Source organism: Panthera pardus, unplaced genomic scaffold (genome assembly GCF_024362965.1).
Source record: "Panthera pardus isolate Hobbes unplaced genomic scaffold, ASM2436296v1 HiC_scaffold_8, whole genome shotgun sequence".
Lineage (NCBI taxonomy): Eukaryota > Metazoa > Chordata > Mammalia > Carnivora > Felidae > Panthera > Panthera pardus.
Window position 1 is genome coordinate 3,803,742 of NW_026527013.1, and position 139,821 is coordinate 3,943,562.

The window sequence follows — 139,821 nt, forward strand, 5'->3', positions numbered from 1 at the left end:
CACCCAGGCGTCCCTGTAGTTCCCCACTCATTAATTTCTGATTTTCTTAGTATTTTCCCTAGACTTTCCTTGGGTTTGTTCTCTTTTTTTTTTGTAGATGATCAAGGTGAAATCTTAACGAGTTTATTTTGTTATTTTCCTCACATTTATAGCAAGGCTACCTATTTCCCTCTGAATACGTCCTTGCTTATTTCATTTATATTCAGTGACCTCCCTCCACCCCGCAAATGCACGTAAGACTTAAAATTGATCGCCGGGTACGTTTTTGGTTTTTATTTGCAACGGTCTCGTCATCCAGCGCTGAACACCTTGTAGTATACGTGCGACTGAACTCCTGTTTAACGCTTCCATCTACGTGGCCTTGAGGAACCACGAATCCACGCTGATTTCTAAATTCTGTTGCGTCGTGGGTAGCGAGTGAAGTCTGAACGCGGAGCTCGCCTTTATCCTGACACACGGTCCGGTTGCGTGATGGCTCTCCCTGTTCGCCCAGAATGTGCCTTTTCTATTTGTTGGGCACAAAGTCCCGTCGCACGTATGCAGTTGACCGCGTTTGCCACTGCGCTCCTGATCTCAAGATCCTTCCTGTTTTGCCAGCTCGGTCTTTTCCTTTGCCGAGTTAGGTTCAGTCTCCTGCACGGCCGTGGTTTGATCCGTTTCTCCTCACGGGTGTTTTTGCTTTCAACGTTGTAACGTGATGTCGTTCGGGACAAAGGGTGTACTTAGGGTCTTTGAACTCCCCGGAGCGCTTTGGTCCCCAGGTCCTTGGTGATGGGCTCTGTTCTAGGCCCCGCCCCTTCCCGCCTGGGGGTGAGGCCGGCCGTGGGCAGGTGGAACGCAGATGCCTCGAACGCCCTCACGAGGGCTCTGGGACACGGGCAAAGTCACGTCCGGGCTCCACTGCGTATTATCAGTGTGATCTTGGGTAAGAGACGCGACCTGTTTGCGCCTCAGTTCCCTCATCTGTCCACCGGCGCATCGTTGGAAGGCTTAAACGATGCGGCACGAGCCAAAGCATACAGTAAGCGCTCAATGAATGGGGCTGAGGTCATGCTGTCCTGCTGTAGGGCCAGGGTGCCTGGAGATGCTGTCTCTGGTCACGTCTGTGGGTTTGAGGCAATTCCTTACGTGTCCTCAGTTTCCACGGAGCCTTTGGAACAGTGCTACCAGCACCAATAAGCAGGAGCATCTCAAGGATTGAGCCCCAGCGCTGAGGGTCACACAGGTTATCTTTCCCTGGAGACCCTCCTTGTCCTGTTTCCGGTTCGGAGGGAAAGGTACACCCTGTTTAGAGGGCTCGGGAGACCAAAGAAAGAAAACAGCTGCTTCCTCAGAGGGGTGGGTTTTGAGGGCAGGATTCTCTGCGCAGAGCAGTCTTGGTCAAGTCCCGAACGATTCAGGCACGACCAGGCTTGGGTCAGAATCTGCCGGTTCCGTCCGTCTTTGTCCCACAGTCTGTTACTAAGAAGATCCCTTCCCCCCTACTTGTCATCTGGGCTCAGGAACTAGGACGTGGTCCTGCTTCTTCCTAATCTTTCTCCCTTCACTGTCCGCGCCCCCCCCACCCCACCATTCCCACAGTGGGACAAGGGAGACCCACACACCAGCTCACCGCCTCCGCCGGCGCCCCTGATGCGTTTCACAAGGAAAGAGAAGCGAGCCTCCATCTGTAGTGATTTCCACCTTCCTGGTTACTCTCTTTTCTTGATTGTTGTACTTAGCTCAGATTTATCTAACTTCTGGGGTTTTCAAAGGTTTTCGTTCGGTTGATGCAAAACGATAACCTCGGGGGGCACCTGGGTGGCTCAGTCGGTTAAGCATCCGACTTCGGCTCAGGCCATGATCTCACGGTTTGTGGGTTCGAGCCCCACGTCGGGCTCTGTGCTGACCGCTGGGAGCCTGGGGCCTGCTTCCGATTCTGTCTCCTCCCCCTCCCCCCCCCCCTGCTCCTCCCCTGCTCATGCTCTCTCTTTCAAAAAATATTAAAAAAAAAACCAAAAAACCTCGAAACCGTCCAGAAGTTAAATCTTTTTAGCTTGCTTTCTTTTTTACCGACATTTATTCTTTTTTAGTTAGTTGAATCGAAAGCTTGGTTCAGGTCTTTCTCGTTTTCAACATGTTCCAGGCTGTACACGTTGCTCTGGGTCTCCCTCTGTCTGCGTCTGACAGGTTACATGATGTCACCTACTATCCGAATTGCTGTTTCAAAAGCTTTGTAAGTTTCACGTCGATTCCTTCCTTAACCTGTGCCTTGCTTATAAATGTGCTTTATGTTTTTTTACTTTCCATTTTTTTTTTTTTACCGTAAGCCCTTCTTAAGGGAGGCTAACACCCCTTGAGGCCAACATCTGGTTATCTATTTGTTTCTTGGGATTTGTGAAGATCTCCACTGCTGATCTGTAGAAATGTTCTGCGTGTGTCTGAGAAGCCTGGGGGTGGGGGATATAGGGTCTGATAAATCTGTTTGACTAAGCTTGTTAATGGCGTTACTTCCAGCTACGTTATAGACTTTCTGACTCCTGGATCTGATGGTTTCTCAAACGGGTGACCCTACCCTTTCCTAGGCTGGGCCCCTGCCCCAAGGCCACCCTTTCTTGTCCCTGGAGCTCCTCTGTGACCACGGGAGGGATCGTTCAACCCACCCCCCGGCACCCCTGCCAGAGGAGGAAGGCTCGGGCACACCCTGCAGCCCCCAGCGTCTGACCAGCTCAGCGTATGGATCCACTCACTGGGTGGCCCATGGCCACCCAGCTCTCCGGGCACCCGCCTGCCCCAGGGACGGGACGGGACGGACGGGGTTAGGACAAAGACTCCACCACCGGCCGGGGTCAGACGATCTTCCTTTAATACAAAGTCGATATATCTACATACGCAGAGGTGGGAAAACCACCCAGCTGCTTCCGTTTGAATAAACAGTGTTGAAAGCGACGGCAGACCCACTCTTATACAAAGAGAAAAACTCACTTTCTCGGGGGTGGGGGGGATCCCAGTCTTCCGCCCCGTAGTCCCAGAGGGAAAGGGTCCCCGATCCGCGCAGAACATGGTCTCTCTCTCTCCCAGAAGAAGTGGGACCCCCCCCTGTTTTGTCCAGTCCCCCCTCCACAAGGGCGGGAGACGGCTGGGGCTCAGGCGGCGGGGTGGGGGGGTCGCTGCCCTCTCCTCGGAGGCAGCACCCACCCCGGTGGGTTTGAACCTGACGCTGGTGGGCCGGAGTCCCCCGCTGCCCCACCCTCAGAACGGTCCTTGATATGTTTCAGAATTAAAAAAAGAAAGAAAAGAAAAAAAAAGAAAAATGCAAAAAAAGGGAAGAAACCAGGAGCAAAAGGGCCTTCTGTTCTTAAGTGGGGCCCACCTTCCGACGGCAGGAGAAGGAAGCCAGGCGGCCCTGGGGGCTGGCTGACCGACCCCGCACGCGCAGGCCTGGGAACACAGCCGTCGCTCGAGAACGTTCTCTACGGTGAAAAAATAGACTGTCTGTGAACGGAACAGGAATACGCAAAGTTCTTCTTTTTAAATTTGTTGACTGGTAAGTCTTTTTTTTTTCTGTTTGTTTCTTCTTTAAAAAAAAATGAAAAAAAAAATACACTATTTAAAAAAAGAAATGTCACTGGATACAGTTACACTGAGTTGGAAAAGAAAGCTGAATCCTGAGCCCCTTGCCCAGTGGGACCCCCCACCCCCCACACCAGGCTGCAGGGCAGGAGGGCTCTCCTGGGGCGGGGGCGGGGGCGGGGGGAGGGGCGGGGTAGGACCGGGGCTCGAGCTGGCCGCCCTGCCCGCCTCCGGTTCCGGGGAGAACCCCTGTTTGCTCACCGCCCCCCCACCCCCCCCACCCCGGAATCTCTCGGTTCAGAATCGGAAGGAAATGAGGAATGTGACAGTAGCCGGAGGCGGTGGCCGGGCCGGCGAGGCTGCGGGGGGCCGCATCGTTCCTGGAGGCCGAGCGGAAACGTGGCCGCTGCCCGCTCCTGCCCTGGCGGCCGGGGGTCCAGGTCTCCGGGGGCCCACCCGGCAGGGGCAGAGGCATCCAGGCCGGTGGCACGGGGCCAGCGGCGACCATGGCGTTAGGTTGCATAGTGGTCAAAGCTTCCGAGGTACTCCAGCGCGGCCTGGTAACAGAACTGGTACTCGTCCTGCGGGAGGGAGGGAACCGCGGCTCAGGTCGGCGCCTCTGCACCTCCTTAGCCTGCCGGGGCTCCCCGCTGCCGTCGGGAGCAAGGCGGGCGCCCGGCTCCTGCAGCAGGGGCAAGTCGCACCTCTGCACGGTGGCGGAGGCTGGGCGCCGTCCCCGCACGCCCTCCCCCCCTGCAACAGTGCCCTCGGGGCTGGGAGTCCCACTCCAGCACTGTCTCCCGAGCGACGGGACGGTCTTGAGGAACGCGGTCGCAGGGAAGTCCCTTCTAGCTCTGGGCCTCGCTTTCCCCATCTGGGGAGCAGGGGGACTTCGGGGGCCGTGGCCTGTGTCGGGGCCTGGCTGAGCCATGAATGTGCTGTGACTTGGGGAGCTGCCCCCCGGCTCTGGATTTCGGTCTATCCTCGTGTCAAAAGGGCCGACTAATCCCCTTCCGGCCCCAAACAGGTGCCGAGGACCTTCCCAGACGACCCAGGATGCAAGGTGACCGCCCCCATCTCCCAGAACAGGAACCTGAGGCCCGCCCGCCGCCCTCACCTCTGTCTGCACCATGGCCGGCCTCTGGGTTCGCAGCATCTTCACGGTCTGGAAAATGTCCACGACGCCCTCGTACCGCATGCGCTCTAGCACGATGCTGAGTGTGATGAACACACCCGTCCTGCCCACGCCGGCGCTGTTGGGGGGGAGGGGGAGGGCACAGCCGGTCAGGGGCCCGCGCGAGCGAACCCCGTGTGACCGCCCGATGCCTCAGGGACGCAGACAGCCCCAGCGGGACCGCCTGGGTGGGGCTCGAGGCTGCGCTCGCTGGGCCTCAGTTTCCCCAGCCGGGCAGCGGGCGCGCTGGGGCCTGAGGGACAGCGGCTCACCTGCAGTGGACGGAGATGGGGCCGTCCTGGCCGAACTGTTCCTTGGTCTTGTGCACTTGGCCGATGAAGTCGATGAAGCCCTCCCCCGACTTCGGGACGCCCTGTTCCGGCCAGTCCGTGAACTGGAACTGCCGCACGGTCCGGGACTGCCCGTCCTGCAACGGAGGGGGTCCGGCCGCGCCGCTCAGGTCGGCAGCGGTCACGGCTGGCTTCCCGCCCGGGGCCGGCCTCCGGCCCCTCCTTCCGTCACCGGCCAACGCCACCCTCCAGCAGCCCCCTCGTCCAGTGCTGCCATCTCACGAGCCGCCACCCAAGAGCTCCTCTGTCCCCCTCCCGTCCAGCGGGAGCCCCACGCCACGCCGTCGCCTTTCGCTTTCATCCTTCACCACCCACGGCTGCCACCCTCGCCGCATCCAGCAACACCATCCACTGATTCTCCGGTCCCGCGTCCCGCCAATCCCGTGGGCCCGCCCCGCCCCGCCCCGACCAACCGCGCTGTTCGTTCATCAGCCTTCGCCACCCGCTGGCAACGTCTCGACTGACCCGCCCCTTCGTCCCAGCCAATCCCCGCCCCCTTCCACCCCTACCCGCGTGACGCCCCGTCGCCCCTCCCCACTGCGGTGGGACCACCCCGTCCCCGCCGCTCGCTCGCAGCCCACGGCCCCGCACCCTGTGTCACGTCTCCCCCACCCTGCTTTCAGCGCTGCGACACAGAGCTCCACAGACTGCTGCTTCCAGGGGACACCCCGCTCGCTCCCTCTCGCACGGTCCCTTGGGCCTTGTTCCCTAGGGAGCAGCGCGGCACACGCTCGACTGTGGGACCCGCACGGGACACAGCCCTCTCTTCCCCCTTGTGGTGGTACGAGTGACCGTTCAGCTCGAGGACCCGCTCTTCCTCCTCCCAACCCCCAATGCTTACTCCTATCCCCGGGCCTTTGCTTCTACCCCCAACTAGGGAAGCCTTCTCCACCTCACGAGGTGGTGCTGAGCAGAGTCCGGCCCGGGGTCCCAGGCCCTCCCAGCCACCCCTCCCCATACTCACCCGGGCGTCTGTGACCTTGAACTCCCGCAGGATATACTGAGGCATGTTGTATTCCGCCATCGGATCCACTACGAAGTACTGGTAGCGGGCGGAGCGCTCGGCAGGCCAGTACTGGTGACATTTTTCCTGTTGAGAAGGCGGGCGGCGGTCGGCTCGGGCCCCACCCCTGCTCCCTGGCCCCACCCTCGCCCCGCCCCCGGCCCCGCCCCAGCCGCGCCCCGGCTCCCGTGGCCCCGCCCCACCAGCGGCCCCGCCCCGCTCACCCTGCCCATCTCCCGCAGCTTGGTCAGCATCACCACGATGGTGGAATTGTTCTCCCACAGCGCACGCCAGAAATCCTCCGTGGTCTCCGCCAGCGGCCCCTGCGTCGCGATGTAGGCCTTCTGCTGCCTGCGGTGTGGGGGTGGGGGGCATGTGAGATGCAGTGCCCACCCCTGCCGACTCAGGACCCACCGGTCACTGGGCCGTCTCCCCGTCTGTCTCGTTCGGTCCTCTCCGTGAGCCCGTTGTGCACCCGGGGAAACCGCCAGCCTCGGGAGCTGCATCACCTCCCAGAGGCTGCCGGGCCTCCCCCGACCTCCCCCACCTCGTCAGGTGCCCGGAAACTCCTTCCGGGTGTCTGCACAGGTTGTTTCCTGTCACCCTCCAGCCTCTGAACAGGCGGGGACTTCTGCCACACCCCACCCCTGTGCCAGGGTGTCTCAACCTCAGCACTGACATTTGCGGCTGGGTCGTTCCCCGGGCTGAGCAGTGGGTGGCGTCCAGCAGCATCCCTGGCCTCCACCCACTCCCATTAGGACCAGCATGTCCCCAGGCACTGCTCGGTTTTCCCTGGGCGGCAGAACCGCCCAGGTTGAAAACCAGCGACGGGAGAGGACAGAGGGAGACAGCAGCCATCGGTTAAATACCCAGCTAAAGAGCCCCTCCCCCTCGGCCGCGCCTGCCTGTGTCCAGCTCCGTTTCCCCTGTGAGGCTGGAGGCCCCTTGGGGGCGGGGCGAAGGCGAGGTACCTGTAGCCGTCGATGAAGCTGGCGTTGATGTAGTCGGAGCCCTCCACGCCACGGATAGGCTGCAGGCAGACCCGTGTGCTCTCATAGGGCATGATGTTCACCAGGCGGTTCTTGAACTTGTTACAAGGCAGATTGGCACTGATGAAGCGGGATGTGTGGGCTTTGGAGTTGGCCAGCCGCTGCGGAGACCGGGAGGCCCGGGGTCACCGGCGGGGCGGCCTCCGGCCCCCGGGGCCGGGCAGGGCTGTGTGTTTTCCCAGCTGGAGCGCCAACGGCGGCCCCGATCCCGATCTCGCCGCCCCCCGCCGCCCCCGCCGGCGTCCCGCCTCCCAACCTTGAACTCGAGCTCCATGCCGGTGACGTGCTCGCCGGGCTCCACCTGGGCCAGCTTCTGGATGTAGGCGTAGAGGCTGCGGGCGGGCACCTCCGTGTTGCCGCAGCCCACGGCCTCCAGCAGGGCCTCGTGGATGAAGCTGTACTGGTCCTCGGTCTGCACCATATAGTTGCGCTGGGACCGCATGAGGGTCACGTGGCCGTACACGTCCACCGTCTTCTCCGGCTTGATCCGCTCCAGCATGGCGTCGATGACGATGAAGCAGCCCGTGCGGCCCACGCCGGCGCTGCGGGGACACGCGTCGCGGTCAGGGGCCCCCGAGGGAGGGCCGGGGGCGGGGGGCGGGGGGGCGGGCAGGGGTACCTGCAGTGCACGACCACGGGGCCCGCGTCTGGCGGGTTGCAGGCCTTCACCCTCCGCAGGAAAGCCAGGAATGGCGTCGGGTACTCGGGCACCCCGTGGTCCGGCCACGCCGTGAACTGGAACTGCCGTACCTCGCGTTTCTCGCTGGAGCCGTTCTGGGGGCCACGGGGACACTGCCCGTCACCGCGGCCCACCACGACGCACGAGCCGAGGCGGCCAGCTTCGCGCCCCGCCTCTCCCCCCAAACCCACCCCCGGATCTCGGCCGGGGGCAGCTCCCTCCTCCCAGGTGTTCTGGCCAGAACTCAGAGGAGGAGTGGCCCTTGACCCAGCGGCCCCCCCCCCCCACCCCGCATCCAACACAGGAGCCCAGACTGGTGGCTCTGCCTCCGTCTATACTCCCTGGTCCAGTCCCTTCTGCCCTGGTCCCGCCGCTCCAATCCTCACCGCCCTAGTCTGTCCTCCCCGTAGTAGCCCCCAGAGAGCACTTGTGAGCACCTGAATCAGGTTGGCCCTCCTCTGCCCACCACCCTCCAGGGCTCCCATCCACCTTGCGGCGAGAGACCAAGTCCTCCCCAAGGCTCTGTATTCTCTGCCGGGTCCCCTCCCGGCCCTCCCCTCCTCGGTCACTCTGCCACAGCCATGATATAGGGCCTTCTCACTGGTGGTTCATCATGCCAGGCATGATCCTGCCCCAGGACCTTTGCACAGGCTGAGCCTCTGCCAGGAATGCGGTTTTCCCAGACCTCATGGCTCCCTTCCTCACCATCTCCAGGTCTCCCGACAGATACTTTATTTTTCTCCTTCTACGTGTTAAGATTTCTTACTTGACATATTTGTTGTCAGTGCCTTGTCAACTAGACTTACGCTCTGAAAGAGCAAGATAGTTTGTCTGTCTTGGTCCTTGGGGTGTCTCAGCACCCAAATCAAGCCCTGACATACCACGTGTGCTTAGTTTTGACAGAAGACCTGGCTGGAGTCTGGGGAACGTTGGGGTACCAGTAGCACCTCCGCTCCCCATAGTAACAATTAAAAAATGCCCTCCAGATAGCAAACTGTCCCAATCGAGAACAACTGATACAGAGAGACACATGGAACCATGTCACTGACAGCAGCCATCAGTTAAATACATGTCTAAAGATTCCCTCTGCCCCAGTCCTGACTACCCCAGCTGGCAGGGACTTTCTAGCTTTGTTTCCCACCCGTCACAGGCCTAGACTGTGCGAGGCCAGAGGGCAAGGAGACAACAGGTTCATTGCTAAGTTGGGTTCTGCTGGTTTTGTCCTTCTGGTGTGGCTGGAGAGGAGAGGTGCCCTCCTCTGAGCCTCAGTTTCCCCATCTACGAAGTGGGCTACAACACCATGTGGTCAGCCTGGGCCGACATGCCTGGTTTTCTGTGTCTCTTGGGGAGCTCCCAGGGCAGAAGCTGGGGCCTCCAGTCTTCCTCTTCCGCCCCCACCACCCCCTCCCACAGCCCCAGCCCCAGCCCGGGTCCTACCTTGTGCAAAGAGAAGGTCCGAACGCAGAACGTGGCCAGCTCGATGGTGTCGAGCAGCGTCACCTGGATGAAGCCATACGTCTCCGTGCCCCGGTTGGGCCAGTACTGATCACACTTGACCTGTGGAAGGCAAGAGAATGGAGGTGAGCATGGGCGGGGGTTGGCCGGGGGCTCGGGGGCCGCAGGGTCCAGCCTCACCCGTGATTTCTCCTCTAGCCGCGTCATCATGACGATGGTAGCTGAGCGCTGTTCCCACACCATGCGCCAGAAGTCGCCGAAGGTCTCGGGCAGCGGCCCCTGTGTGGCAATGTATGCGTTCTGCCTCCGGTAGCCGTCCACATAGTTGGCGTTGATGTAATCGCTACCCACAATGCCTACAGCCCGGGGAGAAGCCAGAGATCAACAGGGGTGCTGTCGTCTCCTACGCTGGTTCTCTCTGGCCCACCGCTTCCTGCAAGTCCTCCTAGACTGCCCCAAGCTCTCCCCAAAGAAACCACGGAGCATGAATTTTGTGGTTTCTCCTCCTGAGCGCTACAACCACTGGGGGCCAGCTTTCTCTGTGGCGGGGCTGTTCTGTGCATCGCGGGGTCGGAGCGGCGTCTCTGGTCCACCCTCGAAACGCTCCTAGCTTCCTCTCCCCCAGCATGTGAATGCTTCCTGGGCATTGAGAACAACTGACACAGAGGGATGTGTGGAAACCGATTACGGACAGCAGCCATCAGTTAAGTACGTATCTAAAACACCCGGGTGGCTTCTGGCTGGAGCCATGACCAGAATCAGGCTTCAGCTTCCCCCTCCGTGTCCTGGCTCGTCCACACTTCAGAACGGGCAAGGGCGGGACGGGGCCAAGGCCGCTACCTTCGATGGGCTGCAGGATGACGCGGGAGTGGTCGTATGCGATGACGTTGGCGTAGCGGTTTTTGGGCTTGTTCACCTCCAGGTTGGAATGTTCCCACGTGAACTGCTGGCCTGGATCAATGGACTGCAGGGGAAGGGGAGGTGGGGGGCGTCAGGACGGGCGCTGGGGGGGGGCGGGGGGGCGGGGGGGGCAGGAGGCGGGGCTAGCTCACCTCATACTCCTGGGAGAGCTTGAGGCTGTCGTTGGCCTTGAGGCGGTCCGTGTGCTCTGCCATGTCTGCGATGGGGATCGGGGGGTGGCTAAGCATGCCTGGGGGGAGAGCAGACCCCGTGGTGCGGGCCGGTCACTTGGGAGCCGGCCCGGGGACCGGGGGGCGGGGGGCGGGGGGCTCTACAGTGTGAGTGTGCAATATGGACGAGCCGCGGTTAGAGGGAGTGGCGGGGGAGGGGAGGGCTCAGGTCGGCCCACGCCGGGGCCAGGACCCCCGGCCTGGGGGTCTGTCTGCAGGTGGAGCGTTCGAGGAGCAGCTCCAGCCGAGTCTGACAACCCCGGCTGACGCCGTCCACCCATCTCAGTGCTCCCAACCCAGCTGGGGACGCAGGGGCTGGGGAAGGGTCGCCCTGGAGGACCTCAAGCTCCCGGAGCCTCATGGCAACAAGCGGGCAAGTGACACAGAAATGGAAGAAGCAGACGGGGCTGGCCAGGCCTTTGGAGAGACACTGTTCCCCAGGGCAGGGGCCGGAGACGCCACCCCTTTCTGGGATCAGATCCTTCTGGGATCAGAAGGACTACTACAACGTCTTCTGCCGGGCAGAGCTGGGGAACTGGGGAGCAGGGGGCAGTGTGTGTGTGTGTGTGTGTGTGTGTGTGTGTGTGTGTGTGTCTGTGTGCGTTCGGGGGTCCCCGTCTGTCTGTGCAGCTGCTTGGAGCAGGTGCGGTGAGCCCCTGACCTCCGGGGGCTCATTTCCTCATCTGGCACATGGAATGGTGGTGACCCTTCGGCGGGAGGGGTTGCTGGAGGGAACGGGGCGGGGGCCTGGCTCTTTCTCCCCAGTGTCTGTGTCTGCACGACCCCTCTCCTCTCCTGGGGCCCGGCAGGCCGAGCTACAGGCCGGGACAGACGTAAAAGACTGCCAGGCGGGCTTACGTACAGCTGCTGCCCTGGGCGCTCCCCAAGAGCCCTTATCTAAGGAGCGAGGGCCGTTTGCCCAGTGGATCCCCCTGCCTGTCACGCCGGAGGACCCCCCCCCCCCCCAGACACACAGTCACAACCAGCAACCTACGGGCCCAACGGACCAGACCCCCGACTCCCTTGAGAAGCCAGCACAGGACAGGTGGACAGAGATGAAAACAAACGGGGGTGTGGGGGTGCGCGAAAGGAAGCTGAGAACAGAGAGACACAGGAACTAACTTTCAAAGTGAAACCCCGGCTCCCTGAGGGGGCTGCTGAGGCCTGAATCTGCAGAAACAGCAAACAATAAATAAATGAAAACACGCAGGGGCCCCGCCTCCCCCCATCCCCCGCTGGACGCACGCACAATGGCCAGCCAACAGACGCAAAGGGCAGAGCAAACTGAAACGACGAGGGACGCACGCTGCCCGGGCCCCGACCCGAGAACCTGCAGCAGCTGCCGTGTACCCCCTCTGACTGGACTTCAGCCGGTCCTGGCTCTTAGCCGTGACCTCGGGAAGATTCTGAGGCCCTAGGCTCTTTTAACGCATCCCCCCAGACCAACCTGGCCTTGGCGCCCGTTAGGGTCAGCAGAGACTTTAGATGAGTGGCAGGATGGTGAGGGAGGAGCTTGGGGGCAGGGGAAGGACATATGGGCCCATGCCGTGAGCTTTAAGAACAGCAGCCGTCAGTTAAATACGTGTGTTAAAAATTAACATCTGGAGGGAAATGGAAAAACCGATGTAACCCAGTCCAGACACAGAAGAAGAAAAGTGGTACGTGAGAGGTGCCGCAGGAGACCCTTCACGATCCCTTATGCAGGACTGCAGCCATCAGTTACACTTTGTCTTAGCCAAAAGGCTGAGCAGTGACTGCAGCCATCAGTTGAATACAGATGTCTAAAATCTCCTTTTGGTCGGAAACAGTTAATACGAGACAGGAGGCCGACAGGAAGCAGAGACTGGGTGCGCATAGATGGTGGATGCAATCATGCTGTGAGCCCAGAAGGAGAACAGCAGCCATCGGTTAAATTAAAAACCCCTTATGTGGTGAGAAGCAGCCGGCATGAGCCCAGTAAGAGGGAAAAGATGAGAAAGTATGTGGGTCACTGCACGTAAAGACGATCGAGGACAAGACCCTGGTTCGTTCAGTCTCCCCGAGGCACGGCAGGCGACTTTAGCTCGCTCCCGTGACTCTACAGGGAACCGTCAGGAGGCGGGGCCGCACACAGGAGCCAGGCAGGGCAGGGGGGAGGGGGGGAGGCACCATCGCTGTATCTCGCCACGGGGACATCCCACGGGAGGACGGGCAAAGGCCACGGAAAAACCCGAACACCCACCACTGAGGGGCCCGGAGACCAGAAGTGGGGACGGAAGCATGGCCCTTTCTGCCAGAAGAAAGGAGGGGGTTTCGGTCGGTTTGAGTTTGAGGTGTCCTTTCTGCTCCCAGGGACGACCCCGACCGCCAACGGAAGGCAGCGTTTTGTTTTTAAAAGCCTCACTCGGCTGTCATGGGAACCGGTCTGTGGAATCTCCAAGCTGAGGTCCACGCGGGAAGGTGGGCAGCGGGCGCTTAACTGCGCCGGAGGGCGCAGCAGGGGCAGAGGAGGGGCCGCCGAGCGCCAAGGCGGCTGCTTCCTCCTCCGCTCTGCTACGGCCCCCGGCGGTGAGGATCCCGGCGCCTGCGGGAGGCACGTACCTGGGGTCTGGAAGTTAATGCGTCTCATTTCCACGGGGTCCTTGGGGTGGTGGGGGGCGAGGTCAGCGTTGTTCAGGAGGCATTTGGTGCGGGGCTCTGAGTCCTTGCGTTTACTTCGAGGGAGCAAGCAGAGGAGCCCGTGAGCGTGCCAGCGTGTGCCCAGCGTGCCCAGAGACGCACACGTACGCGTGTGAACACAGGGGCTGTGAGCGACCCAGCCGGGAGGAAAGGGACCGTGCACACGTGGGACTGGGGTTCCCGGGACCGCGCGCAGCCTGCCGGCACAGCCGAGGGTCCCCTCGCCCCACGGGCACGGTGCCACCCCGTTCCTCCTCCTCAGCGCTTGCCCTACGTCTCCTTAGGATGGGGCCAACCCTTACCTGTCGGGCTTGCTGCTCCCGAAAGCACACGCGGGTGAGGAGGAGAGAAAAGAAGACAGGTGAGGCCATGCTGGCCAAAAAGGGCCTGTTCGGGGACGCTGGGTGGCTTGCTTAACCCCTCAGAGCCTTGGTCTCCTCCGGAAAACGGGGCTAATGCTTCCTGCTCGGGTCCCCGCCACGAAAACGAACGTCCCAGCCTTCCCTTTCCAAGCTGAGACGTGTCCTGTGTGGCCACTACACTCACTGTCCTTGTGAGACTAGGCAGAGGCGGCCTCCACCCCAAATCGTCCCGCTGAGCGGAGCGTGGACCTTAAGAGGAACCGAATCACGAGCCCGCTGTGAACCCCGGCCCTTCCCCAGGCTGTGTGACTTTGACCAGGTGGCTTAACCTCTCTGGGCCGGAGTTTTCTCGTTTCTGTTTCTTCTACGAGAGAACCCTTCCCTGGACCTTCCGGACCCGCCTTCCTCTTCCAGGAAGCCCTCCCTCCTATCAAGCGGGGAGTGCGAGGGGCTCACTTCTTGTAGAGCAAGATGGCGATAACAATGCAGATGATGAAGACCACAGCCAACACGGGCCCAATCACCCAGATGAGGCCCTCCTCGCCGTCCACGATGGGCTGGGGGTCCGGGTTGTCCAGCTGGAAGGGATCTGAGAAGGGGCTGGCCGCAAATGTCTGCAGGAACAGGGCGCGAGGGGCCTCCGTCAGTGCCCGTCCCGCGCCTCGTGGCCAGGTGGGTGGTCCTCAAACACAAACCTGTCTCCCTCCCCTACTCTAAAGCCTCTGATGGCTCCCGAGGACCCCTGACCCCGGGGACCCCCCCCCCCCTCCGCCCCACGGCCTGGCCCTTGCCAATCTTTGCTCTCTCCCCTTCCCCCCTGCTCTGCTTCAGCCCGGATCACAGAAGGCCGGGAGGATGGGGGTCTGGCTCGGAGGCCAGCGCCCTGGGGGCTGAGGTCGCTTCGGGGCCTGCCCGCTCAGAGGGCGAGGCTGGACGCAGGCAGGCACCACGCGGGACTCACCGGCTCGCTCTTCTGCAGCACCGCAAGCACGAAGAGGACGTATCGGTGACCGGGCTCCAGGCCCCTGTTGTCAAAGCCGCCGTACTGCTTCTGGTCGCCCGGGTGGAAGGTGGGTGGCAGCACCGAGAAGCGGGCCGCGATGTAGGGGCGGGGCGCCTCCAGCTGGCGGGAGTGCCGCAGGCTGCGCCTCTGCAGCCGTGAGATGTCCTGGATGAGCTGCGGGAACAGAGGCGCGGGTGGCTCAGAGCCCGGCCGGCAGCGCCTGGGCACACAAGAGGCAGGACGGGCCTGGGCCCCGGGCCCTCACCTCCTCCAGGTCCATGTCTTCTGGGCTACCCAGAGGGGCCAGGAACTGGCCACCGCGAGACTTACGCAACGGCACCATCACAATGAAGTAACTCCTGTCGGGAGAAGGAGGATCGGGGGTGCGTCCGAGGGATGCCTTGTTTGGAGGTGGATGGGGGAGCCCCTGCTCTCTGCGTCTTCCCTCCTGCTACTCCCCTGGAGCCCCAGCCATACAGGACTAGGTCCTGACTCAAGCCTCCAGGCTTTTGAAGGGGTGGTTCCTTCTGCCTCGAAAGCCTACTCCGGTTCTGTTTCTTGAACTCCTACACATCCTTCAAAGCCCCAGCTTCCACACCCACAACGTCCCCGGAGTCCTTAATTCTCCTCTGCTTCCCAAGCTGAGCCCTCCTCTCCCCGTTGGGAACCCTCAACCCCGGATGGATCTCATTCCTGGTATCCGGAATGGCGGAGGAGAAAACACAAGGCCGCCTTTAGCGACGGTGCCCGTGAGAGGTACCAGGGCAACCACGCGAGATGGGGGCTGCTGTGACTCGCGTTTTATAGACACGCGAGGACACCAAAGCACAGAGAGGTCGAGCGCCTGGCCCCGGTCACAAAGCTGGCTAATGGGGGTGGGAGGAATGTTTCGGGGCACTGGGGTGGTTTGGATCATACTGGACAGGCACGGGGCTCTGGCCGTCGGGCAGATACACCATGATGAAGCCGTCAGAGTCGGGCTTGGGGGCCACGCTGGGCTTGGCACTGAGCAGGTTGAAGGCGGTCCAGGCAGTGACCGTCTGCTGAAGGCCACCCAGGCTGCTGCCTCGGTTGGTCAACACAAAGTTGTAGAAGGTGTTGGGCTTCAGGTGCGTGATGAGCTTTTTGGTGGTACGGCCATCCACGTCCAGCGTGAGCCCGTTGTATTGGATCTGTGGGCCAAGGCTAGCTCAGCGGGGGCCTGGGGTGAGCCCCCGACCCTGGCTGAGCCTTGATCCCAGACTGAGCCATAATCCCAGCTGAACCCCAACTCTGAGCACCGATCCCAGAAGCAGCCTCAACCCTGGACTAAGCCCTGACCCTAGACAGACCCTCAATCCCAACTGAGTCCCAGCCCCGACCGAGCCCTAATCCCAATCCTGACTGAACCTCGACCCCAGGCTAAAACTCAGTGCTAGACAGATCCTCAATCCCAGCTGAGCCCTGACCCCAGACTGAGCCTCAATCCTAGCAGAGTCCCCACCCTTGTTAACCCCTAACCTCAGATTGAGCCTGATCCCAGACTGAGCCTCAATCCCTCAACGCCAGCTGAGCCCTGACCCCAGACTGAGTTCCCGTCCCAGGTTAAGTGCTGACCACGGACCGGGTCTCAACGCCAGCTGAGCCCTGGTCCCAAGACGAGCCCAGCTTCTGAGCCTCAGTCCTCGCACTCGCCTGATCTCAGCCCCGAGTCCAGCTGAACCCCCAGCCTGGTCCAAGCCGCGACTCAAGACCCACAGCCAGCCCTGGCCAAGCCCCAGCCCCTAGCCTGGGCCGCCTGTTGCCGGGGGGGGGGGGCGGGAGGGGGGGGTGAGCACCTTGTAAGGTGTGGGTGAATTATAGTTGTCAGGAAACTCCCAGCTGAGCAGGACCGACGTCTTCATGATCATCTTCACCTTGAAGTTCTTGGGCGAGACTGTGCGGGGCAGCAGCCAAGTGGGAGAGAGCAGAGGAGAGGCCCCGTGAGTGCGGGGAGGGGCGGGGCGGGGCGGGGCGGTGGGGCGGGGTGGGGTGGGGCGGCCCAGGCGCTCCCTGCCATCCGCTGTGCCTGTGCCCGTGGCCTTCCTGCCTGGCCCTGCCTGGCCCTGTCCCAAGTCCCTGCCGGGGAAGACGGCGCGGCTGCAAGAGAGAAGGAGGGGCGGAGGGGGGGAGGGGAGGGGGGGAGCGGGGGTGGGGGTGGGGGGGGCGGTGGGGGCGCTGGTCCCACCTTTGCCAACGCCGGAGCCTCGGGGTCCGGACTCGCCTTGAGCGTCCACGAGGAAGCAGAAAAGTGACCACTTACCTGGGCGGGGGGAGAGGGAGGGGGCTGGGGTGGGGGTGGGCACGAGGCCCGGTCCGGCTCTGGTGCGGGGATCGCCGCGCGCCTACCTTGGTCCCGCAGGAACGTCCGGTAGCGGACGGGGGGGCTGTAGGGGCCGGGGCCCTGGCGCGTGTGGGCCCGAACTTGGAGGTCATAAGCCGTGTCGGGCTTGAGGCCCTGCAGCGTGAGCACGTTCTCGGCGCCCGGCTCGGCCACTGCCGGCAGCTCGGTCTCTCGGGCGGGGCCCAAGGCCCCGGCCTCCCGCACGGCCACCGTGTACTTGACGATGGCCCCGTTGCGCTCGGCGGGCACGGGCGGCAGCCACCGGAGCAGGACGGTGCCGGCCGAGGCGTTGCCGGCCGCCTCGAGGATCTGCGGGTGGCCGCGGGGCGCGTCCTCGGGGATGCTCAGGGCCTCGGCCGCCTCCTCGCCCAGGCCTCCTCGGCTGCGGGCCGCCAGCCGGAACACGTACGTGGCCCCCTTATGCACACCCGGCGCCGTGTAGTGGTCCTCGGTGGGCGGGAACTCCAGCGTGGCCAGGGGGGAGTCCTCTCGGCCGAACTGCAGACGGTAGCCCAGCACCTGGTCCTCAGCGGTGCCGGCCGGGGGCTCCCAGTGTGCCAGCAGGCTGCCCTCGGGGGTCTGCTGCACCGACAGGGTGGGGCGGCCCAGCACTGCGGGGAGACAGGGCGAGCGTCAGGGCCACAGGGCCATCCCGGCCTGGGAGCAAGGGCATAGGGCCGCCGAGGGTGGCAGCGGAAACGGTGTTCCGGGCAAGGGAAGCAGCCTGTGCAAAGGCCCTGCGGCGGCACTGTGCCGGGCGAGTGGGAGGGCGGGCGAGGAGGCAGGGGACTCGGGGGACCTGATGCGGGAAAACATCTACAGATGTCAGAAGACGCCCTCGGACGCTTCTCTTTTCTTTTCGTTAGGAAGTGAGTCATCTTGTGCCTCACTGATCTGCCCCTTGCCTCCTGCTGGCACAGGATTAACACCCATGGGACACAGCAATGTCCACGACCCTGCCCTTGCCCCGTGGTTCTCGCAAGCAACGCGCCAAGGTCCTGCTAAGTCCTGCAGTAGAGATGCTCTACAAAGAAAACCAACCCTGAGGTGCCTGGCTGGCTCAGGAGGTTAAGCATCTGACTCTTGGTTTCAGCTCAGGTCATGATCTCACGGTTTGTGGGCCGGAGCCCCGCGTCAGGCTCCCACAGCTGGCAGCGGGAACCCTGCTTGGGATTCTCTCTCTCTCTCTCTCTCTCTCTCTCTCTCTCTCTCTCCCCCTCCCTCCCTCCCTCTCCCTCTCCCTCTGTCCCTCTCCCGCTTGCGCGGTCTCTGTCTCTCTCAAAATAAACAGATAAACTTTAAAAATCTTCAATAAAACCAGGCTTCTTCCCTGCAGGACTTATCAGGACTTTTTGGGAACTGTGCTCTGAGCAGCCACAGCATGTGTAGTGGGTTCTGTGATGCAACGTCCCTGAGAGAAGAGGAAACGATCAGGGGAGGCTGCTTGGAAGTACCCGGGTAACGAGGGTGCTGGACACAGAAGGATACAGAGACCAGGCAGACGGAGGGAACCACATGGGCAAGGATTGGCAGGAGCGTGGGGAGGGGTTGTCCCGCGGGCCAGGAACATCAAGCTATGTGGGCAGAGGGAGGGTCGCTGGGGAAGGGGTGGGTGCGGGATGCGTGGGGGAGGCCTCGGGACCCGTCACTCCTGAAACACAACCAACTCGTCCCCCACCCCACACCTTTGCCCGGGCTGTGCCTTCCGCCCAGAACCCTCTCCCCTTACACGGCTGCCTCTCCCTCGTCAACGTTGGCTGGGGTAAAAACAGTCCCTCGGGACAGGTGGTAGGGGCCTGGAGGGGCCGGAGGGGGAAACTGAGGCAGGGCTGCACGGAGAAGAGGCGTCGCGGGCAGCAGGGACGATGGGCACGGTAACTTTCAACCACAACCCACTCGGGGCCATCACCGCTGTGACGGGGGCAGCACGGGGGTGCTGGGGGTGCCCGGAGGGAGCCCTGGACCGAGGCTGTGGCACGGGGGGCGGGGTGGGGAGGGCTTCCCGAGGAGGGGCGGGCGAATCAAAGACCTAAGGACGGGGAGCAAGCAGCTGGCCCGGAGAAGGGTATCCAGGCAGAAGGAACAGCCCCGGAGAAGCCCGGACGGGACAGAGGCCTCGTAACGGCTTCCACCTTTCCGGAGCTAAGCGGGCAGGGAAGCCAGGGATTAGGACGTGGCAGGGCCGGACGCCCTCCCGGGGAGCCCCCGCACCTTGGCTCTCTGTCCCCGCTGCCCAGCGCACGAGCTCAAGGACTCCGCGGGACGGTCTGGGGGCGGGGGGCCCGTGCAGGGGTCTCGTACCTGCTCCCTTGGTCACCACCACCTTGGGTTTGCTGCGAGCACCGTCGCCTTTCATGGTGTAGGCGGCTACCGTGATGGAGTAGGCGGTCTCGGGCTGCAGGTTTGTGATGACCATCTCCTGCGGGCAGGGACGGGGAGGGGTCGGCGACACAGTCGGGGCTGAGAGCAGCCCTGCCCATCCCCCGCCCTCCCCAGGCTGGGGTCAAGCAAGGCAGGCGGTGGGGGGGGGGGGGCCCGGTCCACGGGCAGAGGCGTGCATCCGAGCGCATGCACACCCCCCAACACGTCACACGTCCGTGCTAAAACGGGCACACGCAGCCCGGCACCCCGTCGTCTTCCACCCGGACGGGCGCCGTCACCCGGGGCTCCCACCCTTGCCGCCTCCCCCCTCCGTCCTGGCCCCCGGCCCCGCAGCGGCCACCAGAGGGCACCTGCGAACACCCACCCTCCTCCCACCTCCCTGGGGCAGAGGGGCTACAGGTTGATGAGGCACCCCGCTCTCATAGGGAGCCTGGAGGTGACACGGTGGGGCAGTATTTACGTCACAGAAGTGGGGACAAGCTACAAATCAGGACTGTCCCCCCCCCCCCCCGCCCTGCCCCCGAGAGCTGATGAGTAAACCTCTGTATCACCGTCGATACCCTGCCCCAGCCAGACTTCTAACGAGACGCATACCGTTGACCCTTGGACAACATGGGGGAGAGGAGCGCTGACCAGCCCCCCTGCCCGCCTCCCGCCCTGTGCAGCCAAAAATCTGCACACAACTTCTGACTCCCCCAAAACTCGACTACAATCAGCCCCCTGTTGGCTAGAAGAAGGCTTACGGGTAACATACTCGATTTCACGCATCCTGTATGCTTTTTTTCTTTTAAAGTTTATCTATTTTGAGCGAGAGCGAGTGTGTACAAGCGGGGGAGGGCCAGGGAGAGAGGGAGGGAGAGAGAATCCCAAGCAGGCTCTGCACTGACAGCACAGAGCCCGACGCGGGGCTCGAACTCACAAACCGCGAGTTCACGACCTGAGCCGAAGTCGGACGCTTAACCGACTGAGCCACCCAGGCGCCCCATACACCTTATACGTTATATGTACCAGATGTTGTATATATTTTTAATGTTAATTTTTGAGAGAGCGCATGCACTCATGCGCATAAGCGGGGGAAGGGCAGAGAGAGGGAGACACAGAATCGGAAGCAGGTTCCAGGCTCTGAGCTGTCAGCACAGAGCCCGACGCGGGGATCGAACCCACGAACCGTGAGATCATGACCTGAGCCGAAGTCAGATGCTTAACCGACTCAGCCACTCAGGTGCCCCGTTCTACACTGTATCCTTAGAGTAAAGCAGTTAAAGAAGAGACAGGAGATCTGAGGAAGGGAAAATACGTTTATGGTGCTGTAGTGTGTTCGTAAAAAAAAAAAAAACGTAACCCCAAAACAAAACAAAAACCCCACATTCTGCATAAAAGTGAAGCTCTACAGTCCAAACCCGCGTTGTTCAAGGGTCAAGTGTATTCACGGCCCTCTCCTGCACTGGACTGTGACCCCCAGGGGGGCGGGCTCAGGTCGGTCTCGGTCCCCTCCACACCTGCAGCAGCCCCTGGCTACATGGGATCTACATACAGTAGGTGCTCGGTAAATGCTTCTCTGGCAAACGTCGGAGCCCTCCAACCCGCACACGTATCTGCGTCCACCCTCACGCGGCTGCACGTGTGCCCACGTCCCCACGCATGCACACTCACAGACACGGTCCAGCATGCCAGGGAGCTGTGGGGCGGCCCCGGGTCAGGGGCACGAGGAGGGGGACAGGGATGCACGGAGAGAGGGTCTCCCGCCCCTGAGCCCCACATTCACCCCCTCCCGGGGTGTTGGTGCGTGGGAGGGGCTGGGCCAAAACCCTGGTGGGAACTCCCCGCCCCTCCCTTCCCTGGGGGGTGGGATGGGTATCAATTGAACATGAGGCTTGGGGCTCTCCTAAGAGCCCGCGCCTCTGTGTCAGGGCTTCTAGAAAGACAGACGGAGGAGAGGAGGCATAGCAATGCCAACCGGCCCAGGGCCTCCTGAGAAAGCCCGGAGGGGTGGAAAGGGTACTGTAGGCCTCCTTTCCTGCCCTGGGCCCACTGACCCTCTGGCCACTCAAGGGCCCCGATCAAGTGGACACTTTGGCCACAGAGAGAAACTTCGAGGTCAGAGAAGACCGGGAAGGGTGATAAAAGGGTCAGGCTGGGTTGGAGAGAGAGGCCCAGTCTGGATCTGCCAGGCCTGGGTCCAACCGGGGAGGCTGTGGGGTGCAGGGGTGGGTCGGGGCTGCAGGAACAGCTCGAGCCACAGGGAGCAGCGCTGCGGGCTGGACGGGCAGGGGAGCCCGGTCCTAGGGGCCATCCAGGCAAGAGGGCTGACATATACAACCTGTGGGTCACGTCCTGTGCCCTGCGTCCGGGACCCCTGCGGGGTTCCTGTGCCCATTTGCCTGACTTCAAAACCGAGGCTGCCAGCTCCAAGAGGTAACCAGTAGGCATCTGGGGCCCAGGGGGGGAAGACCCTCTTACCAGGGAAGTGCAGGGGAGGGGAGGTGGGGACGGGGTCACGTCACTGCACGGCCCGCGGGAGAACACTGCAATGGCCGAGCAGGGGTGCTACTTACGTATTCGGCTGTGTCATCTGTCTCCCACTGAGCGTGGGAGGAGGCGGCAGGGGAGAGAGGAGTAGGTGAGCAGGTGGCCAGAGAGAGAGACAGAAGCAGCAGCGAGGAGGCAGGAACGCAGGGTCTGGGGGCCGCCCCGCCCACCCGGCGCCCCGCCCGCCCCGGCCCCGCCCCGGCGCCCCGCCCACCTGGGCATCGGCCAGCATGACGTCCTTGATGCGCGGCGGCCCGCGGGCCTCGGCGCCCTCCATGCGTACGTAGTGGACCTGGTAGCCGCGGATCTGGCCGTGCTGCCGGCCGGGCGCGGGCGAGCGCCACAGCACGCGGATGGCCGTGGCGTTGAGCGCCTCCGCCTCCACCTTCCGCGGCGGCGCGCTGGGCACTGGCGGGGGCAGGGGAGGGGCGGGCAGGGCCGTTACTGGGGCGCCCGGCCCTGCCCCGGGCAGCACCGCTGCCCCGTGCCAGGGAGCCAAGTGGCTGCCGGTTAGCTGGGATGGTCTGAGCGCTCACCACCAACGGGGGAGGGCGTGTGCCCCACTTACAGGTGGGCAGCCGAGGCCCCCCCCCCCCCCCCCCCAGAGCCTAAGCCCCCTGCCCAGGGCCACACGACTCGAGCGGGCCCCGCACGCTCCGTTCCCCGGGCTTCACCCACACTGCCTCGTCCATCCTAACAGCACCCTTAGAGGCAGGGGCTCTTATTCCCATTTTACAGATGGGAACTGGGGCCTCGATCGCAGGGTGAGGAAGAGGCAAAGCCGGGGCCCGAACCCAGGCAGCCCGGCTGCCCGTTCCCGTGCGAACCAGTATGCAGCTAGCCCCACACGAGAGCCCTCCCCACCTGACGGGGGGGTGGGGGGCGGAGGGGGGCTGCGGGCCCCACCTTTCAGGCAGGCCAGGGCCGGGAAGGCAAGCCCGACTCCCGACGCCCAGGAGCCGCCGTCTTACTGGACTGGCTGTTTGCTTCAGGTCCCCCCCGGCGCCCCGGCTTCTACCGGCGGACCCCAGACCGGAGCCTCACCCCACCCCGCGGCCGCGAACTTTCTAGCTAGAAGTCGGCCACGGCAGGAACGTCTGCACCACGGGGCTCGGCCGTGGCTACAGATCGGTGTCCGTGCCCCAGGAGCCGGCCGCATCCCCGGCACGCCACCGCCGACCCACTTGCCCGCGGGGACGGCTCAGCCCGAGGGAACTGCCGATCCCGGCTCGTCCCCTAAAAGCTAGGTTTCCGGGGCCAGCGAGCATCGCGAGCTTGCGGTGAGCAGGCACCGCTTCCAGGCTTTGCCAGCGCCGGACCAAAATGCGGGGCTGCCACGCTCCCCTTCCCAGGCACGGGGCTCGGGGCGAAAATACTGCCCGGAGGGGCCGGGGACGGACGATCCCGGGAGCGAGGAGCCCGGGAATCCTCGGGACGGCTCTCGGTCTCACGCCCGCCCCTCGACACCGTGGCTGCTACCTTCTGACCGCCAGCCAGCCCCGGCTGCGCCGAGGCGGAGGGGGGTGGGCCGGGGTGGGTGCTCACCGTCCTCGTCGGTGCGGATGACCACGGGCGAGCTCTCGGGCCCTGGTCCCACCTCTGTGTGAGCGACCGTCGTGATGCGATACTCCGTCCACTTGTCCAGCGCCTCCAGCAGGATCTGAGTGGCGGTCGGGGGAATGCCGTTCACCTCCTTGGGTTGCGGATCCTCCGAGCCCAGCGGTCGGTAGCGGACGCTATAGCTCACCAGGGCCCCGTTGTGCGTTTCCGGCGGCGGCGGGCGCCAACTTACCAAAATGGCCGTGGAGCGCGTGCTGACGCATTTAACGTCTTGAGGGGGGGCTGACGGTTCTATTGGAGGGGGGAGAACGTGGGGGCGGGGAGGGGAGGCGGGATGGGCGGGGGGAGGGGGGCGGGGAAACAAAAGATGGGAAAGAGAAAATAAAACAGAAGATGATAACAAACAAAACAGAACTAAACCAAAGGGAAGTCGAACCCAGAAGAGGCGGGTGTCAACCAAAGGTGAGATGGACGGGTGGGGGGAGGGGAGGGGAGGGGCCGGGAGGGCTGGCCAAGAACGCTGCGCTCAGCACCGCCGCCGCCCGGCGCGCAGGCGGCCCTGGGGAGGGGGCGGCCACAGTCCCCGGGGAGCGCGCGTGTGTGTGTGCGCGCGCGCTGCGCGTGTGGCTAGGTGTGCGCAGACCCGCAAGAAAAGCCCCGGTCGCGAAGCACCCGTCACACACGGGGCAGGTGCCAGGGCGGCACAGGACGGCCGTAGAAGCATCTATTTATCGAACACCTGCTACGCGCCAAGCACCGGGCCAAGGGCGCCACGGGGTAACGGTAGAGGTACTTAGCGCACACCTACTGTGTGCCAGGGGGATAGCACGGTCAGTGTAGAAGCAGGACGGGTCCCATCTGTTGGGCACCCACTGTGTGCTAGGCAGTGTGAAGCGCTCCACAGGTTTGGGGCACCTGGGCAGCTCGGTCGCTTAAGCATCCGAGTCTCGACTTGGGCTCAGGTCACAGTCTCACAGTTCGTGGGTCTGAGCCTCGCGGCAGGCTCTGCGCTGACGGTGTGGAGGCCGCTTGGGATGCTCTGTGTCCGCCCCCTGCTTCTAGCTCTCAAAACAGGTAAACTTAAAACAGAAAAGCGGGTTTTGTTGTTTTTTAAAGAGCGTCGTAGGTTAACGGCAAAAACACCTACGTGGCGGACACCAGTTGGAATCGGGGGCTCCGGAGGCCACCCAAGGGCTGGCTCCCCCTAGGACCGCCCTCTCGGCCTCACTGAAGACAAAACAGCGCCCACGTCTGAGCACCTACTGTGTGCCAGTGAGCATGCCGAGGGCTCTGGAGAGTAACAGCACGAGGGCCTGCTCGCTGGACACCCCTTCCTTGTGCTGGCACCAGGCTCGGGGCCTCACAGGGCGCACAGCCCAAATTGGGCAACTACTGCATGCCAAGGTCGTGACGGACGACAGCTCTTCTGCGTGGAGCCCCTACTGTGTACCTGGCACCACACGACGTCCTTCACAGATCAACGGCAGATCTCATTTACTCGGCACCTAGGATGGGCTGGGCATCCTAACCACCCTCTAAACATAAAAATAGACCATTATGTGGCACCTACTACGTGCCAGGCACCGGGCTGGGGGCTTCATCGGATAACAGTACTAGCCCCCACATACTGAGCACCTACTACGTGCCAGGCACCGGGCTGGGGGCTTCATCGGATAACAGTACTAGTCCCCACATACTGAGCACCTACTACGAGCCAGGCACCGGGCTGGAGGCTTCATCGGATAACAGTACTAGTCGCCACATACTGAGCACCTACTACGTGCCAGGCACCGGGCTGGGGCTTCATCGGATAACAGTACTAGTCGCCACATACTGAGCACCTACTACGTGCCAGGCACCGGGCTGGGGGCTTCATCGGATAACAGTACTAGTCCCCACATACTGAGCACCTACTACGTGCCAGGCACCGGGCTGGGGGCTTCATCGGATAACAGTACTAGTCCCCACATACTGAGCACCTACTACATGCCAGGCACCGGGCTGGGGCTTCATCGGATAACAGTACTAGCCCCCACATACTAAATACCTACTACGTGCCAGGCACCGGGCTGGGGGCTTCATCGGATAACAGTACTAGTCGCCACATACTGAGCACCTACTACGTGCCAGGCACCGGGCTGGGGGCTTCATCGGATAACAGTACTAGTCGCCACATACTGAGCACCTACTACGAGCCAGGCACCGGGCTGGAGGCTTCATCGGATAACAGTACTAGCCCCCACATACTGAGCACCTACTACGTGCCAGGCACCGGGCTGGGGCTTCATCGGATAACAGTACTAGTCGCCACATAGTGAGCACCTACTACGTGCCAGGCACCGGGCTGGGGGCTTCATCGGATAACAGTACTAGTCCCCACATACTGAGCACCTACTACGTGCCAGGCACCGGGCTGGGGGCTTCATCGGATAACAGTACTAGTCCCCACATACTGAGCACCTACTACATGCCAGGCACCGGGCTGGGGCTTCATCGAATAACAGTACTAGCCCCCACATACTAAATACCTACTACGTGCCAGGCACCGGGCTGGGGGCTTCATCGGATAACAGTACTAGTCGCCACATACTGAGCACCTACTACGTGCCTGGCACCGGGCTGGGGGCTTCATCGGATACCAGTACTAGTCCCCACATACTGAGCACCTACTACATGCCAGGCACCGGGCTGGGGCTTCATCGAATAACAGTACTAGCCCCCACATACTAAATACCTACTACGTGCCAGGCACCGGGCTGGGGGCTTCATCGGATAACAGTACTAGTCGCCACATACTGAGCACCTACTACGTGCCTGGCACCGGGCTGGGGGCTTCATCGGATACCAGTACTAGTCCCCACATACTGAGCACCTACTACGTGCCAGGCACCGGGCAGGGGGCTTCATCGGATAACAGTACTAGTCCCCACGTACTGAGCACCTACTACGTGCCAGGCACCGGGCTGGAGGCTTCATCGGATAACAGTACTAGCCCCCACATACTAAATACCTACTACGAGCTAGGCACCGGGCTGGGGGCTTCATCGGATAACAGTACTAGTCCCCACATACTAAACACCTACTATGTGCCAGGCACTGGGCTGGGGCTTCATCAGGTAACAGTACTAGTCCCCACATAATGAGCACCTACTACGTGCCAGGCACCGGGCTGGGAGCTTCATCGGATAACAGTACTAGTCCCCACGTAATGAGTACCTACTATGTGCCAGGCACCGGGCTCAGGGCTTTATCAGATAACAGTACTAGTCCCACATACTAAGCACCTACTACGTGCCAGGCACCGGGCTGGGGGCTTCATCGGATAACAGTACTAGCCCCCACATACTGAGCACCTACTACGTACCAGGCACCGGGCTGGGGGCTTCATCGGATAACAGTACTAGCCCCGACATACTGAGCACCTACTATGAGCCAGGCACCGGGCTGGAGGCTTCATCTGGTAATAGTACTAGCCCCCACATAATGAGCACCTACTACGTGCCAGGCACCGGGCTGGGGGCGTCATCAGGTAACAGTACTAGTCCCCACATACTAAGCACCTACTACGTGCCAGGCACTGGGCTGGGGGCTTTATCGGATAACAGTGCTAGTCCCCACATACTGAGCACCTACTACGTGCCAGGCACCGGGCTGGGGGCTTTATCGGATAACAGTACTAGTCCCCACATACTAAACACCTACTACGTGCCAGGCAACGGGCTGGGGGCTTCATTAGGTAACAGTACTAGTCCCCACATAATGAGCACCTACTACGTGCCAGGCACCGGGCTGGGGGTGTCATCAGATAACAGTACTAGTCCCCACGTAATGAGTACCTACTATGTGCCAGGCACCGGGCTCAGGGCTTTATCAGATAACAGTACTAGTCCCCACATACTAAGCACCTACTACGTGCCAGGCACCGGGCTGGGGGCGTCATCAGGTAACAGTACTAGTCCCACATACTGAGCACCTACTACGTGCCAGGCACCGGGCTGGGGGCGTCATCAGATTAACAGTACTAGTCCCCACATACTGAGCACCTACTACGTGCCAGGCACCGGGCTGGGGACTTTATCAGAAAACAGTACTAGTCCCCACATACTGAGCACCTACTGTGTGCCAGGCACCGGGCTGGGGGCTTTATCAGATAACAGTACTAGTCCCCACATACTAAGCACCTACTACGAGCCAGGCACCGGGTTGAGGACTTTATCAGATTACAGTACTAGTCCCCACATACTAAATACCTACTACGTGCCAGGCACTGGGCTGGGGGAGTCATCAGGTAACAGTACTAAACCCCACATACTGAGCACCTACTACGAGCCCGGCACTGGGTTGGGGACTTTATCAGAAAACAGTACTAGTCCCCACATACTGAGCACCTACTGTGTGCCAGGCACCGGGCTGGGGGCTTTATCGGATAACAGTACTAGTCCCCACATACTAAGCACCTACTACGAGCCAGGCACCGGGTTGAGGACTTTATCAGATAACAGTACTAGTCCCCACATACTAAATACCTACTACGTGCCAGGCACTGGGCTGGGGGAGTCATCAGGTAACAGTACTAGTCCCCACATACTGAGCACCTACTACGAGCCAGGCACCGGGTTGGGGACTTTATCAGATAACAGTACTAGTCCCCACATACTAAATACCTACTACGTGCTAGGCACCGGGCTGGGGGCTTCATCAGATAACAGTATTAGTCCCCACATACTAAACACCTACTACGTGCCAGGCACTGAGCTGGGGGCTTCATCAGATAACAGTATTAGTCCCCACATACTAAACACCTACTATGTGCCAGGCACCAGGCTGGGGGCTTCATCAGATAACAGTACAAGCCCCCACATACTGAGCACCTACTACGTGCCAGAGACCGGGCTGGAGGCTTCATTGGGTAACAGTACTAGCCCCCACATACTAAATACCTACTACGTGCTAGGCACTGGGCTGGGGGCTTCATCAGATAACAGTACTAGTCCCCACATACTGAGCACCTACTACGTGCCAGGCACTGGCTGGGAGCTTTATCGGATAACAGTACTAGTCCCCACATACTGAGCACCTACTACGTGCCAGGCACTGGCTGGGAGCTTTATCGGATAACAGTACTAGTCCCCACATACTAAACACCTACTACGTGCCAGGCACTGTGCTCGGGACTTTATCAGAAAGCAGTACTAGTCCCCACATACTGAGCACCTACTACGTGCCAGGCACCGGGCTGGGGCCTTTATCAAATAACAGTACTAGTCCCCACAAAATGAGCACCTACTATGTGCAAGGCACCGGGCTGGGGGCTTCATCAGATTAACAGTACTAGTCCCCACATAATGAGTACCTACTACGTGCCAGGCAGCAGGCTGGGGGCTTCATAAGATAACAGTACTAGTCCCCACATAACAAGTACCTACTATGTGCCAGGCACCGGGCTGGGGCTTCATCAGATAACAGTACTAGTCCCCACATACTAAGCACCTACTATGTGCCAGGCACCGGGCTGGGGGCTTCATCAGAAAACAGTACTAGTCCCCACACACTAAGCACCTACTATGTGCCAGGCACCGGGCTGAGGGCTTCATCAGATAACAGTACCAGTCCCCACATACTAAGCACGCACTACGTGCCAGGCACTGGGCTGGGGGTGTCATCAGATAACAGTACTAGTCCCCACATACTAAGCACGCACTATGTGCCAGGCACCGGGCTGGGGGCTTCATCGGATAACAGTATTAGTCCCCACATAATGAGCACCTACTACGTGCCAGGCACCGGGCTGGGGGCTTCATCAGAAAACAGTACTAGTCCCCACGTAATGAGTACCTACTATGTGCCAGGCACCGGGCTCAGGGCTTTATCAGATAACAGTACTAGTCCCCACATAATGAGCACCTACCATGTGTCAGGCACTGGGCTGGGGACTTTATCAGATAACAGTATTAGTCCCCACATAATGAGCACCTACTACGTGCCAGACACCGGGCTGGGGGCTTCATCGGATAACAGTACTAGCGTCCACATACTGAGCACCTACTACGTGCCAGGCACCAGGCTGGAGGCTTCAGCGGATAACAGTACTAGCCCCAGATACTGAGCACCTACTACGAGCCAGGCACCGGGCTGGGGGCTTCATCAGATAATAGTACTAGTCCCCACATAATAAACACCTACTACGTGCCAGGCACCGGGCTGGGGGCTTCATCGGATAACAGTACTAGCCCCCACATACTAAATACCTACTACGTGCCAGGCACCGGGCTGGGGGCTTCATCAGATAACAGTACTAGCCCCCACATACTAAACACCTACTACGAGCCAGGCACCGGGCTGGGGGCTTCATCGGATAATAGTACTAGTCCCCACATAATAAACACCTACTACGTGCCAGGCACCGGGCTGGAGGCTTCATCGGATAACAGTACTAGCCCCCGCATACTAAGCACCTACTACATGCCAGGCACTGGGCTGGGGACTTTATAAAAAAACAGTACTAGTCCCCACATAATGAGCACCTACTACGTGCCAAGCACTGGGCTGGAGGCTTTACTGAAAAGCACAGCAAGAGTTCCCAGCTACTAAACACCTACGATGTAAAAGGCACTGTATTCCGGGCCTTGTAGAACATGAATAGTTCTCACTTCTTAAGCACCTACTGTGTGCCAGGTGCTGTGCTAAGGGCCTTATACATAAATCGGAGCAGTTTTTCCTTCTCGAGCACCTCCTGTGTGCACACAGTGTCAAAGGCTCTGCAGGTAACGACTTCACGTTTTGAGCAGAACCTGCGGACCCCAAACCCCATGCTAGGTCCTGTCAGACTGACAACGGTTCCTATCTGAGCATATGCGCCCAGAGCAAGGCCAGCCTCTTGGAAGAAAATGCCACTTATCGAGCACTTACTGTATGCCAGGCATTCTGCCAGGGGCTTCACGGAACAACGATCATGGGCCCCGTGTCTGGGGTTCCTACTGTGCAGGGGACACCAGGGTAAGCTTGTTGCAAATGACTAGCAGCTTCCATCTGGTGAGTGCCAATAAGGGTCCTCGCGCCATGACGATCTGTGTTTAGGTTTAAGAGAGCACTTATGAAGCACCTATTGTGTGCCAGGCAGTGTGCTAAGGGCTTTGCTAAGTAACAGTGATAGTTCCCACATATTAAGCACCTACTGTGTGTGTGTTACAGGCTTTCTGGAATAACACTAAGTCCCCACCTGTATCGTAGCGTATCTGCTACGAGACTGGGCTTAAGGCTGTTACTGATGTTAGACCTCACGGTCTGTGCGTCTTCTGGACACCGCACACCCTGAGCCCTTTATGCTCAAAATGTGCCCCCCTGATTAGCCATTCAATTCTCAAGACACTGTAAGTGGCTGAAGCGATCACCCCTCCAGCCTCAGGCCCTGCTCCAGGTGGGGAAACGGGTGTCCAAGCCCATCTGCCTGCTTTTCTATAATCACTTTTTTATCTCCTGGCTGCCAGACCCCACCTACCCGGGGTGCCTTTCACAGATCACCTCCCACTTTACAGATGAGGAAACTGAGGCCCCAAGGCAGCAGGCTGCCTTCCCAAGGGCATGTGGTGAGAGCCGGTATTTGAACCCGGGCTCGGCCGTTGTCCAGGGGCTGTCTTGACTTGAGGACGGGGATTCGGACCTCAGCCTGTGTCCTTATCCACTCAGGCCAGTTGAGGACGGCTGGAGCCACCCTACCTCAACTGCCCGTGACTCCAGAATTCTCCTTGCCTAGAGGGAGGCCCAGAGAGGTCACTGGCTTTGCTTCACGGCAAGGCATATAGAACCCTACCATCATGGCAACCCTATTTGTTCACTGAGCACGCGTTTACAGGGTCGTGGTGGGGCTACCCGGTGATGAGAGACGTCCTCAAAGACATCAGGCTACGAGATGTCTCAGATGCCACTCCAGGGTCCACTAAAATGACCCTCCGGGCCCACTTAAAGTGAAATACCGGGGTTCCTTCCTCTGATACTTGGGGCCCTCTCCCCCATTTCTTGACCAGCCACCCCAACCAAAAGTGCCTGGGGGAATCAGGCAGGAGTGGAAAAACCAACCAAGGGATATGCCGGAAGGAATGGATTCGCTGAGGGGGGGGGGGAGGAAAAATAAAACCAAAATCATAACAAAATAAGAAACAACGGTGATGGTGATGATGATGAGAAAAACCATAATAAAAGAAAGAAAGACGCCTTCCAGAAAAAACTCCCAGTCTGGTTACCTACCTTCCGCTCTTCACCTGCTAACTTATAAGACTTTCTTACGAGGGAGGGAGTGGCGGAGTGCCGAGCTACAAGGCCAGACCGAGCTCTGGGTGGGTCTCCGGACGCAAGCAGGCCCCCAGTGTGGGCACGCTGTGGTTCCGGACTGGCGCCGACGAGGCGGGAAGGTGAGACGGTGTGGGGAGACCCACGGCTGAGCGGTCTGGCCTCCACCTACCCTTGAGTTCAGCCTAAGAAGCCCGCAGTCCCCGGGGGGGACATGCCTGGCCCTGAGTCTCGCTGTCAGCTCTCTCGGGCCCCACCCGCCTCGGGGGGAGAAGTGGGGAGCCCCTTCTCCCCCGCTCCCTGTCCTGGGCCGCCCCGGAGTTTCGCGTGGCTGGGCCAAAGCCGCTTTCCTGACGACCACGGAGGCCGCCTCCTTCACAATCCGGCCCAACCTGCGTGACGTCTTGGGGGGGGGCGGGGGTGACGGACCCACAGACAGGCTCCGGTGGGAGGTAGCTCCCGGGGCCCCCATTTCTGGGGCAGGCGTGGCTCTCGGCCACGGGGTGGAAAATTTGGGGGGGACCGTGGACCCTGTGCAGCCCAGAGCTGCCGGGGTATGCGGGGCACAGGCCGGGGGGCACGCAGGGTGGGCCGTTTTTGTGAACCTGCTTGAGACCAGCGCGTACTCACCTTCGTGGCACCTGTGCCGGTCTCTCACGTGGCCGCCCAAGCCACAGGACACCCTCACTGATCGCCTCACGCACAAACACGCCCAGACGCCTGTGAGCTGCGGAGCTCTCGGCTCGGCACGCGGGAGGGGGGAGGAGGGAAGGGGGCCGGGTGGGGGAGGGGGGCAGGGGTGCCGCGTCTCCGAGGCCCCTGGTCCGCAGCGGCTCGGACCCCCAGGCCCAAGCTGCTGTCACCCGCGACTGACCCGTGACCCCCCTGTGTGCACACATCCGGGGGTGGGGGGGGGGGACTGGAAGGTCTGGACACCGAGGCTGCTTCCGGAACAAGGCCTGGGGTGGTGCTCTGCGACTGAGAAGGGGGAGGGGAGGGGAGGAGGGCCACGGCGGCGGAGGCCACGGCGGGCGGGGGTGAGCGCGGAGGAGGGGCAGAGGGAGAAGGGGAGGCAGACGGGACAGCGGGATCTGGGGCGTGTCCAGGCCCTGAGCTCCGAGCAGGCCAGGAGGGCGGGGGCAGGGACCCCAGCGGGGCCCAGAGCCAGCTGCCGGCTGCAGAGTTCTGGCCAAAAGGCGACCACGGCAAAGAGCCCCAGGGACTCAAGAGCTCCTGGAGCCCGCACCCCCTGCCCTCCTGCTCCTGCCCCTGGCAATGGGGGGCCTGGTCTGGGGGGCAGGGCCATCTGGGGAGGCGTCTGGTCTCTGGGCGCCGGGCTCTCCGGGAACGACGGGGTGTGGGCGGGGACAGCCTCACACGGCCCTCCAGAGCACCGACCTAGGGGGGAACCTCGTCCCCCAGGGCGACGGACACAGCGGGGCCCGCGGCAACCGCCGGCGCCGCGTGGGGGCGCACGCGCGAGGCCAGGCGCCCCCCCCACCCGCTGCGGCGTCCCGGCCAAGGTCAGCGTGGGCGGGTGGGGGCGGGGCCCCGCAGAGAAGGGCGGGGTCCGCGAGACACCTACTGGACTGGAGCGTGCGCTGTCGCACCACGGAGGTGAAGGCGCCCAGGCCCTGCGGAGACCGCGCTGCCAGGCGGAAGGCGTACTCCGTGTTGGGCTTGAGGTCGTCCACCACGAACGCTGTGGCCGGGTCGAAGGTCCTCCCCACCTGGGGGCGGTGGCGGGTGGAGACAAAGAGACAGAGACACGGAGATTGTGAAAGAGACACAAGGCCAGCAGAGACCGAGGAATAGAGACGTCGATGAATCAGAGAGCAGAGCAGAAAGTAGGGCAGAGGGAAGGAGGAGGAAGAGGGGCGCAGCGGCATCCACGGAGGCGGGGGGCGAGAGCGGAGGAAGAGCGACATCGAGTCGGCGAGACCCGAGGGCGCCGCGCCCGGCCCTCTCCCGCCGGTGCCCAGTACCTCTCTGCCGTGGTCGCCTTCCCGGAACAGGAGCTCGTATTTGATGATGCTCTCCTGCCGTGGGGGGCTCCATGACAGCCCGATGCTCGTCTCCGACTTGGCCTCCGCCCTGAAGTTCATGGGCTGGCCGGGCACTGCAGGGAGGGGAGAGGGTAGGAGGGGAAAGGGGGGGGGGGGTTGGTGGGTGACTGGGGAAGGGTCCACTCCATAGGGTGCCCAACCCGCCAGGTGTCCCCAGGCTCCCAAAAAGGGCCCCGTGATGCTCAGCACCGCCCCGAAGGAAAGGCTGCTCTCGATCGTGTTCTGGATGCTTCTGGAATGTTCTCCACTGTTACTTATTTTCCCAGGAGCTCCCTAACTGACAATTTCAATTTCCCCACAAAAAACCTCAAACACAAAAACAAAACCGAACCAAAAAAAACCTCCTTTTCAAATCACGCCGGTGCTCTCTTTGCTTCCCCTACATTAAATGGCAGAGAAATCGTGGGGACGTTTCGAAACATGGCCCCTCGTCCTGTGCCCGCTCTGTAAGGGCAGTTCCAATGCTCCCGTCCCTGCACTTGGACAGCTGCTGGGTCTTTCTGGACTTGAGGTCCTGAAACCTGGGCCCGTAAGGAAAGGACCAGAAACCCGCGGACAGCTGGGGCCCCAGACACCTGGATGCCCCACCCCCACCCTGCCCGGTGGGTGGCCTGGGCGGGCAGGCCGCCAGCCGCTGCCTTTGAGCTCATGCGTTTCCCCTTTACAGTTTCAATCTCTCCGAGGACAACGGAGAACCGCAGTTCTCCAACTCAGACACGGCCGCCGGGACCTGTCTGGATGTCCCATCACAGCCCCGGGGCCTCGCCAAATCCAATTTCCCGAGAGAAGAGAGAAACGGGGGCTTTCTGGGACGACCTCCTGCTTTGAGACGCCAGCACGAAAATACCCGAAAGCACCCCGCGCCGCGGTGAATAAACCAGCTGCGGGCCTCCGGGCAACATCAGCCAGCCAGCTGCGCGCTGCGGGGACACAGGACCCCGGCCCCTAATCCCGCTGTCCCCGCCCCACCCCCACCCCCGCAGAGGCCACGCCTCCCCCAGGCCCCTCACCTCCCTGCTGCGTCTTGACCTGGATGGGGTCCGAGAGGGGCCCGTCGCCCACGGAGGTGAAGGCCAGCACGCGCACAGTGTAGGTCTCGTCCTCCAGCAGGCTGCCCACGGTGGTCAGCAGACTGTCATCCACGTTGTGTTTCTGCCAGTTGCCCACGGGGTGCTCAGGCTCCATGGTGTAATAGATCCGGTAGCCCCGGATCAGGCCGTTGGGCTCCACGGGCTCTTCCCACTGGATGATCATGGTGGTGGCGCTCAGCATGCGGGCCTGCACGTTCCGCGGGGCGCTGGCCGGGGCCTGTTCGCCCGTGCGGGTGACCACCGACTCACTGGGGGGCCCCTGGCCGATGGAGTTGACGGCCGACACCCAGATCTCGTACTCCGAGTTGGGGCTCAGGCCCCCGATGCTGTAACGCGTCGTGGTGATGTCCTCCTTGATCTGGTACGGCCCGTCTTGGCTCTTGGATTTATATTCGATGACATAGTAGGACACGGGGTCTGGATTGCCGGAGTCCCACGTGATGGTGATGCTGGTGGCTGTGTTCTCAGTCACCACAGGCGTCCCCGGGGCTTTGGGGAGAGCTGTGGGTGGCAGCCACGGTCACAGGTCAGGCACCCTGGCTGTGGAGCCCGAAGGCCCTCGCTGCGCCTTGACTTCCTCGCCAACGACCCCCGGGCCCGGTGACCCCCGTTCCCACCATCTATAGGAGGGTTCGGCAAACTATGGCCCGAGGACCAGCAGCTGCTTTTATAAATAAAGTATTATTAGAACACAGCCGCGCCTACGTATCACAGGCGGCTCCTTTCGCGCGACAGGGGCAGGGCTGGGGGGGGGGGCTGCAGCAGAGACCACGTGGCCCATAAAGCTGAAAATGCTGACTTAAAAAAAAAAAAAATTTACTCTTGAAGAAAAACATTGACTTTTGAAATTGCTGGTGCCCGGTCTCCGTGGTTTACTCTGCTCAGCCACACTGTCTGTTCCCACAGCACACTTGCTGTTCCCTGTACCTGAAATGCTCCAACCCCAGAGGGCCACACGGCCAGCTGTTTCTCGTTCCTTAAAGCTTCCCGCACCACCCAGGCCGCAGGCACCCTCGCCCAGTGCTTAGCAGAGGCCGGAGTTTTGTTCACGATTGTACGCTCCTAGCACCTAGATGATCGTGCCTTTCTCTCCCACTCGTCCCAAGTTCTTACACCACACGGGCCCCAGGAGAGGCTCACTCGCTCAGCAAGATGACCAACAAACCAGCCGATGCTCATGTTTTCCATGGCCCTAGGACAGGGCTTGGCAAACTCCGCCTCCAAAGGGCCACACAGTAACTATTTGAGCTTTGCAGGCCGGAGAGCTGCCACCGACAAGGCATGGATGACTGGGTGTGGTTATGTGCCAATAAAACTTTATTTATAAAAAACAAGGGGAGGGCCAGATTCAGCCCGCAGGCTGTAGTTTGCTGGCCCCTGTTCTAGAGCTAGAAAACGATTTGGGGGCACCTTCCTCTGAACCTCATCACAAACTTGAGCCATCAGGAGACCCCCGCGGTCCCCTGTCCCAGCTCCAGCTCTCTGAGTCTGCACAGGCTGTTTGCTTTTCTTAGAAACACTCTTCAACTTCTTTGGCTCATTCCTGTTCAACTTTTAATCTTTCTCTGACCTAACTTTTCTGGGGGGCCGGGGGGGGGGTGAGACCCTCGACTCTGGGGGGTCTGAACAGGGCCACACGGTCCCCATCACAGTCTTGATCAACTTGTATCCTGGCTGTCTGGCTACCTGGGCGTGTCACACGTCGGGGTCTCTGCTCGGCACAAGACCCTGCCTCAGTCCACGGGGCCGGGCCCAGGATAATGGAAAACCGATAGACGTCCATTCACAAAACAAGCGTCCCCTTCCCAGCCGCGAATGACCAAAGCCGGAACGGTAACTCAGAGGCTCTCTACCTGGACCCCTGACCTGTGCCCGGGGCCCAGGGATGACCTCGGCCTCCCTGTGCCCCATGGGCCACACTTACATTTCACTGTGATCTGGGCCACAGCCTCGATGACGCCCAGGCTGGACATGGCCACGCACGTGTAGTTGGCCGAGTCCTTGACGTCTGTGAGTTCCAGCACATTCCGCCCCACAGGCATGTCGTCTTCGGGCGTCAGGTCCTCGGCCCCCTGCATCCACTTGACGTACGGCATGGGCGAGCCCACGGCCACGCAGGTGATGTTCACGTTGCCGCCTGGCATGATCTCGTGGCTCATGGGCAAAATGGAGAATCGCGGGGCCACGCGGCGGACTGGGGGTGGGCGGCGGGCGGGTGGGAGCGAGATGCACAGGGTGGGGGGTGGGGAGACGGGATGCAGGGGGGAAAAGAAAGAAAAGCAGGAAGAAAGAAAGAAAGAAAGAAAGAAGGAAGGAAAGAAAGAAAGAAAAAAAGGAAAAAAAAAAGCGGAAAACAATTTAAATATAAACAAGGCTGTTCCCTTCCCCCCAGCTGAAGTTGTTTTTTTTTTTTTCTTCCAAATGAAAAGAAAAGAAAAAAACCAAATTAAAAAAGCAAATTCCAACACAAAGAAACCAAAAACTTCAAAGGAAGGTACTCCACAAACAATATATAGAGAGATATATCGATATATAATAAAAGAGACACAAAGCATTAATTCCATAGCAACAGGGTTTCAGAGACCAGAGTGGCTGGTCACAGCACAGTTACGAACACAAAAATTTATCAGCTGTTTCTCATCTTTGCTGACAGACGTGGCTTCGGGGAGCAGCCCCTCCACCCGCTCCCCCAAGCGGGGAGCTGCGGAACATTCAGGCTGCAGGTGGCGGGGGCTCTGAGGACGTCGGGGAGCAGGGGGGTCACGGGAACCAGCGGTGCTGGAAGGCAGAGGGGGCCGGGACCTCGGCCCCCCACCCTCGTCCCCTCCGGTGACTCGGGGGCCCTGCCCACTTCCCGGGGGGGGGGGCCCTCAAGGAAAAGATGAGAAACTCTAATGAAATTTTTGTGGTTTTGGGGTATAGAAACCCTTCTAAAAGCTTCTGTCGGATCTGACAAGTTTCCATTGATAGATGCAGCTCTCAGAATCACAAACAGCATGCAAAATAGGTTGGTTGAGAGAAGGACAGAGAGAGAGGAAGAGAGAGAGAGAGAGAGAGAGAGGGAGAGAAAGAGAGAGGCAGAAGGAGGGACAGAGAGGTGATGCAAGGAAGAAGCCTGGTTTCAGGGGCCTTCGGTGCACATTCGTGGGTGCCAGAGACGAGAGACAGGAGCCACGGGAGAGACAGAACAGGAAGAGAGAGGCCCAGAGAGAGGGGGGCAGAGACAGAGGAGGAGGGAGGAGGGGGCCCACTGCAATCTGCATATTAATTCTAGCGGATGTGACCCAATGTGACATGTCACATTGTCACATCACAGCCCTGGCAGAATAGGATATTAATAATAATAATAATAATAATAATAATAATAAAACGAGGGAATGAGCTTGAACGTTGAGAAAACAGGGACATGTTCTGTGCGTTTCTCAGCGGGGGAAGCGGGTGCAGCCTTCTGTCCCAACCTCGCGGACCGTGAAGGCGGCAGGAAGCATTTCGGGGGCTCCATTTTCGGAAGTTGGACGGGTTTCGGGGTGGGGGGCGGGGGCGGGGTGCGGATGCTAGCGGGACGCCTGAACTTCCAGAAAGGCGTGGCTGCTCCCCAGGAGCCGTGTAACTAACTGCAGCCCGAAGGACTTGGGCTGGCCCAGCAGATGGTTCGAGCCAGGAAGAGGCCGTCCCTGGCTAAGAATCGCGGGACCTCCAGCCACGCGGGTGGGTCCCCAGCTTCGGGTAGGTCAAGGGGTCTCGTCTCGCACTAGAGAGAGGACAGACTGGAGGCTCGACAAGGCCACACGGGGGGGCCACGAAGTGACGTGTGGCACCCTGCCCCGCCTGATGTCACCTGCCGTCGGCAGGGGGTGGCTGGCAGGGGCCTGACTTGCCCTAACAGAGGAGGGGGCTCCGGGGGGAACCGGTTCCCGCTCTTCCAGCCTGGGGTTCCGAGCTGGAAGTCCCAACCCTTGCTCCCTGAATCCGGATGGAGGCAAAGAGGAGGCGGGAGCTCCGTGGGGGTGGGAGGCAGAGCAAAGCGGCGGCAGCCCTTCGGAAAAGGAAGCCCCACGAAAAGTCCAGTGTCACGTTGGAGACAGGATGGAGGCCGTAGAAGGTATCGCTGGAGGGGGGGAATGGGGGGTAGGGGTGGGGGGAGACAGAGGGGCCATGCAGACGGACTGGGGGTGAGGGGCGGGGCGCTGAGATGGGGGGGCGGCTTTCTGGCAGGGCTGGGGGGGGGGGGGGGGGGGAGTCAGAGGGAGAACGGGGTCTGGCCAGCCAGCGGACGCGGTCCAGGCCAGCCGCCGGCATCCACAGCGAGGCACGAGCGGGATGCCCGACGCTGCGTTGTCATGGAAACAGAACATGATGGGGGATGAGTGTGGGGAGCTAATTAATCAAGGACAGAAAACGGCATCGACGTCCAAAGCAAAACCAGGAGAAACAAATGAAAGAACAAAGCGGAAAAAAGGAAAAAAAAAAAAAAACAAACAAACAAACAACTCAAAAAACCTCAAAAAAAACCAAAAACAAAACCCAACTGAACAACAACAAAAAATCCCCTCGGAAACACAACCCCCAGAAGCAAGAAGGAAAAAAGAACAAAACAAAAACAAAAACACATGGAATGAGTGTGGGGCTGAAAATCGGGGTCTGAAAGGGAGGAGGGCTGTGGCTTTCCCAGGGAGGTGCCCCCCCACCCCCAGCAGAACACAGGGTCTGGCCTGCCCGCCCAGCACCCAGGAGCCCCGGCTGAGGGTTCGAGGTGGCCACGGAGGTGAGATCCTCGCAGAGAAAGAACCTTCGGGGCAAACCAACCCAGCCCCACTTCTCGGGGACACCCTGGCCCTGGTCAGGGCTCAACGAACAGCCCTGATCACAGACTCGCTGACCACACAGCAAGGCAATCCCTCACGACCTCAGAACCTCCCAGAAAACCTCTCCAGGCGGAGGTGGGAGACGGTGACGTGGGTGAAAAAGCCCTGTGGTCTTGGGAAGGCCCCTCAACCTCCCAGAGCCTCGGTTTCTCCACCCATGAAATGGGGGCAATTGGGGACACGCTGAGGAGGCCATGAAGTTGACTGAGGCGTACCCCAGCACACACAAGGTACTCAGCCTGGGCGAGGGGCCTGCGAAGATCCCTTCCGGCCTTCCAGGGTGGGGGGTGGGGCAGGGAGCTCAACTAGATTCTCCACCTCAACAGGGTTTGGGATGGATTAGTTAAAAAGGAGACAGAATTTCTATCGAATGCCCATCTCATTTTATCCCTTCCAACTTTGTGTGGCAGATGAGACGAGGGACTGGAGGCTCAGAGAAGTGACAGGGCTAGCTGGAGGGCGCAAAGGAACTGGTGGGACCAGAGCTCCAAGCCAGGTATGCCTGGACCCTGCCTCTCAGGTAAAGCGGGTCTTGTCTCACCATGGCTAAGTGGTAAGACTTGCAGCCAGGTAGGTGTCTCTTCTTGGCACCTGGCTCTTTCAACTCATGTCTTTCCCTTCCGGGGGGCAGCAAAGAGGGCATAAGTACCTCATCACCTATATATTCCAATCAAGTGAATAGTAACCAGTGGCCACCAGTTGAATACTACCCAGCAGCCATCATAATAAACATCCAGAAGCCATTAGTAAGACGCCCATATTGAAAGGGATTATGAGAACGTCAAAGGGAGAAAGAGCCAGCTTTATGATTTAAAGGTTAAATATGAGCCAAATTTATCCCCGTGTAAGGCTCAATATCTTGCCCCAAAGACCCCAAACACATCTCAACTTATCTTAAAATATCTCCCCGCGGGGAGCCTTGGAAGGTACCTCTGACTTTTTTCAGAAGCACGGACAAAGCATGCTATCTCCAATACGTAAAAGACCTGCTGTACGAGTCGTTCGTGGTAAGTCAGTCCATGCGGAAGGGCACTGGTCAGCAGTAGTCATGTCAGTGCTCACGATCCCACACATGGCCAGCAGCCATCAGTTAAATGGATCTGCCAAGATGCTATAAAGGCTGACGGCTGAGAACCTTTGCCTACGTGCTTTCTCATCTACCTCGTCTGCTTCTGAGGGTGTGCTGTGTAGGAAGAGGGCTGGTTTGCCACGAGTTTGGGGAGGATCGTGCCCACTGGCACTAGGTGGCTCAGAACCCCCTGGGGGGGGGGGGGCCTCAGGAGGCCTCTGGGCAACCTCCCAGCCAGCAAGGGCGGGGTGGCTGACACTGTGTTCTGCCCAGTTTGGTGCGGACACCCACCCACGACATCTTTCCACCCCTGGCTGCGAGCTTGAGGTGCGGGTTAGAAAGTAACGTGGGTGCAGAGCCCACAGGACGGAGTGGCCCCGCGGGACCCCCGCCCCCAATTACCGACCTGAATGGAGGGTCCAGGCAGGTTATAAGGGGACCACACCAGCCTTGGTCCTCAGCATGCTCCAGCTGGCTCTCGTTTCCAGCTCTTCTCGTCACCGAGTAGCCGGGGGTCCCAGCGGGGGGGACCCGCATGGGTGAGGGGGTCAGGAGGGTGGGCGGTGGGGGGGGTGGCGGGTTGGGGGGGGTGGGTCGCTTCAAACCCCGATTCACATGGAAAAACAACTCAAAAACCGTCAAAGCAACCGGGAGACGACCCCTCCCCCAGGCAGGAAGAGGCAGAAACTCAAAAACCAAAAGGGGGTGGGGGTGGGTTCAGGGGAGAAAGGGTGGGGAGGGGTGAGGGAAAACTCAAAAGTGAGGTGATCTGGTTGCAGCACTAGGTAGGGAACTCAACAGTGTCAGACATCTCAACGATTCGGCAAGCCGCAGCTCCAAGGGGGGGTGGGGGGTGGGGGGGGGAGAGCTCTGCCTGGCATTTTGGGGTCAGAGAAGCCACCGGGTTACTCCTCCAGACTCCAAAATGAGGGCGCGGGTGGGGAGGGTGGGGGGAGAGATGCCAAGAAGTTTTGCAGCCTCCACGGGTTTACTGAAGCTTAGATTACACCTGTCCGGGGAAGGGAGGGGGGTCCGAGTCTCATCGAGTCCAAAGCCGTTTCTCAGCCCCTCCGTGGAACCCCAGCCTGTGGCCCGGGGAGCGGGGGTGCTGCCCCGTGGCCTGCCTTGGGCGTCTTTCTGCTCCTGCCCCCTTTGCACAATCCTGCCTCCTCCCTCCCACCACCAGCTCCCTCCGCCATCGAGATAGCGTGCAAGGCCCGGAGGGACCTGGCTGGACCCCGGCCCACGGGCTGACCAGCGGCCTCGGCAAGTTGTTAAGCATTTTCAGCTGGATGTTTTGCTGTACTGCAGACATTGATTTTCCTTTTTTTGGTGGCCTCTCTCTCTCTGTCCCCACTTTTTTTTTTTTTTTTTTTAATTTTTTTGTTTGGTTCTAGCAGAAAATGGGTTGACATCTTGCCAATTGAATGACTTCCTTGCCACCCCTCGCTGCGACCGCCAGAGACGCAGGGCTTTCCAGACGACAAGGTGTAATCTAATATTCCCCTCACTCCCCCCCCGCCCCCCAACCGCCCAAACAGAGGAAACAGCGATGCAAAGGGTGTGAGGCAGGCAGCAGGCGAGAGGTTCGAGAGCTCAGTGTTCCTGCGGAACGCCCCCTCCCTGCCGCCCGCCAAGCCCAAACAGAGGAAGCCTGCCTCCCCACCCTGGCGCCCCCTCTCCCCTGGGGATGAGGGTGGGATGAGAAGGGCTGGTCCTGTCGGGGTCAGGTCAGGGGCCTCGGGGGCAGGGTAGGGGGAGGCACGGCCAGGCGTGATCAGCAGGGACCAGGAAGCTCAACAACACGCCCCAACGGGAATCCTTCTGGAGATACGGGGATTTCAGGGGGCTTCCAGACCCAGTATCTGTATCTACTCCTGTTTCAGGGGGGCCGGGGGGGGGGGGAAGATCCAGGAGGTAAGGACAACACCTAGGCGTCATATCCACCAATGACACGGCTTGGGGGCCAGAAATTTAACTTGAAGAACAACCTGTCCCATAAAATTCCATGCTATGGTTTGATCTGCAAAGGCCTGGGGACGGGTCACAGAGTTCTGAGGAACAGGAGAAATCGGGGCAATCCAGACCCCCCGCGGGCACTGGGCACCGAGTCCTAGTTTCTCAGCTCAGCATTCGAGACCTGTCATTAAATGATCCCAGCCCCATGTGACTTCCTCCCAAACCCTAACGATACCCTGAGTCCCTGGAAGGTGAGCCGATCTTCCCCCAGAGGGCTCTCCCCGCAAGCTCTCACAACACCAGGAGGGTGGCACACCATTTAACTGGGTCCCGTGCACCGTGGGTTCGATGAATCTATGTTGTTGGGACCAAGTGCTAAAGCCACCACCTTCAGCCACTGAGCGATCCCTTGAAGCCTGATGTTAAAGAGACAAGCAAGAAAATTCACAGCCAGAGGGAATGTCATCTGATCACCTCGCCGCCTTGTCAAAAACCTAAGCTGCGGCTCTCCCTAGGGGGCTTCTGGAAGGGGCACGCTGGCTGTATTAAAAAAAGAAAAGGCGGGGGCTTGGTTAGGATTTGGGCCTTTGTATCTCAGAGATCCATTTCAAGAGGAGAAGGACGTGGTCTGAACATCCCGCCCCCGGAACCACCGAGGGTCGGCAGAAGCGGGCTAACTAGGAATGGGAGTTAGGCCTGGGGGGACAGAATCCTTGCAGCTAGCTCTGCACTGGCAACAATGTAAAAGGAAAGGCACCGGTGAAAAATGACATCTGAGCACATGAACTGGCTTCTGCCCTACAAGTCGTTTCAAAGCGGTTTACCACGGCCGTCTTACCCAAACAGCGGATCTGTGAAGTACCTGGTGGGGCAAGTGGGGTCCCCAAGGAAGGAAAGGGACTTGCTCAGATCGCACTCGAGCATTTAATTAGCTCAGTGGACTCTTCTGCCAACTACCGTGCGAGCCGGTGCAGGAAGGATCCTTCCGGTTCAGATCAATGGGACCCCAAGCGATCAGGTGACTGGCCCGAGGTCACACAGTCAGGGAGGGGCAGAGGGAGGCTTTGAATCCAGGCTGGCCGGAGCCCAAGACCCTCTGCCGCCCCTCGGTTTGAATTCACTGGGACCCAGGTTTGGTGGAGGTGCTGGGAGACCCGCTCCTCTGAGGGTCAGCCGGGTAGCTCTCGCACTGGGTTAAAAAGGAGACAGGAGAAACGAATCTCCTCTCACTGCATCTGAGGTCCTCTGGCCAACTTGGCCGTGGACTTCACAGTAAGTGAGAGTTTAGGGAAGGAAGGGGAGGGACGAGAGGGGAAAAACCGGTGACCCCAACAGGCTGGCCTCTTCTCTCAACTTCCACTTATGTTGTTGGGTAGGCAGCTGGGGGTGGGGGGGGCAGGGGCTAGAAATCTAAATCGAGTTTTTATTTGGGGCTGGAGTAGTGTTCTCAAGGGCTTGCCTTTCTTTAGGGAGGGAGCAGACAGGAGTGTGCATCTCTGAAGGTTTGCAGGAGTGAGAGAGACTGGGGGAGGCAGAGACAGAGAGAGAGAGAAAGAGAGAGAGAGAAAGAGAGAGAGGGAGATGCAGGCAGTGGGAGAGCAGGGGAGGCAGAGGGGGAGGGGGAGAGGCTATGTCCAAAGTTCCCCTGGGATTCTCCAGAATTCCACAGTTCTGATGCTCAGGTACTCAGAAAGTGACCGTGCTGTGTTGCTGGACAAGATGTCTGTGACTGGGCCCAGAGCCTGGCGGGGGGGGGGGGGGGGGGGGGAGGTGTGGAGGAAGCGGCCAACACCGCCTGGGAGGCGGAGGCATAGCACTGAAGGGGGGGATAAGCGGCCAAGTATTTCTTCCAAAGTCGGTCACGCTACACTTGCCGACAGGCAGTTTTGTACTCGTGCCCAGCCAGGATGGGAACGTCATCACACAGCTGCCATTCTGAGCGCTGCCTACGTGCCAAGCGCGCGTCGCTTCGGGAGAACGCTCCAGTTTAAGGTAGCCACTCCTCACATTTGGACCGCCGCCACGTGGATCTGAAAATGCTGGCTGCCCATTTAGCTGTGCTTCAAATACCTGCCTTCTGGGTTGTCTGGGAGAGCGGGGAGGTGGTCTCACGCCGAGGCAGAAAGACGGGAACGTGCCTGCTTCAGCCCCCTTCCGACATGGCTGCGGTGTGGGGCTGAGGGCGCCAGCTCTGGGTAAAAGGGGGCTGTCCAGCGAGAGCGGGCAAGCTGGGCTGCTCTCCTCACGCACCCCCAGCATCTGTCTATTATGCCACCTCCCTTGTGCCCCTTGAGCCCGGGCGGTCACTTTCTGCCCCAGCATCCCAGCTGTGGGACCCCGACCCGCCCTCCTGGATGGTAGCTGGGACAGGAACACTGGCTTTTAAATCACAATGCGTTTGGGGAACAACCACAGAACAGCTCAGCCCAAGAAACCGAAACCAAATAGCACGGAAACACGAGACAGAACCAAAGACGAAACGCTTCGGGGGAAGAAGGGGACGGGGCGAACGGGGATGGGAGGGGGAAAAAAAAACGAACGGATCGGTTTTTTCCCCCCCAAGAACAAAACAAAACCCAAATCATAGTAATAATACTTAAATAAAAGGAAAGAAAGAAAATACGAAGAAAACCAAAGGAGAAAGAAAACAGAACGGGAGACGAGAAACACTCCAACAGAAGGCGCTGGGAATTCACCAAACCGACAAGAGTGGCATGCAGAGAAATTTTTACATTCTCCCAGCATGCATCAGGCCCAAGTTACCATGACGACGAGGGGTGCAAAAAACTTAGCAACAACATTACCAACGGATGCATAGAGGCGACCACAATGCAAGCATCGCATGTGTGCGGCCGGCCCTAGGCCGGGCTGGGCGCGGCTGAGATTTTCGTGTCTTTCTGGGTTTTTGCTCTCGCTTGGCGGTTTTTTTGTTTTGTTTTGTTTTGTCCGCTTTGCGCTTATGATTCGTTACTCCGTCTTTTTCGTTTTGTCTGTGTGTTTCCGTGTGCGTGTCTGTGTGTGCGCGCGCGCGGGTGCGTGTCTGTGTGCGTTTCGTGTGTGTGCGTGTCACGTTCGGAATGTAAAAATGTGGGTAAAGAAAGTAAAAAAGAAAAAAACACACCAACCTTCTCGAAGCTCTGAGGGATGTAAAGGGGGTTTGATGCAGAACACAATGACATGGGGAGGAGAGAAAAAATAGGGGAGATACAGAGAGTAAAAAGAGGACTTCTCAAGGCTAAAAGCTGCACGTTTGTTGTTTTTTCTTTAAACCAAAAAGAAAAATTAAAATTAAAAAATAAAAAAGAACAGCAATGAGACCTTTTTTCCTTTGCTCCATATATAAGATCTACATTTGTCCTCCACGATTCTCTTTTTCTTTTTTTCCTTTTTTTTTTTTTTTTTAATTCAATTCGGGAGCGTCTGAGACCCAGGCAGAGATTGGGAGGCTGGACCCCCAAAAGATCGGAGGCTCATGCTGGGGACCCCACCTCCAGGGGGCTGAGGACGCGGGGGTCCCCCTCCCTCGTCGCACCCTCGCTAGAGGCCGCCCCCCCCCCCGCCCCCCCCCAGCCCCGCCCCATGCCTGTCGTCCACGCTGTCCTTAAACGCTGCCGGACTTACAAACCCCCATCCCAGGTGTTTGCAGAGAAATAAGCAGGTTAGACGAAGACCAGTCAGTTGGAGTCGTGGACGCGCAATACAACTCACCAGAGGTGCCGTGGCAGAGTGGGTCGGTGGGTCCCTGCCCACCCTCGCGCCCACGGCCCCGCTCCCGCCCCCCGCGCGGCCTCCTCCTCGGGGACAAGACGTAAACCCCCAGGAGCATAACCAAGGAGCTGCTTCGGGGCCAGTGGGGGGGCTGTGCCCGATGGGGACCAAGGTTGGGGGGGAGGGGGGGGAGCACCCAGCCTCCCGGCTGGAGAACGCCGGGCGCTTGGTGCCTCAATCGGGGGAAACCGAGGCCCGGAGAGGTGTGGGCGCGGCCACGCCTGCAGAGCCAATCGGGGCCGCCCCCGGGGTTTGAACGGGGGGCCCTGTTTGCCGGCAGAAGCGGCTGTTTCTAGAAACCACGGATCGGATCAGAAACAGCCACCGGGAGGCGGGAAAGGGAGGACGGCAAACGGTGGAGGAGGAAGCGGGTTAAAATTTTCTGGAAGAACGGAAGAGAACCAGCGCGGGGATAAGAGGAGGGGCGGACGACAGAGGCCCCCGGGGACAAGGGGAGCACCCCCCCACCACCCTGGCACCTCTGAGGGCACCCCAAGGGGCCCAGGAGGAAGTCCGCGCGCGGCCTCCTTGGGTGGGGGCGGGGCGCTGGGGGCGGGGGGCGGGGCGTGCCGTGCCTGCCGTGGCCCTGGCCTCGGCCTCGCTCGGGCAGAAACGCGTCCTTCCCCGGGGCAACTAGGGGACAGAAGGGCACCAGGCTCTGGGACGGCCGCAGGTGCGGGGACCGGCGAGGGGGCGGGGCCTCAGAGACCCCTCCCCGGCTCTCGGATGGAGGGCGCTGGGGAGGGGGTGGGCGCGGGGAGGGCGGGGTGTGAAGGGGGGGCTACGAGAGGCCACGGAGTCTGGAGAAGCAAAGCAAAGCACACAGCAGAGGGCAGGCACGATACACCACAGAAGCCGACTCGGGTGGGCGGGCAGGCGGGCGGGGCGGGGCAGAGGCCTCCAGGCTCCCCTGGCCCCGTGGGCCCGAGACCGACCCCCCGGCCCTGCCCCGTTCCCTCCTGCCTCCCCACCAGGTCCTGCCGCCCACGGGGTGTGCGTCACCGGCACGGGGGTGGGGGGGTGGGGTTCGCTGCCCGCCCCCCCCCCGTCTGACAGGTAAGGAAACTGAGGCCCAGAGAGGGATGCCCCCCTCACCCGAGGTCCTGCCGTGACCAGGGGGTACAGCGGTGGTGGTGGGGGCGGGGGCCCTCCTGCTCGGGTCTGCAGGGAACAGGGGAGCCCGGAGGCTGTGAGCCCAAGGAGGGAAGGGGAACAGGACAGGACGGGTCCCTGCCTTCGACCTGGAAACGGCGTTCCCTACCTCGCACGTAGAGGTTGGCGGGTGAGGAGTAGCGCACGCCAGCGCTGTTGGTGGCCACGCACTCGTATTTGCCTTGGTCCGTCTCCTCACTGCTCTCGATCTGCAGGGCCCCTGCGGGGAGAGGGGAGAAAGCCCGGCCAGTCAGGGCAGGCCCGGGCCTGGGCTGGGCGGGCCGTCCCAGAGCCCCGTCTGGCCCGTCTCTCGGTCTGTCTGGGCCAGAGAGGCAGACAAAAGACAGGAGTTAGCCTAGAAACCCTGGGGGGGGGTGCGGGGGGGGGGCCTCACCTGGCTCATCTCCCCCCACCCGGAGCCTAGCCCAACACCAGCCTGAACACACTGCGTTCTCCTGCAAACCTCCCCTTCTGTGAAAGCGGGCGGACGCGGGGCAGCGACCGCCCCGTCGAACTACGGAGCCAGGGAGGTCCGGGTCACGGAGGTGTCTTTGCAAAAGCGCGGAGTGAGGCGCTCCAGGCAGAGGGTGGGGGAGACTGAGCTGGCGTTCACAACCCACAGCAGTCGTCTGAAAGACCCTGGGGCCGAAGGGGCGGCCACAGGATATGTGCAAGTTCGGGAAGCTGCTGCTTGCTCTGCTGGTTCAGGCAGTGCCCATGAGTAAACGAACATAGGTCTGGGTTCCTCCAGTGTGTTTGAAATGGCAGGTCCCAAAGCCTGCGGCCATAAACACAGACAAGGCTGAACTTCTCTAAGATTCACTGGACTTTTAGGACTGGGTTGCCTCTCACATCAGCTAAGGGAAAGGATGTTGAGACTGATACACATCAAGTATGTTTGAAATCAGAAAGCCTCACTCAAAAGCCTCCCGTCCCCGAAACTAATTAAAAAGGAGCTTGAATCTTCCCCGCGGTTGGATTCCCCTAAATAAACCTCAGGAAGCCCGAATTCACCCGCCTGTTGTAAAACCGACAGGCCTGGATTCAGGACCCTGGTGCTGATGGGTAACGAAGCGAACTTCCTCAAGTGTGTTTGCATTTACGGTCCCAGACCCATGGCCGTCGTACGCGTGGGCTAGAACGGGAAACCTTTCAAGTGTCTGAAATCAGAGGTCTGAATGAAAAACCTAATGCCCACCAACTGAGGCTGCAACGCCACACGTGTGTTTGAAAATCGCCAGCCAGGATCAAAGAATCTGTTGGTTGTGAGCGAATAAAAGTTTAAAGAAGAAGCCAATTCTCAAGCATATATTGAACATCACAGGCCCAAACTAAAGGTCTTGATGCCTAGGAAGGTACGAAAATGCGGCTGATTTCCCCTATGTTTGAAACCACAGGCCCAGATCAAACACCTAGCTCCCCGTCAATATATAAAAATGAACGCCAACGGCTCAGGAATATACGAAAGCCCGGGCCTCGATCAAACACTACAGTGCCCATGAGTAAATGAGAATGAGGCTAACGTTTCCCCCCAAGGATATCTGAAAACCCAAGTCTGGAACAAATGCTCATTGTCACAAGTGAATGAAGCTGCCCTAACATCTTTACGTTTAAAATCGCAGACCTCAGTTAAAATAGCTGAACGCCCAGGAGTAAATAAGAACGAGGCAAAGGTTTCCACAAGTATGTTTGAAATCAAAGGCCTGGATCAAAGTTTCCGTTTTCATAACTAAACAAAACTGAGTGAACAGCCTGGACCCAAATGCTTCTTGGCCACGAGTGAATGAATGAAAGGCGAGAGAGTTATCTCCGGGTGTGTCTGGATCACAGGCATCAGCGTCCTTGGCACCAAGAGTCCAAAAATCCAGTCCAAGCTCCCCCAGAAGACCCCTCCGCCCAACCGTGTTCGTGGTTGTCTCACGGAAATGATGCGTGCCCACAAATCAGGACCCCAGATTAGTTTCTTTGGGGGCTGTGGATACAGAATCTTCTCCCATTTCACACTTCCTGCTTTCCCCCAACCTCAAGCCTCTGGGGAGGCAGGCAGGCAGGTTACTGTGCAGGCCCAGAGAGGGCAGGGAGCCTACTCTAGGTCACACAGCATCTCGTGGCAAAGCGAGGACCAGACACTGACGCTTCCCTAGGGCTCCGACCCAGGCCCATTCTAGTCCGTTCTAGCCAGCACTTGGGGGTGGGGTGGGGGGCCTTTGAGACTGACGGTCTCTCTGCTCCCTCGGGCTGGACCCTCCGCTCAGAAGGAGCTGTGGAGCCAGAAGGCCCCCTCTGCGTGCTCGTTTTAGAGAAGGGAAGACTGAGGCTGAAGACAGACGAGGTCCGTGTACAGAGCAGCGATAAGAAACCGGCCCCCAGAGCTCTGGGGGAGGACACGGGAGGCACGGCCCCTTCCTGAGGAGACAGCCCCTTCCCTGCAGCCAGGTGGCCTGGAGGGGCCTCCGTGGCCACACTCGGCCCCACAGCCACACACAGCGACACAGACACAGAGACTGGACAGACACTGGGCGGGGCGGCAAGGGGTAGATATGTGGGAGGGGCCTGGGTGCAGCCCCCCGCGGAGCCTGAGGGGCTGGGTGGGCAGCGAGAGAGCGCGTGAGTGGGTGGAGGGGGTAAGGAAAGAGCCTCTTACCTCGGATCGGAGTGCTTTCTGTAAGGGAAGCAGAGAGAGTCAGGTGAATTTCAGAAGGTGGTCCTCGGGGGCCGGGGGGCCCCAGGGAGGCCAGGCGGGGCCACAAGCCAGGCCTGTCCACTCTGCCCCCAGGGGCGTGGGGGACTGAGCCAGCCCTGAGCCTCTGGACCCTGCAGGCCTTGCCAAGAAGTCGAGGCCAGGCTCCTAGGAGCAGAGCTGGATCTGAGGGCTTGTCAGTCAGGAAGACTTCCTGTAGGAGGTGGAAATCTCCTGAGTCTAGAAACCCCTCTAGACTGGTATTAAATGGGCTGGAGTCCCTACGGCCCAGGGAGGTCTACGGCCCGGCCTGGGCCCGCTGGCTGCCTTCCTTCTGGGCTCAGGCAGGGAGGTCACGGACCTCCCTTCCTTCTTTCCTTCTCAAGAGGGACAGGGAGCGAGGGGGGACTTGGGAATCTTGTTAGCGACAGGGGGAGAGGGGTTAGTGCCCCAGGGCTGGGCGTTAATAGAGCAAAGGGAAGGCATTTCAGACAGGCTGAGTAATGGGGACAGGGAAGGGCAGCGAAAGGGGACAGAGGGCAGAGGGAGGGCCCTACGGCCTCCTCAACTTCCAAAAGGAAAAGAGGAAAGGGCCATCGGCTTGTTCACCCGGGCGCAGGGGGCAGGCGCGACTCGGGACACACACACACACACACACACACACACACACACACACACACACACAAGGCAGTTCTGGGCTAGAGTGTTACATTCTGGGCCACATCATCCCGGGAGAGATCCAGCCGCCTTCCTGCTGGTGGATAGCTGATAACCCCAGGAACAAGGGGACCCCAGGCCGGGGCAGAGAGGCTCACGGGACAGAACGCCGGCCCCTCCCACGTGGCACAGGCACACCGGCGGACAGACAGACAGGCCAACCGAAGCCCAGAGGGTGGGCTGGGTGCTTTGAACCCAGCGCCCCAGCCTCCTAGGCCTCTGGATGATCTCTTACAAGATCCTCAACCCGACGAGGCCCCTTTCTCCTCGCTACCTGGGAGCAAATGGAAATCAGCCTCGGGCTGATGGGGGTCCAGAGGCCAAACAGCGAGACCTCCCGGGACGGCCAAGCAGCCCACGGCTGCTATCGGAAGGGAAGGACAGACCTCGCAGGTATGAAAAGGTGGCTCTGCTTCTGACCCTGAGGAAGAGGAGAAGGAACTTTCCCGGGCCAACATCAGTCACTCCCACGGTTGGTTCAGGGGAGTCAGGCTGGATGTTGGGAAAGGAAGTGCCTGGTGCCAGCCCGGCTAGAAAACTCCTCCTCCGTCCCCTGCCCGTGTCCCAGCTCCCAAAACTTCTGTCATTTCATCATTTTCCAGCCGTGTCAAGGCTGGGGGGCTGTGCGGTGCAAAAGCCCCCCTGACCCTAGGATTCCCTTAATCTTCCCCTTAGCCTCCGATCTGGGGTCTGAACGGCCCCTTGTGGCCTTGTGGGGTTTTTTGTTTTTCCTCTTTTCCTTTTGGGCTCCTCTCTCTGCAACCCCCTGGAGCCTGATTGGGGAGGGCTGGGCGGCCGGTGGGGGACGGACAGATGGACGGGAGGGGGGGGGAGGGTCGTTAGTAAACATGCCACGTGGAGCGGGTCACAGTTACTGTCACAGTGGCTGTTAGTCTGGGGGAGGAGAGGGGGCGGGGGAGGGGTGGGGACGACGAGGGCGCGTTAGTCGTTGACGCGGTGAAGAGACAGGACTTACCAAAGGTTTCTGAACGTTTACAACAGAGGGACAAGAAAAGAGAACAGGAACATTAATGGGCGCTCGGCGGACGCCTGAATCCTCTCCGGGGGCGGGGGTGGGGGCGGGGCCGGGAGGGGAGGGGAGGGGAGGGGGGACTGATAATCAGGTTTACTCGGATCAGTAAAGCAGCTTCTGTTCGCCGAGCACCTAGTACGTGCCAGGCACAGATGGACCCCTCGGAGGAGGAGGCCACCGGGCAGCGAGTGGGGGCGGTAGGAACAGCCAGGAGGCCTTCAGGCAGGGGTGGCTCAGGGCGGGCTCCTCAGGGGAAGGGGGGAGAGAAAGCAAAGAGGTGTGCCCCAGCGTGTGTCAGCACGGTGGACCGCAACACACGCGAGCGCACGCCCGCGGGCACGTCCCTACCTCGCGTCTGCACGCAGGCGGCCTAGGGGTGGGGCCTCGACGTGTGCAGGCCGGGACTCACCCAGCGTGCACGTGCCCGGGAGGGGCGGGAACGTGGGTGCACGAGCAGCCAAGATGCAGGGGGCAAGCCTCGCTCTGGGAGGGCGCGGGCGAGCCCACGCGCGGCTGGCGGGACCGTGCTCGGTGTTGGCCCGCACTCGGGGTGGGGGGGGTGGGGGCGGGGGGCAGAAGCCGGTCAGGCCTGCGCCGGGGAGCCCAGACACGCACACGTGGACGCGTCACGAAGCAGGGGGACGAGTGACAGGACACACACACGCCCACCCCCACCCCCACCCCCCGCCCCCGAGACAGACAGACTCACAGATGGGGCACGTGGGTGCTATGCCGAGGCACAACCGTGGACTAGCCATCCCAAGGTGGCCGAGGCCCTGGGCTGGGCTGCCCGTCTGTCTCGTCCCCTCCTTACTGCTTCAGTCTTGGAGATGCTCTCTGCCTGTAGCTCTCTGTGGCTCCCCACTGCCTTACCTGTCTGAGGCCTCCAACGTCCTCCCGAGAGGCTCACGGCCTCAGCACTGGAAATACTCAGTGGCCCTTGCCTTAGACACCTCCCCTCTCTCCTCTGGCCTGGCCGGACCCGTTCTAGCCTCACTGGACACGCCTACGCCTTCAGCAGAGAAGGCGCTCTCCCCCTCCCGCCTCCCGCTCCTCGCCATTATCTTGATGGTCTGTGCCCCGTGACGTACCCCGTGGCTAGGCACAGAAGACGGCCATCCTCACCGTTCCCCGTGGCTCCCCACACCTCTGCCTGTCCGTCTCCCGTTAGTCCCCAGGGCTCGGGCCCCGGAGACGCTGCCCTCCCCCTACTGCCCTCTGTGGCTCCCGCGTCCTCCCAGCCACCTGTGCTCACCTGACCGCAGCTGCTTTATGCGCCCGTTGCTGGCGCTGGGGTCCACGGGCAAGAAATCCTTGAACCAGGTGATCTCGGGGTCGGGGTTACCGCTAGCAGCACAGAGCATCGTAGCCGTCCGCGTCCGCTCCACCACCTTCAGCTGGGGGCCCATGTCGATGTTGGGGAAACCGGGGGGCAGCTGGTCCTCTGAGGGCGGGGACAGGGGAAGAACAGGGCGGGGGCCCAGTTGCCGCACGGCCAGCCCTCCAGGGCGGGCTCGGGCGCCGGCAGGATCTCGGTCCGGCCCCTGCCTGGCCGGGGGAGCTCCTGTGGCCCGTTTCCTCCTGTGCGACGTGGATCAGCCCCACACGACGGGGGGGGGGGGGGGGGCACCAGGCCAGAGCTGCTCACCCGGGGCGAGTCTGGGGATGTCTGGGCATGTTCTGATCGCCACAGCTGGGGCGGGGACCAGGGATGTTTCTCGACACCCCATGATGCCCCTGCTGCCCCCCCCACCCCCCCGCAAATGATCCAGCCCCGATGTCAGCACCGCTGACCCTGGGGGTACTTTACAGCATCCAGAGGGAGTTTTAAAAACGTAAACCGCGGGCGTCTGGGTGACTCAGTCTGTGAAGTGTCTGACTCTTGGTTTCAGCTCAGGTCACGATCTCGCGGTTGTGGGTTCGAGCCCCGCGTCGGGCTCTGGGCTGACAGCTCGGAGCCCGGAGCCCGGAGCCCGCCTCGGGTTCTGTGTCCCCCTCTCTCTCTGCCCCTCCCCTGCTCCCGCTCTGTCCCTCTCTCTCTCTCTCAAAAATAAATAAACATTAAAAAATACATAAAAACATCAACCGAACCCCACCCCACCCCTCCCCTGCCACACGTCCACTGTGACCCAGGACCCTCGCCTCCCACTGCCCCACTGGTCTCGGCTGTCCCATTTTGAGCCTCCCTCACTCCAGAATATCTCAGTGACCGACTCTATGTATCGTCACGTATCTGTGTCACCGCTGTGTCCCCACTGCCCAGCGCAGGGCCTGGCACACAGTAGGCGCCCAATCAATGAGTGAACGGCTCAGTCCCAGCTGCCGTTAGCCTGGGAAAGTCACCACGCCTCCAGGTGTCAATGTCCCCGTTCCCTGGCCAAGGTCTAGTTTCTCTCCACGCTAAAGGGGGCAGGAGGGACACCAGGAGGAGAAAATGCCCCTCTCCCTGGAGACCCTCAGCCCCCAACGTCCAGTGACCGGCAGGCACGTGGCCGCGGGCTGAGGCGATGAGGCGGGCCGGCTAAGTGCCAGGCGGCCTTCGTCTGCGAGCTTGAAAATCAGAGCAGACTCTGTGGCCTGATTGAGCTGGGGTCTCTCCACGGAAGGGTGGCGGCTCGGGGACCTCCCCCCGCCTCCACCTGCCGTCCCACCTCGGTTCTCCCTCTCCAGCACCTGGGCTCCAGGCCCCTTGCGCTCTGACCTCTAACACCTCCAGCTCCGCTCTGGCCTGCCACCCACAACGGACACAGGACTCCCCAGGCCCAGGGACCAGGCTCCTCAGTGCAAATCGAAACAGCCACTAGCCCCGGTGTGGCCGAAACGAGCCCTCCCGCCACCCACAATTCGTACATTGGACCCCGAGCCCCCGGGACCCCAGAATGTGGTTATTTGGAGATCAGGTCTCCACGGGGGTGATTAAATTAGAATGAGGCCACTGGGGTGGGTCCTAATCCAATATGGTGTCCTTACAAGGAGACGTGATGACACAGGTGTGCGGAGGGACGACCCCCGTGGGGACACGGGGAGAAGACGCCGTCTGCACGCCGCGGAGAGCAGCCCCACGAGGAAGCAGCCCCGTCCTGATCTCAGACCTCCCGCCTCCAGGACCGGGAGAGAATACGTTAAGCCGCCCAGAGGGGGCGCTACGGCCCGTACTAGGAGGGGAGCTTTGGTGCCACCCGCCAGAGACCCCCAACCCCCAGCTCAGCATCTACGGTTTCCACGGGGCACATGCACCGGAGATGGAATGCAGCTACTCGCAATGGCAAAAGGCCGGAGACAACCTAAACATCCGTCAACTCATTCCGTACAGGCTGGGCCCCCCGCGGGACGCGATGCTGAAATTCGCACACGTCACCTTACGGAGCCTCAGACGCGTTGCTCAGAGCGCAGGGATCAACGGGAAAGACGGTACAGGCCAAGGATCAAAAACTACAGCCCCCGGGGGCCAAATCCGGCCCCTTGCTCGCTTTTGTGAATAAAGTTTTATTGGCACACGGCCACGCCCATCTGCGTCCCCATCACCTACGGCGGCTTTCCAGCTGGGGCAGCGGAGCGGAGAAGTTGCGACAGAGAGCATCTGGCCTGCAGAGTCCACGATATTTGGTCTCTGGCGTTTTACAGAGAACGCTTCCTGCCACCTGGACGACCGCTGCTATTTGTGTAAAGAGAAACGATGCACACGTATTTGCTTACGAATGCCCAGAAGGAGCAGAGGCCTGGTGAGCGCTCTGGGGGATGGGACTGGGGGGCTGGGGAACAGGTTGGAAAAAAGCCCCCGTGGGGGAGAGGTCTGAGCCCCAGGGAAACGGTCAGGGGACAGGAAGCCAAGATGGGGCCAGGGAGAGGCAGGCAGGCGTAGCGCCGTCCCGTTTCTCCAGGGGGACAGGAAAGCGGTGGCCCGCGTCCAGCCGCGCGTGGAGGCCCGGCGGCCCCCGTCCCAAGTCCCGTCCACTGCGTAACCAGGCGCCGTGCAGGTATTTTCCTGTGCCCTCCTCAAAGATGGGAGCTATTTCACAGCGGGGGAAACTGAGGCTCGGACAGAAACATACCCGCCCCGGGTCCTACGGCCAGGACGCAGCAAGGCTCGGACTGGTACCCAGGCCGGCCTAAGCCCTGAGAAAACTGGGAGGGGCCGGCTGCAGAAGTCCCACCCCCAGACTGGACCCGTTCGAGTCTGAGGACGTGGCTGGACCCTGTCCAAGGTGGGTCAGGCCCGGTTTGTTCTTCCTGGGCCTGAGGCCTGAACCCCAAAGGTGGTTCTGACCGGCTCCCGGTGGCGTCACGGGAAGTTTAGGCCCAGACCACCGGGCCTCAATTCCTGGAGCTCAAAGCCGGCGTGCGCCCACCCGGGAAGCATCCACACCCCACGCGTGCTCACACGTGAGCCCTTCCCGCGAGCGTGCAGCCCTCGGGGGTCCCCGTGAGTGCGTGTGGGCGGCAGCCAGCAGGGTGGGGGGCAGGCGAGCGGGCGCCGGGGGAGGCTGGGCCGTCTGACGGCACCAGGAGCTCCTAATTAAACAAAAATGTTCGTCGCGTACCACGTTGCGCCCGATTCCTCGGAGTTTAATTAAAACAACAGCACGGGAGGCGTGAGCGGGGTCCACAATCAGATGGTGGGGGGAGGGAGGCGGGGAGAGCCGGGCCCAAGAGCCCAGACCTTCCCCGCTCAGCCGGGGGACCCTGCGGCTCGGGGCCCGGGCGGGGGACGCCCGGAGGACGGGCGCTCCTGGGTCAGAGGCCCCGGGGCTGGGCACCCGGCCCGGGCCCCGCGTCCTCCGGGCGGCCGGAGCGCGGAGCGCAGCCAAGGAGGCCTCGGTGGGGGGTGGGGAGAGCAGCCGGGTCTTTCCCAGACTCCCAGCGACTGGGCGGTTAATAGATTCACAGCGTGTCCTTTTAACTCTCCGAGCGCTTACAATGGAGGCTGGCACGGGACAGCGGGAGGCAGGCTGTTCCGTCTGTGCCCGGGAAAGGTCAGGGCAAGAATATCTATTGGGCAGAGGCGGGGCGGGCCGGGCAGACTCCCCCCCGCCCAGGCCTCCCCCTGCAGGGTCTCGGGACCCACGCGAAAGAAAGTACGGGGCGTCCTGTTAAACAGACGGTGGGGGCAGAGCCTTCTGAGGGAGGGGCTCCGTGCAGATGACCCCCAGGGTCTGACACAAAGTGGCCCTGACCCCTGGGGTCCGCTGCCCTGGGTGATGCCAGAGAACGCCACCCCGGGTAGCCACCTCCCACCAAAGGGCTGCCTGTGGCTCACGCTTAAAGCTAGGAAAGGGCCAGGGTGTCCCTGTAGGCGACAGGCAGGACCCACCCACCCGAGGGGCACAGGGGGGCTGGTGGCAGCCGCCTGCTGAGCACCGGAGTGAGAAGAATGATGCCCGGTAACAGGTCAGCCAAGCGCTCCTTCCTGGTTCACGTAGCTACCCCTTGCGGCCAGCGTCATTTCCCTACTTGGGGGGGTGAGGAAGTGCAGCTCAGAGGGGTTTATTAACTTGCCCGGGGCCACACAGCGCTAGAGGCTAAAACCCCCTCTCTTGGGGGGGGGTCTGTGGCGAGGCTGTCTGAAGGAGGAGGCTTTTTGTAAGGAGACAGTGATTTCCTGGTGCCCCCAGCCCCCCCCCCCCCCCACCGAACGAGGCTTAGAAAACAGCCCAGCAAAGCAGGGTTCCCGAAGGATCTATGTGAACGTATGGGAAGGGGGGGGTACCTGTTTGTGCCCGTCCATTCCTTTGGGGGAACCGCCCCTTACTGACCCTGCCTGGGTGGGCAGACACACCCCGGACTCCAGGGAGAACTCTGCCAAGCAGACTATCTGCTCCTTGGGGACGGTCATCCGACCCAAGCTGGGCCAGTGAGCAGTCATCCTGGGCCACCCCGTCCTCTCTTTGCGGTGGTGGCCCCGGAGCCTGGAGCGGATGGGGGGGAATCCCGAGGATACAGTCAATATAGAAGAAGACAAACCCAGAGGCAGAGGGAGGGTGAGGGCTAAGAACACCGGACGAGCTCCTGGATCTAGCTGAACCTGAAGCCGGCCACAGCGTGGCCATTTTAATGACACGGATCGACGAATTCCCTTTGTTACGTGAACCAGTCTGAGGTGGGCCAGGCTCTTGTAATCAGAGGGGCAAGACCGAGATGACGAACGGTGACCGCGCTAGTCCCTTAACACGGCTCTCCTGCAAAGGCTCAGTAAATCCCTCCCGCCAGGCTCTGGACCCCGGTGGTGTGACAGGCTAGGGAAGGGACATCACGGTGCCCCAAAGAGACAAATCCAAAGCAAGGCTTTCGATGCTTCTTCCTCTCAGGTTTGTCCCTCCCCCCCCGCCCCCCCCCGGGCCCCCCCGGGAGGCCAGTACCTCGGAGGACAGTGAGTTTCGCGTGGACCGTGACCTCCCCGACCGAGTTCTGTGCCACGCACTCGTACACGTTCTCATCCCGGGGTGTCCGCAGCGGCTGGATCCTCAGCACGGCCCCCGCACTCTGGTCAAACTCGATCGTCTGCCGCGGGCGAGGGGACAAAGGTGAGGCCGACGACCGGGACGGGGGCCGGGCCTGCGTCCTCCACAGGCACCCTGTGCACAAGTGCGCCACGGGCAGAGACTGGGCCCGGGGACGTGCAGGAGGGCGTGTGGGCATGTGGGTGCGTGAGCGGCACAGGGGAGTCCGCGACAGGCGCGTGAATCGTGCCGCGTGTGCAAGTGTGGCTGATCCTGTGCGTGAGACGAGACAGAGAGGGCGGGGCCTTGCCTGAGGCCACACAGCACACAGCCTGCAGGGCCGGCCGGCCGGCCTGGCGGGGTCCTCCCTGAGCTGGCAGGCGGGGACACACGGCCGGGGAGGGGGGACAGTTGCTCTGGCCACGGACGGTGGCCGCCCGTGTGACCCCTGGGAGATATTTCTGCGACGTCTGTGGCCGAGCTACGGCCGCCCCGCGTGCGGAGGGGGCTCTGCCGCCCGACTGTCTCCCCTCACCCCAGACTCACCTCAAAGCGTTGTGAATTGACCTTCTTGCCTTTCTTGTTCCAGGTCACCCGTGGCTTGGGGTCGCCCGTGGCCTGACACACGAAGGAGGCCACGCCCCCCGACACGCCGATCTGGTCCTTGGGTTCTTTGATGAACCTGGGGGGCTCTGGAGATACAGCGGGAAGAGGAGGGGTGTGGCGGGCCCAGGCAGGAGGCCAGGACCCCACGGGGCCACGCAGACGTGCCCTCTATCCCCGACCCAGCCACAAAGTACCACGTGGGGCCCGGGGAAGGGGAGGGAAAGGAGGAAGGCAGAGAAACGCTGAGACCGAACGCCCTCCCCACACCCACCCCCGAGACCACAGCTGCACACGCTCCCATGTGTGCCTGAGACACGGCAGATGGGGAGCCCTCCCCCAAGACTCTGAGGTCCTGAGACTTAGCACCTGGAGGCCCCCGGTGGCGCCCGGCCAAACCCTGGAGGGTCCTTGGCCCTAACGACTTGGAAGGAGGTGACTGGTCTGATCCCTGCTGGGACAGGTGGGGAAAGTGAGGCACCACCAAGGCATGTGAGGTCAGAGCCCGCATTTTCAACCCGGGGCTCCAGCCTCTCAGTCCCTGGGAGGCGTCCATCCTAACAAGAGGGGTCAGCGCTGGGAGCAGAAGTTCAGAAAGGGCGGTCTGGTTTCCCGAGGCCCAAGATGCCGACAACCAGCACAGCAAGCACTTACTGGGCGCCTAGTGTATGCAGGGGGCTAGCTCCGCAACGTTTCACCCTCGGACAGCGCAGAGTGCCGGGGCCGCCACGGTCCCCACACGATAAAACTTTAGGCGCAGAGAAGCAAGGCCTTTGCTTCGACGCACGGCCAGCCGGCGGCCGAGCCGAGCCGTGAAACGGGCTGGCTCACAACTGATCTGACGGACTCAGTCTCCCCAGGAAGGTCTCAGGCGGGGGGCCTGCTGCGTCTTTAACCCCGTCCACAGCCTCAGCTCCGCCCCTTGGACACGTGACAGTGTCCGTGGAGGTACATGGCCATTACTTTCTTTCTTACTGACTTTTCACAGTAACCTCCAAAGGGCCCAAAGGGACAACAGATTTCCTCTCCTAGCGATGCTACAATGTATCTCGTTCAACGAATTCAGTCACTCCCGAGGCTTTTCCCAACAGCTTCCAGGGCTGGACCGGCTGGCAAGGTCCCTCGGGAAACAACGTCCGTATCCAACCAAAGGGGACCGGCTGAACGTATCCTGGGACCAGGGTGCGCCTCTCGCTACTAGGGAAGGAACAGCAAGGGACAGATGTTGTCGCGTGGGAAAAAGGACAGCGGATGTTCCTGTTTGCGTGAAAAGAAACATAAAAAGGGCCAAAGAGAAATGGGGCGGGGAAAGGGAGCCCGCGCGTGTGTAGATATGAGGGCCGCCCCAGGAGAGAAACCAGGCGGCTGGACACAGTGGGAGAAGCCCTTCCGACCTGCTACCTTTTTGAGATTTACGACTATTTAACGATAAATAGAAATGATTTTTTTTTTATTTTTTAAAATGTTTATTTATTTTTGAGGCGGGGGGGGGGACGGGGCATGAGTGGGGGAGGGACAGAGAGGGAGACACAGAATCCGGAGCAGGCTCCAGGCTCTGAGCTGTCAGCACAGAGCCCGACGCGGGGCTCGAACCCACGAACCGTGAGATCATGACCTAAGCTGAAGTTGGATGCTTAACCGACTGAGCCACCCAGACACCCCAAATAGAAATGATTTTTTAAGTTTACTTTTTATTCTGAGAGAGAGAGAAAGAGAGAGAGTGCACATACACGGGAGGGGCAGAGAGAAGGAGAGAGAATCCCGAGCCTGATGTGGGGCTCGAACTCATGAACTGTGAGATCAGGACTTGAATGGAAACCAAGAGTTGGACGTTTAACTGACCGAGCCTCCCAGGCGCCCCAGAAAGGATTTCTTAAGAAATAAGATTTTGAGGGGCCCCTGGGTGGCTCGGTCGGTTGGGCATCTGACTTTGGCTCAGGTCACGATCTCACCGTTCGTGAGTTCGAGCCCCGTGTCAGGCTCTGTGCTGTCAGCACAGAACCCCCTTCAGATCCTCTGTCCCCCTCTCTCTGCCCCTCCCCTGCTTGTACTCTCCCCAAAAACATGCATATTCTAAAAAAACGCAAGATTTGGATAAAAAGGTGAGCTGATACAAGAAAAATATTAAGGAAGCAAAAGGCTGGGGTCCGAGGAGGAGCAGACAAGGGGCCGCCTCAAGCTACGTACAGCAATCCCGGGTCCCTAAGCCTCCGAGATCAAAGGAAACAGCAGAGGCCCACGTGGGTTCGCCTGGAAAATTCTGGATGCCTGGAAGCCTGAAGCAGCTCAAGGAGGCCTCGGGAGCCCGGTCTTGGTGCCCACAGGCCCCGGCTTCTCCCACCCACGGCTCAGGCGAGGCTTTGAACAAGGGGTGCCCATCCCAGTGGCCCGAGTGGCCTCGCCTCCCTTATTCAAAGCTCTGCTCCCCCTGATGTGACCGTGTGGGACTTTAGCGGCCATCTCTTGGAAACTGGCCGCCGTGTGCAGCCCCACGAAGGCGTGATTGTTCGTCATCTCGTGCTGATTCAGGGTTAAGAAGCTTCTGTGAGACGACACCACCCGGGTTTGAACCCGGGGTCCTTCTGTCCACAGGCACACGTCTTAGGCTCCTATCGCCTCCAGGCCGTGGGCCTGATTCAGATGTTTTGCTCCTTGCTGAGCCCGGGGCTGGGCCGGCCCCTCCCTGGCTCTGACGGCCTCGGCCGCCCCTCCTCCAAGCCTCGGGAACGGTGACTGGGGCCATATGCGTCCCCAGCCAGCGTCATGGAGGAAAGTCACTGTGGCCGGGGCAGGAATCTCACTTCTGGGGAAATCCTCTCTCGGGAGCCCCTGGAAGGAGGGACGGAAGTGGGCTGCAGGAGGATGAGCCCGGACACGCTCCCCTAGGCCAGCACCTCCCCGGGGGAGCCTTCTCAGATTACCACGGGCTGGGTCAGGAGCTCCTCTGTGCACACGGCCGCCTGGGCATCCCCCCTCACAGCCTCGACCACGCTGGGCCAAGATACCTGGTCCCGTGCCACTCGGCAGGGTGGGCACGGGGCCGCCCCCACTCCCCGGTGACCCTTGAGAAAATGGGGCTCTTGACCTGAGGCCCCCCTCTCTGCAGGGCAGACGTCCTCCCAGGCTACCCCCAGGCGGCTCTGGGGTGACAGAAAGCCTGGAAGAGACCTGTCTGCTCGCCGCGCCCCCACACGAACATTTCGTGTGGACGCCTGCAGTCTCCCGTTTGGACAAACCCTCCCCTCCTCCTCTTGGCAAAGGGGCCCCCCCGACACAAGAAAGGCACTCGGGTGCGGCCGTCCGTCCCGGGCCAGGGGACACCCAGCGTGATGCTTTCGCCGGGGACCCAGAGAGGCAAAACCAAGGCTCAGAAAGGGTGAGACCTGCTCGGGGTCACCCAGCTTGGGATGCACGAGAAGCTCCTGGGACCCCACCCGGGGCCCGCGCGGCCCGCGGCCCCTGGAAACAGCACCGTCGACGAACGGGGAGGTGGGTCCTCGGGACCGAGAGCGCCTCGGTGTCTCCGTGTCACCCATGAGGAGACCTGAGGGTCAGGGGGGTGATACGAACAGCACGGAGGCTGCGTGGAACGCCCCGGCCCGAGTTCTGTGTTTCCAGCTCGGGTTCTGCAGAGCAGAAGCCGGACCAGAGCCAGAGACCCCACCCGCCGGGCCCCTCCAACCCGCCTGGGCCTGCCCCACGGCATCCTGGGAAGGCCCCGCAGGACCAGAAGCCCTTTCTGGGGGACAACTCGCTCCTCTTGGAGCCGGCTGGGGGCTCCCGCTGCCCACGTGGGCCCTCTGTGGCCTGAGAGCCCCCACCCTCAGTGGCTCCCCGAGGACCGGGGCCATTCCCTGGAGCTGGCGGCACAGATCACGGTGCCTGTAGCCCCCCTCCCCCCCCCGCGGGGGTCCCAGAGGACAGAGCGCCTGTGAAGCAGACCCGCCTCCGGGGGCAAGATGCCTCGGCCTCGGGGAGGAAGATCTGGGTCTGAGGGTCGGGCAGGAGCGACACCGCAAGTGACAGGGCAATAACGACCCAGGGCCCACCAACGGAGCGCCCCCTGAGCCAGCCTCAGCTGCCCACCTGGGTGACACTGTGCACCTGCTCCCTGGGACCAACGCGGTCACCTGGGCCCTGCCCTCACCCCGTCTGTGCTCCCTGCGGCGGCCACCAGAGGGCGCCCGTGAGCACCCAAGCCAGGTGCCGCCTTCCTCTGCCCGCAGCCCTCCAGGACTCCCACTCTCCCGGAGGAGAAGCCCCAAGTCCCCTCTGAGGCCCCCAAGGCGCTCCCCTCTTCCCTGTCTCCCCCTCGCTCACTCTACTCCAGCCACGCGGGCTTCCTCCAACATTCCTGGGTCCTGCCCCAGGGCCTTTGCACATACTGTTCCCTCTGCTTCGGACACTTCCCCCCCACCAGATGCCCACAGGGTGCACTTCTCAGCTCCCTTAGGTCTCTGCTCAGATGCCACCTCCTTCCCTGATGTTCCCCCATCCCTTTAAAATGCAGCCCCCACCCTTCCTCTCACACCCACATCCCCAGATGTCCACCATTCAACACACGCAGTGCTTCTCCCTCGCTAGATGATGAGCTCCGGAAAGGGGTGGGACGTTTTTGTCCCGCGTCTAAACCAGTGCTCGGCACACAGTAGGTGCTTATGAGAAACACACCGAATGAGGGAGAGCAGAGATCTGCCGTGGGCACACGACAGAGCCAGGACGTGAACCCAGGCCAGGGTAGTCCCCAAATTCTGTGGCCCCCCTCAATCACAACGGGTCTCTGGCTCTGGCAGCCTCAGTTTCCCCAAGGCTGGCAAAAACCACCGCGGCAAGATGTCAAAGCAGTAACCACGTTATTTACTCAACTCGCGTAAGTAAAACTCGTAGTTCTCAGCTGGGGGCGAGGCTTTCTTGCCTGGGGCCACCTGTGGTCGGCACAACTGGGGGTGGGGGTGGGGGGCTCCTGGCGGAGAGTGGGTGGGGCCAGGGATGCTGCTATACCCTCCCCCCCCCCCCCCCCCCCCGACAGTGCCCGGGACACCCGCCACCCGCCCCAGGGAACACGCTGACCCTGCATTAAATACGTGAATGAGGGCCCCTGGGTGGCTCGGTCACGGGGCATCCGACTCTGGTTACAGCTCAGATCGTGACCTAACGCTTCATGGGATCGAGCCCCGCGTTGGGCTCCGTGCTGACAGCAGGGAGCCTGCGTGGGATTCTGTCTCCCTCTTTCTCCGCCCCTCCCCCACGTTCGTGATCTTTCTCGCTCTCTCTCAAAAATAAGTAAACGGACGAACGAACGAATGAATGAAATACTCAAACACCTAGCACCTTCGGCTTGCTGTTCCACTACCGGGAACAGAGCCCAGCGAGGCACAGGTCCGCGGCTGGAAGCTACTGGCCCGGGGGGGGGTGGGGGGGGGCGGTGAGTGTGGTATTGACAGTCAGGAAACCGGGGCTCTCACAAAACACAGCCTGGCCACCTCCTGGCCGTCACGGAACGTCACTGTGGCTCAGTTCCCCCATCTGTACGACGGGAACAGTGACAACAGCGTTCATCCCGTCAGGCTGTGGTGGCTGATCTGAATGCGTTCGGCATTTGCTAAAAAACAACACGAAAACAAGGAAAAGCACAAACAGACGCGGCAAGCGTGCGCGTCTCTGTGCTCGCCCGGCGGCAGTAATTACCGCGCCCGGTGGTAACATGGGACCGTGGGCCTACAACGTGCCAAGCAGCACACGGGGCCTTATTGTGCGTCCTTGCCACAAGAATGCTGGGACGCGGACGCGTCTGAGTCTCGTTCGGGTGGAAACGGAGGCTGAGAGAGGTTGAGTCACCAGCCCGAGGTCACACAGCAGGTGACGGCAAAGTCAGGATTCGCACCCAGACTAACCGCAGATCCCTGCGTCCTTCCTGCTGCCCTGACGGATACCTCTAGGCCCCTGACGGTAGGTCGGGTCTTAGTGTCGGGCCCAGGGCTGGCTGACCCTCATTCTTTCCACGTTACTGCCAATACCGGAGCCTCGCCCGCCCCCAGCGACACCAGCCCCTTTCTTCACCTCCAGGCCTTTCTACGTGCTCGCACCTTCACCAGTAACGCTCTTTCCACCAGCGAACTCCTACACCCACAAAGCCCCAGCTCCAATGCCCCCTCTCCCAAGAAGCCTCCCCTGGCTCCACCTGTGGAAGGTCATGGAACCAGCACGCTCAGCTCTAACCAACTCTGTATTTAGCACCCGGCTCGGCACAGAGCCGATGACGTCGTCGTTACCGGTATTGCTGTTTATGCCATCGTTATCACCGGCCTCCGAACGTCCCAGGACCGGGGTCCAGTGGGTGCTTCAGGCAGCCTCATTTGTGGAGCACAGAGGCCCCGGGGAGGAGGCGGGGACACACGTCCACTCGCAAACGTGTACACTCAGACGCCCGCACACCCGTAGGGGGCGCTTACCTTCTGCCGTGCAGCCTCCGACCAGCAGGACCACGAGGAGGCCCACGGGACCGACCACAGAGGCCACTCCGGGGCCCCAGGCAGGCACCATGCTTGGCAGCCGCCTGCGACCTCCGACCTCCGCCCTGGAGGGCGACGGCCCCCCCGGTCCCTCACGAAGAGGCCTCAGCGTCAGACGGGACAGCGTCTGCAGAGACAACGGAGGCGCCGTGAGAGGGGAGAGGGGCAATCCGGGGGGTCTTCGTGGCGGAGGGAGGAGAGGAGGGTCATGGGGTTGGGGGAAAGGGTTACGGGAGAATGGGGCGGGGGTCACGGGGCGCTGGGGAGGCAGAAGGAAGGTGCGTGTCCCCCCACATCCCCGCCCTGAAACCCACCCTCCGTGTGACGGTGTTAGGAAGCAGGGCCTTTGGTCACAAGGGTGGGGCCCTCGGGAACGGGATTAGCGCCTAGAAGAGACCCCAGAGGGCCCCCTCAGCCCCTCTGCCTCGTGAGCACGGGGCCAGAGGACCCTTGATCTTGAACTCCCAGCCTCCAGAACCGTGAGACACACGGGGCTGCTGTTCGTAAGCCACGGGGCCTGTGGGATTTTGCGCGGCCATCCCAGCGGCCTGAGACGGGCCCCCCCCGGGCCGCTGGCTGAGTCCTGATCCCAGGTGAGCCCCCACCCCCACCCCGACGGAGCCCGGACCTCAGAGCCTCGCCGAGCCCCCAGGCAGGACCGAACACCAGTTTCCAGGCGCGCTCCGAGCACCGGCTCCTGCCCGCCCAGGCTGGGCCTCCGGAAAGACGAGGCCCCAGCTGGTGCTGCTGGCCGACTGGGCGCCCCACCTCGGCCCCGTTCAGCCCCCAGACAGATCGTCCCCCCACCCACCTGCCGGCCCCTGCCCCCTGCCCTGTTCTAACGCCTCCGCGGCTCCCGCTGCCCCCAGAGGAAGCTGCTTCTGCTATGACTTCCTCTCACGGAGGCGCAGCCACACGGAGCTCAGTCCCGCGGGCGAGCCCTGGCCCTGCTGTGCCCTCTGCTGTCCCCCCACGGCTGCGTGACGGGTCTCAGCTCAGCTGTCACTTCCTCCAGAAGCTCCCCTCCCCACCCCCCGCCGCCCGGTTCACATCCCACAGCCTCCGACGTGAGTAAGGCCGTCCTCCGCACCTTCACCCCAGGGTGCAAATCACACGTGAACGCGCATCGCTCAGAATCCGTTCCTCCCAGAATCTGAGCTCTCCCAGGGTGGAAGGGTCCCTGGTCACAAGCCCCCTCCCCAGTCTTCTCCGCTTTGGCCAGAGCCAGGGCAGAGGGCCGGGGAGAGGCAGGGAGGGGCCCAAGGATGAGGCCCCGGTGGCCGGGTCGGCCCCACGCCCGCCCCGGGCCGTGCCCCGGGCGGGTCCGGGCCGTGACCACAGGGATAGGTGCCACATAATGATGGGGCAAGTCCCTGTGATTCTGGCTCCCAAAATACCCAGCTGCGGTCGCCTCGCCCGGCCCCAGAGGGGCCCCAGGAGGAGGCCGGGCTGGTGGTGACCTGATCATGGCTCGGGGTCAGGGGTGGGGAAGCCAGGATGGGTGGGGGAGGGTCAGGGGGGCCCGCCCTGCACACAGTCAGACCAGACAGGGCGAAGGACGCCTGCACACGGGCCACAGACGGACCCCAGACACACGTGCGTTCGCACAGTCAGGCGACAGAGACGGGTCCGCACGCGGAGTCGGGCAAATAACACCCGCACGTGGGCCACGAAACAGGCACAGAATCAGACCTCAGACGCACACACGCACAGGGTCGCGGGCGGGGCCTTCGAACCGCGTGAAAAGCGGGGTCAGATCCGGGCCAGCGGCACCCGCGCACCCCCGGACCCAGACGTGTCGTCAACCAGACGGACGCGCAGACAGGCACGCGGCCTCACCACAGACACACGGCAGGTGGGTAAAGAGAAGCCTAGGGCACAGCCCCGTCCCCTGTGCCCCCCGCCGTGGGCAAGAGGGGCCGAACAGGAAGGTGGGGGCCCCAGGTGGGGAAAAGCGCCCACAGCCAGCTGCCCACCGCTGGTCACGCCTGAGTGGGGGGGGGGCCTCCGGCCCAGACAACATGGGTCAGCTGGGCGGGCCTTCGGAGAGCCTCTGGGGAAACTGAGGCCGCACAGAAAGCCTGCCCGGGGGAGGGGCGGGGGCTCAAACTCGGGGCTGCTAGGCCCACCACGGACCCCCGGGAGGGTGACCTCCTTCTCCCCCTCTGCCTGCCCGCCCCCACCGAATGCAGGCGTGGCGCAGAGGTCCCAGACGGGCCCCGTGCCCGGGAGGGGCTCCAGGAGCAGCCGCCTTCAGAACAGGGCGGCCCCTAATTACCCCCTGGCTCCCAGAGCCCCGGCCTCGCAGGGCCCACGCCTTCTCAACGTCTGGGCAGGACGGGGCTAATCCGGGCACGGGCGCCTCCAAATCTGCCCCGCCAGCCCGTGCAGGAGGGAGGGCGCAGCCCTGGGGGCGTCCAGGGCCCCGGACGGCACAGCGGGAAGGGGGGGTGGGAGGCGGGGAGGGGAGCGCCACATGCCCCACAGAAGGGACAAGGTTCCAGGCTCCCTCGGGCCCCCATCCCCCCCTCTCCCCCCGAGGAACTTGCCACGAGGCGGGCCCCTGGCGCTGGCGGTGGGGTCTCCTGCAAGGGGTCGAGGAAAAACATCACCGAGTCCCATCAGTTCTGCCTTCAAACGCTAGCCCGTCTCTGCTCACGTCTCACCCCTTCCTCCACCTCCACCCGGTCCAGCCCCATCCTCTCCCTGTCCTTCCCTCCTCCTTCATTCTGCTCCAGCCATGCGGGCCTCCTTACTGTTCCTCCAACATGCCGGGCATGGTCCTGCCCAGGGCCTTTGCATGTGCTACGCCCGCTGCCCACATTTACTATCACTCGGCTGAAAATTAAAGGGCGAATGGGAACAGGGAGGGTGTCTCGGCACAAGGAACAGCACGAGGAAGGGCAAGAAACAGAACCCAGAGATCCTAGGAGAGGGAGGGGAGAGATTTGGGCAGAGAGGTAGGTACGGACTGGACCCACAGGGCATGAAGGAGCCCTTGGCAGCTCTGAGCTGGGAGGGACCTGGCCGGGTTGACACCTGACCGAGCCTCCTCCCTGCCCCTCTTGCGGTAAAGCACCCTGGGCCGCCAATCCTGCCCCTGTCAAGAAAAAGAAACTGAGGCAGGTGCACTGGGGCTGAATAAGGCGGCAACCCCAAGCTCCTAGAGATGGCGTGGCCGTTAACAAGGAAGCAGCCACCCGTGGGAGTCGCAGAAAATAACTCAGATGGCAAACGAGGCTGGGCTCTGGGGAGGGGGGGGAGGGAGGGAGGAGAACCCTGGGAGGGGGCCCCGTCCACCGCGCCGGGCCATCAGCGAGAGCGGCCTCCGTGGCAGGGGCTGCCTGTCGGAGGCAGGTGCCCCCCCCCCCTTTCACAGATGAGAAAACCGAGGCTCACGGAGGCGCGGGGACTCGCCCCAGGCCCCTGGGTGGGACCTTGGGTCCAGAGCCCACGTTTAAACACATGACCGTGTCCTTCCCTGGCCGCTGTGTGATCTGAGGAAAGCGGATGATCCTCTCTGGGCCTAGCACAGGCTTCCGGGCTGCCTCCGGGGGCTCCGAGGCCTAGATAACAGGGCGTGGGTAGATACCCATTCTGGCCGGTCACCAGGGTGCGGGTCACGAGATCCCGGAGCCGGCCTCGTGTACCCACGCAGAGCAGGGAGCATAAAGGGGCAATTATGACCCAGGCCTGGGCAGCAAACAGGCTCCGTGCCACATGCACGAGGCTGTCCCCTGAGGCTTGAGGACACCCCAGTGCCTCTCCCTGCCCCCACCTTAGGGTCTGCCCTGGCCTGGGGGGGGGGCTCACGGGCACAGGCCACCCGCCAGGGGATTTCCACGGCCCGTGGCCCACGGCCAGGGGCAGCAGGTAAGGCTGGAAACCAGGGAAGAGTCCCCAGCTCTGCACAACCTCCCCCGCCCCCCATCCCCTCCCTCCTGCGCCCGGAGACTTTCCTCCTACCCAGAATCCCTCTTCTGAGGCCTCAGAGACCCTCGAGGCAGGACCTGGGGTTCCAGGCTTCCTGGATCCCTATGTCACCAAAGTGTTAAGGAGAGTCCAAACACCTCTGTAGTCACTGGTGGCCTCAAAGCGGGTCCAGCCAAGCCCCTCTCCCCCTTGGGGCCTCAATGTCCCCCACCTCACCCAGGAAAAGGGCTCAGGGCGGGGCGGGGAGGGCCCGCCCTGCCACCTTCCGAGAATGGGCTGAGACCAGCCAAGGGAGCCGCCTTTCATTAACCATCAAAACGCTCTGGGTGCTGTGTCCCCAGGGGTCCCCCGCAGCCAGGAGTGGACAGGAGGGGCGGATAGGGAGCCAAGCCCAGCCCCACAGGGAGGAATGGGCAATGCCAGCTGGGTGTCCCCACTGTGTGCTGAGCCCTCTTAAATGCTACCTGTGCGTCCTTCTGTTTGACAGATGAGGAAGTGAGCTCAGAGAGGGGCGGCTGTAAGGTGAGGGGCACACAGCACGGAGGCCGCCCGGCTGGGCGAAGATCGCAGGCCAGAGGCCAGCTCTCAGTCGACCTCCGAGGTGCCCCGGCTGCCAACTCCACCCTTAAGGGTGTGACGCTGGGCCCACCCTGCTGCCCCTTCCCACAGCCTACCACAGCCCCCAAGAGGCACTGGTCCGCCTCAGGCCTCTGGGCCTTTCGCAACACGGGCACCCTGACCCGATACACCCTCCCCAAGCTGGCCCACCCGTGGACTCACCCTCCAGGGCACAGCCACAGATGTCCCCACCCCAGACTGAATCTTGACCCCTCCGGACTCCTCCCCCTATCCCAGGACCCTTCCTTAGCCCAGCCATGACCCACCGCCCTGGGGCTGGGAGTGGCCGTGTCTGACTCTGTCCCTCCTCTGCTCTCAAACATTCCATGGCTCCCATCGATGTCCGTTAAAATCCAGACTCCGATCCTCAGCCTTCAGAACTGCTGACCCCATCATGTCGCATGCCCAGCGCCTTGCTGGGCCAGGCTGGTGCCCCTCGCCACTGCCCTCTGGCTCACACAGGGGTAGGAGTACATCCCAGTCCTACTACCCAACACACCCTTCCTAACCCCCATCAAACTCCAGCGTTCACACCCATCCTCAGGTCTCAACTGAGCTGCCGCCCCTTCCAGGAAGCCCTCCTGGGTGTCCCAGCCTGGATCAAGGGCCCCCTCGGGGCTACCCCCACACCATGTGTGTCCCCCCATCACAGGTCTGTCGTCCTCCAAGATGGCAGCCCCGTCTGCACCCTGGGAAGGTGCCCGGCCACTTGGCACTTTACCCACATCATCCCTGTGGTCACATCCATTTCAGAGGGGGAAACCGAGGCCAGAGGGAGACATCACAGGAAGAAGAGGCTGACAAGGACACGGCCTCCAGCTGTAGCTTACTCGCGTCTGCTCTGAGGGTTTGCTGCACACTTAGGGGTGGAGAGGAGGCTCAGGACAGGGCGGGCAGGACTTGGGTGGCTGGGACCCCTAGCCCCAAAGTCACACAGCAAGACCCTCTGGGTGGCTCACGGCTCTGAGAAGGAATCCTGGGAAGCAGGACGCTGGAGGGAACAAAAGGGGGTGCTGAGATATGAGTCTGGTGGGCAATGACGGGGGACAGAGGCGTGGAGCTTAGGGACAGGAGCAGGAAGTGGAAAAGTGGGAGCTGAGCCCCCCCCCAGTTCATTAAAGCCCCCAACAAGGTACAGCCTTAACCTGAGATCTACAGACCCGAGGGGGTACAGGGACAAGTAAAGAGAGGAAAACTTTGTGAGTTTTTTAGGGGGACCCCAGTCCGGTTCCCAGCGGAGGGATGCAGAACCCCGATCAGGGCGCCCCTGGGCTGGCAGAAGGCCGCCCGGACCCTGGCTCCGCCCCCAGGAGGGTGGGGGAGGAGGTCGGGCTGGGGGCCAGGCGGGGGAGGGGACCCCACGGAGCATAACGGTCCGGAGTTTTCCTAAGTCCCAGCGACTGGCCTGAATTGGGGGCGGGGGGAGGGGCGCCTGGCAGCAGGGGGCTGAGCTGTCCCTGGAGGGTGGCTGGACCGGCCCGAGCAGAGCGGAGGTGGGGGAGAAAGCGGGGGTCACCCCCCCCCCTCCCGGGAGCCCGGAGGGGAGGCAAGGAGGGGGACAAAGCCCAGCGCAGCCCGGGCCTCGAGGCGGAAGGGGATCCGGGCGCACTCACCCCGCGGATCTCGGCTCGGAGATCGGGGCCCGGGCCCCCTCGGCTGGGCCCGCTGCCGCCCGTCCCTCGGTCCGCCCGGAGCGCGGCGCGCAGCGAGGACTCGGGAGAGGCCAAGGCCCCGCGAGCTCGGCCCGGGGGCGGGCCCGGGGGCGGGGACTGCAGGCGGGGCGGCCAGGGGGCGGGCCCAGGGAGGGGGCTCCGGAGCAGGGCGGGGCCCCCGCCGGAAGTGGGGCGGGGGGACTAGTGGGGAGCACCTTCAGGGGGCGGGGGGGCAGCAGGAGGAGGCCTCCAAGGGGGTAACCGCGCTCCCCCAACGTGCACACGCACGAAGCGGTGCCCCAAGGGGCACAGCCCCAGATACCCCCCGCTTCGTAAGCCTGATCCCAGAGGGAGCCCCCACCCCGCCCCCCCCTTCTCTGGCAGGCGCTGATCGTGGCCATGGCAACGGATGAAGGGGCTGGATGCGGGACGCGGCGGCAGAGGGCTCCCCAAACACAGCCAAACACAGGAGGTCGGGGAAGGGGCAGAAAGATGCCCTCCCAGGCTGGGCTGGAAGACAGAGGCCACGCCCCCTGCACTCCGAGCACCCCCCCCCCAGGGTGGGGGAGGGGCGCGGGCAGAAGGCAGCTCCCCCCGCCCTCCCCTGCTGGGGTCCCGTAGGATGAGCGGGGGACACCAAGGCAGAGGCCCCCACGCCAGCCACAGCCCTGAGGAGGGGGCGGAGAGTGCGCACAGGGCCAGATTGGAAACAGATGGGGCCACCGAGCCAGGTCCCAGACACCCCGGGGGGGCGGGAGGGGTGGGGGGGGGGCGGGAGGAGGAGGGGCAGCCCCACGCGGGCAGCCAATCCGGGCCTGCGCTGCCGCCCCGTGCGGGTTTGAAAACTCCATCCGAGGGGCAGGGCATACAGAGGTCCCGCGGGCCCAGGGCGCTCGGGGAATTGGTCAAGGGGGGCCGGGGACCCTGGCGGAGACCCAGGAGCCGCCGCAGGGGGCCGGCTTCCCCATCTGCTCCGATCCCTGGTGAAAATGCTTCCCGTTCCTTTAGGAACGTGTATTGATTGGGCTCTTAGTGTATACCGTGCGCACACGTACGCGCTCCCGTTACCCCCACCATCACCCCGCTTTGCAAAGGGAGAAGAGGGAGAGAAGTTACTTGCTCGCGGTCGGGAGGAACAGGGAGTCGAACCAAGGTTTGGGTCCAGAGGCTGAGCCCTTACCCACAACGCTGCAGGAGGCCTAGAGCCCAAAAAGAACAAATCGCTAAAATGCTAAGCCCCCTCTCGAAGCTCACTGCCCAGTGGCGAGAAGGAAGCTGGCAGCCCAGGGGAGACCCCGATCAAGTTCAGGGACAACCCCCTCCCCTGGTGGCCTTTCCACGCCCAGCTATGGCTGCCTTGGCCAGGGGTCCACCCCCCACGGCTCCCCGGCATTGCTGCTGGGTGATCTGCCCGTTCGGCGCTCCGTGCCTCAGTTCCTCGCTCTGCGAAATGGAACATTTAACCCCACCTCCTCTGGCACTGGGGAGGCCCGTACTGGAGTCCCCAAAGTACCGAGCACACAGTAGGCGCTCTGCGAAGTGTGCGGCCCGCAGACTGTTCACCTGCCCCCTTAGGTCCTACTGAGCTGACTCTTTGACATCGTCTCTCCCCCAGAGCCCGGACTCTGGGAGGCACACAGTAGGTGCTTTAGGAGGTGGGCCATCTGGCACCCCAGCATCACGCGGGGCATCCGGGAGGCGCTCTGTGTCAACACGGGTGTGGCGTCCCCCCAGTTCAGCTGGGCACACAGTGGGCCCTCAGGAAATGCAACCGGGAGCACAGTAGGTGCTCTGTCCAGGCACGGGGCTCATGCAGACCTCGGTTTGAATCCAGGGACTCCCCACGCGATCTCCAGTAAGAACCCGTACCTCTCCGGGCCTCGGTTTCCCCATCTGTAACTTAAGCCAGCTGTCAGCACGCCCAAGGCTGTGTGACCCGGGGCAAACATGCGGGAGGACCCGCCACCCTCCTCCCCAACTGGCCCTGCCCCGCCTGGGCCTCCTGCCCACGTCCCCCCGGAGATGACCTCTTGCCTCCCTGCGACGGTGTGACCGCAGCGGGCTGGGAACACAGCCACCCCCCTGGTCAGGGTGGGGGGATCTGGGGCAGGAGTGAGGCCTGTACCTGGCCTCTCCCAGCAGAGGGGCCCATATCTGCACGGTGCCCCATTCACCCCTCATGGTGGCTCTGATCACCCCCTGTTAACTGCCTGGTACGGGTCCACCTCTCCCGCCAGACTGGGGCCTCAGAGGGCAGGCAGCGCTGGGGCTGCCTCTGCCTTGATCAGAGCACATGCCCAGCACGGGGCCTGAGGGCACACAGTAGGTGCTCAGCAAACATTTGCATAAACAGTCAGGACCCTCCTCGCCTAGGAGAGGCCTCTCCAACCTTACTCTCCCCCCCCAGAGGCCACACTCTATGGCGTCCTCGTGATGGATCCGTTTTCCCCCACGTTCTTTTTTGACACAAACATTTCTGAACACCAGGCCCAGGTGAGGCCCTGGGGGACACACGGCAGTGGCGAAGACTGACAAAGATCCCTGCCCTTAGGGAGCCGACACTCCAGGGCAGGCAACAGATGGGAAACAGAAGAGGTAACAACCGCTGTGGGTCAGTTGGTGGTAAGTCCTCCAAAGATTTACAAAAAAAAAAAAAAAAAAAAAAAAAAAAAATGTGTGTGGGGATATTCACGGCGGTGGGGTGTAGTATGAAAGAGGGGGCGTGGGGGGTAAAGTGGTGACATCTGAGCTAAGACCTGAAAGAGCTGAGAGAATTTGAAGGAGACGTGGATGTTGGGGAGGAGCCCTCCAGGCTGGGGGCACAGCCAGTGCAAAGGCCCTGAGGCAGGACCTGGCTGGCATGGGGGAGGGGGAGTGAGGAGGTGTGTGTAGCTGAAGCAGAGTGAGCGAGGGGGAGGGGGGAGAGGGCTGAGAGAGGACGGGGAAGGTCATGCAGGGCCTTGGGGGCGACAGGAAGGACTCGGGTTTTTGCCCCAGGGGAGGCGTGAGCCCTGGAGGGATGTAGGCAGAGGGCAGAGGAGGACTGAGGTGCTCACAGGCGCCTTCTGGTGGCTGCTGCGGGGAGGACAGACTGGAGGTGGGGGCCGGGGCCGAGGGGACCGTCAGGGCTCAGACCAGCGATAAGGGGGCTGAACCAGGTGGAAACAGGGAGTCGGGGAGGAGGGGGCACATTCTGGACAGACCGAGAAGGTAGGGCCGGCCGGTTTTTCCCAAGGGCTGATGACAGCCCCTGGAAGGCTGGGACAGCCAGCTCCGGGCAGACCCTCCCGGCCGCGTGGCCCGGCCGGTGCCCTTGAGGGCCGACCCTGGGAGCCCCCTGAACGCGCAGTTGCCGTGTCCTCTGAATCCGCCCAGAAGGCAGCTGCCCTTGGGGAGGAGCGCGGGGCCCGATCACGTCAGCTCCCGCAGCTGGGACATTTGGGGGTAATTTTTTTCAAAATAACTTTCCTTCTAATTATAAAATAGGCGCGTGCAGCAGAAAATTAGGGAAAATCAGCATAAAGAAGAAAATAAGACTGGCTCCCAACCCACCCCTCGCCCGGAGAGACACCGCCAGCACGTGGTCGTGTTCATTCATTCCGTCCACAAACGAGTTATTGGGCACCTACTGTGTGCTGGGCTGAAGACACGGCCGGCGGGCCGGCCAGAGCCAGCTCCCCCGCCCCCCAGCCCCCCACCCCCGGGGGGCGGGGACGGGACACCCACAGAGACACCAACATTGTCCATAACATCGTGCCGGGCGGTTACGCAAGAGGCCAAAAAGAGAACAGGATTCGCCGCGTGGCCCTGAGAGCGGGGAGAGGTCTGCAGGGGCCTCTGGGGCGGCCGGGATGAAGTAAGCCAATCAGACATACAAACACCTACGGGAACGGAGTTTCCGGCAGGAGGAGCAGCAAGTGCAAAGGTCCTGAGGTTGATTGCCTCCTCCCAGTCTCCTCCGGGCGCAAATGGGCACTTTTCCTTTCCGAGCGGGGATCAGTATTACGCGGCCAGTTGCCCACAGAGTTTAATTGGTCCCCGCTTGATCTCCATTAGAAGGGACGTTGAGAGACAGGGACAGCCACAGATGAGGCTGCGCCTCATCATTTCCTGCCGATAACCTTCCGCCGGCAAAGGAGGACTCCGCCGGGAGGCCCTCAAAGCCTTTGAAACGCGTCCTGATAGGGCTGTGGGCAAACCTGCACCCTGGGCACGCGTGGGCAGGACCCCCAGCCCTCCCCCGCCCCGCCCCGCCCCAAGCCGTCCCACATTCCTCACATTTGCGGCCAAAGTCCCTGGAAGTTTCATTGAGGGGCAGTCACCAAACTCCACGTCCTTTGCCTCCTGAGAAGGGACACTGGTCGGGCAGCTTTCTCTGTTCTCCTCTCCACCAGCTTGCCCCACGGCCCCTCCCACCCAGCGTGGCACTCACGACCCGGGGGCCCTGAGTGTGGACCGGCGAAAAGCCCACCTCGCCCACGCTCACCTCAGGCTCCCGGCGCCGTGTCCGCCTGCCGGCTACACGGCAGGCAGACTGCCCACCACAGGCGCGCCCTGGCTCCCCGGCTGCCCTTCTCACCTGCTGGTTCCCCCGGGCCCCCCGCTTTCCTTTCCCTCTGGACAGATCCAGCACGGGCGCCTTCAGGTGTGGCTGGATCCAGCAACTCTGCTCCCTTTCTCAGCCGACGGCAGCCCCCTCCTTTCAAGTTTCCGTCCTCAATGTCTTGGGACTTCGTCCATCTTTCTCCATGCAGCCTTCCCGCCCTGCCCGGCGGGACCGGGGCGGTCACCCGGATCCCCCGGCTCCCGCCCTCGTTCCCCGAAGCAGCTACCGCGGGGCGCCCGTGAGCACCCGAGTCAGGTCCGGCCCTCCTGGGCGCACCAGCCCCCTGGCTGCTCCTCCAACCCACCGGGCCCAGCCCTGCCCCAGGGCCTTTGCACATGTTGTCTATGCCACCTGGAACACCTTCCCCGGATTTTCACGGCCGTTTCTTCCTCACCGTTCGGGTCTCCCTCAAACGTCACCTCCTCAGAGACGCCCTGACTAATCGCTCAGGCAGCCACCCTGTCACCGTCATCATACGTCCTTCTATTTTTTTTTTTGTTTGTTTCTTCTTTCGACAACTTATTTTCATCCGAAAGAATCACCTGTTTACTATCGAGATCTCCGCTGTCCCACGTGGCTCGTTACGTTAAAAGTGGATAAAACTGGGGCGCCTGGGTGGCGCAGTCGGTTAAGCGTCCGACTTCAGCCAGGTCACGATCTCGCGGTCCGTGAGTTCGAGCCCCGCGTCGGGCTCTGGGCTGATGGCTCGGAGCCTGGAGCCTGTTTCCGATTCTGTGTCTCCCTCTCTCTCTGCCCCTCCCCCGTTCATGCTCTGTCTCTCTCTGTCCCAAAAATAAATAAAAAACGTTGAAAAAAAAAAATTAAAAAAAAAAAAAAAAAAAGTGGATAAAACTGAGCAAAATTTAAAATTCAGTTCACCCTGGCCACGTTGCCAGCATGGCTGGGGGGGGGGAGGGGGGTCAGATACAGCACATTTCTAGAGTCACAGAAAGTTCTGGGGGCCCCCGCAGGAGACTGAGGTCGGGGAGGCGGGAAGGGTGGGGGGTGGGGCCGTGTCAGTTCTGCTCACGGCTGCGTCCCAGGGCCTGGCACACAGGAGGTGCTCCGTAAATGCTTTCTAAGTGAACGACTGAACACACGAATGGCTTAAGCGACTTCGGGAAGCCCGGAGGGGCTGATTCGCGAGACGGGGCAGAGGCCGGAAGCCACCATCTGGGGCCACAAGCTGCGGTCTGACCCTGGGTCTCTACCTGGCTTGCAAACCAGCCGCCACATAAAGGACCGCTCCAGCCCCGAGGGCAGAAATGTGCCCACTGCTGCCCGAGCCATAGCCAGCCTCCACTCTGCAGCTGACTCAGCTCTAGAAGGCGGTAGAAGGAGTACTCCCCATGCCAGGCCCGGTCCGGCCTGGCACCCCATCTCCCACCTTAAACCAGCCGCGGTTGGCTTCTTGGATCTGGCTGTGTCCTCTCTGCACTCGCCAGGTCCCCAGTGAGGACGTGCCTGGTGTCCCCCCCCCCCAAACCCTCCCCTCCTTCTGCCACATCCCCAAATCCCTCATTAAATCTCTCATTCAACTGGCTCATGCCTCTCCCTTAAACTAATTTACTTTAGGAACTCGGTAATGCCGGGCGCTAACTGCCAAGCCTTGAAAGTCGCCAGAAAAAAATTGTTACAATGAAAATATGTACCCGGTTCTCCCATTTTCCCTGGATACTGTTGCTAAAGCCAGCAGCCGGCATGGTTATAAAGAGACTGGCAGGTGTTGGTGTTAAAGATCACTCTGCACCCGACTGAGCTTTTCTCCTTGAACTGTTGCAAAATGAAAGGGGAGTCACTGCTGGTCTGTGCAGCTCCGCGAGGCCGGATGCCTCCTCCATCACAGACCGCCCCCAAACAGCCCCATCCTGTGGCTGTGTCCCCCCCCCCCCCCCCCCCCGCCTTGCCCTGTCCCCACAGTGCTCTGTGGTCTTGAACAAGTCCTTACCGGCCTCTGGGCCTCAGCTTTCCCACCTGTGCAGAGGACTGGCTGTTCTGATGCCTGGGGCCGATTTTTGTGGGTTCGGGGGCCTTTAAAGATCACAGAAACTGAGGCACAGCCCAGAGAGGTGTCTGGGGCCAAGGTGGGTGCAGCCCTCGAATGACCTCCCTTGGGAAGGAGGGAGTGACCCAGTCTCGGTCACTGCTACACCAGGTGCTATCCTGAGTCCGGGGATCACGGCAGACGACCTGCAAGGGTTCTCTTCCAGGCAGGGACAGGGACAAAAGGCAGCCATGCAAAGACGGGAGTAAAGAGGAAGTTCCGGGCAGAGGGAGGTTATGGGCATGTGCAAAGGCCCTGAGGTGGAAGCCGGTACACGGAGCTCCAGGGACTGAAGGGACTGGTACAGCGGGGAGACGGGATGACCGGGATACGGGGTGGGGCATGTCCTTTGAAGAATGAACATATCTGAGGGATGCACCATCAGCACACTCCCGTAACAACTCTCCTTTTGCACACACACCTGCATTTATAGAGCACCTCCTGTATACCCATGTACCAGGCTGAGCACAGGATGACCCAGGCGGCCCCTGCCCGACCTCAGGGAGTTCACCTATGGAGGAGGCAGGCTTCCAGGAGGAGGTGGAATGCTCGCTAAGCACTTAGGATGTGCCGAGCGCTCGGAACCGAGCCGGGCACGCGGCAGATTGTCGCCGAGCGCGCTGGCTGTTACTCCTGCGCTGGGTGTGCAAGAAGCAGCTCACTGAACCCCCTCAGAGCCTGCTACTGTGATCCTCCCACTCTCCAGGTGGGGAAACTGAGGCACGGGACTGGGGCCCACTAATGACTGGAGGAGCTGGGACTTGAACCCCAGCTGCTTCCCAACTTCTCCGGGCCTCAGTTTCCCCTCCCCAGCCCTTGCTCTCCTGCCGCACCTCTCCAGTCCCAGGGCCCCGGAATTCACAGCCTCTCTAACGGAGCCCATCTGGGGCTAAGCCGTCTACACTTGGGCAGGGGCTGGCTGCCACTTGGGAGGCGTAAGGACAGACCACTGGCTCCCAACGTAGTATCTTTATTATTAGTCGTTAATCATCGCCCAGCGGCTGCCTCGGGCAGGCGGTGCTCCCTGGGAGCAGTGATGGGAGGGCGCACAGGCGCGCAGAAGGTCACCTGCTCGGGCTCAGCGAGTGACTGGGGAGGTCTCGCCACCAGGCCTTTTGCACCCTCTGTCCATCCGCCAGGAACGCTCTTCTCCTGAACCCTCTCTGGCTCCCTCTCCCTCACCACCTCTGTTCAAGCAAGGCATTCCCAGACCCTTTCCTTAAAATTCTGCCTCACTCTGGCACTCCCCATCCCCTTTCCCTGAATTTTCTCTTTCCTAGAGCAATACACCAGCCCCTGACATCTGACGCGGGGTTTTTTTTTTTTTTCCTTCTGTGCTTTGTTTATTCTCCCTCCCCAACTGGAGGGCTAGCTCGCAAGAGGGCAGGAAATTTGCTTTTTTTTAAAAAATTCTTCCTGCCTGGAACACAGAGCAGCTGGCACACTGCAGACACATTTGTGGAAGGGAGGAAGGGAGAGTCCCTCTTCTCTGCCCCCAGAAGCCACCTCTGCTGCTGCTCGGTGCCGATCTCTGCGTATCTTTGCCACGAGGTCACGGAGCAGAGGTAACTCGAGAACCGAGTGAAACCGTATTATGTATCCTGTTTGTATCCTGTTTGTATCATTTCCCTGCCAGGCGCTCTTTCAAGTGACATGGTATCTAAGCAGCCCACGTATCCCCAGACCCTCTGCTCGCCTGCTGTGCAATCCCCCCTCACAGGGCTGCGCCCCTGTATCCCCGTCCCCTGCTGAATCCCCCCCTCACAGGGCTGCGCCCCTCTATCCCCTGCTGATGGACCCTTAGGCTGGCTCCATTTTTCTCTCGACCTCACCCAATGCCGTGGTCAATGCGACTCACGCATCGATCAGTTGTCAATGCCTCCCGGGCCCCGCAGGGACCACCGTCTCCTTCTTGGCGCCCAGGGGGTCGGGGTGGGAAGGGGGCTGCGCGCTCCCTTTGGGCCTGCTCCCACCGCCTCTGGGAACTCATCTGACGGACACATCACAGCAAAAGACTTAACAGCAACCCGAGTCCGCCAGCGGGGGACTGGCTCAATACGTAACAGGGCAAGGAAGCAAAGAGTCATGTACAAGCTTAGCATCTCTTCGCATCATGAGATTAGTATCACAGCTGTGAAAAGAAATGGGGAAGCCAGATGTACAATTATGAAATTACTTGTAAGATGCTATATTTTTAAGTGGGGGGGGGAGGGGGGGGAAAGACACCACCAAGGTACAGAACGGCCCGGAAAAGATGCTACCACGTGCTTAAACACAGGGATACACATCTACCCGCCCACTGAGCGCTCACAGATCTCTCTAGATAACCGTCCAAAATGGTAGCCGTGCCCAGCAGCGGGTGGCTGTTGACGTTAAAATGGGCTACAATGTATCGCTTCTCAGCCTTTTGGCTGAGATCAGGCGGAGAACGGAATACGAGGGGAAATTCAAGGCCTCAGGTAGGCTAGCCACATTTCAAACGCTCCCATTTCAACGGCACTGGCAGCCAGGGGCCGCCTTATTAGAGACCCAGGTACAGAGCGTTTCTATCAGCGCAGGGCAGACGCTGGACAGACCCGAGGCAGCGCGGGGGCGGGGCAAACTTCAACCCACAGGCCAAACGGGGCCCTCGGGCTGTTTGTATAAATAAAGCTTTATTGGCACACAGCCACACCCATTCACTCCCCTATTGAATCCCGCGGCCTTCGCAGAGACCTGCAACCTACAGAGCTCAAAGCCTTTACCCTCCGGACCTTTACAGGGAGTCTACTGACCCCTGTCCCGGAAGGAGGGTGGCCGCTTGCAGGGAAGGAGCGGGGAGGGGGAGGCACTGTCTCCACCGCGCATTCTTCCCTGTGCCCTCAACTGTGTGTCCCACGTGCACGGGTTCTCTGTCCAGAAAGATAAATGAAAAATGAGAGACGTTTCAAAGCGGCCGTGCTTCATTGGTCTTCCTGCTGGTGGCGCCCAGAGGGTCTGGTCCCCCACCCCCACCCCACCCCGCCGTCGCCTCTCTGGATATCACAACAGCTCCAGACATTTTTGCCAAGCGAACGGACAAGGAATGGGATCTTGTGGTTTTAATTTGCGTCTCCTGGGGAAGAGATGGGGAATCTTTAAAGACGGATAAACGCTTGCCTGCTCATCGGCCGGGAGCCCCCAGACTCTCAAACGGTAGCAGCCGTCTGGGTCACCCAAGCATCCCACGTGGGGCCATGCAAACAGTCGGAGCCCAATAAATGTGTGTTGAGCGGAGGAAGGACTAAGGGAAACCGGGCCCAGGGCCACGCTGCATCACAAGGCGATGACGGTGGGCACTGAGTGCCAAGCCAAGCATCCCCGAGGCAGTGCCCCCGATGGGACCAGTGCTGGTCTGGCGCCTGAGAAGTGCCAGCCCGACAGCCTTCCTGGGGGCCTGCGCTCAACGGTGGGGAGTATGGGTGGGGCGGGGGGGGGGGGTCCCACAGCCACGGGGGGTGGGGGAAACCGTGGGCTCCAGGCCGGGAGAGGGATTATATATTCCTCAGAATCTTAAACAAAAGCCCCACAGCCGCCTGTCAGCCAGGCTCTGGCTTTTATGGTAATCGGCGATGAATTACCCACAATGCCCGGCCAAGCGCAAGTGGTTCTTGGCCCAGATCCTAAACTAATTTTTATATGTTCGTGTGTATATAATTTCGCTTGCTCCCTCCCAATCCTCGCCCATCATTAGCGGGAGCGTGGGGGGGGGGGGCGGGGGCAGGGGCAGAGGAAACCCTGGGTGTAAAAGGGAGGAGGGCGCTCACCAAGACCCCCGTCCCTCGAGCCCGCCTGGCACCAGGCCCCGGGCGCGCGGAGGCGGGAGGTGAGTGCCAAGCTGGAGCCCGGGGGAGCCTGGAAACCACCAAGAACTTGAAGCTGGCAGCCCTGGGGGTGGGAAACGCAGAGGGAGAAGGGAAAGGAGCAAGACAGGAGGGCGCGTGGGCCCGCAAGTGGGGTCCGTGCCCGTGGGCAAGCGCCTCAACCTCGCTGGGCCCCCTTCGTCGTCTCCAACGGGAGGCCTCCAGCAAATTCCGCCACTTTTGACCCGCGAGCCCCCCTGGAGCTTGGTGCTGACAGCGCTCCAACCTCGGCCTTACCCGCCTCCTCCAGGAAGCCCGCTCCAACGCCTCCGGGAAGCAGCGGCCCCTCGGCCTTCTGGGAACTTTGGCGGGGGTAGCACAGGGGCCCCCACGCCTGCCCCCGCTGTCCTTGAGCGGATGCTCGGGCCAGAAAACTAGGAATCAGCTTGATCCCGGCTCAACCCCCACCCTGCAGCCCCTGCTTCCCTCCACCCTCCTCTCCATCTGGTCCCGCCCCCTGTCACCCGCTCACCTGGACAAAGGCAGTCTCACTCCTCCTTGCCCCTCTCTGACCTTCACCCCCACCTCCGTCCCCCCCCCACCGCGGCCACCAGAGGGCGCCCGTGAGCCCCTGAGTCCTGTCTGCCCTCGTCTGCCCACGGCGTTTCCAGGGTAAAAGCCCAAATACGCCAGGTGGTCCACAAGGCCCTGTACGACCTGCCTCCTGCCCGTCTCCCCCCTGCCCTCCCACCTCCCTCTCTCTCCCCTGAGCTCATTCTGCTCCAGCCACACGAGCCCCCCCCCCTGCCCCCCGGTTCCTCCCTCCCATGAACAGGCCTGGTCCCATCCCAGGGCCTTTGCAAAGGCTGTTCCCCCTAACCAGGAACACTTGTCCCCCAGAACCCCACACTGCTCACTCCCTCATCTCCCGCTGGTTTTACTGAAACGTCACCTCTTCAGGGAGGCCTGCCTTGATTCCACAGTTAAAATAACCCCTACTCATCATCTGCCTGCCCCCCCCCCCCCGCCGTGGCTTTATTTGTCTTACAAGCAAGGCATTCAGCAGGAACCTAGTTAAAAACTTTGTTTCTCGTCCTTCTCCCCGCGATTCTCCACGAGAGCAGGACTTTTCTCTTTTTTTTTTAATAATTACTTATTTTTAAGAGAGACAGAGAGAGGGAGACGGAGAGTCCCAAGCAGGCCCTGCGCAGGCAGCACAGAGCCCGAGGCGGGGCTCGAACTCCCGAGCGGCGAGCTCGTGCGTGACCCGAGCGGAAGCCAAGAGTCAGACGCTCAACCCGGGCTTTTAACTCTTGTCTGCTGCCCTCCGTTCCCAGCGCGTGGATCGGGGCCCAGCACACAGACCGTGTCCAACAAATGCCCACCGGTGAATTTCCCCGAGAGACGCTCCTGTTGCTGTCAACGCTCCAAAGCCCTTCTCGGGGCGCGGGAGAAAAGTCGCAAGCCCCACGCCGTCCCCGAGGCACAAGTGTCTCCGCGGGGGCAGCCAAGGGAAGCCGACACCCCTTCCCGTCCCGCCTGGCCGTGCAGGGGGAGGCCGGCGTCTCCGTGCGGCCGACCGGGAGGGGCCCAGCCGAGGCTACGGGCTGCAGTCCGCACGGAACCTCAGAGTCGCGCCCGACGCCCGCGTGGGACCAGGCTCGGGCCGTGGCAACGGGGCAGCGGTGGACGGGGCTCTGTCCGCGCCAGGGGCGAAGCACGCGGCCCGGAAGAGGAGGCACCGGTCATCGGTTGGCGAAGGCGCGCAGCGTGGGGCCGTGGGCGCGGGGTGCGTGCAAAGCGGGGAGGAGAACCGGGGGCCTGTATCTGCCGCCCGAACAGTAGGGACAGCACTGGCGGGGGGCGCCTGGGCGGCTCGGTCGGCTAAGCGTCCGACGTCAGCTCGGGTCATGATCGCACGGCTCGCGAGTTCGAACCCCACGTCGGGCTGGCTGCATCAGCACGGAGCCTGCCCGGGATTCTCTCTCTCCCCCCCTCTCTCTCCGCCTCTCCCCTGCTCGTTCTCGCTCTCTCTCCAAACGAACAAACTTAAAGACAAGCAACAGTACTTGCTAACGTTTACGACCCCACGCCGTGTGCCAGGCGTCGCTCGAAATGGTTCGCACGTTAACGCCGCGCCTAATTCTCTCCGTTTGGCAGAGGAGGAAACTGAGTCACGGAGGCGTCAGGCCACCCGCTCAAGGTCACAGGCTGGAGGTGGCGGAGGGGGATGTGGAATGACAAAGGCCGCCAGCGGCCAAGCCTAACACCCGGTACACAGTAGGTGCCCCATAAGTGCCACGAAGACGCCCAAGGACGAAGCAGACCGAGGCAGGGCCGTGCCCCGGTGGAGACAGCAGGGGGCACCAAGGAGTCAGTGGGACAACCGTGGGGAGAGGGGACCAGGCCTGAGCAATCCGTGCAAACGTGTAGGAAACTGGGCATCGGGGAGTGAGGCGCCTGGCTCGGAGGGGAGCAATTGGCTGCCAATCTCATTTCCTCCGGTGGCAGAGCTGGGCAGGCCTGGCCGGGGCCCACGGCTGGCACGGGGCCAGGGTCGGCAGGGACCTCCCCACCTGTCACCCATGATGTGTTCATCAAGAGCGAGGACAGCGTCATAACCATCCGCGGCGGCCGGCAGGAGGGACGTGAGTGGGCGCCTCTCGGGCGGGGAGGGGAGAGCTGGCCCAAGGTCAGCGTGGCCTCTGGCAAGCCTGTTCTCTCTCCCCGCCTCGGCTGGACCGATCCACCACTGAACTTGTGGTTTAGGGGGAACCACGTGGCGGGAGGTCTGAGACCCTGGGTTTTAATGTGAATTCAAATCCCAGGCTCTGTTCCTTGCTTACTGGGTACAGTTAAGCAAGTCATTTCCCTTCTGTGAGCCTCAGGTTTCCCATCTGCGACATGCACAACCTTCCCAAGCCGTGCGCTTTAGGTTCAGAGCAAGGGGAGTCTGACCTGTGGCTCAGTCTCCTCCCGGCTGTGTGGCCTCAGGCAAGTGGCTTGAGCAACTTGGCTCCGCTTTTTTTTCACCTAAAGAAGAAGACACCTCGTTTGAGCGCCTGGATCAAGCCATGCCTGAAGCTCGGCTACTCTAACATCAGCCTTCTCGGTTACGAGAGCCGATCGGTTCACTGGCTTTCTTAACGCGTTGGATTTGACTTTCTCCTTTCAAGCTGCGGGCTCGCTGTCCACCTGATAACGGAGCCTCATCAGTTGTGAGGCTGAGCCGAGGCGAAGAGAGAAACCCTGAAGGTTATCCCCGCTCAACAGAACTTGTTGTCGGACTTCAGAAAGACCCAGACCTCTGGGCCTCCGGCCTTTCAGAATGCAGTCACCCCAAAGTGACGCCCACACGGCATCATCCAGATCAGGGACGGAGGGCAGCGCCTGTTTACTGAGCACCTATCACGTGCCCGCTGGCTTGAATGCCTAGCATGGACCCATTAACCTGACATCTACCGTGACCTCTTGAGTGAGCGCCTGCTGTGGCCAGGCCCAGCGCCAGGCGCGGGGGGACACTGTTACGTAAGGGGGAAGCGTCAGTGAAACATAAGACTCAGGTCCCGAGCCCGGCTCTTCTGAATCGCCTTCCCCCCTGGCCTTGTCCAGCTGGGGGTTCGCACCCAGCACCGGTCTCTGCTTCCAAGCCCCACGGCCTCGCATCTTCCACGGGGTGACCGCCCTGGGGTTTGACCTCTGAGCGGCCGACACCCCTCCCTTGGCGGGCTCCTACCCACCCTCGCGGGCCCCGAACCCTGGGCTCTGTCGACCGACCCTCGGGGGGCTGCGGGGGTCAAGGCAGGAAGAGCCCCTCGGCCTGAAACTGCCCGGCACGCGGAGCAGGTGCGCAACAAATATCCCTGGTGGGAACAAACAGCAGAGTCCGATTCCACGGGAAAGGAGAATTCAGAGAGGGCAGGCGACAGCCGCCAGGTCACACAGCTGAGTAAGGGGTGAGGGCAGACTTTGAGTCCAGGCCTGACAGAGGGCGTTCACGCAGCTGACAGCACTCACCGAGTATCTTCCCACAACCGGACGGGGCAGGGACCCCGGCCGGCGTCTCAGGTAAGAGAACTCAGACGCACACAAGCCTTTAAATGCGTGTGGCCGATCTATAAATTAGCAAAAGGCGATGGCTGCCAAGGGCTCTGGAACCAGCTGCACCCCAGCCGGGCCCAGCAGAGTCGGCCGGGAAGGCCAGCCGGCCACCAGGCGTCACCTAGCTGTGTGACGCCGGGCAGATGCCCCGACCTCTCTGGGTCTCAGCGTTCCCACCCGTCGAACGGCTAGAAGCGTCCCTCACAGAGCTGTCGTAAAAATGAAACCCACGAAGTCTGCCTTCAGACTCTGCCCCAAATCTGCCTACTTGTCCCCGCCTGGTCCAGCAGCCGGACCCTGAGCCTGAGCCGGACCCGCCTGAGCCACCTCAGACGTCACCCCTCCCAGCCCACCCTCCCGGCGGCCGCCTCCAGAGGGCGCCCGTGAGAAGCCGAGTCAGGTTTCCCCCCTCCTCTGCCCACAGCCCTCCAGGACTCCCATCTCTCTGGGGGGAGAAGCCCAAGTGTTCCCTGAGGTCCCCAAGGCCCTGTCCCCTCCCTGCTCTCCCCAGAGCTCACTCTGCTCCAGCCACACAGGCCCCCTGGCTGTTCCTCCAATACACCAGGCCTGGTCCTGCCTGCCCCAGGGCCTTTGCACAGACTGTGCCCTCTGCCAGACCGTTCTCCCCCCCCACAGATCAACTTGGTTCCCTCCCTCACCTCCATCAGGGCTTTTTCACACTGTCACCTCTTCAGTGAAGCTGTCCCTACAACCCCGTTTAAAATGACAACCCTCATCCCTCACTCCCAAATCCCCTTTTCTCCTTGCTTTCTCTCCTCACCATCTAACACGACGAGTATTTTATTTGGCTCCTAGTGTCTTCCTGATCGGACCGTGAGTCCCACCCAGGCAGGTGCTTCCTCCCCTACTGGGTCCCGAAGAGAACCCAGCGGCCGGTAGGTGTCCCAGAAACTCGGCCAGGTGACCGGAGGACAGAGGTGTGAGGGAGGCAGCGGCCACCGCTGAACCAGCCGCCGAGCCTCCAGCGGAAGCTTCCACGCCTCCTCGCGGGCGGGGGGCCCTTCCTGTCCCCGTGCGCGCGGGAGCCATCCCCGGACTCTGCCCCCTGCCCTTTCCTGAGCCGCCAGCCCCGGTCGGGGCCATCCGGCAGCCCGACACCTGCTGAACAAGGCAGGAAGCGGAGGCGGCCCCCACGGTGCCTGCGGCCCGGGCCGGGCACGTCCCTCCGGGCGTCATAATCCCTGCCCGGTGGGAGGCAGGGCCCGGAGGCTGAGCCAGGGCCTGGAAGCCAAACACACCGACAGACAGACTGGAGGAGCGTCTACCTCCCTCATCCTGTTCCCAGGCACAGCCAGCACTTGGAAGGCGCCCGACATTCAGTGGGAAAACGTACTATCTACAAGCGCGAGATGGCCCTCACTCTGAGCCCGGCCCTGCCCTAGGGTTTCTCCTTTGCTAACTCACCGGACCCCCCCGTCCCCTGCCAGGGACCCAGGGAGGGGAGGGTCTCCATTACCCCCATTTTACAGAGGAGGACACTGAGGCTGGGAGAAGCGAAGTCACAGCAAGGAAGCAGCAGCTGGGCCTCAAAGCCAGGCCATCTGGTCCTCGGGTCCGGTTGTTAGCCACGGTCTACGCGGTCTCAGTCAATGACAAGAATAAACATGGCAGGAAGGGGTCCGTGACGTCTCCAGAGCATTTGCTGTGTACTCGGCCGGGAGATGAGGGGAAACCGCCGGGGAGGCGCCTCTCCCAGCTGCCTCCTGACAGACAAGCCAGCGGGATGGGCCCATTTAAAGGATGAGAACAACTGAGTCCCTGAGGGGGGAAGTGATTTCCTCAAGGTTCCCGGGAGTGGCAGGTACACAGCTGGTGCCACATTCACACTCACCACACCCTCCCCTCCGCGGGGTGGCGGGCGTCATTTCAGAGGGACTGGATACCGCGAGGTGGGCTCACATCTCAAGAAAACCCACCGTGGGCCGGGCCCCGAGGGGACGCCCTCAGGCATCTCGTTTCCAGGTGGATAGACTGAGGCACAGAGAGATTCGGCCATCTGCCTAAGTCCCGCGACGCCCCCATTCCACAGGCGGGTAAAACCAAGGCCCCGAAAGGTCCCACCCTGTGACCAAACCCCGATAGGTCCCCTTTCCAAACACACACACACACACACACACACACACACACACACACACACACAGGCTTCAAGGGAGTGTCCCCAGGGCCACGCAGCACACAGCCCAAAGGGCGGGTGTCAGGGATGGGACACCGGCCCTGTGGATGGCTGGGCATCCTTAGGCATAAAAGGGAGGAAAAACACCGAGCACCAACATATTTTTAAAAATCCCACAGCAATAAGGAGGCCGGCCCGTCAGCACGGCGTCACCACCGTGGGCAGGCAGAGGAACCGAGGACGCGGCTATTTTAAAGGGGCTATTTCTGGAGGCGAGGTGAGAACGCGGGGGCGGGGGCGGGAGGAAGGATCAGGAGCTCCGCTGGGACCAACTTGCCAGTGAACCCGCCGACTCTGGGGGGCGGAGATGACAGGGGAGAGCTCGGGCCACGGCCATCGGCCTCCTGGGGAAGCCTCAGGCCTGCCTCCCTCGCCCCCCTCCCCCCCCCCCAACAGAGACCTGTTTACGCAACACCCGTGCGCTGAGCCCTACTGTGTGCTCACCGGCTGCTGTGGCCACCAGGGAGGAGACGGGCAAAAAAACCGCCTCCCCCCAGGAGCCCCGGCCAGAGCGGGAGGCAGATGATAAGATACATTCGGCAAGGAGCTCCCGTCAAAGCAGAGGGGGTCACGGGGGGGAGATGGGCGGCAGAGGACAGGCCACGCTTTGCAAATGATAATTTTACCCATCACCGTGCAGATAATAACGGGGAGGGCACAGAAGCCTCACTTAACAGGGAGCGGAGAAGAGGACTGTGTCTGGAGGCTCACGTACTACCCCTATTAGGACCAAGCTGGGCTGCGGGAGAGGCGTGATTTCTCTCCTATATAAAAGGAAGCTTCCAGGGTGGCCTTTCACGGCCAGGGGGCCCACCTCACAATGTTTGGGACCCAGGATCCTTCATTGGTTTGTTTCCCCATTCTCATCCATGATAGCTGCCTCCTGGGCCAAAATAGCTGCCTGGATGCCTACCATCACCTCTGTATTCCAGCTGGTGGGGGGTTGGGGGGGGGGAAGAAGGGAGCATGTGCTCCGCCCTTTGATGGCATTTCCAGGAAATTCCATTCATTTATCCCACTGGACAGATCCGAATCACGTAGCGCAGACAGCTGCAAGGTGTACTGGGAAGTGATTGGTTTGGTTTTTTCCCACCAGGTGGCCATGTGCCCAGATAAGTCATAGAGGAGTTCAACTGCCAAGGAGGGGAGGAGAAGGGATATGGAGAGACCCCCGAGGGGGTCAGCTCTCAGGTTTCAAACTGGTGCATCAGAATTCAGCCCCGGGGGGGGGGGAAGAAGAGGGAGGTCCCAGGGCCAGCCGGCTGCCTCCAGGGCCTCCAAGCCGGGATGATTTTCACTCACCCCTGGGTCTGCCTCCCCAGACTCCAAGGTGGGCAACAGCGGCCAGAAGCCCCCCAAAGGCAGGACCCCAACCCACGGTCCGTGCTCCGTGAACGCCAGGGCCCGAGGCACCTGCCTGCCCGGGGAGGCCGCCCGGCCAACCCATCTCCTTCTCCCCAGTAAACAACTGTCAGGGAAAATAAATAGTTTTTAATAGGCTCATTAATCGAATTCAGGGAGAAGGAACCTTCTCCCCAGGCCGCTGGGAAAGAAAACCCTGGATGTCACCGGGAAGTCCAAGCATCTTGGTCGGAAGGAAGGTGGGAGGGGACCCAGGTGCCCCGCGCGGCCGGGGGGGACCCCCCACACACACACACACACAGGTCCACAGCATTCGGGAACACTGACACAACCAGCAAGGGGGCCGCTCCGTCCCGGGCTCCCTCCAGCCTGCCGAAGGGTGAAGTCTCCTGTGGGTGCTAACGCGGCTTTAACGCCTCAGTAACCCTTGGCCTCTGCTCTAAGCCTGCAGCGGCAGCAAGATAATTTAACGTCAGGCGTTTTTGTTTTGCTTTGTTTTTTGGCTTTTTTGTTTTGTTTTGTTTTGTTTTGTTTTGTTTTACTCTCACATTTATTTTTAAGGTTTCACCTACTTATGTCAAGGACGTATCAGGTTCCCGTTCACGAGAGTAAGACATAGTTTTCTCTTTTAAGCTTTAAAGAGAGAGAGGTTTAAAAAAAAACTATCAGGTCGTCAGGAGGACCAGGCAGCCGCAGCGAAAGGTACATATCACGACAGCGGGTGGATGAAATTTGAGGGGTGCCGGGCAGAGCACTGGCCAGGGAGTCCGGGGGCCTCGTGCAAGGTCAGGACTGACCCCCCCAAGGCCTCCGAGGCCCATGGCCACGCTGGCGCGATGGGTTTCCCCACTGCGGCTCAGGGGGGGCCTGGGGTAGCCTCGTGCCCCCATCAGTCACAGGGTCAATATGACAGGTGCCTTCATCCGCCCCGGGCTGGCCACCGGCTCCCGCCAGCCGCCTCTGGGCCCTGCGGCGGGGAGGCTCCAGACATGGCTTGACACCCTCGGGAGAGGCCAGACGCGGACCCAAGCGCTTGCCAGCAGCCCCGAAGCTTTTGTTCCCTGAAGTTCTGTGTGCAGGTGCCCCGATTTGCTCCCACGAGCCATTAATCATCACCATACGGTTCCGGACGATGCCGGGAGCCGCTTCCCCAGGGGGCCCTCCACGCACCAGCACGTTCCAGACACGCTCAGCAGGGACCCTTCCAACCTCCCAAGAGACCGTCTCACTCCCATCTTATGGACGAGGAACCGAAAGCCCAGCAGGTGAATCCAGCGGCCCAGGGACACGCTGCTCACGGGGCCAAGCCAAGACCCGAATGCGGGTTCTAAAACGCCCAACACGGTCCCCCAACGAAAGCCCGGCCTGTTCCAGGGGGCTCCGTGGCAACTTCTCTGCCCGTCTGGCCAGACACGCAGAGTCTCAAAGACACATCAGGGCTGGCTGAGTCTTAAAATCACCTGGCCCCACTACTAGGCACTTTGGGGGATCCCTGGCCTTTGGGCTTCTTACCTTCTCCCCAGGAAGGTAAGATAAGAAACCTCACAGACTGTTTCGGGGCTCCCTGGCCCCCTGACACCGATCCTCAGGACCCCTGGATCTCAACGGCCGCCCATGGCTGCTTCGGGGCCGGACATCTCAGACACGTAGAGACTCAGAGAGGGCAAGCAACTGGAGGGAGCCACACAGCACCCGCCCTGGGGACCTGCTCTCCTGGCGTCCCTGCCCGGGGAGCTGCTGACGCAGGGCCCTCCCCCACCACGACCTGCGCAATCTGGGCAATGGGACACGCCGACACGAGCGGGAGACGGCAGTGGCTCCCAAAAGCCAGGCGGGCTGGTCCAAGGAGAGCCCTGGTAGAGCTCCCATTCCGGAAGGGGCAGACAGACAGTATGAAACGACAACCGAAAAAGCAAACATGAGGCCGCTGGGGACACCGGCAGGAGGCTTAAACCGAGGGCAAACCTTCCTGGTCTGCACAGGAGTGACGCCCCTGTTTGCCTGCGGCCCGACAGGCAGCCCCCACCCAGAAGGGGCTCCACTCCTTCCAGTGTCTCATCCCATGCCGTGCCTCAGTTTCCCCATCTGCAAGATGGGGCGACAGCTGCTACCTTCTAGGGCCACTCGAAGGATGCAAGGAGCAAACAGCAAAGCTGGAGGGAGGCCAGGTGCAGGGTGCGGGCTGCACAACAAGGGGACTCAACGCCTGTTGGGGCAGTTTCCCCTGTGCTGCGGTTGGCTGGGAAATCGTAGGCTGGGGGCTCTGTGCTCACCTGCCCTGATTGCTCGTGAAGTCGAGGGGCGGGAGGGCACAGCCACACAGCCCCTGTTGGTGCAACCCGGGTCCCCGCTGCGATATTAACACGACACCTTTTCATCCCCGTGGTACAGCAGGGCAAGACGCACCCCCCCCCCCATTTTATGGATGAGAAAGTCAAGGCTCAGGGTGCAGGGAGTCACGGGTCGCCTCAGCCAGCTGGGAGGGACTGCGTGAGGATTCCAACTCAGAGTGTTCAGGCCTCCGTAAGCCGTTCCCGGTGAGGGCAGAGTCCAGGCTCCCGGGGCCAGGTGGAACGGAAGAAAAGAGGCCTGGACGGGGCGCCCCTCCGTGTTCCGGAGCCAGGAACCCCAGCCAGCCACGCTTTCCAGAATCCATACGTCAGGGGCAATTACCCGCTTCTGAAAATCAATTGGGCAAGTGGGCCCGGGACAGGTGTGCGGCGGGACCCCATCAGCAGTCCCAGCACGATGGTGTGAGCGTAGGAGGCTGGCGGTCGCGGGCACACCAACGGCCGTCCTGCCTCGTTTCTCCCGCCGCCACAGGTCTTGGGCGTGAATCGCGGTTTCTGAACCTCAGCGTTATTGACAGCTAGGGCCAGATCATTCAGGGGGGCGTCTGGGCCCTGTGGGGGGGGGGGGGGCTGAGCGGCATCCCTGGCCCCACGCACTCGGTGCCAGGAGCCCCCCACCCCCAGTGCTGACGATCACAGATGTCCCCAGACACGGCCCGGGATCCGTGGGTTACGAACGATAAAGCCTGCAAATGACGCTGGTGACCAATGGCCCGGCCCCAGACCAGACAGGTATGTTCCGGAAAAGATGAGAGCGTGAGCCCCGGGTCCTGTGGCCAGAAGATAATTCACAGCTCTGCCCCACGGGACAAGCCGGCTCCCTCTCTGCACGGCATTTCATCTAAGTCAAGTTTATCATCATGACCGATATTAATATAATCAGAGCCAACGTGTATCGAGCGCGAACGCTGGCCCGGGCGGTCCTCAGCCCTCCCCCGCGAGTTATCTCGCCCGGGCCTCTCAACCCAGCCAGGTGGCGGTGACTCTGACCCCCGCATTGCCTCCCAGGAAACCGAGGCTGAGGCGTAGCAAACGAGGGTCGAGGTCACAACCGGCAAGTGGAGGTGTTTTAAGGAAAGGAATGGTCCAAGGATGCAAAATGTCACGTAAAATCGGGATTTCTGGTTTTTCTCAAAAGAACCAGGAGATCAGGCCGTGGAGACGTTTGGGGCTGGCGGGGCGGGGGCGGGGGCGGGGGGGGCCTGCCGGGTGCACGTCACCCAGAGGCATCACCTGCCCAGCCCTGATGGGCACTGGGGTTTGAGAAGGACATGCCTGACCCGCCTTCCTGCCTCAGTTTCCTGCTTCGGACTTGTGTGAGTCTGACAGTCAGATGTCCCTGCAGGCAGGTGTGGCTGGCTGTGTGTCCGGGGCCAGCTCCTCTCCCTCTCTGGGCCTCGGCCGGACAGCTGTTTCACACGGTGTTTCCCCAGCTCCCAGGTCTCTGTTGGGAGTGACATTCACACCCCAGCTCTCGGGGACGTCCAGCAACCTCTGGCCACACTCGTTTAAAGGTCTTTTTCTTGCTTATTTACGTACTCAGTCTCCCCCAGTAAACTGCAGGATCCAAGGAGCACGGAACCTCGAGACTGCCTCGTTTACTGCCGTATCCCCAGAATGTAAATTCAATTTGCTTTTATTTGAAACAAACCAACAAAAAAGGACAAAGAAGGTACACAGGCCTTTCGGTCTGCGGGGCAGATTTTAGTTCCGACGTCCCTCGCGGAGATCTCAGAGCTGGAATTTGAACCCAGAGCCTGGCTCGGGAGCTCTCCAGCGGCCAGCATTGAACAACTACTCGCCGAATGCATGAACTCGTGAATGAATGAATGAATGAATGAATGAATGAATGAATGCACGCCCTTGCACCCGAGCCTGCAAAGTGACCCCTTTCCAGGGCGGCCCTCAAAGCCAAGACCTCTCCCTGGGCACTCGCTCAGACCCGCCACGGGCTTTGCAAGCCGAGGGGGGGGCAGGGGGCCACCACTTGGGGTCTCAGAGCCTCCCCAGGCAGCCGCCTGCCCTCCCCGCCTGCCTGGCCGGCCCTCCCGCGGCTCCGGTCCTGCCGCAGAGGTGGGGTGGCCTTGATTAGGCAGCCAGTGACGGGGAACGCCCCAGTTTGCAGGGACTGAGTCATCCTGACATGTCTCGCGTGCTGGACCCCATCGAGGGGCTGCTGGGGAGCCCCTGCCAGGCAGGTCTGGCCACGTGTCAACGCGTTGCTTTATACGTATTAACCCACCCGGTTCCCCCAACGACATCGCACGACGGGTACCAATTATCCTCCGCTGTAGAGAGGAGACAACGGCAAGACGGGACTCGAATAACCGGCCCCCGTCACGCAGCCAGAGCGGGGATGCGGGCCCCAGGGAGCCCCAGTCCCGCATCTGCGCTCTCACCCTCCGAGGAAGGAGCCCTAACGTCTCCCAGGTGCCCCAGCAGGTGGACCAGCATCACTTCTCTGACAACTGGGCAGAGCCGGCCGCCTGTCCCCGGGAGTTGAGGTTTCGGGTTCCAGCATCCGTTGGCCCTGGCAAAGATTCCTTGCTGTGTCGCTCCTCCGTGCGACCTCAGGCCAGCGAAAGACCTTCCTGTGCCTCAGTTTCTCCCTCTGCAAAACGGGGCTCTGAGCACGAAAACTGCACTAACGGGGGGCGGGGGGGTGGGGTGGGGAGGTTAAAGGCGACGAGGGCGCTCCTGATAATGCTTGCTCAGCAAAGGGCCTGGCGCGGGAATCCGCTCCAAATCGGGCGGGGCGGCTATTATCATCCCCCCGACATCCCCTCATTTGCTGATCACGGGTTAATTATAAGCGGCATTAAATTATACACACACAGATGCGTCGACCTCGCTTCCCCAGAACCCCTGAATTACTACCCATGCGACAGCACGACAATAGAGCATCTTCCCAGCCCCTCTCCACGCAGCCTGCCTCCGTCCAAGGGTCCTGGGCCTCTGGGGCCGAGGCCGTGGTGCCACACGGGGTCCTGGTGTTGTAGGACCTACACAGCCAGCAAGGGTCCCCTCCGAGACCCGAGGGAGGTACTGTACCCGAAGCATCTCATGTCCCGGCTCGCCGCGAAGCGGGCTATGATCGTCCCGATTTTAGAGACGGAAGAAACAGAGAGAGGTCAACCAACCTGCAAGCCTGCACAGATCCAGCAGGACAGGGCAGGGGCACAAGTCAGGACCCCGAAGCCAGAGGCAGAACCTCATTTTGCAAGCGAGGAGGCTCCCGTACGGAGAGAGGTGAAGGGGCAGAGGCGAGGCCACACGCAGGGGGGGAGAGAGGAAGGAGGGAACCCGGCAGGAAAAGCTGGGATTTTCGGTTCCCCCGGTGGGACAGGAGACTCCCGGCCTTCCTAAGAGAGGCTAAGAGCAAAGATTTAAACAAACACACATAAAACTCAAAAGCCGCAAACACCACCCAGGGAGCTGGGGACAAAATGGGCCCCTTGAAAAAAAGACATTGGGGATTCAACCCCAGTGAAGGCAACGGAGAAGGAGCCACAATCCAGGAACCCAAGCTCCGAGACACCCCCCCCCCCCCGCCCACACACACACACACACACACACACACACACCCGAGGACACCCGGGTGTGAAAGGCAACACAATGCCAGACAAAAACCCGGTGTATTTTCAGGTACGGAACCCCTCTGGCCTGGATCCCAGGGACGGAAAAGGGGATTCGCGGGAGCCCAGAACAGCGCCCCCACCCCCCAAGCCCACCTCTGGCCCGGCCAGGCCCCCCCCCCCGGAAGGGGTGGGGGACCAGCGTCTCGTCGGAGGAGGGTACGGAAAGGAGAGACAAAAATGTGGCAGTGCGAAAGTCGAGGCCCTGTCCATGAGTCACGCCCGCCCGCTCGTTAATTTTCGCCTTTGCAGAAGTGTAAGCCAATTGATTTTTCATATTCCCCACGCACAACCCCCCCCCCCACGCTTCTGAAATATCAGCCAGAGACAAGACAGAAATAAATGGTACGTCGGGGTTCTTTTTTTTTTTTTTCCTTTTTTTTTCTTGAGTGTCTTTTCTTTCCTTAAAAAAAAAAAAAAAACACAAAAAACCCATATACTACACTTGATGGCTTGGGCTTCGGGGAGGCTGGGTGCGGGTGGGGTTGGGGGGGGGAACAACCTGGACCCCAGGGCTGAGACCCAGGCGTCTGGGCTTCCTGTGTAGCTCAGAGCTAGGGCGTCCCTGTCTCTGGGCCGTCCCTCCTGCCCGTGACGGGGTAGCGTGCACTTGAACCTTAACCCTCTGCCAGCACCCCGTGCTCCCCACCCTGCGAGCCGAGCAGGCAGCTTTCTGGTGCCCGACCAAAGCCAGGGGAGGACAAGACAAAATTTTCCAAACGTGTGAAAAGCCCTGGAACCCTCATTCTCCCCCGGGGCAGGCAAAGGTGCGACACCTGTCCACGGCCCCGATCGGCACGGGGAATCCTGTGCAGGCAGGACCGTGATGCCCTCATCTCGTCCCCTGCTTGTCCCCACCAGAGGCTGGGCCCACCCCGCCCGGCTGGCAGCTGGGGTGTCTCCCATTACCCGGGGAATCGTTTGCTGAGGGGAAGGACAGAGCAAGGGCGGTCTGAGCCACCTTCGCTGGAGAGGGGTGGCCTCCTCCTTGCAAATCCTGGGAAAGGGGGTGCCCGCCCATGGGAGGGGGTGCCGGGAGGCTGGCCTGGATGCACAGGAGAGCTGGGGACCCTGGCATCTCAGCACGAGAGTCTCCCTCCAGAAGCACGAGACCTCTGGAGAGGGACCACAGACCGCCACTCGCCCACGGAGTCCACTCCACCTCAAGAACCTTCCGCGGGCTCCGAATGACTTCGCAAATGGGACTAATGCAGTGGAGGGCGGCGGGGGGGGGGGGGGGATCGCTCTCAGTTGAAAACATGAAGCTTTGTCAATTATCCCCCAAACCCGCCGGGTTTATAAATATCCACCTTTATTTTTAGGGTTTTCCTCCCAATCCCGAACCCTCTAAATGTCCCCCTGTCTCCCCCCCCCCACCCCCCCCCCCCCCCGCCCCACAAGCACGCGGTGGCTGTACTAGTCACGGGAAGCAGGTGAATGCAGGGCTTCTGTGAAAAAGCCACACTGTGCCTGGGAGCTGCATCGTCCCCACGCATCCCTTGCCCCTCGTCCCTCCCGGGCCACCTAACTGACCAATCACCAAAGCCACAGGTCTCCCGGCACCGGCCTCCAGGAAGCAGCAGCTGGAGGTGAGGGCTGTACTCCCAACACCCGTGACACGCTCCCCAGTGCCGACCCAGAAGGCAGGCGGGGAAACCGAGTCATGCCCGGGAACCCCAGGCACAGCCCCAAGCTCCTCGCGGGGTGACCCAGAGAGAAAATAGATGGACGGCGAGAGCTCCAGAAATGCCCACCCAGATGCTACCGCTATATCCCCGAGGTCCAGGGAGCTCCCCAGGGAGCTGCGCCCTCGCACCTGCTCCCCAACACCCCGGTCCAGAGCTACGGTCCCAGTGTTGGGAGAGAAATGCCTTAAGTCTCCACCTGTGACCCACGGACATTTCGTGAAGACGCCTGGAATCCCCTGGGAAGCAGAGAAACAAGAAAGGCGCTCAGAATCTCCGCTGGAGGGGACAGGGACAGAAGCACGGTCAACGCGCAATGACTTGTGCGGGCAGCGGACAGGTGCCTGGCTCTCAGGGACCCTCTCCCTGCACCGCCCCCCCCCCCCCGGAAGGGACCCAGGAAGAGGAGGGATCCCCCAGGGGCCCAGCCACCACCCCGGCAGCGTCCTCCAAGGCCATACCCGGCCACGCCAGAATGTCCGTCCCGTCTCCCGTCTCCTGCGGGGGGTGGCGGGTGGGCCAGGCCACTGGCGTGACAGCACCAGCCCCGCTCACCCCCTGGGGGGCCGATGTCATCGGCTGGGGTGGCAGGAATAGAAAAGCACATGAGCTCACCAGGCAGGCCGGGTCTCCCGCGACGATTTGTTTGCCTGAGCCCAATTATACCAACTCTCAAGGCAATCGACGGTGGCGGGTGGCATCCCCCAGGGGGCTGGGGGGGGCCCAGGCCCCAGGCAGAAGCGCACCGTCATGGTGAAGGTGCCCCCCCAGGCCCAGGGGATCGGGCAGGAGGATGCTTTCTGGAGAAGAACGGAGACACACACAGACAGCAAGGCAGCCAGAGATGCTGGGCGGAGGGCACTGCAGGGGGCAGGGGGCAGGGGGCAGGGGGCTCGGGCCGGAGACCCAGGACCAAGTGGGTGGGCTCTGGGGTGCGGGGGCGGTGAGCAGCCGCCCCCAGCCCCAGCTGCCTGCCTTCAGCAGCCAAAGTATCAGCTGGCAGAGGAAGAAGAGAGCTGAGGGACAGAAGGCGGGCGAGATTGGCAGGAGGAGGGGGGCACAAAGGAAGGGACCCTGGGAGGGGGAGGGGAGCTATGCAAATGGCAGAATCGACCGAATCCCTCGGCCATTAATAAAAGCTCCAGAAGCAGCAGCTGGTATCACACAAGAGTAGAGGCGCGGACTGGCTCTCTCTTCTCACGGGCGGAAGGCGGCACGGAGGGAGAAGCAGGGTGCCCCAAACAAAAGGGGCCCTTGCCCCCGGCGCCCCAGGAACAGCAGCGATGGGGGACATGGAGGGAAAGCTAGAACACAGGCGGCCAAAGTCTGAGCCGAGGCCGCTGGGGCCCAGAGCAGGCTGGTACCTGTCCTTGGGACTCTCGGGGACCCTCCAGCTTTGTCCCTGCTGCTTAGACTGTTAACACGCAACCTGGACAGCTAGGTTGGCCAGGCTAATTTTTCAGGGGGGTGGGGGATTGGCCAGTGATAGAAGGACCCCATGCTCAGAATGGGGACTCCCTCGGATTGAGGTGGGGGAAATGGGGAATCCCAGCTGAGTCTAGGGAGGGGAGGGGAGGTGTCCCCCAGTTGGAGGCGCTGGGGAGGTTTGTTAATTTGGGAAATGAGGTCCCTAGGGGGTGACGAAATTTGATGAAGGGGCATTCTCAAAAGCGGCACAGGTACGGTACCACAGGAGAATGTGAAATAAGGGGAAGGGTCACTAAGAAGGAGGTTCCAGATTTGGGGGGGAGGGGGGATAGGAACTGTGGCTGGAAAAAAAAAATCCCAGTTTGCGGAAGGGTTCGCTGATTTGAGAATTCTGGAAAAAAAAAAACAGCTGAAGGGGAGTTCTCCGATTTAGGGGGTTTTCATGGAGGAAAGTGTCCACGACTTAGGGGGTGCTAAGGGGGATCCTAAATTTCGGAGAGATTTTCATAAGGAGCAATGAACTTGGCCGCAACCTGGCCGCAACCCCTGCGCCCAGGACTCCCGCACACTAACTCCGGGGGGGCTCTCCTGAGGGCACGCCCCCCCAGCCCCCCCTAACCCGGTTCCGACGGCTCCGCCCCCCCGGATGACGTCACCTCCCCTCCCCCCCCCCCCGCCGCCCCTAAGGGGGCTCCCGGGGCGCGCAAAACCCCCCCGGGCTGCTGGCTCCAGGGGCGGCTTCCCCTCTCCCGGGATCCCCAAGGGGCCGCTAGCGCCGCGGAGAAGTCGGGGACCGGTGCGCGCGCCCGTCCGTCTGTCCGCCAGAGTCCCTGGGGCTGGGGGCTGAGCCTCGCCCCGCCTGGGGGGGGGGGGGGGGCTGGGAGGGGGCGCCGGGGCCGCAGAAGGGTGGGGCAAGGCCAGGGTGTCGGAGGGGCGACCCCCCTCCCCAGGGATCGACGAGGCCCGGAGGGCGCTAGGGTGAGACGGTGTTGAGTCGGAGGTCTCCAGGGGAGGGGGACTGGAGAGCGAGGGCGGCGGGCAGAGCAGCCGCCCTGGGCGCACCGGCCGGTCCGCCCTCGCTCCCAGCTGGAGCCACCCGTCCCGGGCTGGTCTCCGCTCGGGGCGCCCGCGAGCCCCCACCCCCACCCCCGGCACAGCGCCCCCTGCCTCCAGGACCCGCCCGGGGAGCCTGGCCGGGAGCCGCCGGGGCCAGCTCCCCCTCCGCACACACGCGCGTCCCCCCCTCCGCGCCTCTGCCCCGCCCGCAGCCCGGGGTGGTGCAGCCGGCGGCGCTGGGCAGCTTCCAACGCCGCGCTCCGGGCGATTCCGGCCCAGCCCCCTCCCCCGCCGCGGCGAAGCCCCCCAGCCCCGCCCGCGGAGCCCTCCCCGCGGCCCCTACCCGCCCCGGCCCAGCCCCTCGGGGGCATTGTTCGGACGCCGCTAGCCAGGCGCAGCGGCTGGGCGTGCAGCCGGCTGCAGCGGAGCATCCTCCGAGCACAATGGCCGTGCAGGCTTTCCCGGCACAAAGCCGGCGCGCTGCCCACTCCGCTGCCTCCGAGACCCCCCACTGGAGCGGCTGCAGGTTTTTTTGCGCTCGAATTCACGTTTCTTTCCCCCTTTACCTGGAGGCTGGCTGGGCTGGGCTCCCCCGGCTCTGCCCCGCTTCACATCCTGGCTGTTGCATGGGATTCGAGCGGAGCCCGAGCGCCAGCGGCTCCCGGCGTGCGCGCGCCGGCCGGGCTGCCGGGCGGGCGGCGCGAGGACACTCACTGCGGCTCGCGCTCCCCTCGCGCCGGATCGCGCGCCCCCCCAGCCGGTGACGTCATCCCTTCCGCCAGCGCCGCCGCCGCCGCCGCCGCCGCCGCCGCCGCCGCCGCCGCCGGCCGGGGGCGGGGCCGGGGCGGGGCCGGCCCGCGCGCGTCACTGCGCAGCCGCGCGGCGGCCACGCCCCCCCGGCCAATGACACGGCGTGGGTTGGTCACGTGCCCCCGGGGCGTTTAAAGGTCCGCGAGAGCACGTGGGGCGCGGGGCGCTGGGTTACGCGGGACGCGCGGGCGGTGGCGTCAGCGCGAGGGACTCCTCGGGCCCCGGTTTCGCGTCCGAGACCCCCCGGACGCTTGGCATCTAGGGCGTGGTGCCTGCCAGGCCCTGCTTGAAATGCCGCTGCGGCTCCCCCGGCACCCTTCGAACACATCCACGTTCGCACCCACTACCTGCCTGGGAATGTCCGCGCTCCAGCCCCCCGGCCAGCTCGCTACGGGTCCTCCCCCCTGCGCCCTCCTGAACCGGGGCCCTTGCCCCTGCTGTTCCTTCACCTGGAAGAGCGTTCCCCCGAGATCTTTTCCTTCTCCTTAGGATTTCTGCTCAAATGCCAGCTCCCGGGAAAAGCCCTCCCAGATCGCCGCCACCAGCCGCCCCACGCTCCGTTCCCTAATCCATCATTGTGGTTTAATTCTGGTCACACTAGGACGTGACTCCAAAGGGCCGAGGGAGCCCTGTGTATTGGCTGAATGGATGAGGGGGCATTTCCTACAGGGTGAGCGCGTTACAAACATCCCACCTAATTGGCATTCCCTGCTGCCCTGGGGTCAGAACGGAGCGCCATAGGAACCCCAGCTCAGACCGTGACTTGCCATACGTCCCTGACCCTCCGTTTTCCCCCTTGCGAAATGGGTTTGCCCCTTTGGGTCTCAGCGTCCTGTCTGTGAACTGGGACAAAGTAGCCCCTGCTCATAAGACAGTGGAAGGATGAACAGTGGATAATGTGCTGCCTAGCCTGTAGTTGGTGCTAGAAAATGGGATGAGGAAAAAAAAAAAGAAAAGAAAAAAAGACACACCAAACAAGAGACAAGTTTTGAACACCCTGAGAGCGTTTTATTTCTCCAAGGTATGTCTTTGGACAGGGCGTTGTGCCCACAAAAGGACACAAGTTTAGAATTTGGGGTTTTTTTCCTCCAAAATCGTCGATTCATTCATTCCAGGCCAAAGATGCAGATATAAACAAAAGGCATTAACCCCGGGAACAAAATGAGAAGGCGGAAGTCATAAATAGGAGAAGAGAGAGGAGAGAATGAATAATTAAACAAGGAACCTAAATTAAGCTCGGAGTTTCCCGGCGGCCAGTGCAGCGGCCAGGTTTGCAGAGCCTATCTGGTTCTCCTTCCTAGCTGCATGACCCTGACCTAACCATTGACAATCTGGCCTTGGTTTCCTCATCCAAGCAATGGAGACCCAACCCCGTCTTGATGGATCAAACTGGATGGTCTGTGCACAAACGCTTAGCACGGTTCCTTATACACAGCAGGCGCTCAAGCCTTGCATGCCCCATGAAGGCAAAGTGAGAGGAGACTGCTGGCTCTGGAAGGCTGGATATGGCACGAGTCCCAGCCTTATCACCTATGAGGGGAGGGGACCTCGAACAAGTCCCTCTGAGCCTCGCTGTTCCCATCTGCAAAATGGGGCAACCTCGCTGTTCCCATCTGCAAAACGGGGCAACACCTCTACCTCTGAGAGTTCCTTTGTGAACAGCAAAGGGGTAAAATACAGTGCAGCATATGCCCCGGAAACCCACCCATTCAGGCCATCGATCTGTGTGCCATGCCACTCTAAGCATTGAGGACACAGGAGCAAACAAGACGAGCTAAAAAATTCCGACCTTCCAGGAGTTAAGAGTGCAGGGAAGGAGATAGATAATATCTCACTCAGGGCCAAATCCCAAGTCCTACACGTGGTCCTGAATGACCGGGCCCCTGTCCCCTCCCTGCCCTCACCTCCTTGCTCACTCCACTCCGCCCACAGCTTCTCTTCATTGTTCCTGGCAAACATCAAAGGCCTTTGCAGTGGCTGTTCCCTCTGCCTCGGATGCGTTTTCTCTTGCTCTTCCCAGGGTCAGATCCCCCTCATCCTTCCAATCTCCGAGAGACCCTCCCTGACCGTCCTGCTGAAGTTCATTTCCACCTCGGTGCCGGCTTATTTATTACAATTTGGAATGATTTTATCTTTTGGTCAGTTTGCTTGTTTTTATCTGTCTCCGCATGTTGGCTGTGCCTCCATTTGCCCATCTGTAAATGGGGCAGAGTAATCGTCTCCATCTCCTAGGGTTTGGGGGAGGGTTCAATGAGTTACAGCATGTCAAACACCCCCACGCCTAACCCAGAAGAGGTTCTTGACAAATGTGTCCCTTGTAAATGGGAAAAACAGGATAGCTAGCCGGGTGACCATAAAAATTTAATACAAGGAGAACAGAACAGTCTAGTCTGATATCGTCGCAGCCCCAGGAGTTTGACGAGTGTCAGAAAGGTGTTAAGGATTCACCAAACCAAGCCTTCCCGTAAGCCTAAGAGAACCCAGAGGGAATGTTCTCCTCAGGGGCGTGGCTTAAGCCTCAAAGCCTCAAAGTGGAAAACTCGGACTGGGAGGTGGGGCCTGGGGGGTTCTGGGTCCCTTTTGGGTCTGCTTGCCTGGCCAGCTGTGGGTGTGGCTCATTGTTTGTTGGGGGAAAAGTTCGGGAAGTGAACCTTTGCATCTTCTGCTGGAGGGTGGGGAAGGCCTCCTCCTCTCTTGCCAGCCCAGCCTCCGCCCCAGCGTCTTCCAGAACCTGGTAATTAGCTCCACTGTGCTTTGATGGAGGCCATGGGAAGGGAACCACGGAACCGTCAGCCGTCCATTGCTGTATATAAACAGGACCCCTCACGCCAAGTTCAGGATTGTCTGCGCAGAACCCGGCCTTAAATCCCTGCAGGATTTGCCCCAATGGCAGCGATTTCACCATCATGAGACATTCCTTCCGATTAAACACTGTGCGCGGGGGCGCCTGCGTGGTTCAGTCGGTGAAGCGTCCGACTTCGGCTCAGGTCACGATCTCGCGGTCCGTGAGTTCGAGCCCCGCGTCGGGCTCTGGGCTGACGGCTCGGAGCCTGGAGCCTGCTTCCGATTCTGTGTCTCCCTCTCTCTCTGCCCCTCCCCCGTTCATGCTCTGTCTCGCTCTGTCTCAAAAATAATAAATAAACGTTAAAAAAAAAATTAAACTTTGTGCGCGCTCTCCCTTTGCAAATTCACCTCAAATGCCAAAGAGAAAGGGGGTGTATGGGGACACCCCATTTGCTGATGCCCTGCTCCTTACTGGGCTCCTCGTGGGGCTCCTTTGGGAGGGCGGGTCTGCTTGTTTAGAACATGAGATAAGCATGAGGGCTCTGGAACCAGAGGAACGTAGGTTCGGATCCTGGCTGTGGCGTTTGACAAAACTCACCATCTCTCCCTGATGAAACGCTCAAGGCGTGGGAGGGCACCGGACCAAGTGCATCTCTCCTTAACATCCTTAATGGTGCAAGACTGGACCTCTTCCCCTAAAGATCAAGAACAAGGCAAGGATGTCTGTGCTCACCATTCCTACTGAGCCTTGTCCTGGAACTTGTAAGTTGGCAATTAGGCAAGAAAATGAAATCAGAGACACCCAGCCTGGGAAGGAAGAAGTAAACCTACCTCTGTTTGCTCCTGACATCATTTTGTATAGAGAAAATCTTAAGGAACCCACTGAGAGAGTATTAGAGCCAGTAAACCAGGTCCTCGGGGCTGCGGGATCTAGGATCAGTACGTACAAAAGGCATCGTACTTCCTGTGCAGCGGCCACGAGCTAACAAGACAAGGTGAAGAAACCAATCCCATTTACAACTGATCAGAAAGAATAAGGCATACATTTACCAAAAGAGATGCGAAACTTATGCTACAAAAACAACAAAGTTTCGCCGGCAGGGGCGGGGGGTGGATTAAAGAAAAGATAAATACATGGAAAAGTGGCTCATTTGTGGCTGGGCTGGAAGACTTAATGTTGAAATGGCAACGTTCCCCAAATTGAACTACAGATTTGATCTCATCCCTTTCAGAATCCCAATTGGAGTCTTTGCAGGATTGGACAATCTGATCCTAAAATTCACATGGGAATTCAAGGGACCCAGAATAACCGAACAATCTTGAGAAAGGACACAGGTGGGGGGCCCACACTTCTCAATTTCCCAGTGGTATTACAAAGCTAGTCACTAAGACCCTGTGGTCCTGGCACAGGAACAGACATGTAGATCCACGGAATAGAATTGGGAGTTCGGTGGGGCGCCTGGGGGGCTCAGTCGGTTAAGCGTCTAACTTTGGCTCAGGTCAAGGTCTCACTGTTCGTGGGTTCGAGCCCCACGTCCGGCTCTGTGCTGACAGCTCAGAGCCTGGAGCCTGCTTCGGATTCTGTGTCTCCCTCTCTCTGCCCCTCCCCTGCTGGTGCTCTGTCTGTCTCTCTCAAAAATAAACATTAAAAAAAAAAATTAAAAAAAAAAAGAATTGGGAGCTCAGAATAAACATCTAGGGTCAACTGATTTTCAACAAGGGTGTCAATTCAGTGAGGGGAAGAATGGTCTTTTCAACAAGTGGTCCCGGGAAGGCTGCATATCCATACGCAAAAGTGTGAATTTGGACCCCTACCTCACACCGTATATAAAAATTTCACTCAGAATGGATCGTAGACCTAAACATGAGAGCTAAAACTCTTGGGTGAAAACATAGGCACAGATCTTTTTTTTTTTTTTAATACTTTTTTTTTTTTTTTTGAGGGAGGGAGAGAGAGAGCATGGGAACAGGGGAGGGAAAGAGAGAGGGTGACAGAGAGAATCCCAAGCAGGCTCTGCACTGTCAGCACAGAGCCCGACTCAGGGCTCAAACTCATGAACCATGAGCCCAAGACCTGAGCCAAAATCAAGAGTCAGATGCTTAACTGACTGAGCCACCCAGGCGCCCCTAGGCATGAGATCTTTGTGATCTCATTGAATGAATACACTTCATATGGGAGAATTGCATGGTGGGTAAATTGTATCTCAATAAATTGTCATAAAACAATCTTGGCTGTGCCACCGCTGCGTTGTGTGACCTTGAACAAACCACCTGTGTCTCCTTTTTCAACGTCACTTTCTTTGCCTTGAAATCAGGTATATAACTGAAGCACCCTGACTTGGTCTTTTTGCAGAGGGGTCAATGGAGCCGTGACAGAGGGAGTTATTTGGAGGAGTGTAAAGAAATAATTGAATCCAAACACCCATGAGGAGGGAACGAGGTTGACTTAACCAGGTCCAACCCCGCCAGGGAGTAGTATACAGCTATGAAAAAGGATTTGGTAGGTAGCATGGAGCCATGGGGAATAATTGAATCCAAATACCCATGAGGAGGGAACGAGGTTGACTTAACCAGGTCCAACCCCGCCAGGGAGTAGTATACAGCTATGAAAAAGGGATTTGGTAGGTAGCACGGAGCCATGGGGAAGGATCTCCAGGATAATTTGCTAGTGGCGAATGCAAGTGGAGAGCTTTGATTATCATGTTCTGCTTTTTATCGAAGTTTTTAGCTTATTTTTCCATTATTTTAATATGGAGTGCATATATTTGCATGTTTATAAGCCCAGGTCAGCGCCACCATCCACATTAGACAAGGAGGACTGATGGGTCCTTCAGGTAATTCTTTCTTAAAGCGGCATGTTTCTTTGTGGTGACAGAGAGTTGTGCGTCTCAGTTGGGTTGGGGTCGCATGAAGCTGAATGTATGATAAAATGGTAAAGAATAATGCACACGGGGCACCTGGGGTCCTGATGTCACGGCTGGTGAGGTCGAGCCCTGCCTCAGGCTCTGCACTGACATTGAGGAGCCTGCTTGAGATTCTCTCTCTCTCTCTCTCTCTGCCCCTCCCCTGCTCAGTCGAATGGCCACTCCTCTCTCTCAAAATTAATAAGCTTTAAACACACTCACACACAAGAATGAGGCCCGCAGGCACGCCTACGTGTGAGTGCATGGAAACTTCAGAAATCTGAACGAGGTCGGTGGGCTGCAGAACGTCAGTTTCCTGACGGTGACCGTGTTCCATGATTTTGCCAGATGTGACCCTTGGGAGAAGCTGGGTGAGGGGCCTCTGTACTACTCTCGCAACTCTTTGTGAAGCTATGATCATTTCTGAAGAAAAACGTTTGTAAAGGAGCGTACTGAAAGGCTGAGCAGCACCTCGCGGTGTGTGTGTCCCGGGTGGGGGGGGTCTCCCGTGGCTGGGCGTGGGTGTGGCTTCCGACGGTTGTGCCTGTCAACACTGCCTCCCTGGGGACCCGATGACGGTCTTCAGAACTGGCCTGTTATCTCCTACCGGCTGGTGCAGACAGGCCTCTTGTCTTACCTGTTCTCGGGGACACACTCCTGGGTTTTCCACTGGGGGGGTGCGGTGGGGGGGCTGTGCTAGACGTTGTATCCAGGGCCCAAGGGACACTCCCGGCCTCGCCGTCCAGACCCAGACGCGAGCCTCACCAAGCCAGAGTCCCCCACCCCCAATTTTAACACAGGCCCCAAGCTTGGCCACCTGGATGTTCGAGGGGAGGGGGGGGGGCACACGGGGTGATTTTGGCGTCTTCACATCGAGCATTAAAATGCACAGAATCGCTGACTTCCAAAGCCGTTCGCTTCTATTTTCCTTCCAGGAGAAAGTCTTAGGTGGGTGCCGGGTGGCCCCCGAAAGCCCGCCTGCTCCCGTTTGCTGCCCGCCGTTCCCAGGAAGGAGAGCGCTGGGCTGGCTGGGAGTCCGTGCAGAGAAGGCGGGAGAACACAGGCCGGGGCTCCCAGGCCGGGGCTTCTCCGACGACGTGTGTTGATTTCGCCGCTGGCTTTTCCTTCCTCGTCTCCGTCAACTTCAGCCTTAGGCGCCTTTGACTTGCTAGTCGAGCTCGCCTTTGTGGGCTCCTTCCGTTTGGACTCGCGCGCAGCCCTGGCTGGCGAGGGGCGACATAACGTGCCTTTTCAAGCACGACGTTTACACCGCCCCAGAAGCAGGCGAGTGGGTCGAAAGAAATTACGAAAGTAACCGGTGGTCAAGCGCTCCCGAGAGACTGCTGTTTGAGGAACACCGAAGGCCGATCCGGGCTGAATTATCTTGCTGAAAGTTGGCGATGCCCCAGGTAGTAAGGGCCTTCCTGAGACCCATTTTGCAGATAAGGAGACTGAGGCTCCGGGACATCACGGGCTCAGGGACAGGACTGGGGCAAAGACCAGCCTGACTGCAGAAGCTGTGACCTTTGCTTCCCGGACCGTGTTCCCTCCGGGCTTTTCCCCCCACCCCGGCCTGTGCCTCCTGCCAGTCTTGCCCTCTCTGTCCCTTTCTGCCCCGATTCCCGCCCTCCCGACCCTTCCAGCCCTCAGCCCTCGGCCTTACTTACGACTCACTTACTGAAGTCGCTATGAAAGCCGGGCTGGGGCCCTGGATGGCGGGGGGCCCATCACCCCGTTCACCCCACAGAGCCACGCACAAGGCGGGGCTTGCTGAACACCTGCTGCGTGGGACCTCCCCTCTGCAGGAAAAGGGTTAACTCCCTTCATTTGCATACCATGCCCAGGTGCATCTTGGGAATAGACTGCGGCGCCGCCGCGGTGGGGTGGGGGCTAGTCCTGGGGCACCCGGACAGGTACTTGAAGGGGGAGGGCTTTCTTCCGGGCACAGACGGGAGGCTCCGGGCTGGCGCATGTGGGCGGGATGAGGCACCGGTCACCCTTACCGCTGTGGGATGGGCCAGAGTGACATCCTCCTCCCCACGACAAGACACTCGGGGGGAGGGGGGACAGGTACTCGGAGGGGCGGTTCCGCCCCGGGGGGGGGGGGTTATGAGCGAGTCCTGAGCCCGTGCTTGGGCCCAGTGGCGCCTGCTGCCAAAAGGCGCGCGAGGGGCAACCGGTGGCAAGTCTGCCCCACCTGCGAGGGTCGCTGTCCCTGTCGCACGGCTGGCCTTTGGTTGACCTTCCTGGGGCGGTGCCCCGCGCCCCGTAGGCCCTTGGTGGACGTGATGGTGTCGTTAGCTCACCTCCCAGCGGACGCCGGGCTCCGGGCAGGAGCGGGGGGCGTGGCGCACGGTGGGCAGTCTCGCGGGGGGCTGCGCTTGGCCCTTCCCCCGCCCCCCCAGCTCCCACCCGGCCACGCGGCGAGTGGGATCGTCCTGGCAGCGGCGATGTCGCGCAGGATAAAACGGGAAGTGCTAAATAAATCCGCTCGCCTGCGTCCCAGTTACCCGCGCGGCTCCTCTCCCGGTGCCTGGCACTTCGGGGGGCCCTTGAGGGGGGCGCTTTTCCTGTGCCCGAGGGACTCGAAGGCGCTGCAGCGTCGCAGGTGCGGCGCCTGGCCCTCCCCCCCCCCCCCCCACAGCCTATGGCCACCGTCTTTGTCCCCCAATATTGTCATGACTTTCCTCGGAACACACACACACACACACACACACACACACAACTGAAAGATTGGGACGTTCCGGAGCCGGGAGCCGGTGGCCCAGGGGAGGGGGGCAGGTGACAGACGCAAGACCTCAGGGACGTTTCATCTGACGGGCACCTGGCTGGGGGGGCGGGGGGTGGGGACGGGGGCCGCGGGCTTCCCGTACAGCCGAGCAGCAGGAATCGTCTTCATGGAGTAAAACTGATGTTTTCTGCCCCTTTTACAGCAGAGCAAACCGAGGCTCGGAGGGGGCGGCGGTGCCCGGAGGCTCGCATCGCTTGGGAGACGCAGGGCTGGGCTTTGGGCCCCGCGGCCCCCGGAGCTCATGCCTTGATTCGTCCGTGCATCTGACAGATGCTTCCTGGGGGGCACCTACTGTGGGCCAGGCCCTGGGGACGCAGCAGGGGACACAACAGGCCACACCCCCTGGCCGACGTGTTACTAGGAGAGACAGACGTGGAAAAGGGCAGATAAATGTACGGTGGGAAGTTCTAGGCGGAGGGCGGGGCAGGAAAGGGGAAGGGTTTTAAACAGGGGGGGTTAGGGAAGGTCTCGTTTTGATGGGTGAACGGAGGCCTGAAGGCCGTGGGTGAAGAACGTCCCAGGCTGTGGGCACAGACACGCAAAGGTCCTGGGGCAGGGCAGGGCCAAGCATGTTGGAGGAGGAGGCCCTTGCGGCTGCAGCAGAGTGAGAGAGGGCAGGGGGGCCAGGGAAGGCCGCGCAGGGCTTTGGGGGCTTTTACCTCTTGCTTTGAGGAGGGCGGCCCCTGACCGAGCTGCTCACGGGCGCCCTCTGGCTGCTGAGGGGAGGACGACGGGGCCGGGGAGGGAGAGCGGGAGCCGGGGACCAGCGTGGCGGGGACTGCGCGGGCCCAGGTGCTGCCGCCTGCCCAGGACCCGGCCTGTGGGGTGTACCCGCCGGGGGGGAGGGGCGCCCACAGCCCCCCGAGTTCTCTGGCTCCCGCCGCTGATGCCCCAGGTTGAGGTGTTCGAGCCCCCATGACTGAGTGAAGGGGCGCCTACTCCATCCCGGAGCACTTGAGCAGGAGTCCCCAGAGGGCGGAGCTGGGGACACTGATGACATCGCCCCTAGAGGCCTGTCAGACGCTGCCGGCCACTCCCAGTGTGTCCCAGACCCCGCCAAGGCCCCAGTGACAACCACGGCCCCCCGCTGATGACCCGAGTTAGAGATGTCACCAGAAATAGCATTTTCTGAGCACTCCCTGTTCCTGATGTTTCCCGGGGCCCCCTCGCAGCCCCGGGAGGGCTGTGCTGTTATGACCCCATTTTACAGGCGAGGCACAGACAGGTTGAGGGCCGGCGCAGGTCCACACAGCAGACCTGGAATTGGAAACCGGGTCTTGGGGACACTGAGTGGAACTGAGCCCAGGCGGCCCCGGGGTCACGGGTGGGGCCCCCTCTGCGCCCCGCACCACAGGCCCCCAGAAAGTCGAGGGGTGTGAGGAGGACAGTGTCAGCGGAAATCCCTCCCTGACATAGCCGGCCTTACACACCTCTAGAGATGGGACCCTCACTCCCTACATGGGAGAGCCACCTTCGTTTGGGGCATTGCTAAGAGTCATTTTCCTTTAATCTGGCCGGTCTACACCTTGTCCCTGGCCCTGGTCCTGCTGCCTGGAGGGTGCTCCGAAAGTCCCCCCCTCCTCCCCAGCCCTTCCTCCCTTCCCCCCTTTCTCTCCTCCTCCAGGCAGCCCTTCTGATTTTCTTCTAAGGACCAGGATGGGAGACCACATGAATCCCAGGTTTTGGAGTCACACGCTTGCCACCAGGCAGCTCTGTGGCCCCGGACAAGCCACGTCGTCTCTCTGAGCCTCAGTTTCCTCGCTATTAAAGACAGGCCGATATTCCCTGTCTTGGTTGCTCCCGCGGCCCCAGCAGCCAACTCGGGGCCCGGCAAACAGCAGGTGCTCAATAAACGTTCGTCAAATGAATGTTTTCCCCTTTCAATCGATGATTCCTCCCATGCCCCAAACCCGACCCTTCTCAAGAGCATCCTAGGGCTCCACAGAGCGACTCCCCGTCCCCAGGACCCACAAGGCCCAGCCAACCTCCCTCTGCCCTGTCTTCTTCTCCACCATGAGCTCCTTCCTGACTCACGGCCTTCGCACATGCTGTTCCCTCTGCCAGGAATGCTCTTCCCGAGCGCTCGGCTGTCCCTCCTCTGCCCGGTAGCTGAGAAGTCGGCCGTGGCCCTCCTGGCTTCCTGCCTCCTGGAACAGTTCGTGTTTAAATCATTAAGTGTGAGAGCTAATTGTGGAATTAACTGTGTAACATCTGTCTTCCCCTGCATCGTGCGAGCCACGAGGGCGGGGCTTTTTTTTTTTTTTTTTTTTTTTAATTTTTTTTAACGTTTATTTTATTTTTGAGACAGAGAGAGACAGAGCATGAACGGGGGAGGGGCAGAGAGAGAGGGAGACACAGAATCCGAAGCAGGCTCCAGGCTCTGAGCCATCAGCCCAGAGCCCGACGTGGGGCTCGAACTCACGGACCGTGAGATCGTGACCTGAGCTGAAGTCGGACGCTTAACCGACTGAGCCACCCAGGCGCCCCACGAGGGCGGGGCTTTTTAATCGGCTTGTTCACACTTGTGTCCCCAGCCCCTAGGGCTCCGCCTGACACACATCGAGTACTCAATAAATACTTGGGAGTGAAAAAACTGAAACACACGTGTTATGCCCAGTTCCTCCGGCTTCTTACCCGCCCTCCGGTGTATCCGAGTTTTCTGAATTAAACACCCTCCCCTCCCGGTGAGGTTCCCAGCAGAGAACGTGGCACAGTCACCTCCCTATTTTTACACTCCATACTCCTGTTAATACAATCAAACTGTTCTCACTCCTCCCCCCACCCCCACCCTGCCCCGTTTCCTGCTTTTCTCATTCAGGAGACGAAAACGTTAAAATGTGTTGACGTAGTCGGAAGTGTTTTAAGCCTTTAGACAATTCAGGCCCGAGAATCAAGTGATGGCAGAGGAGCTAAAAAAAAAAAAAAAAAAAAAAAAAAAAAAAAATTCTTGTTTATTAGGAGAAAGAAAATGCCGTTTCAATGAGACCGAGGCTCGTTCACGCTGGAATATAAAGATAGACACTTCCTGTCCTCGACACGCAAACTTCACCCGCAGCTGTGGGCGCCAGGCCCCCGAGGGACGCTGGGGAAAGGTGGCCACAAAGAAAATGTAATTGCTGCGGAGTCAAAGCCCTACGTGTTCGCGGAGCCATGCCAAGACCGAATGAAGGTCGCAGAGGATGTGGGACGTTGTGGGAAGGGAATTGTCCTTGGTGCCCTCCCAGGAGGTCGGGAGGGCAGGGGCACAGCCCCCCACAGTCGGAAGGGGCCCTCACGTCCTGTCGTCAGTTATGCACGGGGTCTTGTCTCCATCCACGGTCTTGCATGGCTGTTTATCCTCTGGTGAAAACCTGGGTGCTTACCTGCGTGAGCTTGGGCAGTCCACATGCCCTCCCTGTGCCTCAGTTTCCCCATATGCCACATATGGATGATGTTTACTGTTGAAATTTTAATATTCGCTATGATTCCTTGCTGTTATTATTAGCTCTACTTAATTGTTTTATTGTTGCTTTGAAATTAAAAAAAAATTTTTAATGTTTATTTATTTTTGAGAGAGAGAGAGAGAGTGCGTGAACAGGGGAGGAGCAGAGAGAGAAGGAGACACAGAACCCGAAGCGGGCTCCAGGCTCTGAGCTGTCGGCACAGAGCCCGACGCGGGGCTCGAACCCACGAACCGTGAGATCATGAATTGAGCTGAAGTGGCCGCTTAACCGACTGAGCCACCCAGGCGCCCCTACAGTTGCTTTTCTAATACCTTTTCTGGGGTGTCTGCCCAGCCCCTGACCTGTCGAACTGCCCCTGACCTGCTGCCCCAGGAAGACACTGCCCCCAGCCTTGTCCGCAGTGTCACCCCCACCCTGCTGTCTCAACAGATGGGAGCCCCAGCTGAGCCATTGGGATTATTTGCTCTGGGAGTTTAGAGAGAGCCTCCCAGACACTGGCGACCACACCCTGCCTTGCGGGAGGGACAAGCAAAGCGAGGCACAAAGGCGACAATTGTTACCAAGGAATAAAAAGCACGGCGACACAACGGAGTTGGAGGTGTCAGGAGACTTTAGCCAGGGTGGCTGGGGGCGGGAGAGCTCTCTCAAGAGCTAAGAGATGCCATGGTGGGCACAGAGGACAGCAAGGACAAAAGTAGGACCGGGAGTTTGGATTTCATCCTTGGGGTAATGAAAAGAAACTGAAGGGATTTTTTTTTTTTTTTTAACAGGGAAAGGAATGCATTTTGTGACCTAAAAATTTGTCAGTCTGGAAGACGAAGCAGCAATGTTTCCTGGAAAGAGGAGTCAGCCTGTGTTTACCCCACAACTCCAACTACACACCTGCTCACTGATGGGAAGTTGCTGCTCGGGGGCTGTGTTGAGAGAGGTTCTGAGCCTGCGACCCGGTTCTGCAGTGGAAAGAGATGCGGCAGTCCATTAGTGATGCCTGGATTCTGTCTCCTGGGGAAAGAGTTCTGTCGTTGATTGGTGATGCCTGTCATGGCAGCTGCATTGCCCACGGCGGTGTGTGTGCTACGAGCGAAGGGGTACTTCTGCCCACAGAGAGGCCTTCACACCTTCCTGGAAAGGGCAACGGGATAGATTCTGGACTCAGACAGATCAGGGTTCAAGGGTTGGCCGGACGGCTTCTCCCTCGAGCCGACTTTAGGCAAGTTGCTTCCCTGTCACCGGATCGCATTCCCTCCTCTGCAGAGAAAGAACAGAGGTCTGGCCCTCGTGGAGTTGTTGTGCAGAACTGCACGAATCGGTCCGTGCGGCCCGCCCGGCCCGCCACGGGGCTCGGCTGCGGCTGACGTCGGCCTCCCCAGACCCCCCTTGCCGCAGCCCGGGGTCTGAGACCAAATCAGTTTCGTGTCCAGACCCAGCCCGGGGCTGGTTCCAACTCTGCCCTCCAGGCCTGGCAGATACCCTCGGCTGCACCTTGCACCTGGGTTCTGTCTCCAGAACTGCCAGAGCCTCGGCGGCCACCATCCGATGTCATGCCCCCACCTGGTGCAGGCACACATGAGACAAAGGGGGGCCCAGGGACAGATGGGCCTTGGACTCCACTGTGTGTGTGGGCGTGGGGGGGGTCTCACACCTGGCCTCCGCTTGCTTCCCACCCCCCACCCTAGGCCAGCCAGGGAGGGTGCTCCCTGCCAACCTGAGTGGGGACTGTCCCTATCTACGCCTGACCGCCTCCCAGCTCCTGGCCTGCTGTCCCATCATCAGTGTTTATGTGTGCAGGTGGCCGGGACCACTTTGCCGCCTCTGCTTTTTGGCACGGACTGGAGGGATCTTGGGGGGACTGTGAAGAGGGGGACCCCTCAGAAGCACCTTGCGGGAGCCTGACCCAGGGTGACTTGGGAAAGCAGTGCGTGTGGAGCTCGGGGGAGAGTTGGGACAACCGGGGGACCAGAAGGCGGGGGCGGCCTCTTCCAGCTCCCCGCCCCCACCCCCAGCCCCCAGCCGGGCCCCTTGACTCCCGCTCCCACCTGCCGCCTGGACTGTCTCCACTCAGCAGCCAGAGAGAACATTTCAGAGCTCAAAGCCTACGCTGCCCTGCTCTGCCTGGATCCATCTATGGCTGCCATCGTCTCCGAGACTCCACTGCCTAGGAGGCTCCCGCAGCCCCTGAGACATCCTCTTCCTCTTTGTTCCGCTCGCCTACCCTGTCTGGTCCTCTTTCCGTGCTAAGCTCTGAACTCCCCAAACTCGCTCCGTGTCCTCGCGTGGGCCATCTCTGGTCTCACCTCTAGACGTTTGCATACGCCGTTCCTTCTCCCCAAACGCTCTTCCTTCCCCTTCGTACCCGGCCGGCTCTTCAACCTTCAGGCCTCGGCTCCGATGCCGCCCCTCCACGGAAGCGCCCTCGATGCAGTTCCCCCCGGGGTGGGCCGGATGTCCTTGCCCGGGGCTCCCAACAGCTGCCCGTGGGTCTGCCGTCGGAGCTCTGATTGTCCCTCGTGTCCCCTGCTCGCACGGGCCGTCTCAGTGACGTTCGCCTTGGAGCCGCTTCCCCGAGGGTCCCCCTGACTCAGACGCAGACCTGCGGCCGAGGGAAGCCGATGCTTTGTGGCAACTGGACCTGGGTCCGCCTGCCAGGCGTGGGTTCAGGTCCCGCTGTGGCGCCCACGTGCCGTGCGACTTCACATCTGTGGTTCCAGCTCTCGCGGATTGTTTCCTCACCTGCAGGTAGGGCTTGTTCAGCGAACACCTGCGGAACGAATGAACAGATGAACGAGTGAGTGAACTGTACCCGTCAGCCTGTTCGACACACGGCAGCCAGGGTTTCCTTAGAACTTGACTCAGAAGGTCAAGTCACTCCTTCCCTTCCCTGCCCTCACCTCTTCCCTCTCCCCCCACCCCTGCCCCCGCCGCCTTGCTCATTCTGATCCGGCTACCCAAGCCTCCTCACTGCTCCTGCAACACGCCAGGCATGGTCCTGCCCCAGGACCTTTGCACGTGCTGTGTCAGCCTGACACAGTTTCCAAAAGTCTTGGCTGGACTCCCAGCTTCTTATCACTGAGCCCTCAGCTTCCTTGATCGCCCTGGGAACACGCCCAGTTGTTTTCCCGCCCGTATTCATTTCCTTCTTAGCTCCAACCCCGTGGTCGCTAAAAATCCCCGCGTTTGTCAGCGATCATCTTGCTGTTTAATACCCGTCTCTCCCGCGTCACCTGGGGCAAGTCCCTGCCTTCCTCTGCGCCTTAGTTTGTTGGTTTGTCAAAAGGGGTGGGGTATGAGCCACGAGACGGTGAGCCCACAGTTGGCCATCTTGTTCTGTGCTGTGTCCCAGCACCCAGAACAGCGCTCGGCACACGGTAGGTGCCCGGGACGTAAAAGGATCCGTGGAGAACCCCCACCCCCACCCCTGCAAACTGCCAGCCTGCTTCCCCCACTAGTTTTCCCCTCCCCGCCACCCCCCCCCCCCCATTCAGCCAGCCAGCGGACCCTCTGGAGCAGGGCAGAAGGGCTAGGCACTTCCGAACTTCCCAGGAGGACGAACACTAATTAAGCACTTACTGTGTACCTGGCCCCGTTCCAAGCCCTTTATCAGCCTCCACATTTACTTCTCCCACCGTCTACGGGGTGAGAAATAATACGAACCCCATGTCCCAGGCGGGAAAACTGAGGCGCTAAGAGAAGGAATGCCTTCCGGAGGCGCAGGGCTGGAAAGGACGCGTGGAACAGTGTCCTCTGCAGAAAGCAGGAGGGAAAGTGCCGACGACGTAACTGTCCGTCCCCGGGGACCAGCTCCAACAGTCTGGCTTTCATACCCCCCAAAGCGTTGCCGGCAGGTGTTCCAGCAAAAACTTGTGCGCGCCTGTTCTGGGCGGCGGGATCTCCGGTCGCCCAAAGGTGGAGACGGCCCATTAAATGTCCATCGACAGATGACTGGATAAACACGACGCGGTCCATCCGGGCACTGGAATATTATTCATCCTTAAAAAGGAAGGGAATTCTGCCACCGGCCACCGCGGGGATGAACCCCAAAAATATTGTAAGTAAACTAAGCCAGACGCCCAGGGGGGTCCCCAGAGGAGTCCCGTCCACAGAGACAGAGCGGACGGTGGGAGCCAGGGGTGGGGCAGGGGGCGGGGAGTCCGCGTTTCGTGGGGACAGAGTCTCGGTTCTGGGAGATGGAAAGTTCTGGAGGCGGGTGGGGGGGTGGTGGGGCTGCACGACAGTGTGCTTGTGCTTAACTGAGCTGCACCCTTAAAAATGGTTAAGGTAAAAAAAAAATAAATTAAAAAATAAAAATAAATTAAAAAAATGGTTAAGGTGGTGACTTTTATATGGTGTGTGTTTTAGCCCAATAAAGGAAAAAGAGCCTGGTTGATTCTCTGGGGGCGGCGGGCAGTTGCGAAAAAGGAAGAATCCACTTACCAACAAGAGATTCTCTCGGGGCCCCTGGGCGGCTCTTTGGTTAAGCCTCCGACTCTTGGTTTCAGCCCAGGTCGTGATCTCACGGTTCGTGGGATCGAGCCCCGCGTCGGGCTCTGCGCAGACAGCGTGGAGGCTGCTTGGGATTCTCTCTCTCCCTCTCTCTGCCCCTCCCGTGCGCGCGTGCACACACACACACACACGTGCTTGAAGAAAGCAGGTAGGGAAGGAAAATACACAGGCCCTTGTGCGTGCACACGCGGTCTTGAAGGGAACATAGAGGACCCGTAACAATGGCTGCCTCCGGGGATGGGTGCTGGGTGGCTGGGGCCAGGGTGGGGAGGGGAGGAGGATTGTTTTGGTTCACCCTGTGAGTTGGCTTTCGGAGTCTGAGAGGCAGAAAAGCATGACGGTAAAAAGCCCAGCTCTGCCTTTGACCAGCTGTGTGACTTTGGGCAAGTCACTTAACCTCTCTGTGCCTCGGTGTCCCCACCTACAAAACAGGAGTGGTGAGGGCTGTTCAGGTGAGGATAGAATGAATTAACACCAGGCAGGGGCTGAAAATAGAGCCTGGCACACGGCAGGTGCCACCCAAGCATTGCTCTTGACCTGTACACCCTGTTCCATCTTTACCAATCCAAACAAAACAATATCTAAGACTAAATTTTTTGAGCATTGAATGAATGGCGCGTGGGGAGCGCCTGGCACCCAGCCCACGGTCGGCATCTGCCATCTCCGACCTGGTGAGCTCACCCCTTCTCCTCCCTCCTCCTTCCCTCAGCCCCCAGGGACCCAGCCTCAGAGCAAGTGACGCAACTTGGGGAAACGGAGTCCCTCTGGCCACAGGCGCTCCTGCGACACCTTGCCTGCATGGGGTGTTGCAGGGGAGAGGGAGGGCTCTCCTCGCATTTTGTTCTCAGGGGAGGGTTGAAGGTGGGAATCAGCTCCCACTTGCCTTAATTAGCATCTTGAAGGAGCCGGTTGCTGCGGCCTGGGGTGGAGCCCGGCCCAGGGCGCCCCGGGAGGAACCCCATTCGCCCTGGCACCAGCGGCCCCGCCTGGGCTGCCCACTCAGCCTCTGGGCTCAGCTTCATCTGCGTTCTCCTCCAGACTTTCTTCTCGCCGTGGGCCCCTCTTCTCTTCTGTGAATTAGGGCTAATAAAAATGTCTCCTTTCTAGGGTTTTGGAGTATCGTTGTGGTTATTAATTATGTCATTGGGAGAAAGTGGTTTTAAATATGACCCCACTTGTGATCCCCGAACTATTTCCATGCGTAGAAACATGTTTAAAGAACACACGCCACAATGTCAGCAGTGGTTATGTCTGCGAGCTTCAATATAAACAATAAGTATTGTAAATGTTTTTATCATCATTATTATATAATAACTTAAATAACACTTGTAATTTACTTATTAAATAACAACTTCATAATAATGCTTATTAAGCAGCTACTATGTGCTACGTGCTTTAGATGCTGAACTCATCTAGTCTGGAGGTGGGGTGTGATGGTGACCCCATTGTACAGACAAAGAAACCGAGGCTCAGAGAGAGGATCTGGCTTAAGGTCACACAGCATGGCAGGACAGAGCTGGGACGAGGCACCTCTGCGAGGTACCCACTTCCCCGACGTATCCAATTCTGTCCCCTGCCCCCTGAAGGGATTTTTTTCAGCTGATGTGAATGCTGTGGGCCCCAAAACTTGAACCCCAGAACCGGTCCTTCAGAGAAGGGCTCAGTTGGAGGGAGCTCTGCCCAACCCTGAGCACAGCCCACAGCCAGGGGGCAGGAGGGGACAGCTTGGCTGGCTCTGATCCATTCAACAAACTCAGGGTGATGATGGTGGGCAAAGCAATGGGGGAGGGAAGCATGGAGGCAAACCTTAGCATTACTTTGAGGATCTCAGGAGAACAAGGGGGGGCAGGGGAGGGAGCAGGACAGGCCTGGAGGTTGAGCACAGCATAGGACCCAGCATGTGTAGACACTGAAGTGATGGGCGAAAGAATGGATGGATAAAAATGGACGGACAGATGGATGGATGGATGGTGGATGGATAAAAATGGACAGATGGATGGATGGATGGATGGAGGATGGATAGATGGGTGGATGAGTAGAGGGCTAGTGGGATGGATGAGTAGGTGGGTGGATGGATGGGTGGGTGAGCGGGTGGATGGGTGGATGAGTAGAGGGGTAGTGGGATGGATGGATGGGTGAGTAGATGGATGGATGGGTGGGTGGATGGATGGATGGATGGATGTGTGAGTGGTTGGATGGGGGATGGATGGATGGGTGGGTGGGTGAGTGGTTGGATGGGGATGATGGATGGATGGGTGGGTCGGTGGGTGGGTGGATGGATGGGTGGGTGAGTAGAGGGGTAGTGGGATGGATGGATGGGTGAATGGATGGATGGATGGATTGATGGATGGGTGAGTGGTTGGATGGGGGATGGATGGATGGATGGGTGGGTCAGTGGGTGAATCGGTAGGTGGATGGATAGATGGGTGGGTAGGTGGGTGAGTGGTTGGATGGGGGATGGATGGGTGGGTGAGTGGTTGGATGGGGATGATGGATGGATGGATGGGTGGGTGGGTGGGTGGATGGATGGGTGGGTAGGTGGGTGAGTGGTTGGATGGGTGGGTGAGTGGGTGGATGTGTGGATGAGTAGAGGGGTAGTGGGATGGATGGATGGGTGAGTAGATGGATGGATGGGTGGATGGATGGATGGATGGATGGATGGATGTGTGAGTGGTTGGATGGGGGATGGATGGATGGGTGGGTGGGTGAGTGGTTGGATGGGGGATGGATGGATGGATGGGTGGGTCAGTGGGTGAATCGGTGGGTGGATGGATGGATGGGTGGGTAGGTGGGTGAGTGGTTGGATGGGGGATGGATGGATGGGTGGGTGGGTGAGTGGTTGGATGGGGATGATGGATGGATGGGTGGGTGGGTCGGTGGGTGGGTGGATGGAAGGACGGATGGATGGATAGATGGGTGGATGAGTAGAGGGGTAGTGGGATGGATGGATGGATGGGTGGGTGGGTGGATGGATAAAAACGGATGGACAGATGGATGGATGGATGGTGGATGGATAAAAACGGACAGACGGATGGATGGATGGTGAATGGATAGATGGATAAATGGATTGGTAGAGAGGTAGTTGGATGGATGGGTGGATAGACGGATGGGTGGGTGGGTAGAGTGGTAGTTGGATGGATGGGTGAGTGGGTGGATCAGTGGATGGATGAGTGGATGGGTAGAGGAGTTGTTGGATAGATGGGTGGGTGGATGGATGGATGGATGGATGAGTGATGGATAGAGAAGTAGTTGGATGGATAGGTGGGTAGTTGGATGGATGGATGATGGATAGATGGGTGGATGAGTAGAGGACTAGTGGGATGGATGAGTAGGTGGGTGGATGGATGGGTGGGTGAATGGGTGGGTGAGTGGTTGGATGGGGGATGGATGGGTGGGTGAGTGGTTGGATGGGGATGATGGATGGATGGGTGGGTCAGTGGGTGGGTGGATGGATGGGTGGGTGAGTGGTGGGATGGGTGGATGAGTAGAGGGGTAGTGGGATGGATGGATGGGTGAGTAGATGGATGGATGGGTAGATGGATGTGTGAGTGGTTTGGATGGGGGATGGATGGATGGATGGGTGGGTCAGTGGGTGAATCGGTGGGTGGATGGATGGATGGTGGGTAGGTGGGTGAGTGGTTGGATGGGGGATGGATGGGTGGGTGGGTGGGTCGGTGGGTGGGTGGATGGAAGGATGGATGGATGGATAGATGGTTGGATGAGTAGAGGGGTAGTGGGATGGATGCGTGGGTGGATGGATAGATGGATAAGTGATGGATAGAGAAGTTGTTAGATCGATGGGTGGTTAATGGATGAGCAGATGAACAGAGAGGTAGTTGGATGGATAGGTGGATGGATAAAAACGGACAGACGGATGGATGGATGGTGGATGGATAAAAATGGACAGATGGATGGATGGATGGATGGTGGATGGATAGATGGATAAATGATTGGTAGAGAGGTAGTTGGATGGATGGGTGGATAGACGGATGGGTGGATGGATGGATAGATGGATGAGTGGGTGGGTAGGGTGGTAGTTGGATGGATGGGTGAGTGGGTGGATCAGTGGATGGATGAGTGGATGGGTAGAGGAGTTGTTGGATAGATGGGGTGGGGTGGGTGGATGGATGGATGGATGGTATGAGCGATGGATAGAGAAGTAGTTGGATGGATAGGTGGGTAGTTGGATGGATGGAGGATGGATGGAGGATGGATAGATGATGGGTGGTATGAGTAGAGGGCTAGTGGATGGATGGATGGGTGAGTAGATGGATGGATGGATGGATGAGTGAGTGGTTGGATGGGGATGATGGATGGATGGGTGGGTGGATGGTTGGATGGATGGAGGATGGATAGATGGGTGGATGAGTAGAGGGCTAGTGGGATGGATGAGTAAGTGGGTGGATGGATGGGTGGGTGAGCGGGTGGTATGGGTGGATGAGTAGAGGGGTAGTGGGTGGATGGATGGGTGAGTAGATGGATGGATGGCGTGGGTGGATGGATGGATGGATGGATGTGTGAGTGGTTGGATGGGGGATGGATGGGTGGGTGAGTGGTTGGATGGGGATGATGGATGGATGGGTGGGTCGGTGGGTGGGGTGGATGGATGGGGTGGGTGAGTAGAGGGGTAGTGGGATGGATGTATGGGTGAATGGATGGATGGATGGATTGATGGATGGGTGAGTGGTTGGATGGGGATGATGGATGGTATGGGTGGGTCGGTGGATGGGCGGGATGGATGGGTGGGTGAGTGGGTGGATGTGTGGATGAGTAGAGGGGTAGTGGGATGGATGGATGGGGTGGGTAGGTGGGTGAGTGGTTGGATGGGGATGGATGGGTGGGTGAGTGGTTGGATGGGGATGATGGATGGATGGGTGGGTGGGTCGGTGGGTGGGTGGATGGAAGGATGGATGGATGGATAGATGGGTGGATGAGTAGAGGGCTAGTGGGATGGATGAGTAGGTGGGTGGATGGATGGGTGGGTGAATGGGTGGATGGGTGGATGAGTAGAGGGTAGTGGGATGGGTGGATGGGTGAGTAGATGGATGGATGGATGGATGGATGGATGAGTGAGTGGTTGGATGGGGATGGATGGATGTGTGAGTGGTTGGATGGGGGATGGATGGATTGGATGGGTGGATGAGTAGAGGGTAGCGGGATGGGTGGGTGGGTGGATGGATAGATGGATAAGTGATGGATAGAGAAGTTGTTGGATCGATGGGTGGGTTAATGGATGAGCAGATGGACAGAGAGGTAGTTGGATGGATAGGTGGATGGATAGATGGATGAGTGGATGGACAGAGAGGTAGTTGGATGGACGGGTGGGTGGACAGACAGCACTCCTAACTATAACAACAATAGCCAACGGTAGTACGTACCATTACCACATAGTATGTTCTGAGCACATGACCTCACCAAACCTCAGACTGATGCTTTCGCTCCAGAGTTGGGGCATCTGAGGGTCAAGGTTAGAGTCCTTCCTGCTGCTGTCCTGAGTCTGCCCTCGTCAAGGTGATCTCCCAGGGTCCAAACCCAGCAGTCGCTTGTCAGCCCCGTCCCATACTGACTCCCAGCAGCATCTCACCTCGCCAGTCCCTCCTCCTGGGAACTCTGTCCTCACTGGGCCCCTGGAGCCTGCCCCCACCTGGCTTCCTCCTGTCGTCTCTGATGGACCCCATCCATCTCTCTGCCAGCTTCTCACCTTTTCTGCTCAGTTTCTAAACCCAGGACGGCCCTTGGACATCTCTCTCCCTCCCCGGCCCCCTCGTCCATCCCCATGGGTTCAAATACCTTCTTCCATCATGGAACACCAGATTTACGTCTTCAGAGGGCATCTCTCCTCCCAACTCCAGACTCTAATTTCCAGCTGGCCCATTTATATCCTCCCGTGGGCCCCAACAACACGCGGAAGTCAAATCTCAACTCTGACCGCCCCCACCGGCTCTCCCCTCCCCCAGCCGCCCCATCTTGGCTGATGCCCATTCCACCCCGCCAGGTGCCCGGGGCAGACACCCTGGCATCGTCCTCAGCTCTCCTCGTTTCCCCACAGCCCACAACCAGTTCCTTAGAGAATTCCACGGACGCTACCTTCACAGTCTATCCAGAAAGTGCCCCCTCCGCCGCCCTCCTCCACATCGACTGGCCCAGCTCCAGAAACACCAGCCCAGCACCCTAGTCCCAGGCTCCCACGCTCGCCCCTGGCAATGGGCCCTCCCTGCGGGGAACACCAGAGGGCGCCTGTGGGCACCCGAGTCAGGTGCCGCCCTCCTTTGCCCGCAGACCTCCAGGGCTGTCCCCCCGCCCTGAGGTAAAAGCCCAAATCCTCCCCGCAGCCCCCAAGGGCCTGCACAACCTGCCCCGTCTCCCCCTCCCTCCTTCCCCCTCTGATCCCTCTGCTCCAGCCATACGGACCGCTTCACTGTTCCTCCAACACGCCAGGCGCAGTGCTGCCCCAGGGCCTTTGCACAGGCGGGTGCCCTCTGCCTTCCTCCCCACCACCTCCTTTGGTCTCTACTCAGACTCCACCTTCTCCCTGGGGCCTCCCCTGACCACCCCATTTAAGATTTACTCTGTTTGAAATCTCAGTGCTGAGCCCTTCCCCACAAATCTCATCCGCCTTTGCTGCTTGATTTCTCTCCCTGAGCCCTCACCGCCTCTGACCCGCCGTCTATTTTACGTGTTGACTTTTGAGCGTACGACGTCAGCTCTTGAAAGCGGAGATTTTCATTCTGTTCTGTTTACCATTTCCTCCCAGCACTACGACAGCGTGTGACACACAGTTAATATTTGTTGAATAATTAAAAACTTAAGGGAAGTCCCCATGCATTGAATACGCATCTACTGTTGCCGTAGTCGGGAAGATTCGTCCAGGAAAAGAGAAAATGCAAGCAGAGACGGGTGGGGAAGCCCGTGACCAGCGTAGACCAGGCTTTCCTGACCTCAGCCCCAAAACGTGGCAGCAAAAGGGAAGCCCTGTCCGCTCCTCCAGAGGGCTGGGGACTGAGACGCCCCTCCGTCCCAACGGGCCTGGACCCCCCCTCCCCCAACCCCGGCCCTCGGCCTCTGCTCTCCCGCTCACCCCTCCCTCGGGCTTCTGACTTTGAGGAAATTTCTCTTCTGAGAACGTTCGCGGAAGCCTTTTGCACCCTGGGCCGGTGGCACGTGAGCCTGGGAAAAACACGGAAAGGTCAATGTCTATAATTGAATTTTCCCCGAGATAAAAATAGCATCTTTGTAATCGTTTAAATGGTGCTGAGGGAGGGAAGCAGGGAGGGAGCGCGAGAGAGCCAGCCGCACGCGGCTGACAAGTTCCGGGCTCTGGTCTCAGCCCACCTGAGCGCGGGCTGAGTGACCTTGGGCACGTCACCTGCCTGAGTGGCTTGGGCCGGCTTCTCCCCGTGTAAACTGGTGTGTGTGTGTGTGTGTGTGTGTGTGATTGTCCTAACAAGTAGCTCAACTGTCCCCATTAGCGCTGGACATGTTAGCGCTGGAAGGTTCCTCATCACCCGCCCTCGCGTCTCCGCCACGTGGACCGGGAGGGAGTGAGGCAGCCTCCCTCCCTCCGCTCCCAGGGGCCTCCCACCTGGAGCCCCTCCCTCCGCTCCCCTGTCCAGACCTCAGGTGCGCTGCTTGGGGGGAAGTCACTTCCCTACACCAAGCCTCGGTCCCCTCATCTGTCCAACTGACATCCTGGGCCCTTTGTCCATCATCAGGGCCACGTGTGGCAGCATTGGGTCCCGGGCTTGGCACGGGGTCATCTCCCGGAGGATGGGGCTCTGACTGGATGAGTGCACCTTCTTCTGGGCCCGCCTTCGAGCCTCTGCGTGAGCTGTGTCCCCTGCCTGGCAGCCCTCTCTTTCTTCCCCCCGCTTTGGGTGGATCCCTTCCCCTCTCTGGGACTCCGGTTTTCCTGGGAAACGAACACAGAACAACAGTGCTGAGCTCACAGTGCCTGGTACATAGTAGGCGCTCAATAAATGCTCCGCAAACAATATTATTGCTTTTTTTAAAATTTTTTAACATTTATTTATTATTAAGAGACAGAGAGAGACAGAGCGTGAGCATGGGGGGGTGGGGGGGGCAGAGAGAGAGGGAGACACAGAATCCGAAGCAGGCTCCAGGCTGTCAGCACAGAGCCCGACGCGGGGCTTGAACCCACACACCCTGAGATCATGACCTGAGCCGAAGTCGGACGCTCAGCCGACTGAGCCACCCAGACCCCCCCCTCCCACAAACAATATTATTATCCTTGATCCTGGGGGACTGGAGGACCCACCAGCCGCAGAACAGACACAAGCCGAGGACTGATGAGCCACGGAAACCACACGATTGCAAACTGCAAAGTCCCCGTGAAACGTCACCCAGCCAAGTCCGTCCCCTTCGAGGACAAAACGGATTCTTCTCCTTTTGCGGTGCCCCGTGAAGCAAGCTATTTACCCCTTCTAGGCCCCTGATTTGCCAGTTGTAACGGAGAGGAGTAGGCCAGGTGGTCCTGGAGGGCTGTTTGGTGAATCTTGACTTTCCACCAAGCTAGATGTGACAGCTGGAGACGTTGTTGTTGGGGGGGGGGCAGCCCTTAAATCTCCGTTTGCATCCAAGGGACACCTGTTCTCAGGCCTGTCCCGATCATCTCACACCCAACTCAGGCATCGGAGAAAAAGGTCTTGCAACGTCAACACGCTGGGTTGGGGGAAAAAAAAATTAATAATTTTTTTTTTTAAGTAGGGTTCACACTTAGCACGGAGCCCAACTCGGGGCTCGAACTCACAACACCGAGCTCAAGACCTGGGGTGAGATGGAGAGTCAGACCCTTAACCCAATGAGCCCCCCCCCCAGGCGCCCCTGGGTTGAGAAATTCAGCAAGTGTTGATACACTGCTCGTGAACGAGCCCGACGGGTACCTTCTGAGCTCCTACTGTGTGCCAGGCTGCGCTGAGCGCCAGGGACAGCGCGGTGACCAAGATAGAAAACCCCCTGCCCTCATTTGAGTGATTCGTCCCATTGAATCTGTGGCGAGGACCAGAAGGAAGCCGAGTTCTCTCCCTTCTTTTTAGCTCGCGGGGATCTTCGGAATTTTCTGCAGCGGGCAGATTTCCGTCTGTGGTCGAACAACATCAGTAGAGTCGTGTTTTCTGAAAGAAAGAGGAAAGAGGGAAACGGGGGGAACCCCAAGAAAGTTGGGGGCGAGTTGAGGCATGAGCTTAACTCCATCGTTACTAACTGTGGCACTGCTAAGGGGGGACCTTGGTTTTCTCAGCTGTAAAATGGGGAGAAGACTTGTAAGGCCGCATGGGTTGGCGGTGAGGGTCAAGACTAGCCGTCGCGGGAAGCTGTCACCTCTTGTCTAGAGGCCACTCCTCCTCTGGCCTCCTGGCCCCCCGTCTCTGTGCCGGGCAGACCCAGAAGTCACCAATGAAGCCTCTCTCCTCCTTGCTTGGATCTTTTTCCATTCAATGAGGCAGATAGGGTGGCATGGGCTCGCTTGGCAAATGAGGGAACTGAGGCATGGGGCCCCTGTCTGGGCCTTTCTGGGCCTGGGTCCCTGTGTTACCAAGCTACGGAGGAGCAGACCCAGGATTTGAACTCCTGCCGGTCTAGCGCCCGAGGCCTAACCGCTGTACCACCCGGCTCCCCCCCCCACAATCCCCGTCCTCTCCCTGCCCTCCCCTCCTCCTCTCTCCCCCTCACTCACTCTCCTCCAGCCACGTGGGCCTCCTCCCTGTTACTCTAACATGCCAGGCACGGTCCTGCCCCAGGACCTTTGCACGGACTCCTCTTTCTGCCCGGAGTGCTTCCCCCTCCAGAGACCCTCCCGGGTCTCTCTCCTGGCTTCACTTTTCCAAACCATTTGCTATTTTCCACAACGATCACTGCCTTGGGTCCCCATCAGATTTGTTAGCAACTTCACCGGGATTTACCCACCGCTGCAAATTGCCAAGCCGACCACAGGACTTTGCGCCCGGCAGGTGCTCAATAAGAGCTGGTTGAATGAATAAGTGACTGAATCCCGGAAGAGGGACGGCCGTTCGCGCCCCATTCACACCCGGCCACAGCCCATCCCCCCCCATCCCTGGGCCTCGCGGGCCTCGCTGGGGCCGGTGCCACGTGTAGCTGGCAGGGGCCGCATCTACCAACGCCAGGTGGAACCGCGGCGCAGTGACTCCCGTCCTCGATCGCAACCCCAGCGGAGCGGCTACACGGCTGTGCCCACCGGTGTGTCCCAGGATGTGCCTGCGGGGTTGCTGGGGGCACGTGACCCTCAGGGGGGAACACGGGGCATAAAGCAGGGAATGTGCACCTTACGGAAACAGAGGTGGCCGTTAAGTAAGAAGCCCAGGGGGGCCTCTGGGACACAGGTCATCGGGTTCTGACAGTGGGAGGCTGTCCGGCAAGCAGAGCTCAGGAGGACTGACCAGCTGTGGGGCGCTGGGTAAGGCGTGCTGTGCGAATTCTCCCATCAGACTCCCCCATTTGACAGATGGGGACACGGGGGGCACAGAGAGGTTAAGCCACTGGCCCGAGGTCACACAGCCAGCCTACGGCAGAATTGGAATGAAACGCGAGTTCTCTGATGTCCCCGTCGGTGTTCTTACCCTCTCCGCCCCGTCTGTCCCTTTATTCCCTCGACGGGCACGTGCTGACCACCGTGTGCCAACCCTGTTGCAGACGTCAGAGAGCCCGCGGAGCACAGGACGGGTGATATTCCCGCCCTCCTGGAGCGGCAGGGAGCTGGGGAGACACAGAAATATCCAAGGGGACAAATGCTCAAAATGGTCATTTCCATTTTTTTTTTAACGTTTATCTATTTTTGAGAGACCGAGAGAGACGGAGAGTGAGCGGGGGAGGGACCGAGAGAGAGGGGGACACAGAATCGGAAGCAGGCTCCCAGCTCCGAGCTGTCAGCACAGAGCCTGACGCGGGGCTCGAACCCACCGACCGCGAGAGCATGACCATGACCTGAGCCAGAGTTCGACACTTAACCGACTGAGCCCCCCAGGCGGTTCCAGAATGGTGATTTCAAACAGTGATCAGCGATGGGCAGAAGAGAAGCAGGATGATGGTGGGGGGGGGGGGGGGGGTGGAGGGGATACAACTTTAGCCTGACGGATGGGGAGGGCCTCTCTGACCTGGGGACATCTGAGCTGAGACCTGAACAATGAGAAGGAGACAGCCATGGGAACCCGTGGAGGAAGGGTGTCCCGAGCAGGCGGAATAGTCCGTGCAAAGGTCCTGGGGCGGGACCCCACCTGGTGTGTGGCAGGGACAGCGAGGAGGCCCGCGTGGCTGGAGCAGAGCGAGCGAACGAGGCGGGGAGAGAGGGAGGAGGGGAGGGCAGGGAGGGGACAGGGCGGATCGTGCAGGGCCTTGGGGGCTGCTGGGAGGACGTGGGCTTTTCTCCTGAGGGAGCTGGGAGCCCTGGAGGGCTGTGGGCGGAGGAGGGCAGGACCCGATTTCGAAACAAGTGCTCCGCAAAAGAGCCGCACTTGGCCCGGCTGCTTCCTCTCCGAGGTCCCCGGCGTGTGGGCGACTGGGTGGGAAAAAGCCTGTGGTTTGATCGTTCAGCTTTTGTGCTGACGGCCGTCGGAGAGGGTGGCGGGCTCGTCCGGGTTCGCCCAGACCTTCCCCGGTTTCGGCGCCATCCGGGCTTTCACGGGCCGGGTGGGGGAGGGGAGGCCCCAGGCTGCTTCCAAACTGCACGACAGCAAAAGTGACCTGAGGCATTCCTGCCCAGGACGAAGGAAGGGAGCTCACAGCAAGCCCCGGTGGGAGAGGCAGCTCTTCTGGGGCTCTACAACCTTCTTTGGCTCCCGCTGCCCTCTGGAGCCGATCCTACCCCTTGCCCTGCAGCCCACGATGCCCTGCGTGACTTAGCTCCACCCCTCCTGAATCCCCCTCGGTATCCATCGTTGCTCCCGCTCCCAGACCTTCGAATACAGTTTTCCCTGCCCAGAGCATTCCCACTTAGGGCCCGGTGGCCGCCCTCGATAGACAAGCATCTGTTTGAGTTCGTGCTTTCGGTTATCCGGGGGGATACGGCTCACCGTTCTTTAAACACACGGCCCTGCCCCAGGGCCTTGGCACTGGCCACGGCCGACAGCCCCCAGCTCCACGTCTGCCCCACGGGTTGCAGGGCACGTGCTTAAGGGCAAATCCCCACCTGGGGGGTTATAAGGGCTGGGCTGGGACATCCCACCGGCCTCCTCCGCATTGTTCAGAGTCAGTAACGCTCACCTCGTTAGGTCCTCTCGCCTCGTGCGTCCTCTTCTGATGTTCTCTTCGTCCTCCACGCCGTCCCACGCTCGCCACGCCTGGGCTGGGGGCCTAGCACCTCGCACCCTCCGGGACTCGGCGGTGAGCGCCTCCTGGCAGGCCGCCCTGCCGCCGTTTGTCGTGCCAGCGGCCTTGGGTGCCGGCCTTTGTTCCCCCGGCCCCTGTCCACCCGCTGCGGCAGGCGCCACGGACGCCCCCATTTTACGGATGAGAAAAGACGGGGCTCGGAGAGGGTCTTCGGCTCTCGTGTGAGGCCCCGCAGGGAGATCCAAGTCCACGCAGCCGGACTCCGGTCCCCAAGGCCGCACCTCCTGGCTCTGAGCCTGGGACGCACGGTGGCATTTTGCTTTATTATTTCCCGGGCGCCCTGTTAATTGTCCAAAGCACGCGATTAGCACGTCCTTTATATACGGCCCGATGTCTAATTGTCCAGACCGCGGAACCGGTGACTCAAAGCCTCCCTAATCGTCTTCTCTGCGCAATTAGTCCCTCGTTATATATGGCTGTGTGGTTGCCGGCCTCGCTTCTAATTGTCGGGACGCTGTAATCCACGCCTGCACTAGGGCGTCCTCCCTGCTCTGTGCGGTCAGAGCCACACGCGTCCCTGGGGTGGGGGCTGGCAGTGCTCAGAGGAGGAAAGCGGAACCCCTGCCCACAGGGGGGTCGCCGTCCAGCTGAGAGGGCAACGGGCGAAAGCGGGGTTCCCGTCACGTTTGTGGGAGCCGCAGAGCCTCGGTGTAGAGCGGGGGGCACGGAGCAAGGGTGCCCTCTGCCGGAGGAGGGGCCCTAGAGGATGGGTCTTGCAGGACGCATAGGAGTTTGTGAGGCAGAAGGGAATTCTGAGCAGAAGGAACAGCACGCACGTAGGTGTGGGTGTTGCAAAGAGCTGGGCATCTGCGGGGCGGGGGGGCTGAGAGTTACTGAAGTAGTCTGGCTGGGGTGTGGAATTAGGGCAGGGGGGGAACGTCGGGAGAGATTTAGGACGAGTTCGCCGAGAGAGAGAGAGTGAGCAGAGACCCGGAAGCAAGAGGCCCGCGTTGGTTGCTGTATCGGCCACCGAGCCGCGGGGGGACTTGTTACGTGGCATCGTCGCAGCCGCAGCTGACTGCTACAAGGCTCCGTCAACAGGGTCAGGACGCTCCGGGGTCAGGCTCCTGCCGGCCGCCGTGGAAGCTGAGCCCCGTCGCGCCCCACACACCTGTCCCATCCGGAGGAGCTCCGCGCGGCCCCACCGGAAATCTCCAACTAGGCGGCCGCCGGCCTCCTGCAGCGGCTCCCTGAATTAAGAAACTCGAGGGGTTCCAATAGGTTCTGTGCTCAATTAGCCATGAAACTACCAGGGAAAACCTAGCTCGGGGCGGCGGCGGGGGGCGGGGGGAGGGGGGGGGGGAGAAGATCCGCAGCGATAGATCTCCGGGAGGGGGGAAAGAAAAGAAGATGCGGGAGCTCAGCAGCGGAATGTTCTATAAGAACCTTTTAAAAGCAAACACAGGAGACACGAGCAGTTTTTAAAATGACAGACAATACAATGGAAGATAATATATTTAAAACCCATATCAGTTGTTAACAGACCATAAAAATACAGCTACATTAATCTGAGCTGTCTGTCACGGGCCCTCAGAGCAGCTGTGTGATTTTATAGTTTCGCTCCTGGAGGTTTCCTTGACACTTTCACAAATACGTCTCAATTTATTTGGATAAGGACAATAGAAATATTGCACTTCTCCCCCTCCCCCCTCCCCCCTCCCTCTTCTCGCTCTGCCACCTCTCCCCCAGGACAGCGGGGAGATCCCCTCTGGAGCTGGCCGCGCAGACGTTGGTCTTTCCTGGGAGAAAAGTCTCGGTGGGTCTGGGGCCCCCGAACCTCGAGGCTGCGGGGAAAGGGGGGCCAGGTTGGTGCCTGGTATCGCCGTTGTGTCCGCGGGCACATGGCCCGCCCTCTCGGAGGTCTAGTTGAAAAAGACCCCGTCCGCGTCTGTCCCCCCCCCCCCCCCCGAGACCCCACACCCTCTCGGGGTCCCCTGTGCCCGACCGCCAACACCACCGTGGCTGCTGTTCCCTCCTAGTCCTCTGTGGCTCACACGGGTCCAACGGCTGGAGCCGCTCCCACTCGTCTGCCGGGCACCCTCCTGCCTCAGGGCCTTTGCACTTGCTGCTCCGCTCTCTGGAATGTCCTCCCCCAACCCATTCTCCCTACAGCTGGCGCTTCTTCCTGCCTGAGCTCTCGATGCCACGCCCTCCGAAAGTCCCCCCCCCCCCCCCCAAGAAGCTTCCCGGTCCTTCCCTTCACGTTCCTCACGTTCTGGTGCCTTGCCGGCACTTACCTGCTTGGAAAGTATCTTATTTACCCAAGTGTTAATTTGACATGAAGCCTGAGGCCACCGAGGCCCGAGAGTTTTCTGGGTTTTGCTTTCCGGCGGGTTTCTCGGTCTGTTTCGGTCACTGCCATCTTCCGGGGGGGGGGGGGGGGGCGGGGAGGGTAGTGCTTGGTACACAGTAGGTGCTCAATCCATCCCTGTCGGGGAAAGGAGTAAAAGGAGGCATGAGAAGCCCACCCCGGCAGGGGGCAAAGGCTCGGACGTGGGGATCTGTGCTTGGAAACGGCGACCCCAAGCCCTGGTGTAGGGCCCCCAGCTTCCTCCCCTTCCGGGGAGGGGTCACACCTGGTGACCCGAGCAGGACGGACACCACGGCCAGCGCCACCCTGGGCCCCCCACGCGCCCCGCCCCTGTGGGAGCCCAGACGGCTTCCGGCCAAGAACGAGGGTCCCCGTCTCGGGCCCCGCCCTGCCCCGCGCCTCCGCTTCCGAGGCGCCCCAGATGTCGCCGCAGCAGACGAGACCCGCCTGGTGCCGGGGGAGGCCCCGCACAGATGGGATGAAACATCTGGGCCGCATGTCGCCGGCAGCTGGTGGCAACCGGGGAGGCTGCGAAACGCGCTGACGTCTCCAGGAGGTTGGGTGGCCCTGAGTCCCCTCCGGTCCCATCTGTCCGCGGCCAAAGCTTGCCTCTGGATTCCTCTGGGCCAGGGAGGAGAGGGCCCCAAACCCGCCCGGCACCCCTGGTTCCTCCGTCTCCCTCCCTCCTCACCCCTCCCAGACCCGGGGCTTTATCTCCAAATTATACTCCGAATCCAAGCACTTGGCTCCCCTCCACCGCCGCGGCCGGGCCTCCAGCATCGCTCGCCTGGACTGGTGTAAGAGGGCTCCTTGGGTTTGGTCCCAGCGGCCTCCCTGCCCCCCACCCCCCTCACTCAGCCTGCCTCTGCCACACCGGCCCTCTCTGCTGTTCTCTGAACACACCAGCTACCGTCCTGCCCCAGGGCCTTTGCCCACGCTGTTCCCTCTGCCTGGAATGCTCTTCTCCCCACACCTCCCCAAGGCCAGCTCCTCCTCCAAGTCTCCGTTCAAATGTCACCTCCTCCAGAAGCCCTCCGGACCTCCTCGCATCGTTTTAATCTCTGTCTTAGTCTATCAGGGCCGTTGTAACAGAATTCCCCAGACCAAGTGGCTTATAAACACACATTTGCTTCTCGGTTTTCGAAGGGCTGCAAGTCCGTCTGGTGAGGACCTGCTCCCGGTTTGGAGGGACGGCCGTCTCCTCACTGTGTGCTCACCCAGAGGAAGGGGGGAGGGAGCTCTCCGGAGTCTCCTTCAGAAGGGGACTTGGCTGCATTCATGGGGGGCTCCCAGAGGGGCCCCCCCATACCATCACGCTGGGGAGTCGATTTCAGGCCACTGACGGCACAACACTCAGTCTACAGCAATGTCCACGTCCGCCCTGCCCCATGTCACCCTCTGCCCCAGCCACACAGGTCACCTTGCAAGACACCCATCCTGGTGCCCGGACTTTGCTCTACCCGGCAGTTCCCTTTGCCTCCTATTTTGTGCCTGGCAGGCTCCTACTCCTCCTCTTACCCCATTTAACTATTTCTTTTTAATGTTGACTTATTTCTGGAGAAAAAGACAGAGTGTGAGCAGGGGCGGGGCAGAGAGAGAGAGGGAGACGCAGAATCTGAAACAGGCTCCAGGCTCTGAGCTGTCAGCACAGAGCCCAACGCGGGGCTCGAACTCACGGACCGCGAGATCGTGACCTGAGCCGAAGTCGGACGCTTAACCGACCGAGCCACCCAGGAGCCCCAATTATCTCCCCACTTAGCCCGGCCTCCTGATTTCCTCTCTGGGTTCCCTCTGACCCCAAGGACCTGAGCAGGTTTCTGTCCGGCTGAGCCTCCGTGTCCCGGGGCCCCTGGGACAGCTCTCCGCACACGAGCGGCTGTCATCAAATGTGCCCGCTCTGCCAGAACTCGTTCCTCCTCCCAGCCTGCGTTTCCTTTCAGAATCTCCACGCCTCGGAGGCAGCTCGGCCGCAGCGTCTGTTTGGAAGGAACAGAGTGGCTGGGGGTCGGAGGGGACCATCTTGAAGCCGGGCTTGCGCGGTGGGCTCACCTCTTCAATGTGGCTTGTCAGTTTCTCTGGATGGTTCCACGCTCCCTGACGGACATCGTAGAAGGGTCTGGAGCCCCCGGGCCACCCCGTGGCAGCGCCCGTCTCTCCCTCTGGCTGCCCAGCGTCCCAGCCCCTCCTGGCAGCTCCCGCTCAGCCCCAGACCCCCGCGCCCATTTCCAATGGCAGATGTCACCTTGGGACACTCAATCACGTGATCAGAAGCACCTGAGGAGCCTAGTGGTGAAAATTGTTGACCCCGGAGCCACAGGGCCCGAGTTCAAATCCCAGGCTGCCACTCGCAGTCATTCTGTGTGATCTCGGGCAAAGCACTTGACCCCTCTGGGCCTTGGTTTCCCCATCTCTAAAATGGGGCTATGGTACCTTTAACCTTGTCCTAAGGATGTAAGGACTTAACTCTGCATTTGTGTCGAAAATAGGGCCCACACATGGGAACCGCCCAGCGACTATTAGCCCCTCTGCTTCCTTTTTCAGACCCCCCCCCCCCCAACCCAGGCCCGGGGCCAGCCTGGTCTCACCTGCTCCAGAGTACAGGGTCATGGCCTCCAGCCCCTGCTCTGTGGCAGCCATCACTGTCGGGAGAAGGTTCCAGAAGAAGAGGGAGAGGCTGCCTGGTGGTTCCTCTCAGCTCCACGTTTACAGAGCGAGCCCAGGGCATTTAACTTAAAAACAGAGATGGGGGGGGGCATGGTGTGGGGGGGGTTAGGGGTTATTGGCTAAAGGTTCCGGCCCCACCTGGGGGACGTGGACACTGTCAGCTGCCCCAGGAGTTAAAAGCCAAGATTCCACCCGCACCTCCAACTCCACGTGCTTGGGGGCCTGGAAACTGTTTCCATGACACCCAGGAGCCCGAGTCCCTTGAAGGGCCCGGTCCGAGGGTGAGGGTTTTGGGGGGGGTAGGGGGGTGTCGGGGAGGGCTTGCTCGGTGACCGTGGCAACGCCAACAGCGGCGGGAGGCCAGCCCGGCCGGCACGGAGGCGCCCGCACCCCGGATCCCAGCGCCGCCACGGCCCCTGGAGCGCAGACGGTGAGACGCAGGCCCAGAGACGCCGGTCATCTGCCCCGGGTCGCCCACCCGATTTGGGAGCGGCACCGGGCGCTTGCCCACGTGAGGGGGGGGGGGGCGGGGATCACGGGAAGGGGCGGGGCCTCAGGAGACCGCGCGGAGACCTCCGGGGCTTGGCCCGGGCAATCCGGGAGGGCTTCCCGAAAGACAATCCGGGAGGGCTTCCCGAAAGAGGTGGGCGTTGCCCAAACTTCAGCCCCACCTGTTCCGCGCTTTGTTTAGTGTTTGCCTTCCAGCTGCCTCACGTCCTCTCAAGTCCGTGTCTTTAAAAACACAGGCTCCGCCTCCCTCCTGGAAATGGAGAGCGGCTCGCACCTGTCGCAAATAGCAGGTGGGCGGCGAAAACACGCGGGATGGAAACAAAACGTGGTCGTTTCATCCAGCGAGGCGTCTGCGCAGCCGCCGCCGCCGGCACTTTGCTTACGAGGGGGAGGGGGCGAGGGGGAGGCCGGGAAGGGTTAAATCAGTCCCCCGGGGGCCTCCCCCCCGTGCATCATCAGAGGGAGTCAAAGAGGGCTGGGAACGGGAATTATGCGGTTTATTAAGTAATCCAGCGTCCCTGTGGGCCCCAGCATCCAGGGGGATCTGACCCAGCAGAGGATTTGGTTAGGTGGAAAGGATAGGCATGCGGGCAGAGGGCACAGTATAAGCAAAGGCTCAGGGCGGGGCAGCAAGAGGAGTGGGGGCAGCCCGGAGAGGCTTTGTCCTCAGGCCAGAAGACACAGGGCCTCCTGGTCTTTCTGGTGTTTTCCAACAGGGGAGGGGAAAAAAGCGCATGAACTTTGCAAGGTCCGAGCGGGAGGGCGTCCGGGGGCTGTGGGTTCCGAAAGACTAAGGGGTGGAGCTTTCTGGGAGCTGAAAGGGTTTATCTGGAAGGTGATTCCAGGAAGCAGGAAAAAGTGGGGGGAGGTGGAGATTGGCAGCGTAAGGAGCCAACAGGGGGGCACTGATGACCAGGTGGCTGTTGTGGGCATCCGGGGCTGACATTTTGGGGACCTCTGGTAGCCTGTGTAGAGCAAGCCTCAGAGCTGGCCCATGCGTATATTAAAGGCTCTGACAAGTTCTGCAGAAGAGATGCCTGCTGAACAATTTCCCAGATGAGCGTGAACATAAACTCTTTATCCACAGCAGTTTCCTGGACACGATTTTGGAGGCCTCTCATCATATCACTGCCCTCTCTTGGTCTCCTCTTGTATCCAGACTGCAACATGAGACAGAGAAAGGCCAAGAAAACTAACAATGAAATAAAAATTAACAGTCACAATTATTATTCCTACAAAAGCACATTTACTGGCTTATGTATCTGGAAAGTCCAAACTGTCTGCTTTCAGGCATGGCTGGATCCAGGAGCTGGAATGATGCTATTGATGCTGCTTTAAACACACGCGCCTTTACTGTTGACATATAAATTTGCAAAAATGTATGTAACTCGATAGGTTTTGACACGTGTGTATTTGCGTGAAACCATCACCCAAATCAAGATGAGTACAGCACCCCCCAAACTCTCCTGATGCCCCCTTTATAATACCTTTCCAGCACATGAAGAAACCATAGCAGGACATGTACTTGGAGAGCATGAAGCCGGGTGGCTTGGTCGCGGCTCTGTTTCGTTGTGAGCAAACGGGCTTAAACACGTCTCAGCAAAACCAGCACGTGAACGGGTTCCGGCGACGGCAAAGTCCCCGGTTCCCAATTTCAGGCAAAGCTTGGATCCGCGAGTCGAGATGGTGTTGTCATTGGACGTCGGTCACTTCCTGTGTCTCAGCTTCGCTTTTCCTCTGAGTGGGCTTCATTCACAGGCCAGGCATCCCATTCACGGGGTAAACAGAGACCCCAGGCTCCAAGCTTTTTTCGCTCCTTCCAGTCGACACCCCCGAGCAGAAACGGAATCCCGCCTCTTGGTCCCAGCAAAACCCGTGGCTGATTCTGATTGGCTGGACTCGGGTCACATGGCTGGCCCTGAACCAATCGCTGGGGCCGAGGGATGTGAGGTTTTTTTTTTTCCCCCCCCCCGCTAACCTGCTTAGGGTCGGCCCAGAGTCAGAAGTATGAGGGTGTGGGGTCAGGCTGTGAGCGGGGGAGCAGGGATGTCCCCAAAGGCAGAGGCAATATTTGTCACCCCCAGGCGTCTGGACTGGCCCGAACAGCTAGGGTTTAAAACTTAGGCTCACCATAATGGGCTGTGTGACACTAGGAAAATGGCTTGCCTTCTCTGGAAGTCTGTTTCTCCATCCACAAAAAGAGATCGGTGGGTGACTGCGATGGGTCCCTCGAAACATGGAGCTGCGCCGTGTCTGGGGCGCCCAGGAGCCTGGGGAGGACGCCGCCTCCCTCCTGCCTCTGTTCCGTGGCCCCACGAACCACGGGCCCGGATCGCTGAGCGTTTATTATGCGCCACACAGATACACAGCGGGGGCCGCCGCAGGGCTGGGAGTCGCGGCCCATTCGGGAGAAAAAATTCATAGGCAGCATAACCCACCTACACAGGCAATTTCAAAAACCCTGACTTGCTCCTTATCATATAAGGGAGAAATAAAAAGAACGCTCTTTGGTATAAAATTCTGTGTATTTCAACCTGTAAATGCGCCAGCACAATGGTGACAAAAGCCACCGCAAGGCCGGCCGAGGTAGCCCCCGCCTGGCTCACCTTCGTGTTTCTTTCCTGGACCAGGGCGGTGGCCCCGACGCTGGTCTCCAGTCCCTCCCTTCCCCCCACGACTGTCATTCCCGCAGCGGCCACCAGAGGGCGCCCGTGAGCACCCGCGTCAGCTCCCGCCCTCCTCTGCCCACAGCCCTCCAGGGCTCCCCCCCCCACACACCCCGGGGTAGAAGCCCAAGTCCTCCCCGCGGCCCCCTAGGCCCGGCAGGACCTGCTCCTGTCCCCTCTCTGCCTCTCCTCCTCCCTCTCACCCAGTGGCTCACTGTGCTCCAGCCGCATGGGCCTCCTCTCCGTTCTTTCATCACACCCGGCCCGGTCCTGCCCCAGGGCCTTTGCACAGCCACACCCTCCACCTGGACAGCGCCCTTCCCAGATGTCCCCAGGCCTGGTTTCTTCTCATCCTTCAGGTCTCAGCTCCAATGTCACGTGTCAGACCTCCTCCCTGTCCCCCCCCGGACCCCCGCTAGATGCTCCCCCCTTCATTATCGCATCCCTCCACTTTGCCTTCCCTGCCTGACGCTCTCTGATTTTTCTTTAATTCCCTTATTTCTTTGTTGTCTGACTCTCCCCCATGGTCTAGGAGCCCCGAGGGAGGAACTAGGACAGTGTCCAGAGCGTGACAGACATCCAGTCGACAAGTGTGCATTCCACAGTGCACCTTCTCGTACCCACTTTCTGGGTGAGGACGCTGAGGCACAAAGAGGTCATCTTGCCTGGAGTGAGAGCCAGGCCCGAGGCACTCGGGGACTAACGCTTAACTCTGAGGCTGAACCCCGGCTCCCTGGAGGCCCCAGACGGTGGGACGACCCAGGGAGGAGGGGCGAGCAGCGGAGAAGGAGTTAAACCTCCCCCCCGCCGCCCCACCCCCACCACTTGAGTCACCAGGCCTGGGTCACTTTGTGCCGAATTCACACATCCACACACGGTTTCTGGCTCCCTTGGCTCACCCGCCCCCCCAGGGGGAAGCGTATTCGTCTCCATGGCAACCGTGTTGTCTCCAATGTGACTGGGGCTGAGTGACAGCCACGGGGGCCAGATGAAGTCGCTCGCCACCCACGCAGGAGAGACAGGCGCCGGCCCAGAAGTGCCAGCAGCAGGGAGGGACTCGGGGGTTCGCTTGAGCCACCAACAGGCAGGAGCTGCGGGGCGCGTCACCCCCCGCTGGCTGCCGCCCGCCATCCCAGCTCGGAGCCTTTGCTGTCGGAGCGATTTAGCTGGTTCTGGGGGTTTCCAAGGGAGCTTAGATCTCAGATGCGTCAGCCCGTGTTTATAACTGTCACTCCCAGCGCCGGGCCTGGACTCCGGGAGGTGCTCCAGGCGTGTTGGAGGAGGAACGGGGAGAGGGAGGGGGGACGGAGTCATCGGCCAAAGCACTTTAGTTCTTACCTACCGCTGGGTATCTGCCAACAGTTCCCTTATCAGCCAGCCGCGTCCCTTATCAGTTAACCTTTTCGCCGTCAGCTCTGTGGTTAGCGGCTCACCCCTCGGCCATCACCTTTCTCAGAAAAGGACCTTGCGCCTCAGACAGCCGGGCTCTTGCCCTGAGATCCCCTCCCGCAGGTGAGGGGCGGTTCCGAGACCGCAGGGAGTCGCCAGGGGCAAAAACCGTGGGCTTGGCTCTCCAGGAGGGATTCTCACACCTGTGCACCTGCCCCGAACCTGACTGGTCCGCCTTGGGCTGTAATGAGGTCCCCATCGCGGGAGGTAACCAAGGCGAGCTGTTGAACCGTGCCCAGGAGGCTGTGTGTGTGTGTGTGTGTGAGGGCGGGCTGGGGGGGGGGGGCTGGAGTCGGAAAATTCCAAAACTCCCTTCCTTCTGACTCTAAGATGTGGTGCCGATGCTGAGGTGCCAAGCCTGCACGCTGGAGGTCTCGGCCGTCATTCCAAGATCTTCTGATTAGTCGTGATTCACCGATTGCACAAACGTTTATTCACCAGGTGCTGCTGTGAGCTAGGTCCCGTTCTAGGAGCTGGGGACACAGCAGGGACCAAGACAACAATACCTGCCCCGTGGGACTGACAGTCTGGGTTGGAGGAGGCAAGAAACAGTTAAAGCAGTGGGTGGTGTCCCAGCAGGGAGACTGGCAAGGGGAAATGAGTAGGGAGGAGCGGTCTGGGACTGACTGCCGGGCCGGAGGGAGAGTCTAGCCAATAAGGT

The 139,821-nt window shown here is 60.6% G+C and overlaps 1 protein-coding gene and 1 long non-coding RNA gene across 2 annotated transcripts; one reads left to right on the forward strand and one right to left on the reverse strand.

The window, feature by feature from the left end:
• Positions 1–2,828: 2,828 nt before the first annotated feature.
• On the reverse strand, positions 2,829–100,743 carry PTPRS (protein tyrosine phosphatase receptor type S). The gene is made up of 36 exons (XM_053898225.1): positions 100,539–100,743; positions 65,427–65,613; positions 58,918–59,063; positions 58,291–58,432; positions 53,190–53,378; positions 50,149–50,166; positions 47,614–47,724; positions 36,616–36,885; positions 34,611–35,192; positions 33,520–33,653; positions 33,120–33,264; positions 23,234–23,539; positions 21,903–22,096; positions 21,715–21,741; positions 19,079–19,196; positions 16,783–17,388; positions 16,233–16,330; positions 15,334–15,587; positions 14,681–14,774; positions 14,374–14,589; positions 13,869–14,026; positions 13,353–13,364; positions 12,973–13,085; positions 11,515–11,562; positions 10,315–10,412; positions 10,103–10,226; positions 9,443–9,618; positions 9,245–9,364; positions 7,748–7,902; positions 7,385–7,670; positions 7,051–7,229; positions 6,304–6,430; positions 6,041–6,166; positions 4,999–5,153; positions 4,670–4,805; positions 2,829–4,133 (listed from the first exon to the last, which is right to left on the reverse strand). The coding sequence occupies exons 2-36, from the start codon at positions 65,515–65,517 to the stop codon at positions 4,065–4,067; spliced, it is 5,823 nt and encodes a 1,940-aa protein (XP_053754200.1). The 5' UTR covers positions 65,518–65,613; positions 100,539–100,743; the 3' UTR covers positions 2,829–4,064.
• A 34,128-nt stretch (positions 100,744–134,871) lies between these two features.
• On the forward strand, positions 134,872–136,437 carry LOC109255883 (uncharacterized). Its single transcript, XR_008420512.1, has 3 exons — positions 134,872–134,965; positions 135,241–135,373; positions 136,055–136,437. It is a non-coding gene; the product is annotated as an uncharacterized LOC109255883 (long non-coding RNA).
• The last annotated feature ends 3,384 nt before the right edge of the window (positions 136,438–139,821 follow it).

What these genes read in the sequence shown, in the direction of transcription:
- PTPRS (XM_053898225.1), bottom strand. Translation starts at nt 65,517, where the DNA reads ATGGTGCCTGCCTGGGGCCCCGGAGTGGCCTCTGTGGTCGGTCCCGTG. An exon ending in GAAACTCACTGTCCTCCGAG is followed by an intron (nt 53,379 to 58,290) that starts GTACTGGCCTCC and finishes CCCCGCCCTCAG; the next exon opens with AGGACCAGCTGCCCCCCGGT. An exon ending in CCCATCTCCGTCCACTGCAG is followed by an intron (nt 4,806 to 4,998) that starts GTGAGCCGCTGT and finishes CCCCCCCAACAG; the next exon opens with CGCCGGCGTGGGCAGGACGG.